Here is a 117,298-nt window from a genome sequence, read left to right on the forward strand (position 1 = left end):
GAGAAAATGAAAGGTATGTAAATATCATGAATGAGTTCACAAGTTTTCAATATTCGCACTGTTTTCGAGCATAACACACAAAACGCCTTTTCTTTTCCTGTGAATTACATTTCTATACCTGAAATGAACAAAAACATTAAACCTATAATTTTGAGTTGTTTGAGATCATTTAAATGAAAATTGGTTGTTAGATTACGAAATAATATACATTTTTCCGAATCACCCTGTATTTAACTAAAGATTATTTTCATAATCGATTAATTGATTGATTATTTTATCAATTAGTTGGTTAGTTGTGAGGTCCGTAAAATGTCAAAGGGTGAAAAATGTTGATTTGTGATATCCAGAAACCAAGATGCTGCCTTCAAACATCTTGTCTTATCATAACCCAAATATAGACACTTTACTGCCAGATAGGAGTAAAGCAGTTAGTGAAATAAACCAGAAAATATTCTTATTAAAAAATTGAAATCAAAGAATGTGGATGTTTAAAAAAGAGAAAATAATTGTTGTTGATTAATTTAACTGTCAATTAATAATCTGTTAATGATTGAAGCTCTAAATTCATTACGCTTTTTTATTTTGTATGTGCTTCTTTTTATGAAGAAGGATCTTGGCTACTTGTATAGACTCCAAAGACTCAAACGATCTGTTACCCCACCAAACCCAGGACCATTAACAAGAGTAAGCAGGTTTAGAAAATGGATGGATTTTTTTTTTAAGCTACATTGCTTTTATTTATGATTTCATCTAAAGTTTATCAGATCAAAATATATTTGTGGTTGTGTAAATTTATGGTATGAAGTGCATAATTCTGAGTAATTGATTTTGAAGTAATCCAAAAGTATTCCCATTGTGTTGTAATTTGTATTCAGTAACCTTTCCCAACTCTACCCTGCACTGTAAGGTGTATCTGAAAAATATAAAAGCCTGTCTTTGGATTGACTCTGCTGAAAGATGTGCTGACTACAGGGAAAATACCGCTGACAGGTGGGAAAGACCGCAAGCTGGGATCCTTGCAGGGGCACATTAAGCCAACAGGCCAATGATGAGGTAAGTATTTTTGTTTTTGACTTAGTATGTTGGGGGGGGGGTATATGCTTGCATCCTTTTTAACACATGGAGACCCTCAAGGGTGGTGCAGAACTGCTGAATTTTCTGGGGAAAACCTGGTCTTGTTAGGAGAGACGGCATCCATCCCACTTTGGATGGAGCAGCTCTCATTTCTAGAAATCTGGCCAATTTTCTTAAATCCTCCAAACCGTGACTATCCAGGGATGGGACCAGGAAGCAGAGTTGTAGTCTTACACACCTCTCTGCAGCTTCTCTCCCCCTGCCATCCCCTCATTACCCCATCCCCGTAGAGACGGTGCCTGCTCCCAGACCACCAATAACCAGCAAAAATCTATTTAAGCATAAAAATTCAAAAAGAAAAAATAATATAGCACCTTCAACTGCACCACAGACTAAAACAGTTAAATGTGGTCTATTAAACATTAGGTCTCTCTCTTCTAAGTCCCTGTTAGTAAATGATATAATAATTGATCAACATATTGATTTATTCTGCCTTACAGAAACCTGGTTACAGCAGGATGAATATGTTAGTTTAAATGAGTCAACACCCCCGAGTCACACTAACTGCCAGAATGCTCGTAGCACGGGCCGAGGCGGAGGATTAGCAGCAATCTTCCATTCCAGCTTATTAATTAATCCAAACCCAGACAGAGCTTTAATTCATTTGAAAGCTTGACTCTCAGTCTTGTCCATCCAAATTGGAAGTCCCAAAAACCAGTTTTACTTGTTATTATCTATCGTCCACCTGGTCATTACTGTGAGTTTCTCTGTGAATTTTCAGACCTTTTGTCTGACTTAGTGCTTAGCTCAGATAAGATAATTATAGTGGGCGATTTTAACATCCACACAGATGCTGAGAATGACAGCCTCAACACTGCATTTAATCTATTGTTAGACTCAATTGGCTTTGCTCAAAATGTAAATGAGTCCACCCACCACTTTAATCATATCTTAGATCTTGTTCTGACTTATGGTATGGAAATTGAAGACTTAACAGTATTCCCTGAAAACTCCCTTCTGTCTGATCATTTCTTAATAACATTTACATTTACTCTGATGGACTACCCAGCAGTGGGGAATAAGTTTCATTACACTAGAAGTCTTTCAGAAAAAGCTGTAACTAGGTTTAAGGATATGATTCCTTCTTTATGTTCTCTAATGCCATATACCAACACAGTGCAGAGTAGCTACCTAAACTCTGTGAGTGAGATAGAGTATCTCGTCAATAGTTTTACATCCTCATTGAAGACAACTTTGACGCTGTAGCTCCTCTGGAAAAGAGAGCCTTAAATCAGAAGTGCCTGACTCCGTGGTATAACTCACAAACTCGCAGCTTAAAGCAGATAACCCGTAAGTTGGAGAGGAAATGGCGTCTCACTAATTTAGAAGATCTTCACTTATCCTGGAAAAAGAGTCTGTTGCTCTATAAAAAAGCCCTCCGTAAAGCTAGGACATCATACTACTCATCACTAATTGAAGAAAATAAGAATAACCCCAGGTTTCTTTTCAGCACTGTAGCCAGGCTGACAAAGAGTCAGAGCTCTATTGAGCCGAGTATTCCTTTAACTTTAACTAGTAATGACTTCATGACTTTCTTTGCTAATAAAATTTTAACTATTAGAGAAAAAAATACTCAGAACCATCCCAAAGACATATCGTTATCTTTGGCTGCTTTCAGTGATGCCGGTGTTTGGTTAGACTCTTTCTCTCCGATTGTTCTGAGTTATTTTCATTAGTTACTTCCTCCAAACCATCAACATGTCTATTAGACCCCATTCCTACCAGGCTGCTCAAGGAAGCCCTACCATTAATTAATGCTTCGATCTTAAATATGATCAATCTATCTTTATTAGTTGGCTATGTACCACAGGCTTTTAAGGTGGCAGTAATTAAACCATTACTTAAAAAGCCATCACTTGACCCAGCTATCCTAGCTTATTATAGGCCAATCTCCAACCTTCCTTTTCTCTCAAAAATTCTTGAAAGTGTAGTTGTAAAACAGCTAACTGATCATCTGCAGAGGAATGGTCTATTTGAAGAGTTTCAGTCAGGTTTTAGAATTCATCATAGTACAGAAACAGCATTAGTGAAGGTTACAAATGATCTTCTTATGACCTCAGACAGTGGACTCATCTCTGTGCTTGTCCTGTTAGACCTCAGTGCTGCTTTTGATACTGTTGACCATAAACTTTTATTACAGAGATTAGAGCATGCCATAGGGATTAAAGGCACTGCGCTGCGGTGGTTTGAATCATATATATCTAATAGATTACAATTTGTTCATGTAAATGGGGAATCTTCTTCACAGACTATGGTTAATTATGGAGTTCCACAAGGTTCTGTGCTAGGACCAATTTTATTCACTTTATACGTTTCCCTTAGGCAGTATTATTAGACGGCATTGCTTAAAATTTCATTGTTACGCAGATGATACCCAGCTTTATCTATCCATGAAGCCAGAGGACACACACCAATTAGCTAAACTGCAGGATTGTCTTACAGACATAAAGACATGGATGACCTCTAATTTCCTTCTTTTAAACTCAGATAAAACTGAAGTTATTGTACTTGGCCCCACAAATCTTAGAAACATGGTGTCTAACCAGATCCTTACTCTGGATGGCATTACCCTGACCTCTAGTAATACTGTGAGAAATCTTGGAGTCATTTTTGATCAGGATATGTCATTCAATGCGCATATTAAACAAATATGTAGGACTGCTTTTTTGCATTTGCGCAATCTCTCTAAAATTAGAAAGGTCTTGTCTCAGAGTGATGCTGAAAAACTAATTCATGCATTTATTTCCTCTAGGCTGGACTATTGTAATTCATTATTATCAGGTTGTCCTCAAAGTTCCCTGAAAAGCCTTCAGTTAATTCAAAATGCTGCAGCTAGAGTACTGACGGGGACTAGAAGGAGAGAGCATATTTCACCCATATTGGCTTCTCTTCATTGGCTTCCTGTTAATTCTAGAATAGAATTTAAAATTCTTCTTCTTACTTATAAGGTTTTGAATAATCAGGTCCCATCTTATCTTAGGGACGTCATAGTACCATATCACCCCAATAGAGCGCTTCGCTCTCAGACTGCAGGCTTACTTGTAGTTCCTAGGGTTTGTAAGAGTAGAATGGGAAGCAGAGCCTTCAACTTTCAGGCTCCTCTCCTGTGGAACCAGCTCCCAATTCAGATCAGGGAGACAGACACCCTCTCTACTTTTAAGATTAGGCTTAAAACTTTCCTTTTTGCTAAAGCTTATAGTTAGGGCTGGATTAGGTGACCCTGAACCATCCCTTAGTTATGCTGCTATAGACTTAGACTGCTGGGGGGTTCCCATGATGCACTGAGTGTTTCTTTTTTTTGCTCTGTATGCACCACTCTGCATTTAATCATTAGTGATTGATCTCTGCTCCCCTCCACAGCATGTCTTTTTCCTGGTTCTCTCCCTCAGCCCCAACCAGTCCCAGCAGAAGACTGCCCCTCCCTGAGCCTGGTTCTGCTGGAGGTTTCTTCCTGTTAAAAGGGAGTTTTTCCTTCCCACTGTCGCCAAGTGCTTGCTCACAGGGGGTCGTTTTGACCGTTGGGGTTTTTCAATAATTATTGTATGGCCTTGCCTTACAATATAAAGCGCCTTGGGGCAACTGTTTGTTGTGATTTGGCGCTATATAAATAAAATTGATTTGATTTGATTTGATTTGAATTTGGTGGGTGAACTGAGGCGGTACTCCTCTGGATCCCACTGCACTGCAAGGTGTATTTGAAAATTAGACTGGGGGTGGTATGAAAATGCATTTCTCTTCCGGTCCTCCAACTGTGACCTATGATGCAAAAGACAAAGGTTGCAGTATGTGAAATATCTTAGCTGTTTGTAGGACTGCACTCTTATGGACAGAGACCTCACTGGTTGCACTTGGAATCTGTTGGATTCCATTCTCCCAGTTTGGAGGTCACAGCCCCAAGAGCTCTTATTCGCACTGGCACCACTGTGGCCTTTACCTTCTGCATCTTTCGTAGTTCTTCCTTCATCCCTGGTACTTCTCGATCTATTTTCTGATGTCGGTAATCACCTGGAATTATCACATCTACCATAACAGTCCTTTTCTGCTCCTTCTCAACCACCACATCTTGGTTGATTGGAAGCACCTGTTTGGTCCATCTCTGCTGTTCTGAACCACGATTGATGGTGTTCCCACTTGGACTTTGGTGCTTCCAGACCATGTTTGGCACAGATGTTCCTCCACGCTGTCCCACCTATTTGGTGTTCTCTCAGTGTACACTACCTCACTGTGCAGCTTGCACCCTCCCACTACGTGAGGGACTGTCTCAGGGCATCTTTGAACAGCCTGAAACTTGGGTCCTATCTGCTATGCTAGGCCACTGCATCCATGGACCTGGTTCTCAGTGCCTGCCATAATCCTTCAGCCCAGTCTTTGCTAGCCATTGTTAGGATTTCTTGACGTCTGCCTTCTTCTATCTGCCACTGGTACATAGCTTAGAGGGCTCTTCCAAGACTTTACCACCTGAAGAACTTTGCCAGAGATACAGAAACCCTTTTTTTCTTGTTACCTGTGTGGACATTCATTGTTGAGCACAATCTCAATCAGAAATGAGAAGTTTATTGGAAAGTAGCTACATTTACTAACAATGAGAATTAGAAGAAATATGTGGAAGATCACAATACAAAAGTCAAACACATCGTCCTGATTTCAACACTGGTGCTGTGCCGTGACATATGTCCAGAACCAGCAGATCGGACACTCCAGAGCAGACCAGCATTATAAATGCTCAGTTACAACAACAGTCAGCAGCATTGACACAATCTCATCATTTCACTGTTTCAGATACTGATATGTTCATTTCTCTATCTACTCACATCAACCATTCTTACAGACATCAACTTTTTTGTTGTTTGTTTGTGATTTGTAAAGGTTATTTAATGATCCACCTGATCCAGTCCATAGTCTTATTTTCTGCAGCCTAATGTTTGGTCAGTTTTGTTCACATTATGCATTAAACTAGAATTTTCATAAATCCCATCTTAAGAAAAGGTAATCAGGGTTTAGAAAAATATGATGCAACCAGAAGCTAAATCTGTCCTTGAAAATAACATAAGATGGCATTAACAAGTAAAAGGAAAACTTTTCATGTCTCAGTCTTTCACATGTAAAACTTCACCAGCTACTAGTTGTAACATGCACAAATAAACACTTCTAGCCTATAAATCAATTTTTGTTTCCAATAATAACAAAAACTCTTGAGGCTGTGCTCACAAATATGTACATAAGACAGACGGCATATTTCACCATTAACAACTCAGTATTGATGAACATGTGAATTCTAATTAAAGTGCTTATTTTGAAAATAAACAATTTGCAGGTTGGCCTTCAATATTTGATTACAGTCTGTTTTTTTTATGTTTTAAAGTTTGTATTTGAGCATGTGTCTCTGGGAACATTTTTTCATGGGTTTTAAAGAAGACATCAGGACTGTTCTAATTAAAAATAAAATTATAAAGTATAATGCATGAATATGCAGTACTGAAGCTGAAAATCTGCTAAAAATCTAATATTATAAATAAATAGATTTTTTTATTTAAACAGTTTGGAATATATTCATTACTCTCTTCAATAAAATAGCAAGTGTTGTGGGCTGGGGTGTTTGGCTGGCTTGGTTTTTGTTTTCTGTTTCCCCCACCAGGTGGTATGCATTCAGGACTGAATGGCTGAGCATTAGGACCTCACCCTGAACACCTGAGGCTTGTTATCACGTGCAGGTCATCAGGACTCACAGCTGTGGTGTATTTTGTCTTAATCAGAGATTGCTGCATTTAAACCTTGAATGCACAGTGTGTGATTGCCAGAGACTCGACCTTGTGAGCAGACGTGTGCGATCGACGTCAGGAGAACAATCTCACCATCACGGACGCAGAGACCGCTCCAGGTTTGACGCCACAGTCTGTGAAGGAGGATTGGGTGAGGTCTCACGCTCTTCAGCACACTTCCTGAGGTAATTTGGTTTTGGTGACTTTTATGAAATAATGACAGTGGATTTGGTGTCCCTCACACCTTGTGTTGGTGAGCTGTCACGTTATGCTAATTGTCTAATCAGCTTCTGCTGCAGTGGAGATTTGAACTGAGTTGTTCCGTGCCTGCAGGGTGAGAAGCTGATGTATAGATTTAAGCCAGGAAGTGTTTGTTGATTGCGTGCACCTTTGAGTTGTCTCTCTGTGTGGAGTTGGACTCACCTCATGTTTTCTTTCTTCACAGACTCGGTTTGTCGCTGCCACCTGGGGGGTGTCGGCGGGGTCCCTGGGTCCGAACTGCTGTGGCTCCGGACCGTTTGCGCTGCTGAGAGCGCGCCGTGTTTTCACCTCACCAGACCGCGGACTGTTTAGTTGTTTAATATCACTCACTGTTATGTTTATTAAATTCTGTTATCTTTTGAACCGTGCTCTGCTTATTTTATGCTTGGTCCTTCAAACGCTGGGTCGGTGCTCCGACCGCGTCCGAAACATAACAGCAAGGGAAAAAAGTCATATTTTGCTGTAGTAGGAATGCATGAAATATTTCAAATTTGATTTCGGATGGAATAAACAAGCAAAAAAAGCAAAGGTCATAAAGATATTATGCAAATTAAATGTTTAATAAAATACTAAAGATTAAGTCTGTTACTACCACAGTTTTCATTTGATCAGCCAACAACACGTGACAGTAATGTTGATCACCCTCTGCTGGTGGAAGTTAGAATTAGAAAAGAGAATATATCATAACTCATTTTTAATTGGGAATTCATGGAAGGGCCAGACAGATTAAAGTGAGGGCCTAAGCTGGCCCCTGGGCCACCAGTTGCCTATCCTGCTGTAATATGTATGTTATCTTTGTTAAAGCTGCAAGAGAGTGTGTTATATTTCAGAAAACACACACACATATAAAGTGCTCTCTGCATTCAGCCCTTTAATTCATAACATCTACATGTTCAGCAGCTCCTCCCATGACTCTTAGCTGCTGGCGATCATACGTCAGATTTTTAGAGTCCCAGTAAACCAACCGCGTTTGACGGTTTTCTTTACATAGAGTCTGTTTACATGAAAGTGTAATATTACAAATGTCAACAAACGCCTCTTCAGAACCCTTAGTTATTTACACGATTCCAAGCTGCTGCACTTCGAACTATTTCCTGTTTGTGTCTAAAATAGAACAAGCTGGCTGACTAACCAACCAAGAGAAAAAAAGAAAGAAAATCTCTGCTCCCAAACTGTCAGTGTGACCTCAGAGGGAAACACAGTCAGGTCCATAAGTATTTGTACAGGGACACAGTTTTTCTAATTTGAGCTCTGAATGCCACCACAATGAAATTTAATGTGTTTTGTCATATAGACTTTCTGCTTTAATTATGGGGTTCAACAAAAATATTGCATTATCTATTTATGAATTATGGCCATTTATCCCTCCAACTTTCAGAGGCCATCAATGCCACTAACTGGACAAATTAAATATAAGGATTATTATGACTATAAATCATCAGTTTTACATCGGTTTTTTGTTTGTTTGTTTTTTGTTGTTTTGTTTTTTCAACAAGTCAGGGGATGGATTCCAGAACATGTTCTAGTCACTGATCATGTCTTAGAGTGGTTTCTCATTTGTGATTTTTGGCAAGAATTTCCCTATTGATTTCAAAATTGAGGAAATGTGACCTGAATCCTTTATTTATTTATTTTTTCTCTTTACCAGTAGGAAAAATTCATATTACTTACTATTTTATATCCACTTACATACAAGTGTAATTGAATATTGCCAAATACACTTGAGCACGTACAATTCCAATTATGCAAAAGTAGCGTTTTGCATTGGTAGCTGTAAATGGCTACCAGTCTCTGGTTGAGGAACCTGTTATGTAGTCCACAAGCCTCTAATCAATTTTGACCTAATCAATACCACTTAAGGGGACTAAATGACACTTACAATCCAGCCTCAGTATACTATGACCGACACATACACTCAACAAAAATATAAACGCAACACTTTTGGTTTTGCTCACATTTTGTATGAGATGAACTCAAAGATCTAAAACTTTTTCCACATTTTCCGCAAACTGCAAACATTACACATTTTTCCGCACGTCTTTCATTAAAAAAAAACCGATTTCCCTCAAATATTGTTCACAAACCAGTCTAAATCTGTGATAGTGAGCACTTCTCCTTTGCTGAGATAATCCATCCCACCTCACAGGTGTGTCATATCAAGATGCTGATTAGACACCATGATTAGTGCACAGGTGTGCCTTAGACTGCCCACAATAAAAGGCCACTCTGAAAGGTGCAGTTTTATCACACAGCACATTGCCACAGATGTCGCAAGATTTGAGGGAGCGTGCAATTGGCATGCTGACAGTAGGAATGTCATCCACAGCTGTTGCTCGTGTATTGAATGTTCATTTCTCTACCATAAGCCGTCTCCAAAGGCGTTTCAGAGAATTTGGCAGTACATCCAACCAGCCTCACAACTGCAGACCACGTGTAACCACACCAGCCCAGGACCTCCACATCCAGCATGTTCACCTCCAAGATCGTCTGAGATCAGCCACTCGGACAGCTGCTGAAACAATCGGTTTGCATAACCAAAGAATTTCTGCACAAACTGTCAGAAACCGTCTCAGGAAAGCTCATCTGCATGCTCGTCGTCCTCATCGGGGTCTCGACCTGACTCCAGTTCGTCGTCGTAACCGACTTGAGTGGGCAAATGCTCACATTCGCTGGCGTTTGGCACGTTGGAGAGGTGTTCTCTTCACGGATGAATCCCGGTTCACACTGTCCAGGGCAGATGGCAGACAGCGTGTGTGGCGTCGTGTGTGTGAGCGGTTTTCTGATGTCAATGTTGTGGATCGAGTGGCCCATGGTGGCGGTGGGGTTATGGTATGGGCAGCCGTCTGTTATGGACGAAGAACACAGGTGCATTTTATTGATGGAATTTTGAATGCACAGAGATACTGTGATGAGATCCTGAGGCCCATTGTTGTGCCATACATCCAAGAACATCACCTCATGTTGCAGCAGGATAATGCACGGCCCCATGTTGCAAGGATCTGTGCACAATTCTTGGAAGCTGAAAATGTCCCAGTTCTTGCATGGCCGGCATACTTACCGGACATGTCACCCATTGAGCATGTTTGGGATGCTCTGGACCGGGTATACGACAGCGTGTACCAGTTCCTGCCAATATCCAGCAACTTCGCACAGCCATTGAAGAGGAGTGGACCAACATTCCACAGGCCACAATTGACAACCTGATCAACTCTATGCGAAGGAGATGTGTTGCACTGCATGAGGCAAATGGTGGTCACACCAGATACTGACTGGTATCCCCCCCCCCCAATAAAACAAAACTGCACCTTTCAGAGTGGCCTTTTATTGTGGGCAGTCTAAGGCACACCTGTGCACTAATCATGGTGTCTAATCAGCATCTTGATATGACACACCTGTGAGGTGGGATGGATTATCTCAGCAAAGGAGAAGTGCTCACTATCACAGATTTAGACTGGTTTGTGAACAATATTTGAGGGAAATGGTGATATTGTGTATGTGGAAAAAGTTTTAGATCTTTGAGTTCATCTCATACAAAATGGGAGCAAAACCAAAAGTGTTGCGTTTATATTTTTGTTGAATGTATATGGTGGCCATCCCAGGGTGCTAGCTGTAGCCAGGAAAGGGTCAATGAATGGCTACACAGGGGACAAAATTTAAAGTTGCTCCAGTTCTGGGCAAAAGTGGTAAAAAATTATTGGGTGAGATCATACAGTTAATAACTGGAATAATTTTGACCATATTGAATGCTTGCTCTCCAAAGTTAAGATCAAACAAGGTCGACATCTATTAAATTCTATGACATATATCATATGTTGCCCAATAACTTCGTAACTAAGCATGACAGATGGTACAAACTATTCTTTTTTAAAACCCCATTAACTCAACCAAGAATTTGCGTCACCTTTTACCAGAATTGGAGCAACTTTAATTTTTGACCCCTCTACAAACTGAAACTGACCTTTGTCACCATTTTTGCGGTTTTTGCCCCATAACTACATAACATTCAGTCATAGAAAGTCCAAACTATACCTTTTTGGAATATGTATGATCAGATAAATAACGCTGTGTACTTTTGAATATGATTGGAGCATTTTTTAAATTTTGACCCCTGTGTAATTGGCAACAGCTACCAGCTTGGGAAGGCCACCATAAGTTTTGTGTAGGCCATAGTATACTGAGGCTGTTTAGTCCCCTTAAGTGGTATTGATGCACCGATGTAGCTGTCAAACTTCTAATCGATTCTCGTAAATCAACACTGGAATGTAAGAGGAAAAAAGTAAACTTTTAGTCTAAAAAAAAAATCTATATCGTAACAAAACAAAACCAGGCCACAGAGTCACAATCTGCACAAACCACATACACACAATTTCACTTTGATGAACTTTGTCTCTACAGCTCCAAAAAAAAAAAAAAAACACTCATCCAACCTCATCCAAGTTTTATTGTCATCCATGATGAATCAGCTGAAATGTATAAAGTGATGATATTTTGTGTTTAGCTTAAAGCAGCAATTCCCAAAAATGTGGGACGTGTCCCCTTGATAGGCCTTGATGGTGTTCCAGTTGGGTCATGAGAGGTCATTAAAAATAAATGTATAAAAACAGCATTTTCAATTTTGTAATGATGCTTAAAATGACTCATAAATAAAATGAAACTGAAATAAAGCTGTGGGATTTAACTTATTCTTAATTCACTTATTTGCATTAACTTTTTGTAATTTATCTGATGTAATAAATGTATGGAAATATTTAATGTTTGTCTTGTGTGCGTTGATAAAAATTGTGATGAAAAGTTTGGGTCGCCTCCAGAAGGTTTTGAAAGTGGGCCGCGGTGTTCTTACGTGTGGAAGTGGCTGGTTTAAAGCACAGAAAAGCAAACATCCTGTAAACAGAGCACCGTAAAACATCATACCTTTAATATTTGTGAGTTTTACGATGAAGGCAGCTTCTCCTACAGCTAATATCAGTTCTTTTCTGCCTCAGTGATGAACAGATGTCCTGTGTAAAGCAGTTATGCAGACAAAAAAAAATACAATGAATAAAAGACATTTTGTTAAACGTGTAAAAACAAGAATATAGCTGCTTTAAAACATCCATTTGCCTCATTGTACAAAATACCTGCATGGAATGACACAGAAAACATCAAAAAGTCATAAAACAACACGTGAAGGAGAATGAAGTACAACAATCATACCACTAAAACTGCAAACATTACACATTTTTCTGCTTCACTATATTGTATGCTATGACAGAAACACAAATGCTATACATTCAAAATATCCATCAAGATCTGACCCTGCTTCCCACCTATTTTCGCTTTTTGTCAAAAATGTTTTCAAATATCTGTTTTGAATAAGACGAGGAGGTGAATTTGCTATTCGAGGGCCCATTCTCTTAATTTTAAAATAAATACACCTGAAATTCTAAATATTTTGAGGATAAAGTCCTGCTTAAGTTATAAAACATAAAATAAACAATCAGTGTCTTGAGCATAAAGTTATAATAATACATGTACATATCCATCATGGCTTAACAGTGTGTCAGCAATTTCATTTAGTGACAAAATGAATTTAATTTAGAATTTATGTCATCGTTCAGACACAATGAGGTGTCTTCCATGCAAGCACAGTCTTCAGACTGCTTTATTTTAAACAGGAATGAAACACTGTAGTTTCAATGAAAATGTTCTATTTGTGATGCTTTTTAAGAGGAAAAAAATTAAAGCTAAAAGATATGTGTGGTTTGATCCGTGAAGAGAACCAAAAGCTCCAACAGTGAGCGAGCCTGTGGCGCCGTGCGGCCGAAAACCGGCTGCAAGAAACTAAAAGAATATAATCTGGCTAAAGGCATTTTAACAGGTTCTTCATCTTAAGATGATCTTGACTCCAAATTTCATAGAAGTAGGATGAAAAGTTGAAATGTTAAAAAAAAAATCTCTGTCTGACAATTAAAAGTTGTAATATTTTTTAGATTAAAGCGTAACCAAGAATAAATTTGTAATTTTTTCTCCTAGAATTACATTATTCTGAAACCAAAGTGGCTTTTCCCCCTCTTTTGTTAAAAATTTTGACTTTCAAAACTTTTTTGAAATATTTTGCAAAATTTCCAAATCTCAAGTTTATTTTCCTTCACCAGGGCCTTAATATTATTTTTTACCTCTGATTCAGTTTGGATTCAACAAATAAATAGTGCAATCAATGCATCAAACGTTAGCAAGCTAATTCCACACCAGACTTGCTTGAAAGAAATTTCTTGACACCCACGACTTGTAACATTGTAATTATAGTTAATCAGCTTTAGACAGCACACAGGCTGTACTGAATGTTAACATGATGGTATGAATTCTGTTACATCTTGTCATGATATAATCCTCATTACGGGGAATTTAGGTCAGTGAGTCTGCAGCACGTTACCATGTCAACCAGAATGAACCCAAAGGGGAAGCTGCGCCACATCACAGATGAAACAGCATTTGTGTTCAAACTCTACATTCAGATCAGAATATTGATCTTGAGAGGAGAACCACAGCAAAAAATACAAGTCTTTATAATCAGGTGCGTTTAGCAAAATCCCAACTCAAAGTATCACTCAACCAACAATATTTTATGTTAAAGACATTTAAAATGTCATGTTTTTTACCCTCTTGGGAATTTATCAGGTGTTATGCTGCAGTCACACTTGAGATTGGTGACCCAAATTTTGTGGACTGGAACCTTGCTGGCACTGGGAGATCTTATATGGAACCTGTTGTGGCTAATACATTTTCATGGTGAAGCTAATATCATTACACAAATATCTAATGTCACGACTTGCATTGTGGAATAATTCAGCAAAATAAGTAACAGGGCAGCACGCTAGTGTTACCCAATGAAAGCGTGTTAGCAGAAAACATTATTTGCTAGCCAACAAGTTCAACGAGCTCATTTTCAAGCCAGCTAAATGCTAACCAGCCAAGCAAGTCTGCTTAGTGGCAGCTGAGCTATGCTAGCTGAATTTTTAGTTACTGTAAATAATAATAATTTAACAATTACAGGAAGGAATTGTATTTTTATTATTCAGTCTTTTGTTCGAACTATTTCCTAATGATCCTGATATGAGCAATAGGAAATATAGTAACAAAAACACATTTTGTACAAGAGTGTCTTGAAGGACCAGCAGCTGTTGCTGTTCAACACTGTAGGGTGGAAGAACAGATAGTCAGGCACACACTGACACTTCAGTCCTCCCTGATTTTACCCAGAAAACGTAGGCCAATGTGGTTGACTTCTGAACTCAAGCAAGATGGTCATCAGATGAACTTAATTCCAAAACAGATTAGTTCTGAAACAATTTGATGTTAAATTATGGCACGGCAAAGATCTATTTTATCCAATGACCCAGAAAACATGGTTCCACCAAGGTAACAGGAGCAAAAAATTAAATTCCTTGACAAAATAGTGGTAGTTCTGCCACTATTTTGGACAACACTGATTTTTGTCTTCTTAAAGATCAGCTTGTAATTGTGCATCAATGCGAGTTCACCTCTTAAGAGTTCACCAAAATTTAATTTGATGGGAGATATTCAAGCACATTAGTCAAGCAAATGGCATCTTCCTGATCAGACCAACACAAGTCTACATTGTAATTGTAATCTGGTCTAAAATTCTCATGTGACTGCAACATCAGACTGATCTTTGAGCATTATTCAAGTCCAAAGCAACAAAATTTTACAGCCATCATTGTTTGTGACCATCTCAGAGTTCCGACAAGTAAATTATTCAGCAAGTTCCGTAATGGTGCATTTTATCCTTAAAGCTACAGTGTGTAGGATTTAGTGGCGTTTATTAGCCAAAAGAGAATTCATAACCATCTCTTCATTAGCATACGAGTGAATTTCAAAACATTCTTAGCCTCAAATGGAAAAGTATCTGGAAGCTCAAGATATGACCTTCTTCCCTGAAGAGATAGTGAAGGTTGTGGACCAGAGACACTATGTGTTGAAAAATAATGCAAGAACAGTCGTTCTCCTGTGATGTTTTCTGGGTGAGGCTGAGATGTTTTTGAAGTACCCCCTGTTACAATTCCCTGAAATAACAAATCCATGTGTTTATATTCGATTAGAATGAGCCCTTTATAATTACACGGGAACTGGGCCCCCTCATGGGGGTTATCATGTTAATACTGTAGCCCGAAATGGACAAACTTATTCCGCCTTTCATATTTTGCAGTGCAACTGGAAGACTGAAGGACAAAAAAGAAGAGGAATCAGTGACTGGTAATGGCATAATGCAATCTACAAACTCACCACAAGATGACACTAAATCCTACACACTGTCGCTTTTTTCTTTTTTTAAATCATATTTAAGCATCATAGAACTTCCTCAGACCACAGTCAAGTAAACACATAAGAATATTAAGTTAAATACTTTGAACAAATCTCCAAATTTGGGGGTTCTAGACTCTGTCAGCCATAATCTGCTTTCATATAAATTGCTAAGCGTCTGATATTTTCCTGAAGTGAAGTTATGTTTCCATGATAAAGTATCTCACACCTGCCTGTCTCCGTATCCTAAAGGTTTCCATGTACACACACAAAAAAGAAAAAAAGTGTGATTAATATGCAGCGAGACCCCTGATCTGACAAAATTGGTGCTAGAATGACAGAAAATTACCTGAAAATGGATCTAAATACATTCACCCACATAGTATCATTCCATCCAAACATGCTTCAGGAAAATACGGAATGGAACCAGTGGAAGAACTCAAAGCTCTCACTGAAGGAGCCTTTTCCCATTTGCTACACAACTGCAGTGGTGCATGATGGGAGATGAATGATGACGTAAGACAAAGAACAAACATACGTGGCATAAATGTGTGTGTTCCTCGGTGATCAAGTCCTCGCTTCACAAACGCAACACACAGACAGAAGTTAACCGAGTTTTGTGATCTGTAGATCTCCACGTATCCGTACTGTATCAATGAAGGGCAACGTTTTTACTTTGTGATAAAAGTCAAAGAGCTGGTGTCCATCCACAAATATCCGAAACCTCTGATGCTCGCAGTGGATCTCAATCTGCAGAGGAAGCAAGAGAGAAAAAGAGAATCAGATCAGGAGTAATCATCAAAAATACAGTTTATTTGACAAAAAAAGAGGATGGAAAGAACATAACGAAAAATGTGGGAAAAAAGTTACACTAAGGCTTGTTGAGATGGCTTGGACATGTGCAGAGGATGGACTCAGGGTATATAGGGAGAAGGATGCTGAGGATGGAGCCACCAGGCAGGAGGAGAAGACGGAGGCCAAAGACAAGATTTATGGATGTGGTGAGGGAGGACATGTAGGTGGTTGGTGTGACAGAAGAAGATACAGAGGACAGGGTGAGATGGAAATGATTGATCTGCTGTGGCGACCCCTAAAGGGAGCAGCCGAAAGAAGAAAAAGAAGACGACGTATAGCCACATTTTTCATATTAACGATTTTTACCAACAATGGCTTTGCGTACACTACACTGACAAGAAATGCGTTATTTTGTGTGCATGGCTGTAGTGCTACATCAGCAGAACCACAAGGTTCAAGTTGTTACTAGTATATGTTGTTTTACTTTGTCACCTTTCCACTTGCACTGCATTTTAATATAAAATTTCACAGTAAAACAAGTATGACAATTCCAACTTTAAAAGACATGTAATCACTGTTAATATTATGTAAATGTAAATTTAAGTTACTGTATTTATATCATTTAACAAACATAACTCATTTGAAATTAGTTTATCAAATAAACTTCCAAGTGTTAAAATGTTTCCTTTACAGGCAGTGTTCTTTGCAGAAACTAAGTGTTAATCTACAGTCGCCAGCTTTGCACTGTGTTGTGACCACTCTGACCTATCAACCACAAAAAAAAAAAAAAAAAAAAAACTGACACTTTATCAGTGGCCCGACACTGCATCACCGGAGACATGGATCACATCTTAAAAAAATAGCAAACATGGTTGTTGTTGTGTCTGTGTCATGTTCTTCAAAACTTATCTGACATTCATGTTGTGGCATTGAAAATTGTTACCATGACAGAACAATCGATGAAGAAAACATCACTGGGATAGATCGGCAATCCACACCCAAGTCCAGGTCCACACCAAAACTTAAGAGGTTCTTTCTCTGCATCATGCTGATTATTCATTAATTTTTACTAGAGATTGGTTGAAAACATTTTTTGTGTAATCCTGCTAAAAGACAGCTGGATGGCACTAACTACTTAGAAGAAGAAGAAGACCTACACAGGCCCCTGAGGTACACCAGTATGATAGCATTCAACAAGACGAGACTTTACAACTCTCCCAAGAAGTAGTGCCAGTACATCGCAGCAGGGGCGGATCTAGATTCAGGTGAAGGGGGTGGAGTTGTGACTTTTTTGGTCATGCCCCTATAAAGGGTGAGAGGGGGTGTGCCCCCCATCCCGAAGGACCTTAGTTTATATTTTATTAGTTGTTCTGTTCCTGTCCCACAGAGCCACTTGCTCTACAGTTGTAAGTAGGAACACTACAGGAAATCAAAGAGGGAAACTATGGAATTACTCAATGTTGAAAAAAATTCTACTATTCAGTAGGATAACTGTTAGTTACTGTCTGGACTGAAGCCAGGTGACTCTTAACAAAATAAGGCAGACTGAAACATTTCTCAAACTGTAGATTTCACATGTTAAATGGAGAGTTTGTATTTTTAGTAGAACACCATGTGTGCAATGTGTACGCTCTGATTATTAGAGCGGAATATGACATTACAGATTACTCATCGTGCAAATGTGCTGCCCCCCCCCCCCAATCCCTCGTTTTTGCACCTGATACACAGAGACTGAGATCAGCATCTGTGTACGACGACTGCAACAGTAGCTAATCTTTTTTCTTTGTTTCTTTCAATCTGTCACAAAAGAAAATGGGCAATATTTTTATTTCAATGCTGAAACAGAGCTGTACATTTTCCTCCAAACTAAACTTTTCATGCACCAACAATGAGATTTTAAAAGATGTGACCCCATTTAATTATTTAACATTGAATGTGGAATCTCTTTTGCTGCAGTGATGTCATAGCGCATCTCTGAAAAGTTGAGAGAATTTCAACTTAAAAGTGCCACGTAAAAAAGCAATCAACTCTAAAAACAGATGTTTATCTTATATTTTGCTAAATGTAGTGAGTAATAAACATTTTGAAATCTAAAAACACTTTGTTTGTAATTGGCTAATACCTCTGAGGTGATTTACAGGACATCTTATGGAGATGTTAGCATGCTAACTAGCAGTACAGGAACATCAGTGAAACACGTTGTACAGAAACGAATTGATCGAACTTTGGTCTGGTCAAGCAGCATGAAAAGCTCACAGGATGTTCATGTATACTGTAAATGATAATAACGATAATAATATGATTTTATTCTGGGTCTTATGGTTTATCATCGGCTCTCCATCTTTGGTTAGCAGGGCGACATTTCATTAGCAACACCATAGATGGAGGGCCGATAATAAAAGATTATTAACCGAGTGAGAGGTCTGTACAGGAAAATATCAGACCCTGGTCTTTTTTGTACAGACAGAGCGCAGCCAGGTTAATAATTTGCTTATTATACAGCTGTTCAAAGCTGTGTTTTCCATCTTGTTGGTGTTCATTTTCCATGCGCACTTCAAGCTCATTTGCTGTTAATTCCTCCAATTCAAACTTGTCAGTGTAATAAAATTCACTCTGAGAATGGTCCTCTTCGTTGCTCATAATTTCTTTGTTCACTTTTTGTTTTGTTTTATTTTGTACAGTGAAAATGGTAAACAAAGTCGCAAATCCGATACACAATCCAGACCGATCGTCATGGTAACAGTCCGATATGGGAAAATATCAGGCTGGAAATCAGCCAATCAGAGCAGGCACACTGTCATAGCCATATAATAATATCAGTTATCGGCCTCAGGGTGTATGGTTTTCTGAAGGGTGTAAAAAGCCATATTCATTGGTAAAACAACTTGATAACGATTTTATCATATACCTATAAATGATAAATGTTGTATGGTTTTCTGAAGGGTGTAAAAAGCCATATTCATTGGTAAAACAACTTGATAACGATTTTATCATATACCTATAAGTGACAAATGTTGTATGGTTTTCTGAAGGGTGTAAAAAGCCATATTCATTGGTAAAACAACTTGATAACGATTTTATCATATACCTATAAATGATAAATGTTGTATGGTTTTCTGAAGGGTGTAAAAAGCCATATTCATTGGTGAACAACTTGATAACGATTTTAACATATACAGTGGTCCCCCGTTTATCACGGGAGTTACGTTCTAAAAATAACCCGCGGTAGGCGAAATCCTCGAAGTAGTCAGCGTTATTTTTTACAATTATTATAGATGTTTTAAGGCTGTAAAACCCCTCACTACACACTTTATACACTTTTCTCAATCAGGCATTAACATTTTCTGCATAAACACTCAAAGTTCAAATTTTAGTAGGAAAAAATTGAATGTTTTCCTATAAATAATTATGATGGCTTTTAGAACTAACGAATTTAATTTTAACGATCAACCTATGAGGTTGGACACTTAAGAAATTATTAATAGTGACTCACCAGTATTTCACAGTTCCTCTGACCGCGCCTCTTCGTCGTGGCGCTGCTCCGCTGTCCGGATTGGCTGATTACTCGGGTGGTATGAAAAATATTACCCGCTGCGAAAAGGGTGTATTGCTATTTATTCTTTAGTGTTTTATCCAATCATATTGGTGTATCATTTATAGATATATGATAATAAACCATAGCACCCTGCAAAATCATTTTATTGTATAATTATCACCAACAGAATGAGTGTCAAATCTTTAGATGATAAAATCTATATGGTGAGGGTTTATCTGAAGTGATGAGCCTCAGAAACACAACATCCTGGACTGCTCGCGCTCCTCAAGACCAAAACAAGTTTGATGTTTAAAAGTGATCCTTACCCTAAAAGGCTGATCGGGGATGAAGGGAAAGTAGGTGGTGGATGCCTCCTCTTCTGTCCACTTCCCGGAGATGCGGGCGCTGCGGAGGAACTGGCGGTCTGCGAAGCGAGCGGCGAGCTTCAGGGCCACGTCATGCTGAGACTCCTCCTTCTCCGTGTCACGTCCACAGGTCAGGCTCACGTCAAAGCTGAGGAGGGAGGAAGGCTACACCATAAGGAGTCATACAATGACACCAAACGGGGGTGTCACATGTAGGATTTGAGTTCAGTAGCTAATCTAGGATAAGTCGGAATTCTGCTGCTGCTGCTGTTGTTGTGTCGGAGCAAAACAAATGTGTTAATTACAAATAATCCCTGCTGGCAATTTGGAGAAACATCCTCCCTCATCTTAAAGATGTGCAGTTTAGCAGCTTTGCCTCCATCAGTGAGGTTAGGCGTACAGACCGTGTGCTTAAAACCTGCTGGAATTAGAAGCGGCACTGGAGTTGCTCCATCTTTGCGGCTCCATGAAGAAAAGACCAGAAGTGTCATGACATCAGTTGTGCCAACATTGTGAAGACCACAGTCATGTTTTGTGGCCCAAACAGCATTTATATAGCGCTTGTCCATATGATGTACAGGCTCAAAGTGCTTCACAGTGATGGATACGGCCATGCGAGGCACTCAACTACACACCCTGCCCAAGGGCCGTTAGTGAGTCCACTGTCCGACGGGGAATTGAACCAAGGATTCTCCAGCAGACTGGCCTGAATAACATGTAAACCATCACTTCAGCTTTTTAATCCAACAGTTTGTGAGTTATAAAGTGAATCTCCAATGACAACATTAATAGGTAGGTCTTAGGAGAAACCAGTAGTATGTACTGGCTCAGACTAAAGTAAATACTTTTTAAAAAAAAATAACACGTCACAATTATTTTTTTCAGCTGGGTAGGAGTGTGACAAAATTAACTAGTCGACACTGAGGTAAAGCTGTGTGCAAAATATCAATGAAATGCACCATTTTATAAACCTAAAACCAAAAAAACCTTACAGACATAATCTAAATTACAGATAGTATATTGAGAGTGCCCACTGATATAAAGCGATGAAAAGACACAGCTCAAAAATATATATATATATAAGCAGATGATATGGAATTACAAACTATGATTAAAACATTTGGTTATAATGTTCAGATTTAGTACAGAGCCTGTTAAACTCAGGGAAGGTTAGTATCATGAAGGGCACCAGGGCTGGACTGGGGAAATTTTTCAGGCCGGGCATTTTTAACCAAGACCAGGCCACCACCAGGTATCGAAGGGGGAAAAAAATTAAGCCTGCTGTGACAGTGCGGTTTGTTTGTTTGTTTTTTTGGTCCCTTAACCGATCAATGTGCACCAAGAGACACATACATTTTAACACTATAAGAAGCATTATGAAAAGTTCTCCCGAAATACAGTTATCATAGGCTTATCAAAAGTACGATCTATTGACAGTAGGTCACATTACTTTTTAGACATAATAAGCCGTCATTTCATTCAGCCTTTTTACTTAAATTTAGAAATAGAAATTATATAAAAACATTTGTTATAGAAATACTATAGGCTATACTATAAATAATATATCATTACTTGTGTGATACACTTCATCATATAAAGCAAGAAATGACTGGATGACTGGACCAATGACTGGATACAAAGGTTGAACTTTTGAAACTGCAATACACAAAAAGGCCACAAGACGGAGACAGTTGTCTATCTCACTACAAGCTACAAGTAACACCAAGGATTTCTTTTATTACCAATTTGTGTTGCTAATCAACTTAGAGAATGACTCTCAATTTAAAGTAAAATGTTAGGTATGTGAAATTATGTCAGGACTTGGGAAAATACATTTTAGACAGGGACGCCGTTATACCACGCCACCGCACCGTAGACTGTGCAAAACAGCATACTTCGTATGACCGACGCACGACCGTCACACAAATAGAATAAAGAAACAACCTGGCGGCGACAGCATGGTAGCTAGCCATGCACACCATTTGCACAGGTTACATTGCTAGGCTAGGTTATGTGACTGGCAGAGTTAGCACGGATGAAAATAATATCCAACCTTAATTCACATCTGAGTGACCCAGTTAGACAGCACTTTACTTCGGACCAGAAGATCAGAATGTCTCTCTCACACACAGACGTCTGATTTATGAACAAGTTAGGTTGCCGTTCATCAATTAATAGCTGAAGTTAACCTTCACTTACCGTCATGGCTGTAGTGGTCCCCGCCTCACTTTATAGTCACCCTTTCTTGACTTCAATGAAAATAAATACTTGTTTTATAAAAAGAAAAAATAAAGACCTCTTTCTTGACGTCATATTTAACTGTTGACAGCACTGTAACAGTAAAACTTGTAATTTCTAACCTACATTGTTAATAAATGTAACTATTAAATTCTTTCTAACATTTTTCTAACATTTAAATTTTCTCTAAACATTTTACTTGTCGAAATTATTATTATTTTAAGTAGTATTAGTAGTTATAGTAAAAAAAAGGCTTCAAAAGTGGACCTTTAATCTAGGGGTGTTATGAGGGGGGGACATCCTTGCCCCACGCCCCCATTCCATCTGGATTCGCCCCTGCTTTGGCGTTTGAGCACAAAGAATGGATAACATTTATTTATGCAGAAAACCTGACCCGATTTACAGGTCAGAAAGTTTTATTGCGTTTTCACATCATGTGGTCCTCAGAAAGAGAGTTTAGGTGCATTTGAGTGGAAAATAGTGTTAGTTGTTGACGCGTCGCGGAGGATCAGCTGTTTTAACGTGCAGATACGGAGCGGCTCAGCTCAGCTCTAAATAAAGGAGGAAAAAACATAAAAATGTCTTTGTAAAGCTCAGTGCAGGTGTGCTGTTTTCACCATGCTTTAAGAGGTGACAACGAGTCGTAGCTGCTACAAAAAAAAAAAAAAAAAAACGCGGATGAAAAGCTCACAGCTCGCTTTACTTCGTAAAAAAAAAAATCTGCAGGCCAGTAGGCCATCAGGCCAGCGGGCAAATGCCCAGTGTGCAATACTACCAGTCCAGCAGTGAAGGACACCCAGGTTCAAAATTGCTGCCAAAAAACAAACTATGCTCCATATACAGTGTTTATGGACATGGGACCTTCCGGTTTTTTCCCCGCTGTATTTCTTGAAATTTCTCCAAAATTAATACGCAAATCTTGATGAAACTGGTCAAACATGTCCCACATCTTCTTGCATTTCGTCTTTACCTGCTTCTAAATTACATGCATGTGGCTTTGCAGCTTTGGCGAAGATATTTTAAAGCTGTATTTTTTATTTTATTTTTTTTTCTGGAGGAGAGCTCAGTTTTGGAGTTCAGTATTTATCCACTGACCTACAGTACATCTGGGAAAGTATTCACAGCACTTCACTACTACATTTTGTCATGTTACAGCCTAATTATTTTTTTCCCTCAAAATTCTACTCACAGAACCTCATAATGACAACATGAAAAAAGTTTTTATTTATTTATTTATTTATTTTTGCAAATTTATTAAAAATAAAAACTAAAAAAAACATGTAAATAAGTATTAACAGCCTTTGCCATGATTTTGAGCTCAGGTGCATTCTATTTCCACAGATCATCCTTCAGATGTTTCTACAGCTTCATTGGAGTCCACCTGGGGTAAATTCAGTTGATTGGACATGTTTTAGAAAGGCACACCTGTCTACATATCAGGTCTCACAGTTGACATGTTGCATGTCTGAGTTGTATGTCAAAGCACAAACCAAGCATGAAGTTGAAAGAACTGTCTGTAGACCTCCGAGACAGGATTGTCTCGAGGCACAAATCTGAGGAAGGGTACAGAAACATGAGCACAGTGGCCTCAATCATCTGGAAATGGAAGAAGTTTGGATCCACCAGGACTAGCTGGCTGCCCATCAAAGCTGAGCGATCAGGGGAGAAGGGCCTTAGTCATGTAGGTGACCAAGAACCCAATGGTCACTCTGTGACAGCTCTAGCATTCCTCTGTGGATGCCGTGCTTTGTTCTGCTGGATGCATCACGTTGTGCGCTGGACACTGCGTAAATGAAATAATTATTTTGTAGCAGATTAATCATTTTCTCTCCAAGTTGGCTGTTGAAAACGCCTGTAATCGCTTCCGGAATAACAGGGGACTGTTCCAGATGCTGCTTTTCTCCCTCTTACTCTTGTGCTCTTAATGAGGTGGCGAAAGCATTTGGAAGCATCTAAAAAGTAATTATTTGTGATGTTTATATCGTAATAGTTTGATAAAACAGCTGCATGTTCTTTCCTTCTTATGAGTGGCTGTAAAATTATGTTTATGATAGATTTAACATCTTGTTATAATCGTTCAGACAAGCTGCACTGTGATGCGGTGCACTGACGCAATCACTCACACTCCGTGTTTTTGAATTGTTTGCACAATGTTCACTTGAAGCTCATGTAAATAGAGATTTTGAACATTTCAAAATTTTCTTTGCCAACATGCATGAAGCCGCGCACAGTTTACAACAGTTTACAAAGAGTTAACTCTCCTGCACGGCAGAATGCGTGAAAGTGCGCGGATCAAACTCATGCAAGTGTCAGGGCACCTTTAAAAAATCCACAAAAAGGAGGTGTTGTGGGGTGGAGGGTGGAGAGATGTGAAGTTCGACTGAGCTATCAGAATGTCATTTACACGCATCAATTTTACCCAAATGACAGATTTGAGGATTGTCTCCCTGCTGTCACACAGGGGTGGACTGGAAGCTGCAGAACAGCTGGGACAGTCATCCAAACTGGGCCAGCAGTGACTGAACATGATGAGCTCATGTGGTGGTTTATTCCAAGTTTCCAAAAACTTTCCGTGTATAGTGAAGAAGGCACACCCAAAACAAGTCTGTTTTAACTCCACCCCCAACTAAAATGGCTCACTGTGTGTGTGTGTGTGTGTGTGTGTGTGTGTGTGTGTGTGTGTGTGTGTGTGTGTGTGTGTGTGTGTGTGTGTGTGTGTGTGTGCGCGCGTGTGTGCGTGTGTGTGTTGGGGGGGGGGGTTAACGCCCTGTGTCTGCATACTTAAGACGCCGGCTAGCTCCCCACGGGCTGTGCGTCCTGTAGTGGACATGCAAGTCTGACTGGATTGCAGAAACCATACATGCGTGCGTGGGTACGTGCCGGTTGATCTGATTAAAAATAATCAATCTGCGCTGCAGGCATGCAGCTGTGAGGTGCGCGTTCTCTTACCTCTCTGGCTCCAAGTCGACAATGCCCATCACTATGATCTTCTTCCCAGGACGCATGCCGCCCCTGATGCGCCCGCTGAACGGCACCGTCTGCGCAAATCACACGCAATTAACTGTACACAGCCACGCGTGGGTTTCAACAACAAAGACACTACCAAGTATTTTTCGCCCCTACCAGGAGACGTGTTAAATCTTCTTTGTCAGGTGAGATGAGGCCGGGGTTCCCCAGCGAGTCGTTCAGATTGTCATCCACGTTCTCCACCGGCGGACACAAAAGGCACACAGAGCAAATGTTTCAAACAGCAGCAGCACACACGCACTCATTTATTACCCTTTCTTAAACAATAATCATATAATACACGTTTCGAGGCCTCACGTGGCTCCAAACAACGAGCTGTCACTCTGATGCGCTCTGGAGACATTAAAAAAAGAACAAAAATGATTCAGTCTCCCAACCGGCCAGGTTTTGGAGAAAATGCGCACAATCAATGCGCAGAACGAGCGGCCCGCGTGCGTTTTCGCCGCTCTCGTATCGGATTTCTCGGATGAAAGGCGAGTCTGTCTGCGCTCTCATTGCGCGCGGCCGCAGGCGTTTAGCACCATAACGGTGCGCTGAAAACCAAACTTTAGGCTGTTACGCGCAAAATCGGCGCAATTTAAAGCCAAGCCCGCCTCTCGTGCAGATCCCACATACTCACTATTCCGTCTTTTTCCGCTGCCTGCACCGCCATCTTGAGCAGAATAGCGTCAGGATGCTGCCGTGCGGCGGACTGTGCGTGGCGCGTCAGCGCGCGTCGTGGCACTGGCGGACTCCAGGGGATGTTCCTGTTCGTGGGGATCTGACGGGCTCCTGCGGACATCCCCGTGTCTGCGCGAAAGGGGCGGATATATGTGCTGACGTATGCTTTATGAAGGATTAATCCCCGTCTGTCGGACAAGAAGACTAATCGGACACATTCAGGCGACGCGCTTCTTGGACTCTTTTTTATTATTTCCAGTTCGGAAAAAAGAAACAGCAACACACAAAACACACTATACCGGCTTTTTCTTTGTTTGATAAAATGGGTCATGAACAGCGCCACTCTGGTGATGTTATATTTAGAATGAATGTGGCACATATGGAGCTCTAACCTAAATAAACAAAGCGTAAATAGTCAATATTTTCTGAGTGACTGAAGACATTTGAGCTATAAATAGCTTATATGGGCGCGCCAGTAGTCATGGTAAATACGGCTCTTTTTAAGGAGTCGGTTCTTTTGGCTCAGTTCAATGGTTTGGTTCAGTGGAAAAAGTTATTATTATTATCACTTTGAATGGGTGAATGTGAGGAATCATTGTAAAGCGCTTTGAGCTTCTGATTCAGATGGAAAAAAAAGCCATGCAAATACAGTCCATTTACCTTTTTAATAATAGTAATAATAGTAATAATAATAATACAATTAAAGCAAAGAAGTCCCTCAGATTTGTAAGAGGAGCTACATGAGGATTACTCAGAATTTTAAATATCTTCAGAAGTGTCAGGAGAAGGTGCTGCTCTATCTACGTTTCTGCAGCCATGTGGTCCAGTCTGCATGTTTGAAAACTGAGCAAGTGATTTAGAAGAAGAAGAAGAATGAAGGAATGATAATCAATGAAACCAGCTGAGGTTTTTGTTCAGAATGTGGATCACAAACCTGCAGACTGTGGTTCCTCCATGAATTTACAAAATCCCTCACAGACTAACGCCTCCCTACCTGGTCAACCTAATTAAACCTTACGTACCAGCCGGGGTTCTGCGTTTTCAGGACACAGAACTGTGTGTCCCTAAGGTTAAAAAGAAGTCAGCAGGCCACAGAGCTTTCTCTTATCGTGGACCTGTTTTGTGTAACAATCTGCCTACTCAGATAAATCAGTCCAATTCTCTTGAGTCATTCGGGTATAGATTAAAGACACGTCTCTTTTTCTTTTTGTATGGCTAACATATGTGTGTGGTAGTGAACCATTTATCCTCTCCCTTTAAACTGTGCTATTAACAATGGAGCAGCTTCATTTTATCAAAATTCTGGGTATGTTAGTGAAGCAAAGGGCTGGCTGTCGGCGAACACATTAGTATCCTCTCTGCTTCTCTCTTGGTTTATACTGGGAACTAGTGCTTTAGGTGCTGTTAGCTCCGGTCAAGTGATTCTGCTATTTTTTTCCTCTCTGTCTCAGATGCTGTCGATCAAAATGGACATGGGACCAGGATTTCTGCCAACATCTACTAGACCAATGGACTGCTAACCATTCTCCGGGGGTGGCTGGCCTGGTGGGTGCCGCAGTGGCAAAGCGCTTCAAATTGGACAGCACAGTCTCGTTTGAGGGCGGGTGCTAAAGTGTTCAAATATGACACATATGAAACAATAATCCTACACAGTCCAGTCTCACTTTTTTTTTTCGTGCTCCCGTGACGAAATGAGTCAAATTTACATGACAGGTTTTTTTTTCACTCACTATTCCTAACCCTACTCCTACCCCCGACCCTAACCTTAACCATAACCTAATCTTACTCTTTCCCCCCACCCTAACCATAACCACCCTGACACACCCCCCACTTAACTTGAATTCCGTGATGGCTGCACAAAATTAAAAGTTCGTGCAGCCATCACGTAATGAATTATAGTGAATTCGTGCTGCTGTGACGAAAATGAGGCACTTTTCATCACAATAGCACAAACCAATAGATTAATGTATATTTTGTGCTGCTGAATCACGTGAGAAGACAGACAAAGGTTGATTCAGAAAAGACTCTTTATGAAGGACAAATATAAGGACAGAGTCACCTCACCTGGATTGGGAAAACCAGGGCCTCCTCCTCCTGCCAGATCCGGGGAGGCACCTGCTGGAGAGCGCCTGGTGGCTGGGTTTCCAACTGTGGGGCTTCATCGAGCTCAGCACCCACAAGCAGCATGTAAAGGGTCAGGTACAATGTCCAATGGACAGTGAACAGGGACAAATGTCCACACGGACTGACACTCAGCCTTCCAAGAATAAAGATGTTCTTTGAAATGCTGGACTCAGTTATCATTTATATATTATATCATTTATATTATTGCTGTTGTTGTTATTGGTAGTAGTAATAGTGGTAGTTGTTCTTGTTGTTGTCAGTCATTACACTTACATTGATCTTGTTAACTTTTATGCTTGTTTTATCTTTTTTAAGGACCCCAATTTTGCAGTGAGTGCATCTGCTTTATTGTGTTATCCTCACAAATGATCATGTACATTAACTGCTTTTGCCACTTAAAATCATCTCAGATCAAAATATCTGTCAATCTGAAGCTTGAGCACAAACAGAAATATAATCACACAAGTTAGACAGGACAAAGGCTGTTTGTGTCCTCTTTTTACATGCAATCAAAACATCTGCCTACTCAGATGTCTCAAAAATCAAATCAGAAATGTGTTTTCTGTTTTATTAAATATTATTATGTTATATTTAATGAGATAGGATGCTGTGGCAGTTATGGGGCTGGTGTTGAGTAGATCACATGTCCCTTTTTGATTTGGCCTATTTAAGATTTGATTCTTGATTTTCATCTTCCTGACTGTGTTTTCACCACTGCTTGCTCTTTTATTGTTTTAATGCCAGTGTTTTGTTGTATACTGTTATTTTATCTTATAGACAACACGCTCGTTAACACTTGCTGGGAAAAAAAATGCACAAATAAAAAGAACGCACGGTCGCATGTGCGCAGTGAGTGGAGATACTGCCCTGTTCCGCCATCTGGTGGTTAAGGTTGGAAGTACATCATGAGAATTAATTCATTAATTTCTTCATAAATTGTAAAAATGAGTCGGGTTTGAAATATTGACATTTTACTCATTTTAAAACAGACCAGTCACACGTAAACAAGCAAATACAAATAATTAGCTGCAGGTGTTTTGATTCGGAAGATTTCCAAGAACAAGTTGCAGTTTCACATTGAATGGAAACAAGGAAGTGCAACCAAAAACACAAGAGGTGCAGTGTAAGAAATTCTTCAGTTTGACAATTAAAATGATAATAAAAACTGACACTGATTCTAAAAAAAAAAAAAAGCACATATGTTAACATCGGGGATGTTTGTACTAAAATGTTCATAGGAAACTCATGATGCACAGCAGTTTATTATTTTGTGCTTTGAACAACAGATTTCAAATTATGAACTGATGAAATGTTTTACTAGTTCACACGCAAGTGTGTGTTTCTAGATAGATAGATAGATAGATAGATAGAGATTCCATACTGAGCGCTCTCTGTGCGTGTGTGTGTGTGTGTGTGTGTGTGTGTGTGCGCGCGCGCGCGCGTGTCCAGTTTATTAAATAACAGCTACCTCAATTGTCAGAAAATGATGATGCAGTAATATTTTCTCCTCATTCATTAAAATAACTGAAATAGTCAGTAGCGGCCCTAATGGTATTTTTCTTGGTGGGCCAACAAACTAATGTGCAAATATGCTTTTCAATGTAAATTTGAAGAGTGTACTCTATGCAAGTTGTTAATTTATATATAACAAACAACAACTTGAAGTAATCACAGCAATTGTTACTTGAAAAACACAACACGTTTCTGACAAGACAGAAGTCTGATTTATGACAATCTGAAAAAAAAACCTATAGACTGAACAGCAGCAGCAATAATAATAATAATAATAATAATAATAATAATAATAATAATAATAATAATAATAATAATAATAGGCACCAGAAGGCTGGTACAAGCCCTGCACACTCTGAACAAACCTGACTTTCTTTTATGCCTTCCTTTTGACTTCATCCTGACACCATTTACACCAATCAATCACAAATATTTTACTGACCAATATAAATTTTATATAATCCTTAAACTAAACAGGTTCAGAAAACAAATGAATGAATGAATGACGGATTGTAACAAATAAGTTATCATAAAATTTGGGTCAGAACCACACAAATAATTATTATTATCGTTATAAATAATAATAATAATAATAATAATAATAATAACAACAACTTACTTTTGTAGAATTTGAGTTGAACTCATAACAAAAGTTCATTCATCTTCTATATCTTTGTTACTTCAATCAAGTCCAGCAGTCATAGGGTGTGAGGCGGGTTACATTACGGACAGGACCACAGTCCATCACACATAGACAGACAAACACATTCATGCTTGTTCACGCACAACAATTTAAAGTGTCCAATTCACCAAACCTCCATGTCTTTGTAAGTAGGAGGAAGCCAGAACACTGGAAGGGAATCCACACAAACACGGGGAGAACTTGCAAACGCCACACAGAAAGGACTAGGGGGGAAGTGATCCCAGGACCTTCTTGCTGTGAGGCAACAGTGCTAACCACTCAACCACTGTGCCGCTCCATAACTAAAGTTGCTGTAAATGTTACATGTAAACGAGACAAGATAACCTGTGTGGAGCTAAAAAAAAAAATCAGGCAATACTTAAACCACTTTTCACAAAACCTGTTGCAAATGTTGCATATCTTCATAACATACCATGGTGCTGATCAGAAAAAGGGGCGGAGCCACAACAGCTGTGCGCCAGAGTGCCGCTCTAGTTTACCGGCGCAGGTACAGTGAACAGTGTGGACCAAAGGGGGCAAAAATCCGGAAAGACACATGAAAATACCCACCCCCACCACAAACTGTTGGTGGTCCGCTGAGGGAAAACTGAACATCCTCCCTCTGCCATCTTCTGCGCGCTCTCGCTGCCTGTCTTTGCAGTGACCGAGCCGGTGCACCGGGCGCCGCTGCTGCCATGGCCACGGAGCGCGCCGGGCGGAATCCTGCAGCCAACTGTACGAACATGGAGGTAAGATGCTGTTTGAGCGATCAGGTTTAAGGGTCTCCCTCCCCCGCAGGCCTGCGCGGAGACAAGTGTGCAGGATGCTGCGCCGTGCATGTGCAAAAATGCACAGAAGGGAAGATGCGCCGACGTGCGCCTCGGCTGCAGCGGCTCTCACATCCCGTTGGTGGGAAAGCAGAAGCGAAAGGACAGCAGCTGCTGTGTGCATGTAGGCTGCACACAGATCACGGTACAAGTAGGTCCGGACACGATCGAACACCTTCTGCGCGTCGCCGCTTGCGCTCAGTCTGGAGAGATCCGGCGCACCGGCTTCTTCTCCAACCACTTGGTTATGACGCAAACTGGTAACAACTTGGCAAACAAGGTAGGAATTCTTCATGAATGCTGCTTTGTTTGGCTGATTGAGGTCAGAGACCAGCGTGCACACAAACACAGCGTGTTCGACCAACTCAAACACTTTTAGAGCAGGATGATCACCTTCAAGATGATACGTTCAGATCATTATTGTAAAGGTGGTTGTTTGTGTTAACTTGAATGCGCAAAATAATGTTTCAAAAATGTAAACATTTTGCAGTATTTAAGAACTACAGCCAGGTAATATTTTTCTTGAATTGTATTTCTTCTATCGTGCTTTTCAATAATATGACAATCTGAGGGCCCTATCTTGATGACGGGTACAGGAGGCCCAGCCTCATGTTTTGTGTGTGTGTGTGTGTGTGTGTGTGTGTGTGTGTGTGTGTGTGTGTGTGTGTGTGTGTGTGTGTGTGTGTGTGTGTGTGTGTGTGTGTGTGTGTGTGTGTGTGTGTGTGTGCTCCTGTCACGACATGAGTCTCATTTTCGTGATGCATTTTTCTTTAAATTTTACTATTACTATTGTAATAGTAGTATTGTAATGCCAGCAGGTGTCGCTGTGCAGATGTAGCTAGTAAGGATTCTCTGGTCACAAGACCAGAGCCCTGGGTTTTTTGCCTTCTGGTTAGAGAGTCCGACTTCCATGACAGAGATCGTGACTTCGTGTCCAGAGGGGAGCGAATGGGCGGAGTCATAACAACACAATGCAGAGTGCAGCCACTACACTATTACTAACCCTACCCCTAACCCCACACATCACCCCGCATTTCGTGCTCCTGTCACAAAATGAATTTGTGTTCCCGTAACAAAAATGTGGTGCTTTTCATGATGTATCACAAATCAATAGATTAACTACTTTTTGTGATACATCATGAAATGCCGTAAGATTGGGTTGCACAGGAAATATATGTATATAATCCAATTACATTTTTTTCACGAATCTGATTGGTTAATCGTGTGGGATTTTAGACCATAAAATATTGCATGGACAGTGACAAAATATTAAAACCGTTTCACATGTTTACTGTTCACAACTTCCCTTTGAAAACAGCTCTTGTCTAATTCTCATGTAAGGTTGACACAGTGTGACATACACCCATCTGACTGTATGCCTTCAGACGTCATTGTATCACTAATTCACCCACAATGACAATGTTGGTTAGCTGTGTTATTTTTTTGCTATTATTGGAACTCGTCTGACTGCTTCCTGTTCATTCTCACTGATTCCTTCATGAGTCATTAAAGAAATATATATTCATTAATTTATGTATGAAATCGGAACAATGTCACAAGAATAGAACAGTAAGAGGCTTCATTTGCTTAAAATAAATAATAACTAAAACGTGATTATGGTTGTAAAAATTGTGAATTTAACTTTTCATATCTGTTTTTAAGATCGGTTGTACACTTCCTTTTAAAAGACAGATGAACCCAGAATTGTTGCACTCTGTACTTCCTTTTCCTTAAAGCTTTCAGGTGTTTTGTGATGTTTTCTCAATTTAAAATAAAAACTCCTCCATTAATAATTACTTTTCAAATCCGTTTGCGGCTCATACATGAGTTTCCAGTGGTTGAAGGGTGTGTGTGTGTGTGTGTGTGTGTGTGTGTGACTGTGAGTATTCTTCAGGTAAAATCATCTGTTCTGCAGCAGCGAGTTGCACCGAACCTGTTCTTCCACTTTGCATTTGCACGACTAAATTGTTTGTGTCAGCTGATTCTCACATGTTTTATTCACGCTGCAGACACGTCTCCGTCAGTCTCCATCTTAACATCTTGTCCCTTTTTCTCTCAAACATCTTGTCTGGGTGAGTTGAATTTAAAACGATTCCTCAGTCGTATTTTGCGGCGGGTGCAGTGATTTTTATCTTTTTTACGGTGTGTGTATCTCAGATGCCTCTCGTCCGATTTCATTACAGCGGGTGTAAACTGGGATTGTCATCTAACTCATATTTAGACGTTTAAGATTGGTCTCTGTGATACTGCTGAATGTATCGGAGACGTAGGGCAAAGGTGAGGCGGGGGGTGGGGTGGGGGGCTTCAGATTTAGCCATGCAGGTGCTCTCCTTGGTGGAAAGAGGGGGAAATTGTGGATTAACAGCCGGGGTGAATCAGAGAACAGCAGAAATGTGTGAATGGAGGCCGTTTTTAGAGATTAGCGGGCAAAGGATTGTTTTTACGACCCAAATATTTTGCTGAAACTTGATGGGATTCAAAAAAAGAAATTACACAGAACATGAAACTAGATACGTGTTCTCAAAAATCTGATGTATCTTTAATCTTTGGGCAAAAAGACAAATGAGTTTTTCTCTTCATCTGCACTGCTAAAGAGGACTAATCTGGCCGCTTGCCTCCGTGATGGTTTATTAAGAATAGTTTGGATTTTTTTTTTTTTTTTGAGCTTCACACAATAAAGGGTTTGCTTTTTTGTGTTGTTGTTGTTTTTACTGCACTGCTCCGACTAAAAACAATCTCCAAGTGAGGAGTGAGGAATGGTGCCTGTGGTGCTGACGCCTACGTGGACGTCTCATCTTCCTTATATGATTATGTTGTTTGATTTTCTGTTTTCTATTTCTTCAGCTTTGTAAACATTTGCAAAACCTTGTAAGTGTCAGAGTGGCCCAAGCAGTGGGTCACCCCTCTGAGTCTGGTCTGCTTGTGGTTTCTTCCTCAAAATCATCAGAGGGAGTTTTTCCTTACCACTGTCGCCTGTGTTCTTGCTCTAGGGGTTGGTAAGGTTAGATCTTACTTGTGTGAAGTGTCTTGAGGCAACGTTTGTTGTGATTTGGCACTATATAAATGGAATTCATTTAAATAAAATTAAAATTAAGTGTTGAATGAAAAGTAATGCTTCTAAGAAAATTACTTGCAACTGGATGGGAATACTTTAAAGAATGAAATACACACACACACACAAAATCCTTAGAATTTGTACTTTAATTACATAGCTTCATTATAACAATACATTTTCGCCAACGATGAACAAGTTTCATGAAGCCGTCACCGAAGAACTCCACCTTCTGTTTCCACAACCAGCTCGTGATTGGTTTCTGAATTTCATCATCGGAGTCGTAGTGATTTCCATGAAGGTCTTCCTTTATTTTAGGGAAAAGAATAACATTACACCAAGTCTGGACTGTATGGTGGATGCAGTAATTTCAAGTTTCAGCTTCTTCAGCTCTTCCATGGCGGCATAAGAAATGCGTGACCTAGCATTGTCATGTAGCAATAAAACATTCTTTTTCTTCCTTGAAATCCCCCGCAAGCACGTTTTTAAAGCTCAGAGAGTCTCTGTGTAATGAGTTGAGCTAACTGTTGTCCCATGTTCCAGGAATTCAGTAACTGTTGACATGACTTTTCCAGCTGAAGCTTGTGATTTTAATTTTTTTGGCTTTGTCAAGCCTTTGTGTCGATATTCCACTGACGTTTTGTTTCAGCTTCATAAAGGTGCACCCAAAGGTGCATCTGCAGTCACAATATTATAGAAAAAAGCTTCACCTTCAGTCTTATAATGCGACAGAAGTTGCTGGCAAATTTCAAGTCTACAAGCTTTCATTTCATGCGTGAGCATCCGGGGAACCCACCACACACAAATCGTCCGATAATCAAACAAAGCAATAACATGACCCACGTGTGCTTGTGAAATTCCGACTGTGTAGGCAGTTTCTCTCTGAGTGATGTGCTGGTTATCCTGAATCAATTCGTTGACTCATTTCTTGAGAAACTCATTGGTTGCTGACAGAGATTGTCCAACTCTTTCTCACACAAATCCATTGTTACAGCTTTGCCAGCTTTGCATCTGTTGACCCAGCACCACACAGCGCCAACATCTACACATCCATTACCATAAATGACTTGCATTCTTCAATGAATTTCCACTGGAGCAACACCTTCTGCTGTCAAGAACTTGATGACACAGGGTTCCATTTTTACCACAATAACAAAACAACCTTTCACCATTTATAGCTTGCTGATAACTGACATTTTATTTATTTATTTATTTATTTATCCCCCCCCCCCCCCCCCCCCCTGCATATATAGTAATGGTAAATGCCACACTGACAGAACCATTTATGAACATTAATACACATATATGCAATTTATTCTTGCAAGACAGAAGGTATGTAGTGCATGAGTAAATGTGGTGTGTGTGTGACCACCATCCACCCTTCCCGATCAGCCTACAACATCGTACTCAAAGCCAACCGACAGCTTCGATCAGGAAGGGCCGACCACCAAAACAACACAAAGACAGACAAGAACGAGAGACAAGTGGTGAAGACACTAACTGTAACGTGAGACACCGAGGAGACGGGGCCTCAACCATACGACATACCATGACAAACAACCACACATGAACAAACAGTGACAGCAACAGTCTGTTGTCTAATTAGTGAGCATCCATACCCTAATCCAGAACACCGTAGTGTTAATCCCCTTAAGAGCACCCAAAAACCGAATTGTGATGACGGCAACAAACACGCAACCATCCACACACAGAGACCCAGATCACAGCTAAATATCCGATCACTACTGTGGCTGGTGTGTTGGGGCAAGACAAGAGTACAGAACCTTACCATATGACGTGGACCACTCCAGCACGTCAGAAGCCACACGGCCAGCTGCGAGCACCAATGGAAATGGGTCCAGGATGCAGGGCCCCGGGTGAACCAGGAGAAAAGAATCAGCGGAAGGGCACAGGGACCAGGAAAGGCAGCCCCCAGAGCCACCGGGCAGCACAGCAAACCAACAGGGGAAAGGCCCGACAGCGCCGGAACGCACCCCGACAACACCCCCCCCCCCCCCCCCCCCATACACAGGGTCACAGGGAGCCGCCCCAAACCCGAGGGAAGCACACAGGGCGCTGGCATGGGCCCACCAATAATGGGAGCCCCAGAACCACGCCACCTGGGCCACGGCCCCCGAGGGCAGAAGTGAGCAGCGGCAAAGACGGGGAGCAAAGGAGCCACCGCAGCCGAATCCAAAGCACAAGGTAGGGACCACCGAGCCACACAAAGGCGGGGCCCAGCCCCCAGACAAGAGGCGAGGCCCGACCCCAGGGCCAGGAAGAGCACAAGGCCACTTGACAGCCAGGCCCACCAGCGCAGCCAGCAGTGCCCCCAAGCCCCCCCACCCCCCAACCTACCCCCCTATCCCAGATCCCACCCCAGCCACCAAAGCCCATGACCAGGAGACTGCCCGAGCGAGGCCCATCCCGCGGATACCATGACCCCACATCCCCCCAGCAGCCGCCAGCCCCCCAGTGCCAACACCCGTGCCCCACCGCCACCACCCACCCCCACAATGGGCTGCGGGATCCCGGGCCCCACAGGCCCAGAGCTGGGCCAGGGGACCACGGCAGAACCTGCGAGGCAGACCCCCCACCCGTAGTTGTTACAATTAATCTCCCTTGCTGTGTACGACCCCCTAAGTGTGCAAAGATAAAGTGATGCATTAAAAGCAGGGCAAGAGACGGCAGGTGGCAGACTGCCATGGTTGGCCATGGCACACCGCTGTGCCACAGCCAGCCCTGCAAACCCACCACCGCCTAGTGACCCCAACTCTAAATTGGTGAAGGTGTTTACTAAACGTGTAGAAGTAAGGTGTGTGCATTAAAATTGCAAGGCAGGAGTGGTGGATGGAGATCGCAGTGGAAGGCTGCAGCGCACATCTGCGCCACAGATTGCCCTGCAAACCCATCCCCAACACCCTACCGCAAATCAAGTGAACCCTACAATGTGCTATTTACAACCCAATATGATGTGCATGCAGGTGCTAACCTGGTGAAGTGCATTAAAAGGGTGTGACACGTGAGGCCCAACCCCAAGCAGCAGGCGGAGGGAGAGGAGCGGCAAGGGGAGGAGGCCACCCACACCGACCCCACCGGGCCCCCAGCCCAACGCCAGATCCGGTGGAGGTGCCAGGGCAACCACGGGACGGGGGGAGGCAGGCAGCCCCGGAGCGGCACTGGAGGCCAGGGATAAGCAAACCAACAGGGGGGACAGGGGGCTAGGGAGCCGCAGATGGACGGGCCACCACGCCCGGAGGTCCCCGAACCAGGGAACGTGCAGGATGAGACCCCGGCAGCGGCAGGGGCAGCCGAGGAGCAAAGGGGAGACATGCGGGCCCCACAAACGCGGAGGGAGAGGCCGGGGCACGGGGTGCCACATACACCCGAGCCCCGGGGAGAGGCACCACCCCCCGCCCAGTCACCGGACCCCAACTCACTAGCGGTAGAGCAGACAGACCCAACTGAAAAGGAACGATGGCCGCCAAACTCTCTCCCCCCGCCACCGCCACCCCCACTAACAATAGGACCAGAAGCCCTGCGGCGCGGCACCTGGGCCCCCACCGGCGGGCCGGTCAGCCGCCCAGCCCTCCACAGGCACAGAGGCGCACCCATGCCCTGCAAGGGAGGAGCCGAGGGAGCGCGAGCCAGCACCCGACCCAACCCCCCCGGAAGCCCGCGGTACCAACCGGCAGCACCGGGAAGCAAACCCCCCCAGACATCCCGAGCTCCAACCCCAAATCCCCCAGCAAGCCCAGGACTCAACACCCAGACACCAAACCATCCACACACGGCCAGGCCGCACAGCCCTGCCGCACCCGAGGGGCCAGCCACTCTAAAAGACACAATCTCTCTCCTCCACCAATTTAATCATATTCAAGAAAAGAAGAGGAAACAAAAAAAAAAAAAGAAAACAAAACCACACAGTATCAGTCTCTGACAACAAGAGTACCCCAAAGAACTGCAACCTGGATCAGCGGCACAAGAGAGAGAAAAGTCAATAGGTCAACAATAATAGGAACAAATCATAATCTAATATTAATACAGTACAGGTGCAAAAGTGGCATTCCCTAAAAGGCAAAAAGAAAAGAAGGGAATTTTATTTTATTTTATTTATTTATTAATTTTTTTATTAGCCCTCCAAATTCAAATTTAATGAGTTGATAAATAAGGACCATGTTTCATTGAATTTTGGTACTTGTTTTTTTGATGAAGCGGCTATTGTTTCCATTGAAATATATTTGATAAGGAGGTGTGACCAGTGGTTAATATTGATTGATTGTTTATTTTTCCAATTCAGCAAAATTGTTTTTTTGGCAATAGTCAGTGCTATAAGTGTAGGTTTCGATTGTTTAGCTGGCAGTTCAATAATTGTCGTGTCTCCAATTAAACATACACTCAACAAAAATATAAACGCAACACTTTTGGTTTTGCTCCCATTTTGTATGAGATGAACTCAAAGATCTAAAACTTTTTCCACATACACAATATCACCATTTCCCTCAAATATTGTTCACAAACCAGTCTAAATCTGTGATAGTGAGCACTTCTCCTTTGCTGAGATAATCCATCCCACCTCACAGGTGTGCCATATCAAGATGCTGATTAGACACCATGATTAGTGCACAGGTGTGCCTTAGACTGTCCACAATAAAAGGCCACTCTGAAAGGTGCAGTTTTGTTTTATTGGGGGGGGTGTACCAGTCAGTATCTGGTGTGACCACCATTTGCCTCATGCAGTGCAACACATCTCCTTTGCATAGAGTTGATCAGGTTGTCAGTTGTGGCCTGTGGAATGTTGGTCCACTCCTCTTCAATGGCTGTGCGAAGTTGCTGGGTATTGGCAGGAACTGGTACACGCTGTCGTATACGCCGGTCCAGAGCATCCCAAACATGCTCAATGGGTGACATGTCCGGTGAGTATGGCGGCCATGCAAGAACTGGGACATTTTCAGCTTCCAAGAATTGTGTACAGATCCTTGCAACATGGGGCCGTGCATTATCCTGCTGCAACATGAGGTGATGTTCTTGAATGTATGGCACAACAATGGGCCTCAGGATCTCGTCACAGTATCTCTGTGCATTCAAAATGCCATCAATAAAATGCACCTGTGTTCTTTGTCCATAACAGACGGCTGCCCATACCATAACCCCACCGTCACCATGGGCCACTCGATCCACAACACTGACATCAGAAAACCGCTCACCCACACGACGCCACACACGCTGTCTGCCATCTGCCCTGGACAGTGTGAACCGGGATTCATCCGTGAAGAGAACACCTCTCCAACGTGCCAAACGCCAGCGAATGTGAGCATTTGCCCACTCAAGTCGGTTACGACGACGAACTGGAGTCAGGTCGAGACCCCGATGAGGACGACGAGCATGCAGATGAGCTTCCCTGAGACGGTTTCTGACAGTTTGTGCAGAAATTCTTTGGTTATGCAAACCGATTGTTTCAGCAGCTGTCCGAGTAGCTGGTCTCAGACGATCTTGGAGGTAAACATGCTGGATGTGGAGGTCCTGGGCTGGTGTGGTTACACGTGGTCTGCGGTTGTGAGGCTGGTTGGATGTACTGCCAAATTCTCTGAAATGCCTTTGGAGACGGCTTATGGTAGAGAAATGAACATTCAATACACGAGCAACAGCTCTGGTTGACATTCCTGCTGTCAGCATGCCAATTGCACGCTCCCTCAAATCTTGCGACGTCTGTGGCATTGTGCTGTGTGATAAAACTGCACCTTTCAGAGTGGCCTTTTATTGTGGGCAGTCTAAGGCACACCTGTGCACTAATCATGGTGTCTAATCAGCATCTTGATATGGCACACCTGTGAGGTGGGATGGATTATCTCAGCAAAGGAGAAGTGCTCACTATCACAGATTTAGACTGGTTTGTGAACAATATTTGAGGGAAATCGGTTTTTTTTTAATGAAAGACGTGCGGAAAGACGTGGGTCGTGGGTCGAATACTAAAATGAACTGTACAAGAGCCTTAATGTAATTATGTTAAACAAATGTCTATTTTAAAGTCGTTATGTCACAATTTAATATCAATATACTGAGACTATAACTCAATGCCTAAGTTCTTTTCATTAAGCTGCGTTCACATGCATACAGATATGGAAACAAAAATGTTTAAATATATTTATATATATATACTTGCAGTTATTGTTTAATATGATATGTACATGGTGGTCATAGGCGGCATTTAAATTTTAACTGTGTGGTTGGAGGGGATGGAGGAGGGACTTTTTACCCTGACTGAAGGTCAAAAGTCATAAATTCTGAATGGCTTTATATCTACTTGTAATAAAATTTTAGTAAAAATCATATATATGTTGTTGTCATTAAAAGACTTGCAACAATATTACAGTGGGAAAAGCAGCAAGGTAAATGAGCACAATGGCAAGGCATACTTCAGATTTATATTTTAATACATAAGGATTGTTAATCCAGGCATGTATGGGTTCATTAGAGCTTTTAATCAGCTTGAATACAATACACAATTTCCACACTTTACATAAAACTTTTTTTTCTACCCAGGTATGTATGGGTTCATTAGAAAAAGCAATTAAAGGGCTTTAAAACAAGCCTACTTTTATTAAAATTTGTTAACAAATAGCGACAATAGAGAGAGAAAAGCAGCACAGTTTGTCATAATTTCCCCAAATTTCTGCATTTTACATAAAAGTTTTTTTTCACCCACACATGCATAGGCTCATTGGAAAGAGCTTTCAAATGGCTTTAAAACAAACCTAAAGTTATTAAAATCCGTTAAGAAATAGCAACACTAATGCTAAAAAAGCGGTCAGTTTATTATTGATGATCTACACATCTCCACCCTTAGTAATGGCGCTTTCCTGTCCTGAGCGACACTAATAGATTGAGGCCCACACATCCATTCTAGTCTATATTTCCATGGGAGTAGGCCCCCTCACAGAGGCCATCATGTTGAACCACCATGTTGATACAGTAACCCAAATGGGACATTTTAAAGGTGCCTTGACACTTGCACAAATTTGATCCCCGAACTGGCACGTAATTTAGTGTGCCAATGAGTAAACCCGTCGTAAACTGTTGTAAATTGTCTGTGAACTGTGCGGAGCTGCATGCCAGTGCGCACTGAAGATTTTAAAATGTTCAAAATTTCTGGCATGCATACATTTTATGCCACTTGCATGAACTAGCCGCGAACATTGCACAATCTATTCACAAACAGTGCATGTCACTGCGTGTCATGCACGTACCATTGTGCGACAGTTTACACACAGTTTACGAGGAGTGTACTCATTGGCACGCGAGATTTTGTGCCGGTGCGGGGATCAAATTTGCACAAGTGCCAAGGTGCATACCGTATAATGACACGCATTGGTACAACGAATTCGGTAGCCGTGTGAAGCCAAAATTCCTGCAGGTGTCAAGGTGCCATTACTCAGACTTTTGCATTTTGTAATGCGGCTGGAAGAGTGAAGAAAAAAGAAGAGGAATCAGTGGTTGTGCCCCTTTATACAATCTGTTGGTTGCTTGTGCAGGCTAACAAGTTTGACAATACTCATTTTTGTGAAATGGAGGATCATACACATATCACAAGTGAAAGCAAGGGACCACGAATCCCCATCACCAAAGAAGCAAAAATATAAATGGAAACTATATCATGACCAGCAACGATATAATGCAGTCTGGAACCTCTTGAAAAAGGCTACATGCTAACTGGCCAAGTTAGCTGGCTTGGAGAGCCATTGGTTTTTTGTGGTAAACTAGCTTGCTGGCTAGCATGGTTGCTACTTGATGAGTATATAAATAGTTACTTGACGGGGAAGTATTTGTACTGTCCAGTTTTGCGTTAAAAGTTACAAGCTACATAAATCTGGATTTGGAACAGTTTGTACTCTTGATAGTGCAGGATTTTCCTTGTGTTGCATAACAGGACACAGCAAGCGAAAGCGCTTTCCATTTTGGACTTTACTTACTTCTGATTTATTTGGCCCATACAGACTCAACAACAACAACAAAAAACTCATAAAAACAATTTCACAGTTTACCCGTGTGGCCTAAAGGGTGTAGGCAGAAGCAAAAGCTTATATATGCTCACCCCTTTGAAATCAAATAAATCAAATCATACAAATACTCCAAAACTATTGCATTTCTACACAAGAGGCAAAAAAAAAAAAAACTGTCACAACAAAAATTTGGGCTGAAATCACTGGCATTAACATTTTAATATGTGCCTCTTTTGAAAAAAGTGACATGCTAACTGGCCAAGCTAGCTGCCTTAGAGAGCCACTGGCTTGTTTCGATAAAATAACTTGCCAGCTAGCATGGTTGCTATTTGAAGAATATATAAATCGTTACATGAAAGAGAAACATTGGTTTTCTAACAGTTTATACTCCGATAGTGGTATATTTTCCATAGTGTAGCATGACAGCACACAGTTAGGGAAAGCCCTTTCCATTTGGTTCAGTTGTCTGAAGCTTCAGTAGTCTGTTTGTGTATTATTGTAACATCACATTTCACAGAGTCACCTGTGAAGGTTGGATAATTGCCATTTGAATTAAATGCCAAAGTCTTAATTACGGAATATTGTGTCTGACATTTACATTGTACGATGCATCTTTATAACCAACAGAGTTAAAAACAAAGTGACGTTTTTTTTTTTTTAATTATTATTAAAGTAACATTCACTCTCACATCACAGATGAACGGAATGTTTTTTTAACTGAAACAAAAAGCACATGTAAGTATACAACTTGTAGTACCAGCTACTGAAACTTGACATCAAAATATATTCATTATTGGTCTGAACCTTCAGACTGGTGAACCTTCGGACTAGTGGGATGTTCCCTAACATTTAAACCATGGGTTACAGCTGTCTAGTTTTCCTGAAATCAAATCAGATACTTCAAATCTATTGCATTTTTACACAAGAAAAAACTTTAATTGAAATGAATATTGTTTTGCCCAAATAAACATGAAGTTGTGTCGTACAGCAGGACACCATTCGCCAGTATTTTTTCTGTACTGAACAGGGTCTTCACGATTATTACTGTCATATTTCTTGTCTTTCAGCTGAAGGACTGGAAGATGAAGGCTGATCCAGAGGCTTTGTTGCACTGTGGACTGGAGGGAACAGCGATCCGATGCAGAGATGTGTGCCGGTCGTATGGCAAACTGAAGGTTCTCAACAACCTCAACATGACTGTGACACAGGGTCACATGTGAGTGCTGCGAACCTCACTGTGGCATCACAGCTCTGCACACAGGACATTTGGAGTCAGTTCATGAGATAAAAACGGAACCCTTTTTTTAAGGAGACATATCTGTGGTGGTCTGGAAAAAACTGCCACCTTGTAACTGAGGTTCACAAAGATTAGGAGTTTGCACAAGGCAACAGAACCATAAATATACCCAAACAATAGTAACACCCGAAAGGCAGGGAAAAAATGTGAGCAACAACGTGCACCACAACAGACTCGTCTTTCTTCTTCCAGTCAGCATTCTCATCAACACACACATCGGCCTGCATTCTTGGGCGAGTGGCAAGACCTGGTAGGAGCCAGTCTGTACATTCTGCTTTGTCATGTATCCGCTGATTGTTTAGTTGCCCAAACTAAATTTTGTTTATCTTCAATAAATCTGTATTGTTGTTGCTTTTGCAAAAGAAATTTTTCCAAATCTCTAAATGAATGTGAGCGGTCACTGTCCTCTCTTTTCCTCCAAGGCATAATTCATGGCACACTGGGACAAATCATGCCCAAGACTCAAACTCATAGAGTCATAATATTTGGTAGAAACAGTATACACTCACACATCAACCACTTACTCCAATTAAGGGTCGCAGGGGGCTGGAGCCCATCCCAGCAGTCATAGAGCGTGAGGCAGGGTGCACCCTGGACAGGACGGCAGTCTGGCACAGGGCCACATATAGACAAACAAACACATCCACACCCGCACACACCCCTGCGTGTCTTTGGATGTGGGAGGAAGCCTGAGCACCCAGAGAGAACCCAGTCAAACACAGGGAGAACATGCAACTCCACACAGAAAGGCCACAGGTGGGAATCGAACCCATGACCTCCTCACTGTGAGGCAACAGTGCTAACCACTAAGCCACTGTGCTATATATATATATATATATATATATATATATATATATATATATATATATATATATATATATATATATATATATATATATATATATATATATATATATATATATATATCATATAGAGAACATATTGGATGAAGAAAAGTTATATTGTATATAACTTTTCTTCATCCAATATTTCTCTATGTTGGACGACTTGCCATCCATCAATTGTTATGTTCTCCACCCACCCATCCCCCCCCAAATTAAACAAACAACAAAGAGTCAAGTAAATTTGATCAATTTATTTTATTTTGAGCAGCATATGATTGATTCAGAGTACTTCATAAAATCTCTCTCTCTCTCTCTCTCTCTCTCTCTCTCTCTCTCTCTCTCTCTCTATATATATATATATATATATAAAATGTTATGTGTAATACAGTGTTAATACTATTCTAAAAATTTTTAATTTATTTTATTTATTCATTTATTTTTGCACATTTTATCAGTATTCCAGTTTGGTATCACTAGTACTCATTAGTTCTGGAGAAAAACTCCTATCTTTAATGCAGTGAAAATCCATAAAGTGAAAACTGATGTTGATGTCATTTTTTTTTTAATCTTTTACCCAATATATTCAAAGCAAATCCATGAATCCGATCATTTTGCTTCCATATCATGAATTTGCATTAGTCTGATAATTTACCTCATAATAATAACCTTGTTGTGACAACAATAACATCCTCTTCTTTCTGTGTTGCAGTTATGGCCTCTTAGGCCCCAGCGGATGTGGGAAGACCACACTGTTGAAATGCATTGTCGGAACTCTCAAAATCTCACGGGGTCACATCACTGTTTTGGGAAAGGCACCTGGATTTCCTGGTCACTGTGTCCCTGGGAAGATGGTTGGCTACATGCCACAGGTATTATATACTTTATAATATGTATTTTCTTTTTCTGAAACATATCTATATATGTTAAAGTATATTTATCTGAAAAGAATGATTATTTTGGTATATTTTCGTTGGCAGTTTTATAATTAAATTACACATTGTCACAGAGTTGCCATGGGGAACCACTAACGAATAAAGAAGTATTTATTACCAGGAAACATTGAGTCCAAATGAGTAAACAAACAAACAAACAAACAAACAGAAAACACAAAAAAACAACACCAGGAACAGCACAAGAGTAAGCACATATAAGGGCCCCATCACACATACAGTGGTATGTAAAAGTTTGGTCATCCCTGATAATTTTCATGATTTTCCTTTATAAATTATTGGTTGTTTGCATCAGAAATTTCAGTTAAATATATCATATAGCATACACACTGATATTTGAGAAGTGAAATGAAGTTCATAGGATTTACAGAAAGTGTGCAATAATTCTTTAAACAAAATTAGGCATGTGCATAAATTTGGGCACCCCAACAGAAAAAAATACATCAGTATTGAGTAGATCCTCCTTTTACAGAAATAACAGCCCCTAAACGCTTCCTATAGCTTCCAATGAGAACCTGGATTCTGGTTGAAGGTATTTTGGACCATTCTTCTTTACAAAACATCTCAGGTTTGTTGGTTTCTGAGCTTGGACAGCCCGTTTAAAATCACACCACAGATTTTCAATAATATTCAGGTGTGGGGACTGAGATGACCATTCCAGAACATTGTACTTGTTCCTCTGCATGAATGCCTTAATAGATTTTGAGCAGTGTTTAGGGTCGTCGTCTCGTTGAAAGAGCCAGCTCCGGCACAACTTCAACTCTGTCACTGATTCATGAACATTGTTCTCAAGAATCTGCTGATGTTGACTGGAATCCATGTGACTGTCAACTTTAACAAGATTCCCAGTACCTGCACTGGCCACACAGCCACACAGCACGATAGAACCACCTCCAAATTTTACTGTAGGTAGCAAGTGTTTTTCTTGGAATGCTGTGTTCTTTTTCAGCCATGCATACCGCCCCTTGTTATGTCCAGATTACTCAATTTTCGTTTCATCAGTCCACAGCACCTTATTCCAAAATGAAGCTGGCTTGTCCAAATGTGCTTTAGCATACCTCAAGTGACTCTGTTTATGGCGTGTACACAGAAAAGGCTTCCTCTGCATTACTCTCTCATCCAACATCTCTTTGTGCAAAGCGCGCTGTATAGTTGAACAATGTACAGAGACACTATCTGCAGCAAGATCATGTTGTAGGTCTTTGGAGCAGGTCTGTGGATTGACTATGACTGTTCTCACCATCCTTCGCTTCAGCTTATTTGAGATTTTTCTTGGCCTGCTACTTCGGGCCTTAACTAGTACTGTGCCTGTGGTCTTCCATTTCCTCACTATGTTCCTCACAGTGGAAGCTGACAGCTGAAATCTCTGAGATAGCTTTTTGTATCCTTCCCCTAAACCATGATGTTGAACAATCTTTGTTTTCAGGTCATTTGAGAGTTATTTACAGGCTCCCATGTTGCCACTCATTAGAAGAGATGCAAAGATTTGCAAATGGCCACCTTAAATACCCTTTCTCATGATTAGATTCACCTGTGTAAGGAGGTCAAGGGTCAATGAGCTTACCAAACCAATTTTGTGTTCCAATAATTAGTGCTAAATGTATTCAAATTAATAAAATGACAAGGGTGCCCAAATTTATGCACCTGCCTAATTTTGTTTAAATAATGATTGCACACTTTCTGTAAATACTAGAAACTTCATTTCACTTCTCAAATATCAGTGTGTTCGTCTGCTATATGATAGATTTAACTGAAATTTCCGATCCAGACAACCAATGATTTATAAAGGAAAATCATGAAAGTGATTAGGGGTGCCCAAACATTTGCATACAACTGTAGAACGATTGAGGCAGAATGGCACAGGAAGGAGGAGTCAAAGGGCACTCGTGGGAAATCAGAGCTGCACTCAAATGCTTCGTACAAGAGTCAAATCAAATCAAATCAAATCAATTTTATTTATATAGCGCCAAATCACAGCAAACAGTTGCCCCAAGGCGCTTTATATTGTAAGGCAAAAGCCATACAATAATTACAGAAAAACCATGATGGTCAAAACGACCCCCTGTGAGCAAGCACTTGGCGACAGTGGGAAGGAAAAACTCCCTTTTAACAGGAAGAAACCTCCAACAGAACCAGGCTCAGGGAGGGGCAGTCTTCTGCTGGGACTGCTGGGGCTGAGGGGAGAGAATCAGGAAAAAGACATGCAGTGGAAGAGAGCAGAGATCAATCATTAATGATTAAATGCAGAGTGGTGCATACAGAGCAAAAAGAGAAAGAAACACTCAGTGCATCATGGGAACCCCCCCAGCAGTCTAAGTCTATAGCAGCATAACTAAGGGATGGTTCAGGGTCACCTGATCCAGCTCTAACTATAAGCTTTAGCCAAAAGGAAAGTTTTAAGCCTAATCTTAAAAGTAGAGAGGGTGTCTGTCTCCCTGATCTGAATTGGGAACTGGTTCCAGAGGAGAGGAGCCTGAAAGCTGAAGGCTCTGCCTCCCATTCTACTCTTAAAAACCCTAGGGACTACAAGTAAGCCTGCAGTCTGAAAGCGAAGCGCTCTATTGGGGTGATATGGTACTATGAGATCCCTAAGATAAGATGGGACCTGATTATTCAAAACCTTATAAGTAAGAAGAATTTTAAATTCTATTCTAGAATTAACAGGAAGCCAATGAAAAGAGGCCAATATGGGTGAAATATGCTCTCTCCTTCTAGTCCCTGTCAGTACTCTAGCTGCAGCATTTTGAATTAACTGAAGGATTTTCAGGGAACTTTTAGGACAACCTGATAATAATGAATTACAATAGTCCAGCCTAGAGGAAATAAATGCATTAATTAGTTTTTCAGCATCACTCTGAGACAAGACCTTTCTAATGTTAGAGATATTGCGCAAATGCAAAAAAGCAGTTCTACATATTTGCTTAATATGCGCATTGAAGGACATATCCTGATCAAAAATGACTCCAAGATTTCTCACAGTATTACTAGAGGTCAGGGTAATGCCATCCAGAGTAAGGATCTGGTTAGACACCATGTTTCTAAGATTTGTGGGGCCAAGTACAATATCTTCAGTTTTATCTGAATTTAAAATCAGGAAATTAGAGGTCATCCATGTCTTTATGTCTGTAAGACATTCCTGCAGTTTAACTAATTGGTGTGTGTCCTCTGGCTTCATGGATAGATAAAGCTGGGTATCATCTGCGTAACAATGAAAATTTAAGCAATGCTTTCTAATAATACTGCCTAAGGAAAGCATGTATAAAGTGAATAAAATCGGTCCTAGCACAGAACCTTGTGGAACTCCATAATTAACCTTAGTCTGTGAAGAAGACTCCCCATTTACATGAACAAATTGTAATCTATTAGATAAATATGATTCAAACCACTGCAGCGCAGTGCCTTTAATACCTATGGCATGCTCTAATCTCTGTAATAAAATTTTATGGTCAACAGTATCAAAAGCAGCACTGAGGTCTAACAGGACAAGCACAGAGATGAGTCCACTGTCTGAGGCCAAAGAAGATCATTTGTAACCTTCACTAATGCTGTTTCTGTATTATGATGAATTCTAAAACCTGACTGAAACTCTTCAAATAGACCATTCCTCTGCAGATGATCAGTTAACTGTTTTACAATTACCCTTTCAAGAATTTTTGAGAGAAAAGGAAGGTTGGAGATTGGCCTATAATTAGCTAAGATAGCTGGGTCAAGTGATGGATTTTTAAGTAATGGTTTAAATACTGCCACCTTAAAAGCCTGTGGTACATAGCCAACTAATAAAGATAGATTGATCATATTTAAGATCAAAGCATTAATTAATGGTAGGGCTTCCTTGAGCAGCCTGGTAGGAATGGGGTCTAATAGACATGTTGATGGTTTGGAGGAAGTAACTAATGAAAATAACTCAGAGAGAACAATCGGAGAGAAAGAGTCTAACCAAATACCAGCATTACTGAAAGCAGCCAAAGATAATGATATGTCTTTGGGATGGTTATGAGTAATTTTTTCTCTAATAGTTAAAATTTTATTCGCAAAGAAAGTCATGAAGTCATTACTAGTTAAAGTTAAAGGAATACTCGGCTCAGTAGAGCTCTGACTCTTTGTCAGCCTGGCTACAGTGCTGAAAAGAAACCTGGGGTTGTTCTTATTTTCTTCAGTTAGTGATGTCCTAGCTTTACGGAGGGCTTTTTTATAGAGCAACAGACTCTTTTTCCAGGCTAAGTGAAGATCTTCTAAATTAGTGAGACGCCATTTCTTCTCCAATTTACGGGTTATCTGCTTTAAGCTGTGAGTTTGTGAGTTATACCACGGAGTCAGGCACTTCTGATTTAAGGCTCTCTTTTTCAGAGGAGCTACAGCATCCAAAGTTGTCCTCAATGAGGATGTAAAACTATTGACGAGATAATCTATCTCACTCACAGAGTTTAGGTAGCTACTCTGCACTGTGTTGGTATATGGCACTGGAGAACATAACAAAGAAGGAATCATATCCTTAAACCTAGTTACAGCGCTTTCAGAAAGACTTCTACTGTAATGAAACTTATTCCCCACTGCTGGGTAATCCATTAAAGTAAATGTAAATGTTATTAAGAAATGATCAGACAGAAAGGGTTTTTCAGGGAATACTGTTAGGTCTTCAATTTCCATACCATAAGTCAGAACAAGATCTAAAGTATGGTTAAAGTGGTGGGTGGACTCATTTACATTTTGAGCAAAGCCAGTTGAGTCTAATAATAGATTAAATGCAGTGTTGAGGCTTTCATTCTCAGCATCTGTGTGGATGTTAAAATCGGCCACTATAATTATCTTATCTGAGCTAAGCACTAAGTCAGACAAAAGGTCTGAAAATTCACAGCGAAACTCACAGTAACGACCAGGTGGACGATAGATAACAAATAAAACTGGTTTTTGGGACTTCCAATTTGGATGGACAAGACTAAGAGTCAAGCTTTCAAATGAATTAAAGCACTGTCTGGGTTTTTGATTAATTAATAAGCTGGAGTGGAAGATTGCTGCTAATCCTCCCCCTCGGCCTGTGCTACGAGCATTCTGACAGTTAGTGTGACTCGGGGGTGTTGACTCATTTAAACTAACATATTCATCCTGCTGTAACCAGGTTTCTGTAAGGCAGAATAAATCAATATGTTGATCAATTATTATATCAATTACTAACAGGGACTTAGAAGAGAGAGACCTAATGTTTAATAGACCACATTTAACTATTTTAGTCTGTGGTGCAGTTGAAGGTGCTATATTATTTTTTCTTTTTTAATTTTTATGCTTAAATAGATTTTTACTGGTTGTTGGTGGTCTGGGAGCAGGCACCATCTCTACGGGGTTGGGGTAATGGGGGGATGGCAGGGGGAGAGAAGCTGCAGAGAGGTGTGTAACACTACAACTCTGCTTCCTGGTCCCAACCATGGATAGTCACGGTTTGGAGGGTTTAATAAAATTGGCCAGATTTCTAGAAATGAGAGCTGCTCCATCGAAAGTGGGATGGATGCCGTCTCTCCTAACAAGACCAGGTTTTCCCCAGAAGTTTTGCCAATTATCTATGAAGCCCACCTCATTTTTTGGACACCACTCAGACAGCCAGCAATTCAAGGAGAACATGCGGCTAAACATGTCACTCCCGGTCCGATTGGGGAGGGGCCCAGAGAAAACTACAGAGTCCGACATTGTTTTTGCAAAGTTACACACCGATTCAATGTTAATTTTAGTGACCTCCGATTGGCGTAACCGGGTGTCATTACTGCCAACGTGAATTACAATCTTACCAAATTTACGCTTAGCCTTAGCCAGCAGTTTCAAATTTCCTTCAATGTCGCCTGCTCTGGCCCCCGGAAGACAATTGACTAAGGTTGCTGGTGTCGCTAACTTCACATTTCTCAAAACAGAGTCGCCAATAACCAGAGTTTGTTCATCGGCGGGTGTGTCGCCGAGTGGGAAAAAAAGGTTAGAAATGTGAACAGGTTGGTGGTGTACAGGGGGCTTCTGTTTAGGACTATGCTTCCTCCTCACAGTCACCCAGCCGGCCTGCTTTCCCGGCTGCTCGGGATCTGCTGGTGGACAGCACCAACCTAACCCGCACCAACTACAGGGGCCTGGCTAGCTGTAGGATTTTCCAAGGTGCGGAGCCAAGTCTCCAATTCGCCCAGCCTGGCCTCCAAAGCTACGAATAAGCTACACTTATTACAAGTCCCGTTTCTGCTAAAGGAGGCCAAGAAATAACTAAACATTTCACACCCAGAGCAGAAAAGTGCGGGAGAGACAGGTGAAGCCGTCATGCTAAACCGGCTAAGAGCTAGCGGATTCCTAAAAACACACAAAGTAAATAATGTGTAAATAATTTAGAGGTGATTCAGCAGAGGGAGTGCTTTAGTTAAGGCACGTGAAGAGAAGATTACACTGTGAAACAAATCGTTATGTAGTTATCTAGATCAATCTAACTACGCAGATTAAACAGCTAACAGATACAGCAAAACACCGCTGTGCTCCGGAACAGGAAGTGATACAATACCGCAGTAAGAGCCAACCACCAGTAGAGGCAAGCAAGCCTCAACAGTTAATTACTGTTTGAGTCGCCACATTTATTCAGGCACGGCACATGCACTCTATATTTGCTTGCCACTCACGCCAGAAACACATTTGAATAGTGGGCATGATGAAGTCGCACTGCCATCTGATCGTGTTCGGAGCATTTGAATGGCATGTTGTACGCAGGTCGGACATAACATGCCGCGGCCAAGCAGCTGCATGAAATCATCATCCATGTTGAACTGTGGCTGAATGACATGATTGAGGCAGCCTTCACACCAGTGGCCGAATGTCACCGAATGCCAGTCGAATGGCCACTCGACCCACTCTCGGCGTCCAGGTGCCACCCACGAACATCCAACACCTCTTGTGGATCACTTAGAAAAGGTGGGCCCATTCATGCTGCCAGCACGAGAGTAGAGAGCAGGCAGACCACTTTTGACCTGGATGTGCGAACAGCAGCACATTTTCTAAGTGCCCCATGAGTGTGGCGTTACCAAGCAACACACGTCATGCAAGGCACCCCCCCCCCCCCGCAACACATGTGATGTGTGAGTGTGTCGCCCTCCCCTGCAACACAGATGTCATGAGGAGTGTGTCACCCCCACCACCACCACCACCACCACCACACCATGTTCCAACATTGTCAGGTGTGGCTGAGGTGGTTGGAATGTGATCGTTGTCCAGTGCAGCACGCATTGGACAGCGCACTGGATGCACTGAACGCACTGGATGGCTGTAATGTCCAGCTAGAACAGCTGACTACTGTGTACTCACAACTCAGCTTGAGGACACATGTCTTGCCATCAATAAAATGAACAACACTCCACACACCAAACATGTGTGGGTGGGCTCTCATGCTGTCATCAGTTCCAGCTGACAGCGGCTCAGTGCACATCATGTGTTAAATTAAAAACACAGAGAACAGGACAGTTAAATAAATACATACAACAATAACTACATACATAATTACATAAGAAATACATAAAATAAATAATCACATAACAAAGGAACAGAGAGTGAGACTTTTGTCTATGAGCTGAGTTTGTTCGGTAAGGTGGGCGTGTCCGCGCCAGTTGCTGCTGTTGAGATCTATGGACTCGCAAGTCACAGCTGGACACATCATGTTATGAAGGACATCACCTTACAACACTCCACAGTGAGGTGCATGCATGGGCATACTGTCCTCACATGGAAATACATAAAAACGCATTGCCTTTGCAACAGCAGGAGCGACCGCGTCAGCGCGCACATAGGTAGGCTGTGCCATGTGAAAAGAACCATCTGATCATGTGTACACTCAGCTGGAGATGTGACTGTCATGTCATCTCGTCAGCTATGATCCACATGACGCAGTGTACTTTGGCGCGCCGCTCACTGGACACATGGGCCGGCTGGACACGCCAGCAGATATGGACATGATAAGAGTGCACTGCTTCATTTATGTCATTTCGTGACTGTACGTCTATGACCATGGGTCATATACAGGGTAACAGAAGGTTCATACTTGTATTGTCTGCTCAACAAGAGGGATTAAATATTAGAAATTGCAGTGTTTTCTTTTTGGTTTGTGTGTTTTTTTTTCCAACAGCAGTGGTGCAATGTGGTGTTACACATTCCAGGTGCTCGCACCGTGTTCGTGCGTGCGCACGAGAGTGCACAAAACCATCGTCGCATATCGTTCACACCTGTCTGACAGTGTGTCCCTCCCGACACACAGCCATTTCGTTTTTTGTTTGTAGTTTTCCGGCCAGTTCCTGCTTCTTTCGTCCAACTTTGTGTTATGTGTGAAGGGGTCATTAAGGAAACACAGAACCATTCAGGATCACACAGGAGATGAGCTAGGAAAGTAATGGGAGCAAAACAGGACATAAACTAGGAAACAAACGAGGATTCAAATAGCAAATTAAAAAGACAGAAAGAGGAACTCAAATAGTGTGGGTGACGATTAGTAACTGGAAACAGCTGCATTGTGATTTAACATAATCCAAAGCATGCGTGTGAAAGATCAGATGGGGTAGTGCAAAAAAGAGGAGGCCTGAGGGAGCCAGAGAAGAGAGGAAGAGCACGAAATGGGAGAAATGCCTGAACCCAGAAACCTATGCCAAGAAGTCATGATACACGGAATAAAGACAGAGGAGATGTCAGAAATGAACAACACACAAGAGTATAAGCTGGAAAGCATGAGAAATGAGTAACATGGAGAAGAAGATATTATATATCAGTAAAACAACATTAGAGTGTGATATGCAGGAGATAATAAAACCCAGAGACCAGAATAAAACAGCAGAAGCATGAACCATGAAACACACATGAGGTCATTGAACATGGAACCAACCACATGGAACCACTTTGGATGAAAGCCATGTATGTGAATTTAAATAAAAAGAAATTTGCTAATATATCGTACATTTTTTTTCCTCTGTGCACCTTACATATAAGGTTTATTGACACTTTATAAAATTAGTTATTATTCTTAAGGACACAGAAATAAATACTACTAAATATATAGTGAGCAACAACTTAAACTCTCTTAAGAGGTTTATTATCTTTGAGCTAGAGAAAGAGCTGTCATCCAGAATTTTATGGGCTGTAAACAATTTTATTTATTATTTCTTTTATTTTATTATTATTATTATTATTATTATTATTATTATTTTAATTGATTAGGATTTATCAAATATAAAGCTGTGTGTCATCAGCATAGAAATTTTAGGAAATAGATCCTTGGCTGAGGTGGCTTATTGTAAGCATATAAATGCAGATAAGAACTGGACTAAGTATTGAAGTATTGAACCTTGTGTGTGTGTGTGTGTGTGTGTGTGTGTGTGTGTGTGTGTGTGTGTGTGTGTGTGTGTGTGTGTGTGTGTGTGTGTGTGTGTGTGTGTGTGTGTGTGTGTGTGTGTGTATTTAAATACAACAGTGTGGGAAACAGACCAAGACGTGAGTTGCGAATTTCACAGATGGAAAGAGAGAAAACGTTTTCAGTGCATACTGGCTGATGCTCAGCCTTTTCAATCTATACATAAATCTTCATGTGTAATGTGAAATTGGATCACAAAGCTACAATGACACAACAAATGCAGCCATGAAGTTATATTCCAAGCTCTGTCTCTCCTGTTTAAAAAAAAATGCTGACACATAATCATGTATAAATGGCTAAGTAAAACATGGCTATGTTTGTGTTGTACAGGAGCTAGCATTGTACAATGAGTTCACCATCAGTGACACGTTGACCTTCTTTGGACGTATTCATGGCCTAACGTCAAAGGAAACCCAGGCACGCATGGCTTTCCTCATCGACTTCCTAGATCTACCTCAGAAACAGCGCCTTATCCGAAATCTCAGGTAAAACAACAACAACAAAAAATCCAACATGTACCATCGCCATGTATTCTTTCTAATATTCCTGTGTCAATCTTAGAAGATGGTTCTGGTCATTTTGTTTACCTTTGTTGTTGTGCATGGATCTTGCATTGTGAACCACTCTTTTCTCCCTCTCTTGTTATACACTCTGAAGGCAGGTGAAGGTTCAGCAAAAGTTTACACTGGCTAAATACCATAGCCCCGTAACTGGGGTACCAACATGTAGACCTGTATTTGATTCTCAGTCATACTTCGTGTCATTGTCCTTGGACAAGACACTTCAACTGGATTGTCTCAGTCCACCCAGCTGTAAATGGGTTCTGGCTTTGGTTAAGGAAGTAACCTTCATCAGACTGGTGTCCAACATGTGATTGTTGTCCATCCATGATGAGTCATAGACTCCCAACTACCAACTCCCAACCTAAAAAACATTGAATAAACGTTTTGCACAGACTTTTGTGTTGCACCAGCGGTTCTCCTTTTCTACAAGTCTGTCTTAACCTGGTTGCACTGGATTTTTGTGCTAGGCAGAAGCACGGAGAACTTTTCCCTTTTTTGTTTAATCATGTAAATTACATTATATCAGCGTCATTTCACTACATGTGTATGTAAAACCATTTCCAAAAAACATCTACAGTCTACAATATTACAACCCCTGGCAAAAATTATGGAATCACCAGCCTCGGAGGATGTTCATTCAGTTGTTTAATTTTGTAGAAAAAAAGCAGATCACAGACATGACACAAAACTAAAGTCATTTCAAATGGCAACTTTCTGGCTTTAAGAAACACTATAAGAAATCAGGAAAAAAAATTGTGGCAGTCAGCAACGGTTACTTTTTAGACCAAGCAGAGGGAAAAAAAAAATATGGACTCACTCAATTCTGAGGAATAAATTATGGAATCACCCTGTAAATTTTCATCCCCAAAACTAACACCTGCATCAAATCAGATGCTCGTTAGTCTGCATCTAGAAAGGAGTGATCACACCTTGGAGAGCTGTTGCACCAAGTGGACTGACATGAATCATGGCTCCAACACAAGAGATGTCAATTGAAACAAAGGAGAGGATTATCAAACTCTTAAAAGAGGGTAAATCATCACGCAATGTTGCAAAAGATGTTGGTTGTTCACAGTCAGCTGTGTCTAAACTCTGGACCAAATACAAACAACATGGGAAGGTTGTTAAAGGCAAACATACTGGTAGACCAAGGAAGACGTCAAAGCGTTAAGACAGAAAAAAGCAATATGTCTCAAAAATCGAAAATGCACAACAAAACAAATGAAGAACGAATGGGAGGAAACTGGAGTCAACGTCTCTGACCGAACTGTAAGAAACCGCCTACAGGAAATGGGATTTACATACAGAAAAGCTAAATGAAAGCCATCATTAACACCTAAACAGAAAAAAACAAGGTTACAGTGGGCTAAGGAAAAGCAGTCGTGGACTGTGGATGACTGGATGAAAGTCATATTCAGTGATAAATCTCGAATCTGCATTGGGCAAGGTGATGATGCTGGAACTTTTGTTTGGTGCCGTTCCAATGAGATTTATAAAGATGACTGCCTGAAGAGATCATGTAAATTTCCACAGTCATTGATGATATGGGGCTGCATGTCAGGTAAAGGCACTGGGGAGATGGCTGTCATTACATCATCAATAAATGCACAAGTTTACGTTGATATTTTGGACACTTTTCTATGAAGAGGATGAAGAGTGGAAAGGCAGTTCATCCAGATGACATTCAATGGAGGCATGGAAATGTCTGGGATAAATGGCAGTGGAGTTTCTAACCAGAAGATGCCTGAGGATTGGAGACAAAGTGTGCTGGTTCCTGTTTTTAAGAACAAGGGTGACGTGCAGAGCTGCAGTAACTACAGAGGCATAAAGTTGATCAGCCACAGTGTAAAGTTATGGGAAAGAGTAGTAGAAACTAAGGTTACAAAATGGATGAAGAGCTGTGAGCAGCAATATTGTTTCATGCTGAAAGAGCACTACAGATACAATGTTTGCTCTGAGAGTACTGATGGAGAAGTATAGAGAAGGCCAGAATGAGTTACATTATGTATTTGTGTATTTAGAGAAAGCTTATGACAGGGTGCCAAGAGAAGAATTGTGTTATTGTATGAAGTCTGGAGTGGCAGAGAAGTATATGACAGTAGTGCAGGACAAGTACAAGGACAGAGTGACAGTGCTGAGATGCGCAGTATGAATGAGATTCATTCAAGGTGGAGGTGGGATTACATCAAGGTTCAGCTCTGAGTCCTTTCTTGTTTGCAATGGTGATGGGCAGGTTGAGATGACATCAGACAGGAGTCTCCATGGACTATGATGTTTGCAGATGATATTGTGATCTGTAGTGAGAGTAGAGAACATGTTGAGTCTGGCCTGGAAAGGTGGAGATATGCTCTGGAGAGCAGGGGAATGAAAGTCAGTAGGAGCAAGGCTGAATGCATGTGTGTGAAAGGGAGGGAGCCCAGTGGAATAGGGCAGTTACAAGGAGTAGAAGTGGTGAAAGTACATGATTTTAAATACTTCGGGTCAACTGTCCAAAGTAATGGAGAGTGTGGTAGAGAGGTGAAGAAAAGAGTGCAGGCAGAGTGGAGTGGGTGGAGAAAGGTGGCAGGAGTGATTTGTAACCAAACAATATCAGCAAGAGTGAAGGGGAAAGTTTACAAGACAGTAGTGAGACAGCTATGTTGTACGGTTTAGAGACAGTGACACTAACAAAAAGACAGGAAGCGGAGCTGAAGATGTTGAGATTTTCTTTGGGAGTGATGAGAATGGACAAGATTAGGAATGAACATATCAGAGGGACAGTTTAGGTGGGACAGTTTGGAGACAAAATCAGAAAGGTGAGACTGAGATGGTTTGGACATGTGCAGAGGAAAGACCCAGGATATATAGGGAGAAGGATGCTGTGGATGGAGCCACCAGGCAGGAGGAGAAGAGGGAGACCAAAGAGGAGGTTTATGGATGTGATGAGAGAGGACATGCAGGTGGTTGGTGTGACAGAGGAAGATACAGAGGACAGGGTGAGATGGAAACGATTGATTTGCTGTGGCGACCCCTAATGGAAGCAGCCGAAGAAAGAAGACTAGTTACAGCATTGTGACTATGAATGTGGAAAAGTAACTTGTTTCAACTTGTTTTATTTGAATTAATTTTAGAGCCTTGGTTATATAAACTCACAAAAAAATAATGAAACCTGTGCAGCTGTTCTGTCCAATCATTTGTCTTCTGATGCCGCAAGTGTTTCCTGTGATCACTTAATTTAAAGAGAACAAGATGAATGTTGAAAACAAGCCACTGCCTTGTGTCCGCCAAGAAGAAAATACGCCTGACTGTATACACTCATCTTGAGGTTTTTGTTTTGTTTTTTCATTGTTTGATTGGCACCCGAGGGAAGAAAGAATCTGGAAAACACCTTCGGTTTGTTTGAACTGATGCTTTGGAGTCTTTGTCATGAACACGTACCTGTGCAGGTATGATGTGGTGTGACTGAGTTTTGTGACCTGAATCCAGATGCCGTGCATGCAGCCACTTTATTATTTTATGAGTGGAACACTTTTTATTGTAGACTGGAACCTGTGGACTTGACATCTGAATTACTTGAATTCACGTGCACATAAATACACAAATGCAGTAATGTGCACTGCACATCGTAAAGCCAGCGTACATAAAACCATGTGACTATAGCTGATAAGAAGAAAAAAAAATTTAGAGAGAAAAGCAATCCTTGTTTCACCAAAATGCCATCTTCAATTATCCATCCACTTAAAAATAATGGTACACTTCCTTTAAAAATAAAAAACAGCTTTATTTGAGAAAAAAACCCTTAATTAATATTTGTCAGTAAAGTACTGTGTAGTTTCATGCTTTATCCGTTAATGAAGCACTTGTGCTGTCAATCAATGAAATTATAGCCGCTGATCCATTTGGAGAGAGACGACCTTAATGATTCCACTGGTCATCAGTCATATCACCACCTGTTGGTCACCTTAACAACCGTGTTTGGTCATAAAATTACACTCTAAATTGAACATGTTTTTCAACTCAAAAATGCGAGCGAAAGGGCTGCTCTAAAATTCTAAGTGGAAAAAATCTGATTTGTTCTACGAACATGACTTTATGTTAAGTTGATTTAAAAATTCCTTGTTAAAATGGAATTACCCTCAATTACCCTCAACAAGGAATTTTAGTAATGCTTTATATTAACTGCACACTATAAAGCATTTATAAAGCATTTATAAAGTCTAAGTAAATGCTTAAGTAACTACTTGTAAAACATTTACAGCTTTCTTTTTTATTAGCTACTCCATTTCTTTTAGCTAAACCATTTAAGAAAAGCCATCTATTTATGTTCTTACCAATGAGTAACTAATAAAAAAGAATACTTAATAATTTGTGAGGAAAAAAATGTAAAGACAATAAAAATATGATTTGGAAAGTATTTGTATCACTAATGAACAGTGTCTGATTTTACATTTGTAAATGGTAAACTATTAATGGTCAACTTTTCTTGAATGGTTTATAGAGAATTAAAAAAAATTTCTAAATGTTTTATAAATATACATTACATATTTTATTATTAATAATTATTAAGCCATCTATTTATGTTCTTATCAACGAGTAGCTAATAAAAAATAATGCTTTGTAAATGTTTTACAACTAGTTACTTAAGCATTTACTTACACTGTATAAATGCTTTACTAATGCTTTATAGCGTGCAGTTAATATAAAGTGTTACCGTAATTTTCTATTCAAGATAGTACAAGTAGGCTGCCTATTTTGTAGTCCAGTCACTTTGGATGTAAAGTTCTTATTTCTTTTGTTCTGGCAGAGGATTGCATGTACTGAATTTAATTAAAGAAACTACAGGAAAGACTGAGGCTGAAGCATCGCATTGTTAGAAAGAAGCGATTAGCGACTTCGACAACGCCATGCAGGGTTTGATGGCCTCCATGCTGGTGCCCGCTAACATGTAGCTATGAAGGGCTCATTCTAATGCCGTGTTCACACCGGGCGCGACGTGAGCGACAGCAGCGACAGCAGCGACAGGTTGCCATGTAATCCAAGTCACGCAGCGCGACGTGATGGACGCGAATGAAGCGATGCGAATGAAGCGACGCGAGTGAAGTGTTTTTGAGCGATTGGCGCGTTTGTGGCGCGATATTGCGTCGCATCACGTCGCGTTGCCCTCCTCCCCAAGTTGAAAAATCTGAACTTTTTCGTCTTGTCGCGCCGCGATGACCAATCAGGGACTGAATATGTAGTGACGTGGAGATGTCTGGAGTTTGACTGAAGATGTAAACATGTCCTGTCTCTGGTAGCCAGCCTGTTATGTCTCTTTTGTCCTTTATTTCACAATTATGACAGAGTTTTTGGAGTGAGCAGCAGCCCCCCAGCAGGGGGAGCGGAGTTTCTTTCTCTTGTCATTTTACATGCGCGCGCAAGCGAATCGTACGTGGAGATTATTGTACTTATTAACTACACAGATGTATAATAAAACAAATGGTGACTGGTTTCTAAGCACAATTATGACAGAGTTTTTTGGGGAAGAGCGAGCAGCGGCCCCACAGCAAGCAGCGGAGTTTCTTTGTTTTGTTTTACGTGCGCGCGCGAGCGAATCGTCCGTGGAGATCATTTTACTTATTAACTACACAGATGTATAATAAAGCAAATGGTGACTGGTTTCTAAACACAATTATGACAGAGTTTTTTGTGGAAGAGCAAGCTGCAGCCCCGCAGGAGGGGGAGCGGAGTTTCTTTTTTCTTTTACGTGCGCGCGTGAGCGAATCGTCCATGAAGATTATTTTACTTATTAACTACACAGATGTATAATAAAACAAATAGTGACTGTTTCTAAACACAATTATGACAGAGTTTTTGGAGCGAGCAGCAGCCCCACAGGAGGGGGAGCGGAGTTTCTTTCTTCTTTCTTTCTCTTTCTCTTTACGTGTGCGCGCGAGCGAATCATCTGTGGAGAATATTTTATTAATTAACTACACAGATGTATAATAAAACAAATGGTGACTGGTTTCTAAACACAATTATGACAGAGTTTTTTGGGGAAGAGCGAGCTGCAGCCCCACAGCAGGCAGCGGAGTTTCTTTTTTGTTTTTTTTAATTGTTTACATGTGCTTGCGTGAACGGGACAGGAGGTCCTCAAACTGGGTCCCGCAGAGGTGGAAGGACCGCTGAAAGCGGCCGTCATCCAGACGCAGCTCCTGTAGCAAATAATGATACTCCCCGAATTGGGAACGTCTCATGACATTTGTCAGCTTTCCACAACAACTCGCTCCGTGTGATCAAGGTCCATCATGTTAACTTGACTGACAGCCGGAGCCGGTGAGCGGAATGAAAGCTCCTCCTATTTGAGGATGCAACGGGGTGAATTTTCGCAGCAAAAGCAGAGCGACACACCGGGCGATGGTGGCGCGTCCATCACCATGCGACCCCCGCGAATTTGTGGCGTCTGATCGCGCCCGGTGTGAACGCGGCATAAGGTCTACTCTGTCGGTAGCATGGCCCAAGCAGAGGGTCATCCCTTTGAGTTTGGTCTGCTTGAGGTTTCTTCCTCAAATCATCAGAGGGAGTTTTTTCCTTACCACTGTCACCTCTGTGCTTGCTCTGGGGGTCGGTAAGGTTAGACCTTACTTGTGTGAAGCGCCATGAGGCAACTTTGTTGTGATTTGGCACTATATAAATGAAATAAATTGAAATTGAAATTGAAATTCTAAGCTAAGGAAAATATATTGATTCATTTTTTCAGGTAATTATACATTAATGGTAATTATGCACTATGAATGTTACAGTATTTCCACAAATAAACGCCAATATATCCTACATACAGTAGCTTTAAGCATCACACATTACAAAAAAACATTATTTTCCACTGGCAAAACACAAAATCCTGCACATTCATTATTATTATTATTATTATTTTGCCTGATTTATATCTATCTATCTATCTATCTATCTATCTATCTATCTATCTATCTATCTATCTATCTATCTATATATATATATATATATATATATATATATATATATATATATATATATATATATATATACGTATATGTATAGATAGATAGATAGATAGATAGATAGATGTGTGTATACTGAGAGAACAAGAGCGAGAGAGGGAGAGATACACTATTTTCCAGTGTTAAAGCGAGAGTGAAACTGCATGAAATTCCCCTTGAACTGGAGTCACTTCAAAATTTGACAGTTTCTTCCTTGTCCCAGGCTCCACTCCTCCACCATGGTTTATGAAGATCAGTCTGGTAGCTCTTGCGTAATCCTGTTGACAGTGAAATAAACAAACAGGGCCAGCAAAGTGACGTGTCTTTGTCTTGGCTGAAGTCATCAGAATACCATACAGACCTAAAAGCCTGAATTTTAAGTGACGTTGCAGGGAGCACGGTGTGTCACGGCAACATGACAAACCCTCTGTTCAGTTTATGGAGACATAATGGAGGATAAGGTGACGCCAAAATCAGGAATATACTACAATCTCAAACAATAATCTGCTTGAAGAGAGTGTGAGGGAGACTTGGAACAATATCGTACACCTGATTACCCTTTTTGTCAGTGTGGTGATTACTGTATGAAGAGGAAACAGCATCTCTCCTTACAGCTCATTATGCACCTTTTTGTTTCTTTACAAAGACTTTTCTGTTTTTCCATGAGGCCCCTCAAACCAGCTTCCAGTGTTTCATTTTATATTCATGTGATGTGCAGAAAAGCCTGTCGTGTTACGACACTACTGGCAGACGTACAGAGAATTTGATTAAAAAAGACATTTGTTTCTCTGAGAGATGATTTGTGAGCTTGTGAACTCTTTGTGTGCTTAAAATCTGCTAAGTCTGTTAATGAGACATCATAGGAAAAATATTCTGCCTGCCACCCTTAACTGTCTTTGCCTCATTCTTTGCCGTCAGCAAATGGTTAGGTCAGTGCCCCCCGTCCTCATACTCTGCGTTACCCAGATCTTGCGTTTTATCTGTGTAGTCTTGTGTGTTTGTTTGTTTCAGCTGCTTTTGCAGCTGAGCAGACTGCAAAGAAGTAAATTATCAGTTATAAATCAGTTATTGTCCACTGACCTCCAGAAGGGCGACACTGAAATTGGTTGTGTCACGCCCCTTGTCGGTGCGGTAACTCAGTGCTTTCCATTATCACTTTCATATTGGATACATATGGTCTCTGCACCAAAATCTTGGATGAGTTTGCAAATGCATGCTCTGTGACCTCTGTGACCCTTATGACCTTGTTAATAATAGGTGATGGTCAAAACCTTGACCATGTGATAACTCATCAATGCTTTCAACAGTGGCGGCACCAAGGGGGGGGGGCTTAAGCCCACCCAATAATAAGCCAAGCCCCCCCTCAGCCCACCCCAATAATTCTGCCAATAATGTGACTAGCGACTGACATATTTGTGGATCTCAACTGCAGTTTTACGCTGAGAATGTCTCAGTATTGCGTAACTGAGCAAAGTGATGAATGTGTGTGTTCGGTGATCCACCAATGCTGAATCACCCTTCACAAACAGAATTTTCAGTTTTGCAAATAAACATTTATTTGTAAAAACCCACACACAAGTTACAAATCAGAAATTTGTATTGTGGATCACAAAGCACGTGTACAAATCAAACGATATTTGTAAATCACCCTCTGTGCATTATGTATGAATGAGACAAATTTAACTCCATACTCCAAAAATTTAGGTTTCCTTACGGCCACTCTTAAAACTTCACTTATCTTTATTTATACCTATGTGCAAGTTTACTGAACTTGCAATCATTCTAAGTGATGTGTGTGTGCATTGATACCACATTTTAGAGGAGCACGGGTGACTAAAATATATACCTTGGTATTTATAAAGCAATTTACTATATATTGTTCATTTCGATGACATTTTGTGGAGCCCTTCCAGCTTTTACCCCCCCCCCAACAAAAATTTCCTGGCGCCACCACTGCCTTTCAAGTATTATATTCATATCGGATACACATGCTCTTTGAAGCAAAGTCTTGGGCAAGATCACACGTGACCTTTGTGACCTTGTTAAAAGTAGGTTAAGGTCAAAACGTTGTCACTATATTTCCAGGTATTGCTTTGATATTGGATACACATGGTATCCAGAGCAAAATCTTGGATGAGTTTACACATGCATGCCCTGTGACCTCTGTGACCCTTATGACCTTATTAAATGTTGATGAGGGTCACAACCTTGTGCCTGTGATAACTCATGATGCTTCCAAGTATCATTTTCATGACGGATACATATGTTCCGTGGTCCACAATCTTGGATGAGTTTGCATGCAAGTCCTCTGTGACGCTTGTGACCTCTGTGACCTATTTAATAGTAGGTCAAGGTCAAAACCTTGTTGCTGCAATAGCTTGTCGATACTTTCAAGCATCCTGTTCATATCAGGTACACAGGCTCTCTGGACCAAAATTTTTGGCAAGATCACACATGCACAACCTTGTTAAAAGTAGGTCAAGGTCAAAACCTTATTGCTGTAATAACTCATAAACATTTCCATGTATCCCTTTCATATCATCCTAACCCTAAGCCAACATATGCTGTCTGGACCAGAATCTTGAATGAGTTTGTACATGAGTACACTGTAACAATTATAACGTCATTAAAAATAGGTCACAATCAAAACCTGTTTGTCACCATAACTCATGAACGTGGACTAAACTGAGACACTTTCATCTCTCTATATACTTTCATAATCTATGCATTAATAACACTTTACATAGATGGGAGCCACTTGTTTTGTCTTGATTTTACATCTCTTTCGTTACAGTGGGGGTCAGCGGCGGCGGGTTTCTCTCGGGGCGGCTCTGCTTCAGAATCCAGAACTGCTCATCCTCGACGAGCCCACCGTTGGCGTGGACCCTGTTCTCAGGGCCAAGTATGCACATGCATGGACCTTCACCAGAGATTCTTTCTGAGCTTTACTGCAACACCTACACATCTAAACCTTACCTTCCCATATGGAAAAGAAATATAAAAAACTTGCAAGAAGTTACATCAATTCCAGTAATAAATCTTTATGTTTGACATGTGTCGTGCTTATAAGTCTCAGTTTGATATTATACATATCTACTAAGGATTCTGTGTGTGGAATTACTGTCATATATTGTTCTTTTAAGTTCCCAATTTATATAAGTTACATATTGTACAAATTTACGAAGGATCTTATATCTGGTTTGACTGTCACATGCAGTACTTACAAGTTAAAAACTTTATAAAATTTATGTATATCTTTTCCATATGGGTTCGCTTTACCCTAACTCTCATCAAACATTACGTCTTAACACTAAAAAGTGATGATTAACCCTCTAACATCTTTTCTTCTCTTAAAAAACCTGCACCGCTAAAACTATGAGTACGGAAAACCTGATATTACTCAGGATTATTTTAAATATATTTTAAAAAAATGAATTAGATATCAATGCAGTTACTGACGGTGCTTTTATTTCTTTGTATCCGTGAAACTTTGAAAGGGAGAATCAGAAAATGTTTCAGAAAGCTTACAGCGCTCCTCCAGTTCCATTGTTTAACAGCACAACAAACTTGTGGCCGTTACGCTATAAGCCTCTGAGATGGGGATTTTAGGAAATCTATGTGACTAAGGGGCTGTAACGTTATGTCTTGATTTCTAATATCTGCTTTCTAGGATCTGGCAGCATCTGGTGGAGATTGTGAAGACGGGGAAGGTCTCCGTCATCATCACTACGCACTACATAGAGGAGGCCAGGCAAGCCAATGTGGTGAGACAACTACGCATAGAATGTCACATGAATGCATGCAGAAAAAAATATGAAGGAACAACTAAAATAAGCACATAATCTGCAGTATCCCACAGGACCCTGGGAGTAGGGTGACAAGTAACAGATTTCTGCAGAAGGCTTTTACAAAGCACAGTTAAGTAATTATGAGCTTTGACCTTTTCACCCCAAAACCAGTAGGCTTTTTCAGGTTGCCACACACATACCACGTTTGGTGACAATCAGGCATTTTGGAAAGAAAGTATTATCCAGTGCCCTTCACCTTTGACCTTTTGACCACAACATATACATGTTTCTTTGAGTCAGTATACCTAAAGGTGCCATGACACTTGCAAGAATTTGATCCATGCACTTGCACACAATCTGTCGTGCAGGAGAGCAAACTTGTTGTAAACTTGTAAACCGTTGTAAACTGTATGTGGCTTCATGCAAGTGTGCAAAGAAAATATTGAAATGTTCAAAATCTCTGTCACGCATTAATTACGTAAACTTCACGTGCGCAAACAATTAAAAAACACTGAGTGGGAGTGCGAGTGATTGCGTCAGCACACCGCATCAGAGTGCAGCTCGTCTGATTGATTATAACGAGATTTTAAATCTATCATAAACATACTTTTACAGCTGCTCATAAGACGGAATGAACATGCAACTGTTTTACCAAGCCATTATATATAATATAAACGTTACAAATAATTACCTTTTAGACTATTCCAAATGCATTTCCCACCTCATGAAGCGCACGAGAGAGACAGAGAGAGCGAGCGAAAGAGAGAGAGAGAAAGCTGCACCTGAAACTGTCCTCTGTTATTCTGGAAGCGATTAGAGGCATTTTTAGCAGCCAAACTGAGAGAAAATGATTAGTCCGCAACAAAATAATTATTTTACGTAAGCAGCATCCTGCAGCACAAAGCGCGGTGTCCAGCTGGGAACACAGTGGGTGGCATTGTCATGACTGACTGACTGACTGACTGGCTGACGGACTGAGAGACTGAATGACTGACTGACAGACTGACTGACAGACTGAATGATGGACTGATGGACTGACTGACTGACTTCCTGCACAAAGAGAAGTCTATCACACTGACTGCCCTGTGGTACAACTCTAAGAAGAATTCAAATAAGTGATACCCTGTATGCTTCTCCTTCAGAGAAAAACACTCGCTTCTTATCTGTGTATGTACATAATCATCAAATAACATTTAACGAAAATAGTGAGAAACAGGGTCGCAAACCAGTCACATCAGCATTTTAGCTGCAAAATGTCAAATATGTAATATATTGCACAATCTTGAGACTGTCCTTCCCCAAAAACAACCCTATAGGCTGTTTGTGCAAACACCATATTACAACATATAACGTTAACAATAGAGTTTGTAAAGACGAAGCCCTACGGAGACTTTCAGAGTGAAGGAATTTAACTGGAGGCAAAGTGAAACTCGAAATTCTAGTACTGTTATTTTGATGGAAATCCGCTGTTAAGCATGTTTACGTTGTCTGTGTCTGGAGTGAGCCTCATGGTGACCACATCAGCAGCGTCCTGATGAGTTGACATCAGATCTGACTGTTTATACGCCTGTCTGTTAGTCTGTATCCCCACATACAGTATTTATCCATTACAGTTAACAGCAACACAACATGAAACCATTTATTACAGAAAAATACTTTGGCTGATAATCTTTTTTGTGTATAGTTCCTAAAGCCATTAGTCAACCACAAATTATGTTTTTCCCTTTTTTTTTAAGTACTTAAGGCTTTCTGAGACACATACACCATCCAAGATCCTCAAACATGCAGAGATAGATTTTACATCTGTTTTAACGCATATTAATGTCAGCCACCCTCGGTCACGGAGTGAAAACAAGGCAAAAAACACAATCACACCGACTGACAGAAGGACAGAGCAGCTAACTGAAAGAATTCCAGCAGCTTGGAATTCAGCTGAGATTTTAATTGTCCCATGATGAATGAAAAGCTCTTTAAGAAGCTTTTCTGAGGCAGCAGGAGTCACTGAAAAATGCTGTGATCTGAACTTGGGAAAGTACAATGCACAATGAAAAGTAATAATAATAATAACTGTTGTGATCACTGGAGGGAGCATTTTGAAATGCCTCAATGGTCATAAAAATGTTCTGACATCTCAACAAGATACAAAATTACAATGTATCCATCCATTTTCTGAATCTGTTTATTCCAGTTAAGGGTCGTGGGCGGGTTGGGGTCTATCCCAGCGGTCACTGGGAGAGAGGCGCCAGTCTGTCGCAGGGCCAACAAACACATTCACACTCACATTCCAAAATGGAATCTTTTTTTCCTCAAAATTCTCCACACAATACCCCATAATGAGTGTGAAACTGTTTTTTATTTTTGCAAGTGTATTAAAAATTTAAAAATTAAGAGGAAATAGCAGTAATATTCCTACAAAAAGTATTTTGAGACTCACCCCATTTCAAGAAAAATGTTGTAATACTATAATAAGTCACTGTATATTAACCTCCCATATTGTACCATACAGGCTGCAGTCACTCATTCCACGTCAAACTTTACCCATAATATGTTTCAAAAATGTAAGAACTGATTTTTTTTTAAATATATTCTGACTTTACTTTCATCATATGACTTTTTCCATCTTAAAAACAAGACTTTTCATGTTCAAATAAAATGTGTTTTAAATCATTTTCCAACTTGTGTTTGAATAATACACATTAAAACATTGACTGCTGAGGACTAACAATGTCAGAATCACCTTAAAAACAGAAAATATGTAACACTTTAACGGTGTCTTCTGTCAGTCATGTGTGTAAGTATCTTGTGCTTTCTGCAGGTTGGTCTGATGCGGAACGGCTGTTTGCTGGCTGAAGGTCCTCCTGATGCAGTCATGAAGCAGCACAGTGCATCCGTGAGTGCAGTTTAAAATGTTCTGCAGGGGCTCTGGAAACCACTACTGACAGTTTATCAGGGGAAAAAAACAAATTGACAAATAAAAAATTTTTTAGAGTACATGTGTCAATAAGGCAAACACTTAAAACATCTCCAGTAATGATGCTACAAGAGGAAACAAATAAATAGTGGAGAACTTTCCACCTTAGCTGGTTCTATTATTGATCCGGTCAGCCGCAGTACAAATGGTTTCCTGTTGGTCAGATAAAAATACTTCTGTATTAAACCATTTGATGTTTCCCACTCTGAGAAACAGCCCTGCACCTTGACACAGACATCAGAGGATTTGGATGCTCTTTGTGATAAGTAAACACTTACTGATACCAAGAACAAATTGGTGACTTTTAAAAATTTTTCATCTAGGATAGATGATCAAACAGCTTAAGAATGATGCTTCATATTCACCCATTCACACACATACACACAGATGTTGCTATGCAAGATGCTCAACAGCACACCAGGAACAACATGGCAATTAATACTGAGATTTATTATTATTGCATCCATCCATCCATCCATCCATCCATCCATCCATCCATCCATCCATCCATCCATCCATCCATCCATCCACACATACACTCAAAAAACTGACTCATTGGATTGGATTTCCATCTAAAGCAATAAATAAATGTAGTAAAATAAATTAAATTATTTTGCAGGGATGTGCTTTTTTGAGTTGAGGCTACATATATTTATTAGATGGAAATCCTGCACATAATTGAATTGAGTTCATCCAATGAGTAATTTTTTTTGAGTGTACATACATACATGCATACATTTTCCTCTGCTTGTGCCTAACCAGCTACATCCTGCAGTTTCGCTGAAGGTGTTCCAGGTCAGAGTGAATTTCCAGTACAATCCTTCCAGCAATGTTCAGGGAAGTGGTGGAGAAGAAATAGAATAGAATAGAATAGCACCTTTATTGTCATTGGACATATTCATACATACAATGAAATCTGTCCTCTGTATTTAACCCATCCTGATTACAGTTAGATGCAATCCAACCACTAGGAGCAGTGGGCAGCCACAGTCCGGCACCCGGGGACCAACTCCAGATGTAGAGATGCTGCCTTGGTCACAAACAAAGAAAGGAGCAGACACTAAATAAGCATGTTTTTGAATGTGGGAGGAAACCGGTGTCCCCCCCCCTAAAAAAAGGTCCGCCCTGCCTTCACTGCACACGTGTCATTTGGGACCACAGCAGCACGTCTGAGAACGAGTCTCTACACCCAAAGCAATCAAATGGATTAATTATGATTATTAACCATCAGATGACAAGGTAAAAACTCTTAAATCATTCTAAAGTCAGTTTTAAGCAGAAAACAAGGCGATAATTGGCGAGTCGTTACTGGCACTCTGAAATGACGTAGGAGCTGCAGCAGCTTTTGTGCGCTCTGATCAGTCCACTGTCTGTAATGCTGAATTTATGTTGAAATGATTGTTGTACAAAAGCTTCAGATATCTGTCACTGAGACAGATGACGACTGGAGTGCAATTTTAAGCAGAAAGTAGGTGATAATTAGCGAAACGCTGGTAACACTCAGAAAGGACGCATGGGCAGTGAAGACAGGGCGGAACGATTTTTGGGGGGGGGGACCATTCGGTCAGCGACCCCGGAGTGTCGGGAGGAATCCCAAGCAATAATCATAAACAATGTAATAAACAATGAAGCAGAAACCCCCTGGCATGTGAAACACTGTATTGTTTGCATAGAGTTGACTTTAGCAATTTTATGATGAAATAATGCTGAATTTATGTGGAAATGATTGTTGTACGAAAGCTTCAGATATCTGACGCTGAGATAGATGATGACTGGAGTGCGTTTAAGCAGAAACTAGTGATAATTGGCAAAACGCTGGTGACACTCAGACAGGACGCATGGGCAGTGAAGACGGTGGATCGATTTTTAGGGGGGGACCATTCAGTTGGTAACACTGGAGTGTCCGGAGGAAACCTACGCAATAATAATAAACAATGTAATAAATAATGAAGCAGGAAACCCCTGGTGTATGAAACAGCATATCGTTTGCATAGAGTTCACTTTGGTGATTATAAGAAACAGGTTTGTGTGAGCAGAGCAAAGGAAACAGCTGGTCAGGAAACAGCATCGTCGCCAGAGGTTCATCAATTTCAAAGGTCTATAATCCTGAAATTGCTCATGTTGTTGAGTTCTTTTCATAGATGCTCCTGATTTCAGTGTGTGAGTGACTTGGTTAACAGCATTTTAATTGCATCCTTGTGGGACATGTCTGGTGCTGCCACCATTGCCTGCTTCTGATGCAGAGTAGCAGTGATGTGTACTCTGATTTATTTCTGCAGCTTGTGTCCATGGTCTATGATGCCTCCTTATCTTCATATTTCTATGCACGTACACGCTGCATTCATGTTGTCCACATTCTGTTGTGTTGCAGACCTTAGAGCACGCCTTCCTGCAGCTGTGTGAAATGTCAGACCAGACCGAATCTAAGCAGGGGGCCAGTCTGCAAGATGGAGTTTTGGAGAGTAGCCAATCATTTGAGAGTGGGCGTGACGAGAGCCGACCGATTCTTGCAGTTGGACCAACATCTGCGGACGAGCTTCCCAAATATTCAGGTACTGAATATTATATTGGGTACTGCGCATCCCGAAGTATAGATAGATTACAGTGCGTTCAAAGTGCAGCAGGATAGAATCACTAGACTTACTGATACTTTTGGATCTTCTGTTTTGCACCCGGCCTTGGAATATTACCGCTGAAGTTTTGATTTTATGTGTGTATATGCAGCGGACTGGAAGGTACGAGCCCGACACATACTACCGAAGTGTCGGAACGTCGGCGCTCTGATGATTAAAACCATGGTGCGGATGAAGAGAATGCCTGGGTGCGCCTGCTCATTGTCTGAAATCATTGATATTTTCTATCATAAATATTATTTCCTGCCAATATTTTCTGTGTGAGTCATATAAATAAAACAACTAACGGTCCTAAAGTTTGACCATTAGTCTGCTTTCTCTTCGCAGCTCCTTATGTTTCCAGTTCTTGCTGCCCGTCATTCAGATCTCTCTGATCTGTTTGTGCGTTGGAGGAGACCCAAAGGGGATCCGGGTCGCTGTGGTGAATAATGAGACCGCCCCCTCTGCATACAGCCAGTCACTGCTCTCCTTCTTAGACAACTCCAGTATCCATCAGGTATTTGGGTTACACTTGTCATTTGGCTGACGACCAGCTTAATTCATTTTTGTTTCCCTTTTTTTCAGCATGTGTAAGTTACAACAGTAAATAGGGAATGAGACACACACCAAAAAGTCACTCAGGTCAGGACTCAAACCTGAAGATGCTACATCATGTGGCTGAAACCACTAAACCACTAAACCATCAGCACGCCAGGACAAGCTCGATGGTCAGGAATTGTGTAATGTTGTTAAATCCAATGTAGAATTCTGGTGTTGTTCAGCCTCGGCAGAGGCATGAACCCTCCAGATGTCATAGTAGAGAAGCTTAAATCTTCGACTGGACTGGGTTGCTTGACGCGAGGACGTTTCGCTTCAAATTACAGAAGCTTCCTCAGCTAAAATTCTTGCTGTAGTAGTCTGACCAGAGCAAGAAGCTGAGGAAGCTTCTGCGATTTGAAGCAAAACGTCCTCGCGTCAAGCAACCCAGTCCAGTCGAAGATTCAAGCTTCTCTACTATGGAAACCACCTGGACAACTGAGAGCCTACACAGAAACCTCCAGATGTCCTTCACATTTTAAAAATCACTCTCATTCTTATATTGTTCACATTTATACGTGAATGGTTCTGTTAAAGGGTTTTAAGAGGACGGAACATTGGAGTCACCATTTAACTTTCAGCCATTGTTCTTTCCTTCACACAACAACAACAAACACACCATCATTTAATTAAAAAAAAATGATGAAATGGAAAGTGTGAAATTATGTATTTGGCATGACGCAGAAACTGTTGAGTATCAATAGAAGGTTTGGATCATTGCACAGCCTGCTGACACTGACTGGACCCACAGAATGTGAAATGTAAAAAAAATGAGGTGTTTGTTTTTGTCGTAGGTGCCTTTGTCCCACGCGGACGCCTTCACCGGGATCTACAACGGAGACTACTGGGGTATCATTGGCTTTGGTCAGAACTTCACCAGCTACCTGACTAAGAGGTGAGAAAATGAGGTGTCTCCCCCCCCTTAGGGTTCACTATTACTAGGGTCCACTGGCCCTAGGATCCACTAGTCCTAGGGTCCACTGGTCCTAGGATCCACTAGTCCTATTGGTCCACTGGTTCTAGTTTCCACTAGTCCTAGGGTCCACTAGTCTTAGGGTCCACTGGTCCACTCTTTATGTCATTTGATGCTCTATATTACAACCCCAAATTGATTTTAAAGTTCACAAATAAATGTAATACTTTCAAATAGCTAACAAACCAGGTCCAGTTTTGTTCACTTTACAAAAATAAACCATATGATTCTGTTGACATACACCATTAATCACCTTTAATTGTACTGTTGTTTATAAATCTGTTGAATTGAAAATCAACAAATAATGATCATTCATCATAATTAAATGAGTTCACACCTTTGTAACATTACTTAACCTAGGACTAGTGGAAAGTTACCAGATTTTATGGGGGAAGCTACAGAATGTATTAAAACGTGTTTTGTACCAGTGCTGCCAACTGTTGATGGAAAAAAAAAGGAAATGGAGGCATTACTTTTCATTCAACACTTGTAAAAACCCTCTGTGCAAGAAGTGTTGAGTATTTTTAATTGTCACACTTTTGTAACATTTCTTAATTTCTCCCCTGGTTCTCTCTGTAATATACTGCCCCCTTACCAAGAACCACAGCGATATATTCGTCATTTTGAATTGATTGAAAGTCATGTTGAAAACTAGGCCTGGGTCTTCACAGATGGTGTCCATCTTGTGAAAAGACGACAAAGATGGCTCGCACAACACTTTTATACAATGTGGGCGTTACAGTGGGTGTAGTTTAGTCTATATGTTACTGGCTCTCACAGATAGGGGGACCCCTCCCTGTATCTGAAAGTTGCACATGTGTGATGGAAGTGAAACTTTACTCTTATGTTTAAACTTTAAACCAGATCTCAGAGACTTCCAAACAAATAACAAAGCCGAATACTTGATCACTAACATAAAATAAGGAATTAGCACAGATATTATGTAACACATTACATAGCCTACTTTAGTGCAACATACAGCATACCATAAATGTAAAAACAACTTCAACATGCTCTCCTTAATACTAGGACTAGGACTAGTGGACCGTAGGACTAGTGGACCCTAGGACTTGTGGATCATAGGACTAGTGGGAAGTTCGCTAACCTTCAGCTCAGATATAGATGTTCAGCCAACAGCTGTTGCGCAGTAAAGAGCAATTTAGGTGCACAGGTTGTTTGCACTTTTATTAAACTGTGTTAGTTTTTCCCCATTCCTCAAAGCTGACAACAAATGATGATGAATCAGTCGTGGAGGGTAAAGGTCAATCGTTATTTAAAGTGTGAATCAGCTTCGTGCCTTTGTGATGTTTGGGTTGACAGTCTGGTCCTGCCTGTCACAACCTCACCTGTGGGCAGGTCCTGGCTTATTCTGCCATGGTCATGTGACACTGACAGCTCCAACTAAAGTAAAGTCTCTTCAGTCTCGTGACAGCTGCTGGATGACAGAGAGGATCAGGTAGCAGGTTCAGATTTTCCTGTAAGGTCATATGAATGTTCCTCGTGCTCAATAACATACAGTAAATTTTATGCCGTTCTTTAACCTCTGATCAGCACAACAGAAACTCTGAGAAACACATGCTGTGGCTGGAAATGTATGTAAAAAAATTGTAGAAAGTATAAAAAGTCAGAAAAACACAAGGATTGTTTTTTGAAGTCAAGGAAAACCTGCATGCTCTACACACCATGAACAATATAAATGTTCAAGTAAATATACATATGTCAAGGAATGGTGTTTTTGACTATGTGTGACATCATCATATGAGTATGACGTCTGTGTGACATCACTGTGAAGTCATTCATACCAAGTCAAGTCTGGGAGCTGCCCTTCACCACACCATATTTATACCCGTCATCCATGTAGGCTCCTCGGTTGTTAAGATATACAAAAAAAATTGTTTTTGGACCATGTTTTTCTTCCAAAATCTAATCTACCTCTGCATTTACACAGCGCTTTTCCATCTGCATCAGACGCTCAAAGCACTTTATAGTAACACCTCACATTCACCTCAATGTCAGGCTGCTGTCATACAAGGTACTCAGTACACACTGGGAGCAACTAGGGGACTTTGCCCAACGGCCCTTAGTTACTTTCTGGTCAGGCTGGGATTTGAACCTGGGATCCTCTGGGCTCAAGCACAATGTTTAACCACTAGACCATCACCTCCCCTCCCCCTTTGACAAAACAAGCCCCCTTAAGGGCAATTCTGGGGTCAACTTATATGCAAGTTTGGTGGAAATTGGCCGAAGCGCCTCTGAGGAATAGTGAAACAAACTAACTAACTAACAAATGTTTCTCAAATTATAGTGCTATGATGATATTAAAAACAAACACTGGGGAGGTGATGGTCTAGTGGTTAAAGCGTTGGACTTGAGACCAGAGAATCCTTGGTTCAAATCCCAGCCTTACTGGAAAGTCACTAAGGGCCCTTGGGCAAGGTCCTTAATCCCCTAGTTGCTCCCGGTGTGTAGTGAGCACCTTGTATGGCAGCACCCTGACATCAGGGTGAATGTGAGGTGTCCTTTTCTCTCAAAACTTCTTGAAAGGGTAGTTGTAAAACAGCTAACTGATCATCTGCAGAGGAATGGTCTATTTGAAGAGTTTCAGTCAGGTTTTAGAATTCATCATAGTACAGAAACAGCATTAGTGAAGGTTACAAATGATCTTCTTATGGCCTCAAACAGTGGACTCATCTCTGTGCTTGTTCTGTTAGACCTCAGTGCTGCTTTTGATACTGTTGACCATAAATTTTATTACAAAGATTAGAGCATGCCATAGGTATTAAGGCACTGTGCTGCGGTGGTTTGAATCATATTATCTAATAGATTACAATTTGTTCATGTAAATGGGGAATCTTCTTCACAGACTAAGGTTAATTATGGAGTTCCACAAGGTTCTGTGCTAGGACCAATTTTATTCACTTTATACATGCTTCCCTTAGGCAGTATTATTAGACGGCATTGCTTAAATTTTCATTGTTACGCAGATGATACTCAGCTTTATCTATCCATGAAGCCAGAGGACACACACCAATTAGCTAAACTGCAGGATTGTCTTACAGACATAAGACATGGATGACCTCTGATTTCCTGCTTATAAACTCAGATAAAACTGAAGTTATTGTACTTGGCCCCACAAATCTTAGAAACATGGTGTCTAACCAGATCCTTACTCTGGATGGCATTACCCTGACCTCTAGTAATACTGTGAGAAATCTTGGAGTCATTTTTTGATCAGGATATGTCATTCAATGCGCATATTAAACAAATATGTAGGACTGCTTTTTTGCATTTACGCAATATCTCTAAAATTAGAAAGGTCTTGTCTCAGAGTGATGCTGAAAAACTAATTAATGCATTTATTTCCTCTAGGCTGGACTATTGTAATTCATTATTATCAGGTTGTCCTAAAGTTCCCTGAAAACCCTTCAGTAATTCAAAATGCTGCAGCTAGAGTACTAACAGGGACTAGAAGGAGAGAGCATATCTCACCCATATTGGCCTCTCTTCATTGGCTTCCTGTTAATTCTAGAATAGAATTTAAAATTCTTCTTCTTACTTATAAGGTTTTGAATAATCAGGTCCCATCTTATCTTAGGGACCTCATAGTACCATATCACCCCAATAGAGCGCTTCGCTCTCAGACTGCAGGCTTACTTGTAGTTCCTAGGGTTTGTAAGAGTAGAATGGGAGGCAGAGCCTTCAGCTTTCAGGCTCCTCTCCTGTGGAACCAGCTCCCAATTCAGATCAGGGAGACAGACACCCTCTCTACTTTTAACATTAGGCTTAAAACTTTCCTTTTTGCTAAAGCTTATAGTTAGGGCTGGATCAGGTGACCTGAACCATCCCTTAGTTATGCTGCTATAGACTTAGACTGCTGGGGGGTTCCCAGTGTTTCTTTCTCTTTTTGCTCTGTATGCACCACTCTGCATTTAATCATTAGTGATCGATCTCTGCTCCCCTCCACAGCATGTCTTTTTTCCTGGTTCTCTCCTCAGCCCCAACCAGTCCCAGCAGAAGACTGCCCCTCCCTGAGCCTGGTTCTGCTGGAGGTTTCTTCCTGTTAAAAGGGAGTTTTTCCTTCCCACTGTCGCCAAGTGCTTGCTCACAGGGGGTCGTTTGACCGTTGGGGTTTTTAACGTAATTATTGTATTTTCTTGCCTTACAATATAAAGCGCCTTGGGGCAACTGTTGTGATTTGGCGCTATATAAATAAAATTGATTTGATTTGATTGTAAAGCGCTTTGAGTGTCTGATGCAGATGGAAAAGCGCTACATAAATGCAGTCCATTTACCATTTTTACCACTGCAGGATACATAAAAAATAAAACCACATCCTCAAACTGACGTTCAGGTCATCAAAATTTCACAACAAACAAACATGTTCTCACACGACTCAAACAACTGCAAAAATCCGTATAATTTCCATAAAACTAGAAAACTAATAAGGTCATCTTACATGTCCATGTCCATAAGTCATCTTAATCAGCTACGAGAACAAAACAAACAAACAAAAAAATCCAAAATCCTACAACCAAATCTTCCCGGTAACAAGTGCTGAACAGACAAAGGCTATTTTTTTGCATTGTGCAATAATGCCCCCTTGACTGGACGGTTAGCAGATGCAGTACATTTATCTTGTAATTTTCAAGGAGTCAAATCATTTGCTGAGTTAAGGCTGATGATTTTTCAGGATCATCCAGCGGCACGTTCCCTGGGAGGTGGTGGATGGAGGATCCGTGCACGTCTGGCTGACCTGACAAGTGAGTTCTTCAGAAGTGAAGAGAAACAATATGCAGCGCTTACATTCTAAAATCTAAAATAAATGTTTAAAAACTGTGCTGTTGGATGCAGACTATAATGTTGAGGTGAGACCTCATCAATCAAAGTGTTAATTATCACGTATGTTTTCTTTAGATCAACAAATTGCAATGATGCTGCAGCAGAAACTACAAGAGGCTTTTCAGGTATAAAAGTGATTCCTGCTGTTTGCTTTGTTCACTTAAGGCTTGAACAAATGTTGAGATTATTTCCTTTATTAGAGAGTCATGGTTTCCTTACAATGCCAGAAAACAAAGGTTATAGAATTTAAAAAATTTTGAGCTAACTCACACGGGAATAAAATGTCATGTATGATACAATTCACCATCCACTGTACTGTTTCTTCTGCCTGCAGGCTTTTGTTGACAATAAGATGGGTAGTAGGTCCTACCTGGTCGCCATGCCAATAAAGGTAAGAATATATTGTGCATAACCAAGTGTCAGTCCATGTGGGCATATTTGCGCCCGTCCACTGCCATCAGAACAGTGCAGCAGACCCTCTACAGGCTCCCTGCAGGTGGTGAAGATATTGTGTTGTTTCTTCAGCCTGAGCCTGACCAGGTCCCACGGTGGTAGACTCGGCCACCAGGCACTCGCCTGGGAGCTCCCTCCCCCCTGGCCTGGCACCAGGAGGAGGCCCCGGTATCCCTGATCCGGGCTCAATAACTCCATCCCTATTTGTGTCTGTCATAAAGGATCATAAAGATCACCCTTTGTCTGTCTCCTCAGCTGGGGCCAATTTGACAGTGGTGGCCCTACCAGGAGCTAATGCTCCAAACAACACAGCTCCCAGGCTCACTGGAGCACACAAACCCCTCCACCATGATAAGGTGGCAATCTAGGCAGGGGGTCTTGGGAGTATAACCAGTCTACGTCTTTTGTGGACTTGGAAAAAGCATATGACTGTCCTCAAGGTATCCTGAGGGGGGTGCTACAGGAATATGGGGCACTGGATTCACTGCAATGTGCAATCCAGACTCTGACCAAAGTAGGGACGGTGTTCGCATTCTCTGCATTACATCAGACCTGTTCCGGTGGGAGCTGGACTCCCAACCGCCCCTCGTCACCAATCCTGTTTGTGATGTTCATAGACGGGATTTCAAGGTGGCAGTCAGGGACTGGAAGTGTCCAGTTTGGTGAGCTCAGAGTTGCATCTCTGCTTTTTGCAGATGATGTGGTTCTGTTGGCTTCATCAGGCGGTGATCTCTCAATGACCTCCAGTGTGCACTAGAGGGGCGTCTGGGATGAGAATCAGCACCTTCAAGTCTGAGACCATGGTCCTCTGTTGGAAAACGGTCTATTTCCCCCTCTAGGTGAGAGTTACGGCCCCAAGTGGAGGAATTTAAGTATCTCAGGGTCTTGTTCACGAGTGGGGGTAAATTGGAGTGGGAGATCGATAGACACACTGGGATTACATATGTTGTGCCGGTCTGTCGTGTTAAAGAAGGAGCTGATCTTACCAATCGATTTACACTCCAGCTTCACCTATGGTCATGAGTTTTGGGTAATGGCTGAAGAATAAGATCGTGGATACAAGCAGCAAAAATGAGATTCCTTCGTCGGGTATCTGGACTTAAACAGTGCTGGACAGGGTGAGAAGCTTGACTATCTGGGAGGGACTCAGAGTAGAGCCGCAACTTCTTCACATTGAAAGGAGCCAGTTGAAGTGGTTTCGGGCATCTGGTGAAGATGGTCCCTTCTCCTTAAGGAGGTCTTCCAGGCATATCCTACTGAGAGGAGGGTCCTGGGAAAGACCAAGGACACGCTGGAAGGATTATATTTCCCAGTTGTCTTGGGAATGCCCTTGGGATCTCCCAGGAATAGTTACAGGACTTGGCCAGGATAGGGAACTGTAGGAGTTTCGTCTAATCTGTTTTTTTGTTGTGTTTTGTTTTGGCAAATCTTGAACTTAGCAGGGATATTGTGGGAATGTCAGATATTTTAAACACCATCTGCTGTCTGAAAATACTTTTTTTGTTTTCATCTTCCAGTTTGAAGAGCCGATCTACGGCAGCAAAAATACAGTACTTCACAACATTTGTGACACCTGGGGCTGTTCTCAGGTCAGTATGGTTCATTTAAAGGTGATGGAGCAGGTTGACCAATCGATGAGTCGATCCCTAGTTACTTTCATCTGAATATCTTAATATCCTTGAGCATTACACTGAATCAGGTCAGGTCAGGTCTGGGAGCATGTGCTGGTGCCAAGCACCACAGCATCCACCACACTCCAGAACCATCTAGGGTCCTGGATGGCAACCGTTCAGGCAGTCAACCAGTCCATCCCCACTGCTCACAAGTAACCATCGACAGTATCTACCGCAGCCAGCTGCTGGGGTTCTCAACGTTCAGGCACCTGTGTGCTGGATCATGCTCAGAGAAACGTGTAACATGGACAATATATCATAGCTGATGTTCCCCGCACAGTGCAAGTCCTAAATAGTTGTTTGACACGGCCTTTGCAGTGGTACCCAACACTAATCCGAGGAGACCTGGTACCAAAGGCACATTCGTCACCTTAGGTTACTGCTTAGAATCCAAGTCTGTGGCCCAGTACCAATACTCCCCTTCACCCTACCCCTTCAGGGCTAAGGGAGAGTATTGGGATTGGACCTTACAACCATACAGTAAGCATCAAGATCTGAAAAACTTGAACCTTCACTCTCCTGGAAATGTATTGACACCACCTCTGTTTCCTGATTACTCCGTCAACTCTTCACAGGTGTCTCTTGATCTCAAAGGCCGAGAACGCAAGGGCATGAATGTCACTGTCAGCTTAGTGAATCTCACTACAGGTTGGACACTTTCACTGCATAGAGATACACTTCTGATGGCCGAGTCCAAGAAGCCATTGAAAGCCTGGATCTTAGTGTCGATCCTGAACAATGGCAAACCCAGATGCTCCAAATCCTTACTCAGCTTCTCAAGTGCAGCAATCAGGGCATTGTTGATTCTGCAAAGATCACAGCATCATGTGTAATGTCAAGGTCAATGCTGCGTCCCAGTTCAGGGGCTGGACCCTTCTAAGTCTGCATTTGTTGACCTTTGCTCACCAACAAAAGCACCAAAGCCCCAGTCTCTGCAACCCAACCCAACACCCAGTACAAGCAGCCACTGAACAGAGGAGGAACCGTAACGCATCCTTGATGAATGCCACTGGGAAGAAATCAGAGATTCTGACTCTGCTCGTAACATTCAGAATTCCTGTGTGCAGGCTGCTGATGATGTCTGGCAAGAACCACAAAGGAAGCAATCCAGTTTGTTTTGTTTTTTGTTTTTTAATCAAGCATGCACAACAATGTCAAACCATAAAGAAAGTTATGACTGAAAGGTCACGAGAAACAAAATATTTTTATGTGCCTCATAAAAAATTCCTATGGAAACAATGCAGTCAGTGGAGGATATTCAGATGTCATGATGTAGTTTAGATGGAACTGTCTGGAAAGCACGAGCTCCAGTTGTCCTCAAATGGGGAGGAAGTCTGTGCTGTACTGTGGTTACAAAACTTAAAGGTAAGATTCTGAAATGGAACTCTGAAGGAGCTGAGATTCAGAGATGTTCCTTAAATGGAACTTGCTCAGGATGTGTGTGAGTGATGATTGGAAAGGGTTTGATGCCAGAAAGAAAAATGTTTGTGAGCACCGCCCACTTATCTGATCAGTTTCACTCTTCTTTGTCCTTCTCTGTTCTTCCAGTATTACCTTCTACCTGGCTGTAGGTCTGACCGCCCTCTCTTTTGTCCTAGAGAGGAAGGAGGGGCTTTTGGATAGATGCTGGGTTGCAGGTGAGAGGTCAAAGTTCAACAACACAATGGAGTAAAAAAAATAAAATTCTGCTTCTGCCGCCTTTTTTTCTGACAGACGTCTGATTTCTGTCATGATAAATTAACCTCTTGACATGAACTTTTTCCATTAAAAAAGGAGCAATAATAATTAGCTATTTACATCACAGTTTCTGTTCCAGATTATACATTTAAAAGTGCTTTTACAATTAAAAATGAACATTTCCATAAATAACAGCACATAAGAAAAAGTTAACTAAAAATATATACAAAACTAAATAGAAATCAACCACTCTCAGTTTCAAGCCACAAATATTCAATCAGATAATATATTCACTATTCAAAAATCTATTTAATTATTAAAGACCAGTTGTCTTCTTTTTTTGTTTGATTGTTTTTGTATTTTTTTTTTAATGCTGCACAGCTTATTTGAGAAGGTTGTTTGTGAGATTTACCTGTGTTCTTGATTTCTACAAGTCGTTATGCTGCAGAAAATAAAACAAAGAACAAATTGTAATGTGATATTTACCAGTAGAGGGCGTAAAATGATCAATGCAGAAAGTGAATCTGATTTGTTTTGTTTTTTTTCACAGCCAGTGTACTGTAATCTTAGATTTTTTTTTTCTTATTTCTTTAATGTAAATAAATTACATTCATGATACAGTTTACTTATGTTTAATGCAAAGCCTGATTAAAGTGAAGCAGGTTTGTGGCTTTGGGAGGTTTTTGGTTGCCTGTGATATTTGTCTCTGTGTGTTTGTGGCAGGCGTGAGCTCTCTGGAGACCATACTGGCCCATCTTTTTTCACAGCTGTTTGTCATCAGCGTTCAGATCATCCTGCTGCTCCTCTTCATCCTGCTGGTCTTCAAGGTCCGACTCCAGCACGCTGACACAAAGCCAACTGCACATCCATGACATGAAACTGTACTGATTGGACAGTTGCAGCTGTAACAATACAATTCAGATTATTTGGGGGGGGAGAAATAAGTAATTAAAAACAGAATATTGGCCTCATGAGCCATTTCAGGAAATGTGTTTTTTAATGGAGATAATTATTCATAAAATTCAATTGAATTATGGATATAAAAGTCTAAATAATTAGTAAATAAATAAATGTGGAAACAAATAATGAATATATAAATGGTACATAAATGCATACATGTATTTTAGTAATACATATATTTATTTTACATTATTTATATACATATATTTTAGTAAAAGGGGTATAATGACATAAATTTGTGTTTCTTTGATATTTCTATATTCATTTATTCACGCATTTATGCATGTTTTCTGTTCAATTCACCCCAAAAGTCACCCCAAAACTCTTCACAAAGTCTAACCTTAAACCCCCCCCCCAGCAAGCACATAGGTGACAGTGGTAAGGAAAAACCCCCATTTTGTTTTTGTTTTTTTTTGGGGGGGGGGGGGGGTTTGAGGAAGAAAACTCAAGCAGACCAAACTCCAAGAGGTGACCCACTGCTTCGGTGATTCTAATAACAGAGATCAATTAAACAAAGTACAACACAGAATTATCAAACATGCAAAACGGGAATAAAACAAAAGTCCAATTATAGATCATTGCAGTTGTTTTCATTTATTTAGTTCAGTTTATTTATTAATTTATGTACTTTAAAGATGCCAGAGAAGGACGCAAGGAAAAGATGTGAAGTGAGAGTAAATGAAAGGCATCAGAGGGCTGATGAATTGCCCTGGACACTCAACACACCACGATATAAATGGACAACTAAATATACGTAAATATGTTGCTAACTTTTGACTACATTTGACTTCTGTGTGACTTCATTATGAAGTCATTCATACCAATTAATCACAAATATTTGCTGATCAATATGCTTTAGATTGCCCATCTTAACTTATTGGTTGTTGAGATATACAAAAAAGTTTTGTTGTTGTTGTTGTTGGGGGGGGGGGGGGCCCATGTTTTCCTTACTCTTGACCTTTAACCAAACTACTCCAAAATTGAATCTCCTCTAGATATCTATCCAAGTAATATTCCAATCAAATTTGAAGGAAATCCATGCAGTTGTTGTTCTTGAGTTATCATGTCCAGACACACAGGCCCGGCACCAGAAAAAAAATATTAAGGGGGCGATGAGTTTATCACAGGGAGCGGGGTTGTGCGCCCCCCCACCAAAAAAGTGCTCAGCGGAGGGGACGTGCCTCTGAGCGTGCGTAATGAATTGGGTGCGCTCCAAGAAAGCTTGTGTATTTAGGCTACACCGTTGTAAGAGACTGACTGAGTAAGAGTAAAGAGTGATGACAGTATTTTTTTAATTATTATTTGAACGTATAGACCCTCGGTCAAGTGATCTCCTGCATACCACAAAACCAAACCAACAACTGATCTGAGAAACGACATGAGACAGTAGATTAACCCCACATACAGCCCTCCATCACAAGCGCAAACACAGCGCAATTGGGCATGACAGTCACACAACAGGTCCAAGAAACCTTTCATGTAGATATACAGTGGTCCCTCGTTTATCGCAGGAGTTACGTTCTAAAAATAGCCCGCAATAGGCGAAATCCGCGAAGTAGACAGCGTTATTTTTTACAATTATTATAGATGTTTTAAGGCTGTAAAACCCCTCACTACACACTTTATACACTTTTCTCAAACAGGCATTAACATTTTCTCACTTTTCTCTCGTGTGTAAACACTCTCAAAGTTCAAACTTTAGTAGAAAATAACACCAACCTGTTTTCAGGCCCAAACATTTTTTTGAGAAATAAAAATAGAACGTTTTCTTATAAATAATTATGATGGCTTTTAGAACTAACAAATTTAATTTTAACGATCAACCTACGAGGTTGGACACATAAGAAATTATTAATAGTGACTGACCAGCATTTCACAGTTCCTCTGACCGCGCCTCTTCGTCGTGGCACTGACCCGCTGAAGGCCTCGCTGCAGGTGTCTTTTTCCGAGTGAAGAACACAGTTATGAGTAGTTGTTGGCGCTCTTTTTTCTTCTGGGCAAGAAGATTCTTATAAACAGACACGCAGAACACAATGCGCGTTCTCTCCCTTCGCGGTGCCACCACCAGCCTGCTTGATGAGGTCAATCAATCAATCAATCAATCAACTTTTTTCTTGTATAGCGTCAAATCACAACAAACAGTTGCCCCAAGGCGCTCAAATGCCAGCCTTATTAAGTTCGCCTTTCGTTCATGCAGCATGCTGCGTCTGTGATCACTAGGCTTTTTCCACTCGTGTGCAAAATCTTAACACCCTCCCCAAGTGAGTCGTGCTACATGATCTGCCTTTTGCTTGGTGGACTTGACGAATCCCAGGAACTCCAGCTCAGACACTGCTTGAATAAATCGAGCATGCTTTAGTTCGTCCACTTTGCCATAATCGCTGGACTCAGGATCCTTGCCCTCTGCCGCACTGACAAGCGCAACCCTCAACCTATCAAATCACTTGAACACAGACACATGCCATATCATTTGTTTTAAAATTAATTACTTTAGTTAATTAATTTGGTTTATTTGTTAAATACGTGATATTATTGAATAACTAATATTTTTGCTATATTTTCCAGTATTTCTTTATCTTTCTTTTTTATTTTTATTTTTTGATAACTCTCACATCTGAGGGGGTGAGGTTGATGACGTGAGGGGGCGTCGCCCCCAAACGCCCCCTCGTGGCGCCGGGTCCGCAGACACACACACACACACACACACACACACACACACACACACACAGCGTAAACAATACCCTGTTATCACCGCTTCACCGACTCAGAAGTTAAAATTAAAATTTTCACATTCAGTGAAATAAGACATCTGCTTCTTGCAAGCATCATGCAAAAGCAAACTGATCATCCTTGATCTTAAGCGCCACAGTCGTTTCAATAGAGCAGCGGCACGATGCCTTTGACTCAAATTTTGGCCAAGCTAGTGAATATTTCCTCAAGATCAGACAACAGCACTAAGTGTTAGTGGGGGGGGGGTCAATAAAAAAAAAAAACATCCTTGTGACATCATAATGCCACAAAAATAATAATAATATTGACAAAGCAGTGTGCTTACAGTTGATTCCTTTGAGATTCTTCTCTGGGTTGTACAGGTAACGCTGTCGTTCAGAATCCCTGTCTGACTTCCACTTGCACAAAAATGCACATTCTGATTCATCTTTTGCGCACATCCTTATTTCGTGTTTCATATAAATAGTGCAGCTGGCTGTTAAATTGTTTAGCTTTCCACTTGGACAGTGGAGCACCCTAAGAATGTCTCCTCCCTGGTAACAGGGTCAGCAGGGTCACGTTTAGAACCACTGCTCATTATTCTCAAAACCCTTGAATGTAACGGAACGGCAGCGGACGGGAAGGCCGACTCTTTAAAGTCTTGGTTCCGTGCAGACCTGGCGGCGCATCATTTTTAGCGATGTGCACATTTGTGTATGAGTGTGTGTGTGTGTGTGTGTAAGGGCTTCTGCGTGCTAATTAAGGTGCCAAAGTCCAAAGAGACCACCGCTCCATAAATCACATCCAGCGTTGGTCGTATCCAGGAATCACCGTGAGATCGCCACGACAACAGCTCTTGATTGCTGTGGCAACCGAGCAGTCATGTGTCCGCTTAGTACGGGTCTATTTTTGCACGTTGTCAGGGGAGACAGACGGTGTCTTACACACACACACACACGGCCGTACCTGCATTTTCTGGACAAGTTGAGCAAATTATTGCTTTGATCTACTGAGATGTCATGATGCAAATGCATGACCAGAACATAATCTGACATCAGTTCTTTTAATTGCTTGTGATGTGTTTTAATGGCTGAAGATTAGGGCAGAACGTCAGGGAGTGTTTGTGTCTGTGGCCTTCCTTTGGCTTTCTTTCAACCTCTTTTCTTCCTCCCTGAACAAGAAACAGAATGAGCTCCTGGAAATGTTATGGAATCTACAATTATGCAAACTTTCTAACTTTGCTGAAACGTGTCAACAGGGTGTCACTGTAAAGTGTAAAAACAGCTGGATTTGTTGTTGTGTTGTTTGTTTTTAAATCTCTACCAAGGGTATTTGGTTTTCTTTTTTTTTGTAGCAAAATTATACAAAATCTTGCAGCTGATTTCCAGGAAGCATTAAAATTCTAAGTATTATAAGCAGGATGAGGCCATTACATTTTGGTTTTGACCTGGATCAATATGTGGATTGTGGATAACTCTTTTCCTGCTTCTTTTTTTATTTTTTTTTTTTAACACATTTTGATGAATTTCTTCAAAACATTTCTCCTGATCTCCAAGAAAGTTGTTTTATTCAGAGGAAGACTGTGTTCAATTTGGGTGTTGATCTGGATCCATATGTGGATTCTGGATAACAGTTTCCCTTGCAAAATGATTTGGCTTTCTATATATTTACATTTTGATCAGTTTCTTAGAAAGTTTGCTGCTGATCTCCAAGAAACCTGTTGGAATGATTAGTTTTGTTTAAGAGGAAGAATGTGTCCAATTTTGATGCTGATCTGGGATCTGGATGTCAAGTAGAATCATTATACCCTTGCATATAAAATTCACCCCGTCCATCCGTTTGTTTGTCTCTCTGTCCAAGTCTAACTAGTATGGAGGGGAGTATCATTTTCCAAGATCGTCCTTTTCATAAATTCACCAATCCCCCCTGGTGGAACGATCCAGCTGATCCAAAAGAAGATCTCATCCAAATGTGCTGCTGATATGGATAAATGATGTAATCAGATCAGGTCCTGGAACCTGCACTATCACACCACGGAACTGCCTTTGGTCCTGGTTGGAAACCACCCAAGCAGACAATCAATCCACAATGGTCGAGTTGACATTTCCTCACAATGAAAGTGATACTTCCCAGCTGAATCTCCACAATTATCTACTCCCTTTGAGACAAAGTACTTCCTGTGCTACAGATGGATCCATTTCCATTGGAGAATTGAGCCTCTTTACCCAAATGATTTATTTTGCTTTATTTTATGTACTGAGCTCGGGCACTTTTCAGCATCTTCGAAAAACTGATCTTGAGTCAACCTGACACTCTTGGTAAATATTCCATGAAAGCCATATTTCTTGGAATATTGGGATAAGAATGTAGATGTGTTACAGTGAAAGACGGCAATAAAGTTAATTATTCTACGAGGTCTGTCCAAAAAGTATTGGACCTTTTTATTTTTTGCAAAAACCATATGGATTTGAATCACGTGTGATTGCATCAGCCAAGCTTGAACCTTCGTGCGCATGCGTGAGTTTTTCACGCCTGTCGGTTGCATCATTCGCCTGTGAGCAGGCTTTGTGTGAGCAGTGGTCCACCCCTCTTGTCGGATTTTTATTGCGAATAAATGTCTGAACGATTTGGAGCTTTGCTGCATCAAATTTTTCCAGAAACTGTGAGAGACCTCCAGCTGGACACAATTCAGAAAATTTAGATGGCTTTCAGCGACGATTTTATGGGGATTACACAGATTAAGGAGTGCTCCAGCCGGTTTAAAGACTGCCCACAGCGTCTGAGAGCGCGGCTCGCTCCGAGCGCCGATCAACAGGCTCAAACCCCACTCAAACAACCAGATCATTTCCAACGTGAAGGCTTTGTTGATCCGGGACGTCATCTAACGTTCACAAAAAAGGCAGAAGGCGTGGACATCAGCACTTTTTCGGCACATTCTAGTTACAGGAGTTTTTTTCATGGAAAGAGAAGTGGAGGATTGCGCCATCATACCGCTCATGGCGTGGGACAAGGGTTAGGGTTAGGGTTAGGGTTATGCGAGTTCCTCCGCACGTCTGTCTCAATGTGCCGAAAAAGTGCTGATGTCCATGTCTTCCGCAATTCCTGTGCTAGTCAGACGACATACCGGATCAAGACAGCGTCCAGTTTAGAAATGAACGGCACATTCCACTGTTACAGGAGTTTTTGTCACGGCAGAGCTGCATGGCGCAAAGCAATGCCGTGATGAAGCCTCACAGGGCATGTTGGGGCATGTCCAGCTCATGCACAATTTCTCGGATACTCACACGACTGAAAAGCAACCGGAAGCTGTCTGAGCCACCTGAAAGCCGTCCTGTGAGACCAACACGGAGGTGGTTTTGTCCCGCGCCATTAGCGGCATGGTGGTGCAATCCTCCGCTTCTCTTTCCATGAAAAAAACTCCTGTAACAGTAGAATGTGCCGAAAAAGTGCTGATGTCCACGCCTTCTACCTTTTTTTTGAAAGTTAGAAGTCCCGGATCAACAAAGCCTTCACATTGGAAATGATCTGGTTGTTTGAGCGGGGTTTGAGCCTGTCGATCAGGTGCTCGGAGCGCGCCGCGCTCTCAGACGCTGTGGGCGGTCTTTAAACCGGCTGGAGCACTCCTTAATCTGTGTAATCCCCATAAAATCGTCGCTGAAAGCCATCTAAATTTTCCGAATGGTGTCCAGCTGAAGGTCTCTCACAGTTTCTGGAAAAATTTGATGCAGCAAAGCTCTAAATCGTTCAGACATTTATTCGCAATAAAAATCCGATGAGAGGGGTGGACCACTGCTCACACAAAGCCTGCTCACAGGCGAATGACGCAACCGACAGGCATGAAAAAACTCACGCATGCGCACAAAGGTTCAAGCTTGGCTGATGCAATCACACGTGATTCAAATCCATATGGTTTTTGCAAAAAATAAAAAGGTCCGATACTTTTTGGACAGACTTCGTACATAGCTCATTAAACCGGCTGGAGCACTCCTTAATCTGTGTAATCCCCATAAAATTGTTGCTGAAAGCCATCTAAATTTTCCGAATGGTGTCCAGCTGGCGGTCTCTCACAGTTTCTGGAAAAATTTGATGCAGCAAAGCTCCAAATCGTTCAGACATTTATTCGCAATAAAAATCCGATGAGGGGTGGACCACTGCTCACACAAAGCCTGCTCACAGGCGAATGACGCAACCGACAGGCATGAAAAAACTCACGTATGCGCACAAAGGTTCAAGCTTGGCTGATGCAATCACACGTGATTCAAATCCATATGGTTTTTGCAAAAAATAAAAAGGTCCGATACTTTTTGGACAGACTTCGTACATATCTCATATGCAAATGACTTTTTTGGAATTGTTTGAGAGAGTATTCTCACTGCTTTGACTTTCCTTGATCTCCTTCCAGAATCCCAATGAAGGCTCGATAGTGCTCATCATTATTCTCATCGTGCTGCAGGGCATCACCGGCATCTCGTTTGGCCTCGTCATCTCCGCTGCTATCGATGATGAGCAAAGCGCCAACCAGGCTGCCCTCGGTATCTTCTACCCCAACCTGATCATCAGCGGTAAGCCTCCATGGCAGTCTGAGCTCATATGAAGGCTGTTTTTCAGCATTTCTTTTAATCAGGTCAGGTCTGCATTGAATACACCCCAGAACTGTCTTGGGTCCTGGATGGCAATGACCCAGGCAAACATCTGGACCAAAGAATTATTCTTTCTGCACTCCGTGGGATCAGAGGGTAGTGCAGCAGTGTGAAGGGGCTGGGAGAGACTCTTTGGAGCTTTATCCCTGAAAAGAAGAAACCTCAAGAAAGCACCAAAGGTCTTGCCTCTGGAGGATGGGGACTGGTGCAGTGCTGAGGACTTGTCTACTGCACGGTGGCACCAAGCTGAAAACCTGAGGTGGCTCAAGCACGTCGACACCTGACTTTTGAAAGAATTATGGGTACTCAAACAGTGTATAGATGCTTCCTGACCGGATGACATGCAGTCTCCCCCCCAAACTCTCACGATCATGTTGTCTGTGGCTGTGTCCCAATTCAGGGACTGCACCCTTCTAAAGCTGCATTTGTTGACCGCATACGTCATAAGTGACATGAGTAGGCTGTCCCATTTCAAAAGCGTCTTGGAATGCGGCCAACAAATGTAGCCTTCTTTCCCCTAAAAACAGAACACAGCACATGTATCCGTCGTAGCCCAAATAATCCCATGAGCTTTTGCATGACTTTTTTCCCCCCAAGACAAAATGATTGGTCAATAAAAAAAAAAAAAATTTCGGGCTCTATATATATAACTATAAATATGTAATTTTTATAAGGAAAGTGCAAATAAGTACTGAAAAATTATTACAGGAGGTTATGCCTACTATGTTAGCTTGTTGTATACAGCTATCAAAGTTGCTAGGCAACCAGGCGGGGGGGGGGGGGGGGGGTTGGGAAGAGCTTGAAATGCTAATAATGTAATAACAAAATCCTCCTAGGGCTAGAACGCCTCATATAAGAACTGTTGGTTTGACTTCCTCAGCCTTGGAAAGGTAGAACTATGACAAAAATATTGGAGAAAAAGAAAGAGCTTGATGTTTATGCTAAACATCTAAACTTTTTATATATATTATCTCCCTGTGTGATATAAGATGCTAACAGACTAAAAAGTGTTTGTGCTTTCGGTACATGTACACCTGCCCCCAATGGCTAATAAATGCTGACGTCAAAATATGGCGATGGGCAAAGACTCAACCGCTTGCACATGTTGGGTTAAGCTGGCACCTACTTGCAATGCCTTGGAACCCTGAGTGAAGCGTAATAGTTATACAATCCATACTTCAGTGAAAAGGTTTTAGCCATTTGTGCAACTTGACTCTTGAAAAGTTATAAAAGAAACCGTAAGGGAGCATCCCTCCAGCAAGGCCTTACTAATGACCTACTCTCTAAATTTGAACAAGCTGGCAGAATTCTGGTGATTGTCGACCAAAAGCCTCTTCAAGTGGCTTGGTATTTGAGATAAACTGCAGAAAAGTCCAGTTCCGTGAACATAATGGAATATTTACGGACGTGTCTCATGGGATTAGTACAAACTGAGGTAATCACTACAGATCATTTATCACAAGGTAAAAGGGCAACGTGGTGGTCAAGTGGTTTCAAAGCAAACCCTTATAAGGAACTTATTATTTCCCAGAACGGTCAAAGTCAACAGACTCTTTCCTGACACAGCAGTGCACAGTCCATATAAGCGACTGAAATGGTGGATTCGGATGGGATTGAAATCTCCAACAAAACACTGGTAACAATTACAATACCACACCTCTCCAATGTGAAACTAATCCCATACGAATACGGATTTAGAATAGAATATAATGCGTTCATTGTCATTGCATTTAAATACAACGAAATTGGAAAGCTGCTCCAGAAAGGTGCCCATCCATAAAAACACATCTCACACTTCACTCATTGCAACCATTTGCACATCATTCCTGCAAACACATTCATACTCATAAATCATGCCTTGGGATGATCTGCTTAAACAGAAAGTTTAGCTTCATTTAAGACTGTTATTGCTTTTTGGAAAGAAACTGTTCCTGAATCTACTAGTCCTTGTCTTCAAACATTTGCAACGTCTCCCTGAGAGCAAAAAGTTCAAACAGTGAGTGACCAGGGTGATTTTGCATGTGATGTTTGTGGCTTTAGAGAGCAATCTAGAGCTGGCAGTTTCCTCCAGAGAGGGAAGAGGACAGCTGATGATCTTTTGAGCCGTGTAAGTGTAGGAGCTGCTGTGCCTTCTTCACTACAGTTGTGGTGTTGTCTGTCTGAGATGAGGGTGCCCAAGAATTTAAAGGTGTGAACCATCTCTATACAGTCACCTCTGATGGATAGAGGGAGGGGGTTGTACACTTCCTGAAGTCAAAGATGAATTCTTTAGTCTTTCCAGTGTTGAGTGTCAAGTTGCTGTCTGTGCAACCATGTGATCAGTCTGTGGCCTGTGCAGTCACAGGTGTACAACGAATATAGCAGAGGCTTCAACACACAACCCTGTGGGGTGCCGGTGCTGAGAGTAAGGGTGGAAGACGTGGGGGCCGAACTTCACTGTCTGTGGTCGGATTCAGTGCTGTATGAAGAGTTATGGCGAAGGCATCATCTGTTGATCTGTTCACTCTATAAGCAAGCTGGTATGAGTCCAGGGTCGCTGGGAGACTGGTTGTGATGTGTTTTAATACCAGCCTCTCAAAGCACTTCATAATTACAGGGGTGAGTGCCACAGGTCTGTAGTTACTCAGAGTGCCGGGGGAGGGATTTCCTATGTCATTTAAAAGCAATTCTGCTTCCAGTAGAACAAATAGACATTCTATATATTCTTCATCTGGATAGAATCTACAGGTCCAACTTAATTTTAACATCATGTGACTGCTTTTCTGCCTTGTTAGGTATTATCTGGCCCGTGGAGTGTATCCCGTACCCTCTCCGCTACCTCAGCCTGGCCCTTCCTCAGACGTACGCCTCAGAAGCTCTCCGCTGTATCATGTACAGAGGTAATGTATATACAACGCCACGCAACGCTCATTAGTTCCAGGACTTAACAAGCTTCTGTGGCTGGTCTGATGTGCAGTTGACACATGTTGTTGCGTGCATTCTCACATGAATGCTCACTCATTGGATTGTTGCTATCCTCAACATGTCCAGTTCTTCAGTTTGGGGTCTAAATGATTCACCAGCTTCATTATCATCTGCTTTTTTAGTCATTCTCCTTTTATTCCTCTCTTGAACAGTAAGACATTATATCTTGTAAGTTGTGAATCTCTCTCTGTCAGGTTGGGGCTTGTCACGGATGATGGTGTGGCGAGGTTTTGCAGTTACCCTGGGCTGGAACACGTTCTTCCTCGTCCTGGCCACTGTCATCATCAAGCTGCGGGCGTGACGGCGTGGTTTCTGTCAGTGTCTCATCAGCGAGGGTCGGAGCCGCCCCTGCAGAGTCCAGGAACCAGTGACTGACCTGGGACCTCCTGTTAGAGGATGTAGCAGGGCGGCGGAGGGCAGAGGGGGCGTTGCTGTGGTTTGTCGGGACAACAAACTGATCTGTTCCTGCAGCGGCCTCATGCCTCCAAATCATCTGACTCTTTTTCTTTCGCACATACACATTCCTACTGCCTGATCCCAAACCAGTTGCGTTTGGCATTTTCACATGTGGGTGAACTCTCAAAATGTTGCACACAGAACTACACACCTCATGCATGTGCACATATTGAGAATCCTGTGAACACAGTCTGTCTGCAGCTTGTTGAAACGTTTCACCCGCTGAAGGAGCCGATTACCAACTCAGGGTCATTTTTAATTCTTGTTTGCCTGTTATGAAGGGTTTATTATTCTTTTAAACATACTTTTATTTCAAGATGCGTGTGGTTTATTTGTTGCTAATCTTGTATATGCATTAAAATATTTAATAATGCATGGTGAGTCTTAATACAAACTGTAAAGACTTTCCGTTTTTGTTTTGATTTTGTCTTTGTATCACAGTCTGTGATGGGAACAAAGAATAAAGTGCTGAACGCTCCGTGTTCTCGAAATAAACACAAACCAGGAAATTCTCACCCGTTGTTGTTGGCCGCAATAGCTGCAAGCTACTATATCTACCATATGTATGACAGGAAGTGGTCACGGCATCTCGTCTGGGTGCGTTACCAGGTGCTCGTCTGTCAGTGTTGTTTAGACATGAGTCATTGTTGAGGTCAGGCTGTTGGTGTCCTCTTTGGCCTCTGTTTTCTGCTTATACCTGCATCTCCTGTGGGAGAAAAGTGTTACTTGTGCAGTGGGAGAGTTTAAAAAACAAACCAAAAGGCTGCAGGTATGAGGGAACGTGTCCCCAAAACATGAATTTTACAGAGATGTAGCAGAAGCATAGAGATCTGTTTGTATCCGTGGGGAAGGGTGAGGGGTGTAGAATTTCAAGTCCTGTGGATAACAGTTAAGGTAGGAGAAAATTTTGAGACACAAATTTGCAAGAAAATACATGAATTAGTAACAATTTTCACATCGAATCACACTGACCTGGATTCACAATTTTTGTCGCACTCCCATGAGTCTCTGGACAATTCGCTCCTGTCTTGCAGCCGGAATGTCAGATTCTCATTTTTGTCTCTAATCAGTCACCGACCGACCCCTCACATAGTTGTCTCTCATTTCGTGCACTTTTCTGTCCCATGGAAACTAAATTGAGAAGGGTTTGACACGGGTTCGACACTGCCGCAATGACTCTGACGATTTCGAGAGAAAAATTTTTTGAACACATTCAAAATTGCATTAACACAAAAGCGAGGCCCTGCAACTCACGTGAGAACCCCTGCAAACATTTCAAGACATTTTGGAAAATCCCTTGCAAATAAGTAAGACCCTTCAGTTGTTCCCTTGTTTTTCACTCTGGGTCGCCACAGCAAGATCCAAGGTACAGCTGCACGTTGATTTGGCACAAGTTTTACACCGGGTGCCCTTCCTGATGCAATTACACGGAGAAATAAGGCAGGGGTGGGATTTAAACCAGGAACCTTCCACACTGAAACCAAGCACACTAACCACTTGGTCACTCGTTTGTAATTTGTCGCCAACATTCGCAGCCCAGTGAGATATTAGCGTTAGGGTTAGGCTGTATCCATGGAAACTCCACAAAAAGGGATGGCACAAGGGTTGTCACATGATGACGATCAGCCAATTGGATCCATTCCATCTTTCGCAGTTGTAGCTGCTGCCTAAAAGAAAGGTCCGTGGGGTTACAGGAGTATAAAATTGTGGATGCATTAGGATTTCGGCAATGCATTCGGGATTTGACGCACATTAGTGGAAATACCCTGGATCAGGTTCTCGCACGTGGTATTGCTGTCACGAATATTGACATCATGCCTCTTACATCAGTGGTGTCTGATCACTCACTTATTAAGTTTACAGTTTCGCTGCCGTGTTTACTGGAACAACAACCTTATATATCATTACGGCGATGCATCAACTCCTCAACTAAGACTGAACTCGAAGCTAGACTGCCTGATGTCTTAGCTTCACATTTGACAAATACCCAGTCAGTAGACAGACTTGTAGATAGTTAAAACTCAGTGCACAAAACTACACTCAACATGATTGCACCACTTGTGTTAAAACCGCGCTCCCCCAAATCACAGTCACCTTGGTTCAGTGATTATCTGCGTGACCTCAAGCATAAAGCAAGAGGTCTAGAACGGAAATGGCGTCGTTCAAAATTAGAAGTATTTCACCTTGCGTGGCGTGATGCTATCTTAGACTATAAGCATGCATTATTGGCTACAAAGCAGACTTACTACTCTTGATTTGATCAACAAAAACAAGCATAACTCAAAGTTCTTGTTCGACACGGTGGCAACACTTTTGCATGGACAACCACCTGTAGTTCGCTCTCCTTTTACAGCCCAAGATTTCCTGGATTACTTTGGGAAGAAAATAGAAGACATCAGGTTAAACATATCCCGGCATGCCTTAATCTAGCCACTACACCCTGCTATTGATGGGGGCCACTAGAGGTATTACCTAGATTTACAGAATTTGACAGTATCTCACTAGGCATGCTGACAAAACTTGTAATGTCAACAAAAAGCACAACCTGTTTATTTGATCCTATACCAACAAAACTGTTTAAGGACCTGTGGCCCACTCTTGGGCCGACTGTGCTGGAAACTATTAATCTTTCTTTAACTCCTGGATCTGTTCCTAAATGTTTCAAATCTGCAGTGATTAAACCATTACTTAAGAGACCTATTCTTGACCCTAGTGTATTGACAAACTATCGGCCGATATCAATCTATTATCCATCCATCCAGCCATATTCTTCCTCTTTATCCGGAGTTGGGTCGCGGGTGCAGCAGCTCAAGCAAAGCCGCCTAGACCTCCCGATCCACACACACCTCCCCGGCTCCTCCAGGGGAACCCCAAGGCGTTCCCAAGCCAGCCGAGAGATATAGTCCCTCCAGCGTGTCCTGGGTCTTCCCGGGGCCTCCTCCCAATGGGACGTGCCCAAATCTATCATTTTTCTCTAAAATTCTGGAAAAAGTGGTGTCACGGCAGCTCATAGACTATCTTACTGAGAATAATCTTTTTGAGCCACTGCAGTCTGCTTTTAGAAAAATATCATTCCACAGAGACGGCTCTCAATAAAGTGGTGAATGATCTTCTGCTTACAATGGATTCGGACACCACTACGGTTCTGTTGCTGTAGATCTCAGTGCTGAATTTGATACAGTGGCTCATCATATTCTTCTTGATAGGCTGGAAAAATCATTTTGGGATTACTGGGAGTGCCCTTGCATGGCTGACGTCATACTTGACCAGTCGTTCTCACTGTGTTTTGTACAGTAACACTACCTCTAACCTTAGTGACATGAAATTTGGGGTTCCACAGGGGTCTGTCTTAGGCCCTCTGCTTTTCTCCCTTATATAGCACCCCTTGGGCACATATTGCGGCGTTTTGGGATTACCTTTCACTACTATGCAGATGATACTCAGTTATACATGCCAATAACTGCTGGTAATCTCATTCACATAAAATCCTTAGAAGATTGCCTTGCAGCAGTGAGAAGTTGGATGTCTAGAAACTTCCTACTTTTAAACTCTGATAAGACTGAAATGGTGGTTCTTGGTCCAGTGAGACATCAGCATCAATTTGACCAGTTAACGCTCAGCCTAGGCTCATATCACACTGACAAAGTGAGAAACCTTGGGGTAATTTTTGATCCTTTGTTGTCCTTTGGCCTCCACATTAGAAATATTACTAGGACTGCTTTCTTCCACCTGTGAAATATAGCGAAGATTCGTCTCATCCTGTCTATGGCTGATGCTGAGACCCTGATCCATGTATTTATCTCTTCTAGATTGGACTACTGCAATGTTCTATTTTCTGGTTTACCGCAGTCTAGCATTAGGGGTCTCTAATTGGTTCAAAATGCTGCAGCCAGACTTTTGACATGAAGCAGAAAGTTCGACCACATTACACCCATTTTGGCATCCCTTCACTGGCTTCCTGTCCCAGTGAGATCAGATTTTAAGGTTCTGCTACTAACCTATAAAATTATACATGGACTGGCACCTCCCTACCTAGCTGACCTAATTAAACCTTACGTACCGGCCTGGGCTTTACGTTCTCAGGGTGCAGGACTACTTTGTGTCCCTAAGGTGAATAAGAAGTCTGCGGGTCACAGGGCTTTCTGTTATCGTGGCCCTGTTCTGTGGAATGATCTCCCTGCATCAATAAAACAGTCAGATTCTGTGGAGATTTTCAAGTCCAGACTTAAGATGCACTTATTTTCCATTTCATATGGCTAGCATACTGGAACAGTTTTGTTTTATGGTTTTTACTCTTTTAATTCATTTATTAGTAATTGGAGCGGACTGCGGCCTCAACTTTACCTAAATTCTGGGTCTTTTAGTGAAGTTCAGGGCTAGTGGCCGGCGATCACCTTAGTATTTCTCTGTTTTTCTTGTTGTTTAATGCTGGCAAATTATACAGTATTTTTTTGTCTTTCTGATGCCTGGTTCTGTTTTTTCTCTCTGTTTAAGGTGCAGATCCATCCAGAGATGGGAGTTGTATTTGTGTTGGTGATCCTCCTGTCCTGTGCGCCAATAGCATTTCTTGTATATTCGTCCGTGAATTGTTCTGTGAATTGTTCTGTAATTTATGTTTGTTGTTGTGTGGGCCGCTGAAGAGGAGGTACTGCTGGCCCACCACCACCAGAGGGCGCCCTGCTTGGAGTGCGGGCTCCAAGCACGAGAGGGCGCCAGACCCAGAAGAAGTGACAGCTGTCACTCATCCTCTGCACCAGCTGTCACTCGTTCATCATCACCACCATAAAAGCCGGACTGCAACTCCACCTCCCCGCCGAGAAATCGACTACCATTACCAAGGTAATTCTCTGCTGTATCCTTAAAGAATAATAATCTAATCTCATTTGCAGCCGTTGTCCTGTGGTTGTCACCTTATCTGGGATTTTGGCGTTTGGTGTGACTGTGACGGCTTCGCCTCACACTCCAAACAGATAAGTGGAAAAACAGGAGCTGCACGAGTGTATGATTGGAGGTGGAGGTGCTCCCTCCATCGCTGACTGTGCATTTACTGAGTGTGCGGACTCACACTCACTCATCATATTTCTGCTTTCTGCCAGCAGTACCAGGGTCGACAGCCGAAGACAGAGGCCACCTGGGGACTCGGGACTTGGCGGCTCCGGTGTTCTTCAGACCGTTGGTGGTGGAAGCCGTGTGGGACGCAGCTTCTCTCTCGTCGGGGGTCTTCTATCTTCGAGCCTGCCCACACGTCACCTGGTGTTAAATTGACTGTGCAGATTACAGTATGTTTTGTTGTGTATTATCGCAACATTAAATTGTTACCTTTTTGTCTTATTCATTGTCCGTTCATTTGCGCCCCCTGTTGTGGGTCCGTGCTACGACACCATCCCAACAGGATTTCTCGGCCATCGTCATGGATTCCGAGGGACGTCAACCCGAGCTTGAACGGCCAATGGAAGAGCCAGGAGAGCAGGCGTCAGCGGGAGGCGTGTTGAGTGAGCTGCAGCATATCTTAACCGCCTTCACGGCTCGGTTAGACTTAGTGACCGAGCAGAATGTCCTCCTTAATCGGAGGGTGGAGGCTCTCACCGCCAGGGTGGAAGCGCGCGATCAGGGCGCTGCTGCAGTCACTTCTCTGGCTGGTCCTGGGCCTGTATCAGACGTTCCACTGGTCGTTCAACGAACCCCCCCACCGTCCCCTGAAGCATACATAAGCCCTCCGGAACCGTACAGGGGCTGTGTCGGACTTCCTCATGCAGTGTTCGCTCGTCTTTTCACAGCGCCCTGTCATGTACGCATCAGATGCTAGCCGGGTGGCTTATGTTATTAATTTGCTTCGAGGAGAGGCACGCGCATGGGCTACGGCGCTTTGGGAGCAGAATTCACGGCTCCTAACGTCTTATACTGGGTTTGTACGGGAGTTCAAACAAGTGTTTGATCATCCCAACAGAGGCGAGACCGCTTCGAACGTGCTGCTGTCGATGAGACAGGGGCACCGTAGCGCAGCCGAGTATGCAGTCGACTTCCGCATCGCGGCAGCGAGGTCCGGCAGGAATAACGTTGCGCTCCGCGCCGCCTTTGTAAATGGACTGTCCCCGGTCCTTAAGGAGCACCTACTGGCTAAGGAGGAACCGCGGGATTTTGACGGGCTTGTCGATTTAGTTATACGCTTAGACAACCGTTTAAATGAGCATCGTCGGGAGCAGGCCGGGGGGCGTGACCGGGCACGAGCCGTCCCTCCCCCTTCCGGTTCCGACAAGGTGACGTCGTCCCCACGCTTCACTGCCAGAGAGCTCCGTGTGGCTACAGCTCCCCCTGCTGAGGAGGCTATGGACACGAGCAGGGCCAAATTAAGATCAAATATCAGACAAAGGAGGCTGGCCCGCGGGGAGTGTTTTGCCTGCGGCTCTTGCGAGCACATGCAGAAGGACTGCCCCCAAACGGTCAAACTACAACGCCCGTCCTTAGAAACTGGGCTAAGGGTGGGTCATAACACGCACGCGGGAAAACCCCGCAAATCTGCACGAATCCCAGTAACAATCCTTTGTGGGGATTTAACCCTTCACGCCCCAGCACTGGTAGACACGGGGTCTGAAGGGAATCTGCTGGACAGCAGATGGGAAAAGGAAGTAGGGCTCCCTCTGGTGGCTCTGCCGACACCATTGCGGGTGCGAGCACTAGATGGCACCCTGCTTCCATTAATAACACATCAGACACAACCAGTGACTTTGGTTGTGTCTGGGAATCACAGGGAGGAGATAGTGTTCCATGTAACGCCTTCTACCTCCCGAGTGATTTTGGGCTTTCCATGGATGGTGAAGCACAATTCCCGGATAGATTGGCCGTCCGGGGTAGTCACGCAGTGGAGCGAAACCTGCCACCGGGAGTGTTTAGGATCCTCGGTCCCTCCCGGCACTTCGGCTAATGAGGAGGTCAAAGTCCCCCCCAATCTATCGGCGGTGCCAAAGGAGTACCATGATCTTGCTGACGTTTTCAGCAAAGATCTGGCGCTCACTCTCCCCCCGCACCGACCGTATGATTGTGCCATCGATTTGGTCCCGGGCGCTGAGTACCCGTCCAGTAGGTTGTACAACCTCTCACGTCCGGAACGCGAATCAATGGAGACCTACATCCGGGACTCCTTAGCTGCCGGGCTGATCCGGAACTCCACCTCCCCGATGGGTGCTGGTTTCTTTTTTGTGGGTAAAAAAGACGGCGGACTCCGTCCATGCATTGATTACAGAGGGCTGAACGAGATCACGGTTCGCAACCGATACCCGTTACCTCTGTTGGATTCAGTGTTCACGCCCCTGCATGGAGCCCAAATTTTCACTAAATTGGATCTTAGAAACGCGTACCACCTGGTTCGGATCCGGACGGGAGACGAATGGAAGACGGCATTCAACACCCCGTTAGGTCATTTTGAGTACCTGGTCATGCCGTTCGGCCTCACTAACGCCCCCGCGACGTTCCAAGCTTTGGTAAATGACGTCTTGCGGGACTTCCTGCATCGGTTCGTCTTCGTATATCTGGACGATATACTCATCTTTTCCCCGGACCCTGAGACCCATGTCCAGCATGTACGTCAGGTCCTACAGCGGTTGTTGGAGAACCGGCTGTTTGTGAAGGGCGAGAAGTGCGAGTTCCACCGCACTTCTTTGTCCTTCCTGGGGTTCATCATCTCCTCCAACTCCGTCGCCCCTGATCCGGCTAAGGTTGCGGCGGTGAGAGATTGGCCCCAACCAACAAGCCGCAGGAAACTACAGCAGTTCCTAGGCTTTGCAAATTTCTACAGGAGGTTCATTAAAGGTTACAGTCAGGTAGTTAGCCCCCTGACTGCCCTGACCTCCACCAAGGTCCCCTTCGCCTGGTCGGATCGGTGCGAAGCCGCGTTCCAGGAGTTGAAACGCCGGTTCTCGACTGCACCAGTTCTGGTGCAGCCTGATCCTGATCGCCAGTACATAGTAGAAGTGGACGCCTCTGACTCAGGGATAGGAGCCGTGCTGTCCCAGAGCGTGGAGGCTGATAAGGTTCTCCATCCTTGTGCCTTTTATTCCCGGAGGTTGACCCCCGCTGAACGGAACTATGACGTCGGCAATCGGGAACTTCTTGCGGTGAAGGAGGCTCTTGAAGAGTGGAGACACCTGCTGGAGGGGGCATCGTTGCCCTTCACGGTTTTCACGGACCATCGGAACCTGGAGTACATCCGGACCGCCAAGCGGCTGAACCCCAGGCAAGCCCGCTGGTCTCTGTTCTTCGGGCGCTTTGACTTCCAGATCACGTATCGCCCCGGGACCAAGAACCAAAACCAGATGCATTGTCCCGGGTGCACGAAGAAGAAGCCAAAGCGGGGCTGTCGAACCCCACCGAGACCATCATCCCCGAGTCCACTGTCGTGGCCACCCTCACCTGGGACGTGGAGAAGACCGTCCGGGAGGCCCTGACAAGGAGCCCGGACCCGGGGACTGGCCCCAAGAACCGACTGTACGTCCCACCAGAGGCAAGAGCTGCCGTATTGGACTTCTGTCACGGGTCCAAGCTGTCCTGTCATCCCGGACTGCGTAGGACCGTGGCAGTAGTCCAGCAGCGCTTCTGGTGGGCGTCCCTGGAAACCGACGTCCGGGACTACGTCCAGGCCTGTACCATCTGTGCCAGGGGCAAGGCAGACCATCGGAGGACGACGGGCCTCCTCCAACCCCTGCCAGTGCCTCATCGCCCCTGATCTCACGTCGGCCTGGATTTCATCACGGGCCTCCCGCCGTCCCAGGGCAACACCGTGATTCTCACGATAGTGGACCGGTTCTCCAAGGCGGCCCACTTCGTGGCCCTCCCGAAGCTCCCGATGGCCCAGGAGACGGCAGACCTCCTGGTCCACCACGTCATGCGGCTGCATAGGGATACCATTGGACGTTGTATCAGATCGTGGTCCCCAGTTCTCTTCACAGGTGTGGAAGAGTTTCTGCAAGGAGCTGGGGGCCACCGTGAGTCTCTCGTCCGGGTACCACCCCCAGACCAACAGCCAGGCAGAGCGGGCCAACCAGGAGTTGGAGCAGGCCCTTCGGTGTGTCACCTCCGCGCATCCGGTGGCCTGGAGTCACCATCTGGCCTGGATCGAGTATGCCCACAACAGCCAAGTTTCGTCTGCTACCGGCCTCTCCCCTTTTGAGGCATGTTTGGGGTACCAGCCCCCATTGTTTCCGCTGGTGGAGGGAGAGGTCGGTGTGCCCTCGGTCCAGGCCCACCTCAGGAGGTGCCGCCAGGTGTGGCGGGCCGCCCGCTCTGCCCTGTTAAAGGCCCAGACGAGGGCCAAGGCCCATGCGGACCGCCGGCGTTCCCCGGCCCCCACATACCAGCCCGGGCAGGAGGTGTGGCTCTCGACCAAGGACATCCCTTTGTGTGTCGATTCCCCAAAGCTGAAAGACAGATTCATTGGACCTTTCAAGATCCTCAAGATCATCAACCCGGCCGCAGTGAAGCTTCAACTCCCGGCTTCACTGCGGATTCACCCTGTCTTTCATGTTTCCCGTCTCAAACCACACCACACCTCGCACCTCTGTACTCCGGGACCTACGCCGCCTCCTGCCCGGCTCATTGACGGGGAGCCTGCCTGGACAGTCCGCAGGCTCCTGGACGTCCGTCGTAAGGGCCGGGGTTTCCAATATCTGGTGGACTGGGAGGGGTATGGACCTGAAGAACGCTCCTGGGTGAAGAGGAGCTTCATCCTGGACCCGGCCCTCCTGGCCGAGTTCTACGCGAGACATCCGGACAAGCCTGGTCGGACGCCAGGAGGCGCCTGTTGAGGGGGGGGGGTCCTGTTGTGTGGGCCGCTGAAGAGGAGGTACTGCTGGCCCACCACCACCAGAGGGCGCCCTGCTTGGAGTGCGGGCTCCAAGCACGAGAGGGCGCCAGACCCAGAAGAAGTGACAGCTGTCACTCATCCTCTGCACCAGCTGTCACTCGTTCATCATCACCACCATAAAAGCCGGACTGCAACTCCACCTCCCCGCCGAGAAATCGACTACCATTACCAAGGTAATTCTCTGCTGTATCCTTAAAGAATAATAATCTAATCTCATTTGCAGCCGTTGTCCTGTGGTTGTCGCCTTATCTGGGATTTTGGCATTTGGTGTGACTGCGACGGCTTCGCCTCACACTCCAAACAGATAAGTGGAAAAACAGGAGCTGCACGAGTGTATGATTGGAGGTGGAGGTGCTCCCTCCCTCGCTGACTGTGGATTTACTGAGTGTGCGGACTCACACTCACTCATCATATTTCTGCTTTCTGCCAGCAGTACCAGGGTCGACAGCCGAAGACAGAGGCCACCTGGGGACTCGGGACTTGGCGGCTCCGGTGTTCTTCAGACCGTTGGTGGTGGAAGCCGTGTGGGACGCAGCTTCTCTCTCGTCGGGGGTCTTCTATCTTCGAGCCTGCCCACACGTCACCTGGTGTTAAATTGACTGTGCAGATTACAGTATGTTTCATTGTGTATTATCGCAACATTAAATTGTTACCTTTTTGGCTTATTCATTGTCCGTTCATTTGCGCCCCCTGTTGTGGGTCCGTGCTACGACACCATCCCAACATTTGTAGCATGGCCCAAGCAGAGGGTCACCCCTTTGAGTCTGGTCTGCTTGAGGTTTCTTCCTCAGAGGGAGTTTTTCCTTACCACTGTTGCTCTGGGGGTTGGTAAGGTTAGACCTTACCTGTGTGAAGCACTTTGAGGCAACTCTGTTGTGATTTATATAATTTTTATATGTGATTTATATTTATATGTGAATATTTATATATGATTATATAAATGAAAATAAATTGAAATTGAAATTGATGTGTATATAATTTTACATGGCAAATATATTACACCCCAGAAAGACTGCAGCGCTCCCTGTAGGTCAGTCTTCAAATTACCTTTGAGCTTTCGTGTGGTAGTTGCTTTCATATGCAACAGGTTGCTACATCAAAAATGTCTTGTACATTGAGAAAACATTTACAAACAAAAAAACAAAAAAACATTAATCTAATTTATAGCACATGTAACAATTTAATATAGTGAGTCTGCAGCAAATTCACAAAATGCACCCAAAAACCTAGATGTTCAGCAAAGCACCACAACACAAAGGAAGTACTACTAACACAAAAAGAGTTTTCTGCCGGGAACATTTTTAATGACTGGCTGTTTAATGCATTACACTGTTGTTTTTCTTCCAGCTGTCTCCACTATGATGCATAAATATTAATGATTTCTCATGTTTCAATGTTTCCAATGCAAAACACTGGATAAAAAAATATGCAAAACATAATGTGAGAGATGCCAAATAACAAAAACATGATAAAACACCAAAAATAACCTTAACTGTACTCATCTGTACTTCATCTTTACTAATGAATAATAATCTGTTTCCTCATCTTAGCCTCAGTAAAGGCTGGACATTTGTCCATCCATCCATTTTATGAACCCGCTTATTACAGCTAAGAGGTCAAAAGGGTCGTTGCTATGGTGATGCGCAGTATTTTAAAGAGCAGAAGTCACAGATTTTTCAATTCATTAATTAACATGTTGAGCAAAGCCCATAAAAATGTTTACATATATGTGGATGCCTGAATAAAGAATTATATATTTTAAGTACACATTCTACCCAAAGTGGACACATATACGTACGTACCTGTGCATGTTGTGCTTAGATGTGTTTGAATGTTTTTTTTTCCTGTCTCGTAGCTACAGTGTTATCCACCACAGTGCTTCTAAATGCCAGTAACAGAGAATTTATGTTTCCACTTTAAGCATAAATAATGAATCAGAAATTCCCCTGTGGACCGGTTTGTATTGGATTATGTCAGGCGCCCTGATGGCATGTATACACTCAAATTTCTTGCACTATACATCTGATTCCTGTCACACAGTTTCAGGCACTTTTTTTTAATGTTTGGGAGAACAACAGCAGTGGTTGTCCCTAAAATAATAATAAATACCTTTTCATTTTGATCAGATGCTTCAAACCAGAGCCAGTTTCTAAAGAGAAATATGTGTGTGTGTGTGTGTGTGTGTGTGTGTGTGTGTGTGTGTGTGTGTGTGTGTGTGTGTGTGTGTGTGTGTGTGTGTGTGTGTGTGTGTGTGTGTGTGTGTGTATAGATAGATAGATAGATAGATAGATAGATAGATAGATAGATAGATAGATAGATAGATAGATAGATAGATAGATAGATAGATAGATAGATAGATAGATAGATATAGACATATATATATTACAATTTTGTTTGTTTGCCAAACTTTCATATTCTCATTTAGAGATAAAAAAAAATAAAGATAACACTCAACTGTGCATCATACTATTCCAACACATCACCATTCCTCCAATAAAAAAATAAAACAAAATATTTACAGCATATTCTGGCATTTTTCCCTGTTTATTGTTGACACAGAGAGTGACGTACAGCAAAGGTCACTCAGACCAGGATTCAAACCTGCAAAACACATCCTCCAGCATGTGGCGTGCACCTTAAACCAAAGCACCCCAGCATCTCATTATTTTGAATGATATGTCATCTCGGAGCAACATTTATTTAAACAGAAATGAAGCAACTGAAAGCAATTCAATTCCCGGTCTTACTTATATTTTATGATGAGCAACTATTGTACGATTATAATTTTGAGGGCACAGAGCACAATCAACACATAATGGATTATTTATTTAACAATTTTTATGGATTTAGTTATTTATTTATTGTACAAGAAATACCTGTCAAGATTTTGTTGATGAGACTGTTGGAATGTTGCCTAATGCTCATTGCCTGAACATGGAGACGATTCTAACGGAGGCAAGTGCACATTTACCCCAATAAATGTAAAGAAAGCTTTTTAAATTACACGAGAAACTGACCCAGGCCTTCTTCCACTCTCCATTAAGTCCGTACAAGTTGATTACCGATGATGGAGCTTGTTCTTCTGCTTACAAGAACAAGAACAAGTTCGTAAGTGTTTGCCAAAGCTGAACCCAAAGTATCACCAGAGGGATATTCAAGGAAATATTTTTGTTTCCTTCGGCAAATCAACTCATGGTGAGCAGTTATCTTGAAATGAATTAAGTACCTGGTGGACAGCTTCATCTGTATCGCCCCCAAAGTCCGCTTCAAACTTTGACTTGCCTGTGTTTGAGCGTGTGACAAAGTACAAAATAAACCTCGTTGACGATTCTGTCTTTAGTCACACATCTGTCCTGTCTACTGCACTTCCTGTGTTATTTTGGTATTCCTTGTCTGTCTTTTGAGCATTATCATGGTTTTTCTTCCTGTGTCCTTCCAGGTGTGTCTCATCAGTGTAATTTTGTCTCTATTTAATCATCCTCTCCTCCCTGCTTGCCTGTCTTGTGTATTATACCGTGCTTTCCCACGTTCTTTGTGTTGTTGTTCTCTCTGGTTACCGAACCCTGCCTAGTCTCCTGGAGTCCTGGACACCAGTGCCTGGTTGGACCACCTCCTTGGTTTTGAACCCCTGCTTGTTTTCTGGACTGTCCCCTGTGTCTCATCCCCAACAGGTCTGTTTGCCGTGTGTCACACCTGCTGTCCTGGTGCGCTCCTGGGTTGTGCTTAAAGTATTACACTACAGATTTCACTCAATGCCCTGGAATAGAAAAAACTCCCACGATTCCTGTGGTTACTGAGGCGTGGAAGACAGATTTATGTTATGACATCATGCATTCTTGCATCACTGTGTTGCTTATTGCCATGGTGACGACCCTGTGGCCTTTGGCAACACCTTTATTTTAACCTGGCTATTTGCAGATATAGATGTTGTTCAAGCAACAAGTGGCGTACGCTGTTCAATGCGACAAACGTTTTATATGTTTTCCGGAGGATTGAAACAATATATATAGCGTTTGAGGTCTTTTATCTTCACCAATAGGCAAAAACAAATAAATGAAATAAAATATGGCTTTTTGAAAAATGTATATTTTTTTTATTAAATGAATTAATCAAATATGGAGCTATAAACCTCATTTCCAAACATATTTTTAAAATGAAAAATTTAAATTTTTGTCTCTTTGTAGTTTAACAACATAATACACACAACATATTAGTGAATATATATTTGAATATATTTGTTTTAAAAAAAAACAACAACCCTGATTTCTTATAAATTTCAGGAGTCCATCTCAAATAAATTATGCACTTTTATTACTCAAAATAATTATTTTTAAGGGTGAAAAGTGCAAACGTAACATTTCACATTCTTCTTCTTCTTCTTATTATTATTATTATTATTAATGTGTAAATATAATACAATGTATGCAAATAGGGAACAATGTCATAATAGTGTTATTTATATTTATTTAAAAATATTAGCTGCACAGCTGCTGCATCTCAAACATTTGAGCAAAATCATTTCAAACTCTATGGTGAGGAGGATGAAATAAGGAGCTGTGGTTATACTGTGACTGTGATCTGACTGTATTACTGCTGTGTGTTACAGTCCAGAGGTGACTTTATGTGTCATGAAAGCAAACAACTCAAAAAGTCAATAAAACGTCTACATGCATCAACTTGCTTCTCACAAGCAACGCCTCTGGGCTTTTGTTTCAAACATTTGTGTGGATACTCCGATCTTTTCATCGCTATAATAATTCTTACAGTCTGCACTTCAGTTCCATTGATTCATACAACACCAAATCACGACATAAGTCGCCCCAAGGCGCTTCTTGTGTGTGTGACTGTTACTCGTTTTCTGTGTTTAGACAGTGCTACATTTCAACAAGGTTATAATACACCTTGTAATAATAATAATAATAATAATAATAATCCATCCATCCATTTTCTATACCCGCTTCCTCCAATCACGGGTCAGGGGGGTCGGGTGAGGGGAGGGGGGTTGGAACCTATTCCAGCAGTCATAGGGTATGAGGTGTGGTACACCCCGGGACAGGAGGCCAGTCTATCACAGGGCTAATAATACTAATACTAATACTAATAATAATAACAATAATAATAATAATAACAACAACAATATGTCAGCCCTCAGCCCTGTGACACACTGGTAGCCTGTCTGAGTTTTATTCCATCTCTCACAGTGTTGGTATAACACACACACGCACATATATATATATATATATATATATATATATATATATATATATATATATATATATATAATATATATATATATATATATAATTATTATATAATAATATATAATAAAATATAATTACTCTAAATCAATAATAATGACAGTATTTATTTAAAATACATAAAGTATATTGTTTGAATTGCATAGTAATTATATACTTTATGCATTTTAAATAAATACTGTTATTATTATTGATTTTATTAATACTAAATACATAAAGCTGAGGATTATGCATTTCAAATGAATAGGATTTATTACAGTAATGAATATGAATCATGTAAGGTTTATTTGGTAGGTTTGTATTAAAATGATCTAAAAAAGTAAATGGGAATTAGTCATGTAATAAAATTACATAAATCTTAAAGGTTAGGGTTAAATATTTCTGTGAGTGTGCTGTGGTGACCCTGAGTGGAACAACACAAGAGCAGTTGAAGGGAGTTACTATAAATAAATGAATTCTATTAATTAACAAATACTACTACTAATACTATAATAACAAACCTTGTGACCCTTAATTGGAGTAAGCGGGTATAGAAAATGGATAACAACCACAATAATAATAATTATTATTATTATTACTTACTTACTTAACATAATTTGAAAGTGTTATCTATGGTCTACTGTATATTTGAGATGAAAAAAGGCAGCAGCTGTAAAATAATATGTGTGACTTAAAAAAAAAAAAAAAAAAACTAAAAGGCACTCTGTTTTGCACACAAGATTTTTGCTGCATGTGGACCGGCTGCCCTATGTGCCTGCCTGCTGCTTTGTCATGTGCTAAACATTCAGTAAACACTATCCTGTGCATGGTTACTGTCACCATGGCAGCCTGACAACAGTGCTCAGACACTATTCAATATTTGGCTTGACATGAGCACAGCATGTTTCTATCATATAATCCTGTCACACCGGTGGACCCGTCTGGGTGCAGGCCTCCTGACTTGGCCCTGCTGCTGCTGCTGCTGCTGCTGAACACAGCTCCAGCTGTTGCTATGTTTTGCTCTTATCACACAACAACAACAACAAAGGATAAAGTGGTGCCTGAGAACAGTCTGGCCCGAGTGCAATCCCATACACTCTGTCCACTTCCTGCATCACTCTGGACCAGAGCAGATATTGAGATTGAGCAGAAGCACATCTGTTTGCGTGTGTGGTATCCAAAATGTTTTCAGCCAAAATCAAACCTCAGCTGCTTAAAAATGGATGACATTAACCTCAGTATTCTTTCAAAGCTTCAGATGCTGCTGGATGTTTCTGACTCCTGTCAAATACAGATGCTGCAGCCGTGTGTGCTCACTTTGTGAAACCTGGATTGCTTGCCAAAAACAATAAAAGGTTATGAAGTAGTCAGGATGACACTGAATATAGATATATACAATGGGGGAAATAAGTATTTGATCCCCTGTCAATTTTGCAGGTTTTCCCACCTACAGTAGTGTTCAGAATAATAGTAGTGCTATGTGACTAAAAAGATTAATCCAGGTTTTGAGTATATTTCTTATTGTTACATGGGAAACAAGGTACCAGTAGATTCAGTAGATTCTCACAAATCCAACAAGACCAAGCATTCATGATATGCACACTCTTAAGGCTATGAAATTGAGCTATTAGTAAAAAAAAAAAAAGTAGAAAAGCGGGTGTTCACAATAATAGTAGTGTGGCATTCAATACTGACTTCGTCAATTTTGTGGAACAAACAGGTGTGAATCAGGTGTCCCCTATGTAAGGATGAAGCCAACACCTGTTGAACATGCTTTTCTCTTTGAAAGCCTGAGGAAAATGGGACGTTCAAGACATTGTTCAGAAGAACAGCGTAGTTTGATTAAAAAGTTGATTGGAGAGGGGAAAACTTATACGCAGGTGCAAAAAATTATAGGCTGTTCATCTACAATGATCTCCAATGCTTTAAAATGGACAACAACAAAAAAAAACAGAGACGCATGGAAGAAAACGGAAAACAACCATCAAAATGGATAGAAGAAAAACCAGAATGGCAAAAGCTCACCCATTGATCAGCTCCAGGATGATCAAAGACAGTCTGGAGTTACCTGTAAGTGCTGTGACCGTTAGAAGACACCTGTGTGAAGCTAATTTATTTGCAAGAATCCCCAACAAAGTCCCTCTGTTAAATAAAAGACATGTGCAGAAGAGGTTACAATTTGCCAAAGAACACATCAACTGGCCTAAAGAGAAATGGAGGAATATTTTGTGGACTAATGAGAGTAAAATTGTTCTTTTTGGGTCCAAGGGCCGCAGACAGTTTGTGAGACGACCCCCAAACTCTGAATTCAAGCCACAGTTCACAGTGAAGACAGTGAAGCATGGTGGTGCCAGCATCATGATATGGGCATGTTTCTCCTACTATGGTGTTGGGCCTATATATCACATACCAGGTATCATGGATCAGTTTGGATATGTCAAAATACTTGAAGAGGTCATGTTGCCTTATGCTGAAGAGGACATGCCCTTGAAATGGGTGTTTCAACAAGACAATGACCCCAAGTACACTAGTAAACGAGCAAAATCTTGGTTCCAAACCATCAAAATTAATGCCTCGCAGATGTGAAGAAATCATGAAAAACTGTGGATATACAACTAAATACTAGTTTAGTGATTCACAGGATTGCTAAAAAAAAAAAAGCAGTTTGAACATAATAGTTTTGAGTTTGTAGCATCAACAGCAGATGCTACTATTATTGTGAACACCCCCTTTTCTACTTTTTTTTTTTTACTAATAGCCCAATTTCATAGCCTTAAGAGTGTGCATATCATGAATGCTTGGTCTTGTTGGATTTGTGAGAATCTACTGAATCTAATGTACCTTGTTTCCCATGTAACAATAAGAAATATACTCAAAACCTGGATTAATCTTTTTAGTCACATAGCACTACTATTATTCTGAACACTACTGTACAAAGAATGGAGAGGTCTGTATTTTTTATCGTAGGCACACTTCAACTGTGAGAGACAGAGTCTAAAAAAAAAAAATCCAGAAAATCACATTGTATGATTTTAAAATAATTAATTAGCATTTTATTGCATGAAATACAGTTGTGCTCAAAGGTTTACATACCCTGGCAGAATTTTTGCTTTTTTGGCCATTTTTAAGAGAATATGAATGACAACACATAAACTTTTTTTTCCACTCATGGTTAGTGGTTGGGTGAAGCCATTTATCGTCAAACAACCAGGTTGACTCTTTTTAAATCAAAATTACAAGAGAACTACCCAAATGAACCTGATCAAATGTTTACATAGCCCTGTTCTTAATACTGTGTATTGCCTCCTTTAACATCACTGACAGCTTGGAGTCTTTTGTGGTAGTTGTGGATGAGGCTCTGTGATGGAAAAGCTGCCACTGAATGTGTTTCGGACTTTATTTACAACAGTTGCAAAGAAATACAAACAATATGGCACTCTATGGTAAATCTGCATGGAGTAGACAGTTCTCAAAAACTGAGTGACTGTGCAAGAAGTAGAAGAGTGAGGAATATACCAAGACATCCAGACAACCCAAAAGAAGTTATAGGCTTAAGTGGCTGTGATTGGAGAAATTATGCACAGTGCAAGCTTTGCATTTTGTATCACCAGTTGTACATCTTCATGATGAAGTGGTATAGAGGAGGATTTTCTTAAAAACAAGACCTGAAAGTTTAGCTACAAATTGCCAGAAGGTACATCTGAGATGCAAGCCTGGATTTGATCTGTTTTGGTGAAAGAAAATCCTTCTCTGCTCTACTCCACTATGAAGCTAAGAGTAGTGATGCAAAATGCAAACCATGAGTGAAAAAAAGTTTTTGTGTTGTCATTCATATTCTCTTAAAAATGGCCAAAAAAGCAAAAAATTCTGCCAGGGTATGTAAACGTTTGAGCACAACTTTAAGTATTTGATCCCCTAGAAAAACAGACCTTAACAATTGGCACAGAAACATTTTATTACAGAGGTCAGACGTTTCCTGTAGTTCTTGACCAAGTTTTCACACACTGCAACAGGGATTTTGGTCCACTCATCCCTACAGATCTTCTCCAGATCTTTCAGGTTTGCAGTTTCAGCTCCCTCCAAAGATTTTCTATTGAGCTCAGGTCTGGAGACTGGCTAGGCCACTCCAGGACCTTGAAATGCTTCTTATGGAGCACCTCCTTAGTTGCCCTGGCTGTGTGTTTGGGGTCATTGTCATGCTGGAAGACCCAGCCATGACCCATCTTCAATGCTCTTACTGAGGGAAGGAGGTTGCTTGCCAAAATCTCACAATACATGACCCCATCCATCCTCCCTTCAATACGGTGCAATGTCCTGTCCCCTTTGCAGAAGAGCACCCCCAGAGTATGATGTTTCCACCCCCATGCTTCACGGTTGGGATGGTTTTCTTGGGATTGTTGTCATTCTTCAAACATAGCTAGTGGAGTTGATACCAAAAAGCTCTATTTTGGTTCTGTCTGACCACATGACCTTCTCCCATGCCTCCTCTGGATCATCCAGATGGTTACTGGTGAACTTCAAACGGGCCTGGACATGTGCTGGCTTGAGCAGGGGGACCTTGCTGCCCTGCAGGATTTTAAACCATGACAGCATCATGTGTTACTAATGTAATCTTTGTGACTGTGGTCCCAGCTCTCTTCAGGTCATTGACCAGGTCCTCCTCTGTAGTTCTGAGCTTTCTCAGAATCATCCTTAGCCCACAAAGTGAAATATTGCATGGAATCCCAGACTGAGGGAGACTGACAGTCATCTTGTGTTTCTTCCACTTTCTCATAAATAATCTTGACAGTTGTTGTCTTCTACCAATCTGCTTGCCTGTTGTCCTGTAGTCCATCCCAGCCTTGTGCAGGTCTACAGTTGTGTCCCTGTTGTCCTTAGGCAGCTCTTTGGTCTTGGCCATGGTGGACAGGTTGGAGTATGATTGATTGAGTGTGTGAACAGGTGTCTTTTATACAGGTAACAAGTTCAAACAGGTGCAATTAATACAGGTAAAGAGTGCAGAATAAGAGGGCTTCTTAAAAAAAATGAACAGGTCTGTGAGAGCCAGAATTCTTGCTGGTTGGTAGGGGTTCAAATACTTATTTCATGCAATAAAATGCAAATTAACTATTTAAAAATCATACAATGTGATTTTCTGGATTTTTTTTTTTTTTTTTTTTTTTTTTAGATTCTATCTCTCACAGTTGAAGTGTACCTACGATAAAACTTAACAGACCTCTTCATTCTTTGTAGGTGGGAAAACCTGCAAAATTGACAGGGGATCAAATACTTATTTCCTCCACTGTATTCTGGGGAAACATTGTGCAACATCCATAATAATTTTAATTATTTAGTTGAAATTAGAGTGCAACAACTTTTAGGAGCAGTTTCAGACACAATTATGAGGAACTGAAATGCAAATGCAGGTTGAAGTTATAGTATACTTGTAGACCACTTTTTAAGTTTATGAAAGTACACGTGAAGTACCCAACGCACTTCTTTGATTTCCTGGTCTGATCTGAATGTGAAACAAGAACCCTGTGGCTATATGTCCATCTCCCTGAATCCTAGACTATGAAGTCCAGGTTTACAGCTCCTGATTTATGTCTTAACTGAAGACACTTACTTCTTATAGCCACAAGTATAACATACTACAAGTATATAGTTGTCAGTTATCCAAGGATACTTAGGCTTTCCGCTGTACGAGTACTTGTCAGTATACACCAAATGTACTTAGAGTGTTTTGTATGTTTGTTAGCATACACTAAGTATACTTGAATTGTTTTGTATGCTTGTCAGCATAAGCTATGTTTACTATAATTTGTTAACCATAGCTCTGATAAATACATACCGTATTTTTGGAAGTATTAGTCACACTTGTTTAAAAAAAGGTTTCTTGAAGGTGGAAAACCCATAATATATAAGTTGCACCACAATATAAGTAACACCTTTTCCCTGTGTTATCACATCATTAATTTGGGATGTTTGTGCATTGCTGTATTTATTATTAGTAGCATATATTCTTTATTATTGGACTTTTTTACGAAGTTGAGGAGGTTATGGATTCGCCATCTGTTTGTTTGTTTGTGCGCACCCTGGAGCCTATAATGTTTTATATACCGTATTTTCCGAACTATAAGTCGCACCAGCTACTTTATCAAATTATAAAGAAAAATAAACCATAAATAAGTCGCACTGGACTAAGTCACATGGGCATACAGGTATGTTAACTTAACATGAAAAGTTCAGATGATAATATTGTGGTGGCTACCGTTTTCGGAAGCATATTTCACCAGTCGCAACTTGTAATCTGCAGAGTATGATTTTCTTTTTGGTGGCATTTTTTCGGGACTTCTCCATTGTGTTGGGGAAGTGTAGTGACATGGACCCACAACAGGGGGCGTAAATGAATGGACAATGGATGAGCCAAAAACAACAATTTACTGTTGTGAATGTGCACAACGAAATACAGACAATCACAGAATTTGTATGCAATCAATATACAAAGGTGAGGTGTGGGCAGGCTCGAGGATAGAAGATGTCTGTCCAGAGAAGAGCCGGACCCCACACGATTTCCACTGCCAACGGATCTGAAGCACACCAGAGCCGCCAAGTCCTGACTCCCCAGGTGGCCACCGTCTCCAGCTAGCAGACCTGGTACTGCTGGCAGGAAGCAGAAACAGTTAATGGTGGGTGTGTGTGTACACACCCAGCAAACAGTCAGCAAACACGTTCTCTCTGTAGTCGGGTGGGAAAAACATCTCCACCTTTCATCCAGAAACTAGGCACGTGCAGAAATCTGTGAGTACTTATCCAAGTTTGGCGTGGGGAGTGAAACCGTCAGCCCTCCACGAACCACAAACCCAGCCTCCAGCTGCAAGCACTCACCAACTGCAAAAGTACAGATGCAAAAAACGGTCAGCAATACGGCTGAGCAGTTTACCTATTTGGTAGACGATATCTCGGCAGCGAGGTGGAGATGCTGCCCGGCTTTTATGGTGGTGGTGGTTGATGAATGACAGCTGGCGTTGATGATGAGTGACAGCTGTCACTCCCAGTTGCTCCCGTGGGGCGGATGCGCCCTCTCATGCCTGAAGCCCGCACTTCAGGCAGGGCGCCCTCTGGTGGGGGGCCAGCAGTACCTCCTCTTCAGCGGCCCACACAACAGGACTCCCCCCTCAACGGGCGCCTCCTGGCACCCGACCCGGCTTGTCGGGGTGACGGTCGTAGAAGTCAGCCAGGAGGGCCGGGTCCAGGATGAAGCTCCTCTTCACCCAGGAGCGTTCTTCAGATCCATACCCCTCCCAGTCCAAATACTGGAACCCCCGGCCCTGTCGATGGATGTCCAACAGTCTGCGTACTGTCCATGCCGGCTCTCCGTCGATGATCCGGGCAGGAGGCGGCGCCAGTCCGGGGGTGCAGAGAGGTGAGGTATGGCAGGGCTTGATGCAGGACACGTGGAAGACAGGGTGAATCCACAGTGAAGCTGGCAGCTTCAGCTTCACTGCAGCCGGACTGAGGACCTTGAGGATAGTGAGAGGCCTGTGATGAAGTCCAGGCCAATGTGGGACCAGGGGTGATGAGGTAGCAGCTGGAGGAGTCCCTGTGCCCGTTGATGGTCAGCTTTTCCCTGGCGCAGGTGGTACAGGCCTGGACATTCTCCCGGACGTTGGCTTCCATAGACGCCGACCAGAAGTGCTGCCGGACCACTGCCATGGTTCTTCGCACCCCTGGGTGACAGGAGAGCTTGGAACCATGACAGAAGTCCAGGAAAGCAGCTCTGGCCTCTGGTGGGACGTACAACTTGTCTTTCGGGCCAGTTCCCGGGTCCAGGTTCCATGCCAGGGCCTCCCGGACGGTCTTCTCCACGTCCCAGGTGAGGGTGGCCACGACAATGGACTCGGGGATGATGGATTCCGTTTGATCTGACTGCTCGGTTTTGACTTCCTCTTCGTGAACCCGGGACAAGGCGTCAGATCTTTGGTTCTTGGTCCCGGGGCGGTAGGTGATCTGGAAGTCAAAACGCCCGAAGAACAATGACCAGCGGGCTTGCCTGGGGTTCAGACGCTTGGCGGTCCGGATGTACTCCAGGTTCCGATGGTCCGTGAAAATCGTGAATGGCACCGCAGCTCCCTCCAACAGGTGTCTCCACTCCTCAAAAGCCTCTTTCACTGCAAGGAGTTCTCGATTGCCCACGTCATAGTTTCGCTCAGCCGGGGTCAACCTGCGGGAGAAATAGGCACAGGGGTGGAGGACCTTATCGGACTCCCTGCTCTGGGACAGCACGGCTCCTATCCCTGAGTCAGAGGCATCCACTTCAATAATAAACTGGCGATTAGGATCAGGCTGCACAAGGAACTGGCGCAGTCGAGAACCGGCGTTTCAACTCCCTAAACGTGGCTTCGCACCGATCCGACCAGGTGAAGGGGACTTTGGAGGAGGTCAGGGCTGTCAAGGGACTAACAACCTGACTGTAGCCCTTAATGAACCTCCTGTAGAAGTTTGCAAAGCCGAGGAACTGTTGCAGCTTCCTACGGCTTGTTGGTTGGGGCCAATCTCTCACCGCCGCAACCTTGACCGGATCAGGGGCAACGGAGTTGGAGGAGATTATGAACC

General features: G+C 42.0%; 2 protein-coding genes across 3 annotated transcripts; one reads left to right on the forward strand and one right to left on the reverse strand.

The window, feature by feature from the left end:
- Positions 1-12,047: 12,047 nt before the first annotated feature.
- On the reverse strand, positions 12,048-26,282 carry LOC117523354 (galectin-related protein-like). Of its 2 annotated transcripts, none has more exons than XM_034184848.1 (5): positions 26,035-26,282; positions 25,512-25,598; positions 25,338-25,426; positions 20,112-20,298; positions 12,048-16,205 (listed from the first exon to the last, which is right to left on the reverse strand). In XM_034184848.1, the coding sequence occupies exons 1-5, from the start codon at positions 26,194-26,196 to the stop codon at positions 16,062-16,064; spliced, it is 669 nt and encodes a 222-aa protein (XP_034040739.1). In that variant the 5' UTR covers positions 26,197-26,282; the 3' UTR covers positions 12,048-16,061. The 2 variants fall into 2 exon arrangements, with proteins under 2 accessions (XP_034040739.1, XP_034040740.1); XM_034184849.1 differs by having other exon boundaries at positions 25,512-25,592; positions 26,035-26,280.
- Positions 26,283-30,859: 4,577 nt separating this feature from the next.
- Positions 30,860-94,125, forward strand: abch1 (ATP-binding cassette, sub-family H, member 1). Its single transcript, XM_034185139.1, is given in 21 exon segments — positions 30,860-31,142; positions 43,340-43,488; positions 45,124-45,283; positions 55,095-55,249; positions 65,093-65,200; positions 65,969-66,062; positions 68,902-68,976; positions 71,429-71,609; positions 71,782-71,878; positions 72,018-72,186; positions 73,061-73,161; positions 77,930-78,003; positions 78,154-78,203; positions 78,413-78,469; positions 80,049-80,081; positions 80,083-80,120; positions 81,753-81,841; positions 82,605-82,708; positions 89,953-90,112; positions 92,965-93,069; positions 93,349-94,125. Coding segments are annotated over 21 exon segments (2,160 nt in total). The 5' UTR covers positions 30,860-31,088; the 3' UTR covers positions 93,456-94,125.
- The last annotated feature ends 23,173 nt before the right edge of the window (positions 94,126-117,298 follow it).

This window comes from Thalassophryne amazonica, chromosome 13 (genome assembly GCF_902500255.1).
Source record: "Thalassophryne amazonica chromosome 13, fThaAma1.1, whole genome shotgun sequence".
NCBI classification, from domain to species: domain Eukaryota; kingdom Metazoa; phylum Chordata; class Actinopteri; order Batrachoidiformes; family Batrachoididae; genus Thalassophryne; species Thalassophryne amazonica.

Coding starts and splice junctions, on each gene's coding strand:
- LOC117523354 (XM_034184848.1), bottom strand. CDS start 26,196: ATGTCCGCAGGAGCCCGTCAGATCCCCACGAACAGGAACATCCCCTGG. Junction 25,599..26,034: donor CAGCGGAAAAAGACGGAATA/GTGAGTATGTGG, acceptor TTGTGTCCGCCG/GTGGAGAACGTGGATGACAA. Junction 20,299..25,337: donor GTCGACTTGGAGCCAGAGAG/GTAAGAGAACGC, acceptor CTCCCTCCTCAG/CTTTGACGTGAGCCTGACCT.